We start from the raw sequence: 127,186 nt of genomic DNA, 5'->3' as shown, positions 1-127,186 counted from the left end.
CTACACACTAAAAAAGGAAGAGTCTAAGAGGGCTGAGGAAGCCATGAGGTGCACACTACAAAGTGAGATTAAAGAGTTAGAGAGCTACGTTGAGCTTAAAGCCAGAGTTTCAGTGTCACGACAGTGGCTTTTTTTCTACGTCACTATGGGAACAGGTTATGCTCGAGTTTTGGTTTAGAATCTGCTACAAGTGCAAATTCTTTTATTTACTGCATGGGTTCAGTGGTTCTCTGCTTGGCAAATATGATTTATATGTGCAACTTATGCTGGGCCTCACTAAAACAACCAAATGAACCCCAGCTGTAAAGTTACAGCATCACAAACTGTGCATTACCTTTTCACTGGAATTCGTATGCATTCAGTTGGTAATGCAAAAAAAATGAATAAATATTTTCGTAGTTCAATCTAATCTGCTGTTACATCTGTTTTACATTCCTGGAATTGCAGATACTATCACGCAGATTAGAAGATTGAAACCGTTTATCACCAAGAATAAATAAAATTAATTTCAAACTAATGTAATTTCCACATCCTCTTTATTAGGCTATGCGGAATTGTCAGACTCTGAAAGTGCCGCCATTACATTGGAAAAAAAATATCAACATAAATTGAAAATATAAAATAAATATATTCAGTGCTTAACAGTCCTTTTAGTTATTTACAGTCCCAGATTCAGTTCTTTCCTCCAGGTCCTGGTGTGCCACAGAAATAGGGGAGGCATGATTAGATGATAGCTGCTGGCCTCGCCGGTCAAGATCCCTTGAACCTACTGCACCACCCTGACCTACAGCCAAGCCACAGATCACACCTCTCTATTATTCTTTTATACTTTATTATTCTTATTTTAGCAATGCTGCATTTTACTGTTACAGTTTTTATGTTCTTTATAGGTCTTCCTAGATCATCTGACTAGAGTAGGTGGAACTCATATGGATCATTTTGTGTGGGGAAAAAGAATCATATAACACGTGACCTAAAATAGTGAGAAAACCTTTTTGTCATTCTTCATTTTCCTGTATCTGTATCTAAATAATTAATGATTAAATTTAATGATTAAAATAGTTTAATGATTAAGCTTCTTTCTATCTTAATATCTTCACAAATCTGTGCTGGTTAAATAGGAAACTACAGGTAAGTAAGTATAAGTTATTTTGATCAGGCCAGTTTCCAGAGGTCAGTTTTATGGTCAGCGCTTTAGGTTATTCTTAGGCATTATGATAAAAATGTTGTGGCTTCTGTCATATTTTGACATGCATAGAAATCATCTTTCCAGCTTGAAACAATGACAATCTTACTCCATTAGATTTACCAATTTATTTAAAAATCAGCAAGAATACCAAATTATCTGATCACGTAAGGGAAAAACATTCACGTGTAGGTTGGGGTAAGACATGTGATGACGTTTGTCTGCCTACATGTTAACCTTGCCACAGTTGTGCATTTCTAGATGTGATTTTTGATATGTACAGCTTTCATCACAAACACCATGAAAATACCATGAAATGTGGCAGAGAGATGAAAAACATGCAAAATATGACATTAGCTTTTGTGCCCCTCAAGTTTGCCATTGGTGTCAAGCAGAGCAAGTGCAGCATGCATGCAGTAGTTATAACTAACACAGATCATATAGAATTCAGTAGGTGCAGTATTTGCAATGCCCAAATGGTTTCGACAAGTATGTGGTAACTGATATAACTGTGAAACTCAATAGCTCTGCCATCAAACCCATTTTGATTAAGCCCAAGATACTGATGTCTGGCAGAAGCCGCTGCTATCCGGTCTGATGTCTTGATGACAGAAACTTCAGTTCCCTGTTTGGGACAATTACTCCCACACAAGCTCTGGAGACTTGAGACAAGGCTTCATGACTGAAAGAGAAAGTACCATATAAACTGTGACAAATATGACATGCCTGCTGACTGGTATACGACAGAGAAACAAAAGCTCAGTTCTCTGACTATCCTAAGATGTATTTTGTCATCACACCTGGGCTTGCTCAATGCTTTTCAATTTTTAAAAAGAGACTAACAAATGGGAAACATGTTTTGACAAGTATTTCTTTTAGTAAAGTTTTGAAAGGAAGGGACCGTATATCTTGAAGAACTGTTCTACAAAGGCATGACCTTAGTCTCACAACAGCTGAAATTTCACCTTCAACACAAACCTTGAAAAAAATATGTTATAATGCTCATTTTCTGTGCTTCTCTACAACAGATGTCTTTTAAAAGTAGTATTTTGTGCACACAGTTTTTGGTGCAGACAGAGGAAATTAAAACATTGCCTTAGAGCATGAAGATGAGTAAGTCCTGTTTGAAGTTTATTTTTCAAGGAGGGAAGCATTTGTGTATTATACGGTGAGCTGAATAAATATTTAGAAAGCAATAGATTTAAAGTCCATAGCCAGAGTCTTTATCAAAAATAGAGAAAGCAATACCAGTGTGCTATTGTGTCTTCACAACTTCAAGGCTAGACAAATATGTTAGAGGTGATTATTACAAAGAATTTTAGAAAACCAAAAGGAATATTAACCTAAAGACAAAGTAAGCACTGGGTTACAGACAGCTGGCTGACACCTCTTCACATTGTGGATTTAGACTGAGTAATTTGAATTTCCCTAACAGTACAGCTCTGCTCACTGGGCCCCAGCAGGGAGAAGGTTGACTAGAGGGTCATTACAGACTGTTTTTCATTAATTGTTTTGCCTTTGAGATTTGTCCTGCATTTAAATCGCTTTCATAATTGAATATTAAATATTGAAGGTTCAGCTCGACTTTTACCATGACTTCTCGATGTTACTGTTTGCACTCTTATCTTGTTTTTACTTCTTTTCCATCATAAAGCAGAGGTTCCAACTTACGTCATTTTGCAGTAATGTGCCAGTGCCAACCTGTATATAACCTGATATTTCTCAGTGAAAATGTACAGCATCATTATGGATTAGGTATTTCCGCCGCTTGTGGAAAAGAACTGCCTGTCATCACTTGAAGTCGGTGAGTATCGCTCATTTTCTATGTCTCTGGTCACCACATTGTTGCTAATTGCTTCCTGTGTGAATGGAGCTTTAGGACACCAGAAGCAGAAGGCTGGCAGAAACAGAAGAAATAAAGCTTTTTGTGAAGTTGTGAATACATTATCAGCACATTGTCAGTTGAAGAAGCTCAGTATCACATCATCTCTGTTTGTTCGTGTTAAAAGTGGGGAAAAATGTAACAGGCAAGAAAAATAGTTCATAGCTGTTTCTTGTGGGAAAAAAAGATGAATGGAACACTACATTAAAACACACATCTCCAAAATTCTATTGAGGTCCTCGTTTAAGCGAACACTCTTACCATCTATGATTTGTATATAATTAAGAACTCTGAGTTCTTTGCATTTGACAAACTTTTATATTTCAGATCATCCAACAAATTTTAATATTAGACAAAGATAATCCAAAAATAAAGTCAATTTATTTGATCATTTATTAAGGGGAAAAAAATCTATCCAAATCTACCTGGCCAGATGTGAAAAACGAATTGGCCCCATAGTTAAGAATTGTGATGAACCACATTTTTGGGAAAACTGAATTAAATGTCTTTAGCCACAGCCAGGCCTGATTACTGCCAGAGCTGTTAAATCAAGAAATCAGTTAGACAGAACATGTCTGACAAAGTAAAGTGGGCTAAAAGATCTCAAAAAGTAACACATCCTGCCACAATTTGAAGAAACAGCCGAGAAACAAAGTCAGAAATGTTTGGTTCTGCTTACATCTGGCATAAGATTCATAAAAAGAGCATCATACCAACAGACAAATGTGATGGTGGTAGTGTGACATCGGGGGCTGTGTCGCTGCTTCAGGAACTGTATGAATTGATGGAAATTTGTATGAGGGCGTAACACTTTTTCACATAGGACCAGGTAGGTTTAACCATTCAAAAGCTATATTTTGTATTTATCTTTTTCTAACATTAAACTTTGTTTGATGATCTGAAAGTGTGAAAGTGTCACAAATATGCAAAAAGTAGAAACGGTTTCCTAAAAAATTAAGAAAGCATCATATACGTTTTTATTAGCACCATAATTTCTCTAGGCAAGGATTTTATACTCAGTAACAAAGGGCTGTCTCTCTTTTCCTCTTTTATACACTTACCGTAATACCAAAGTCTGAGTATTATATCACTTTCGTCTTGGTCAATTCTAGGCAATGACGGTAGATCAATAAGACATGCTGTTCTCCTCTCATGGTGTTTGGAGATGATGTCAGAGTGGAGTGATGAATGACAGAATAACAGGCTCAGCAGTCGAGAAAAATGAGCTGGACAGGGAACAGGGGGTCAACCAGGTTAATGATGTTGGCCGTGATTATTTGCAGGTGCGAATGATCTGAGATTAATCATTTAGGGGCAAAGCTTGAATGACAGGACATGAGAAATGGCAGTGATCAAACTGGAAACGCTCATGAGCTCTACACCACCTTCACGAACATGAAACAACAACACGAGGCAAGGGTAAATATTGCTGCACTCCACTTTGCACAGTGTTTTCCAGGATGCTCATTGATTTTCATGCACTTAGGTCTGTCATTATCACTGTGAAATAAAACTGACAATATGTCCTGAAATTTATCAGAAATAATGTCGAGTATTTTGTAGATCCTCATCAATGTTAGGTGTATTCAATCCAATTAAATAGATTTTATTTATATATGGCAACAATTCACAACAACAATTGATTCCAACTGCTAAAACTGTAAGTTAAAGACACCACAATATTAGAATGAAACCCCAATCATCAATCACATGGCCCTCTATGAGAAAGTACTAGGTGACAGTAGGAGGGAAAAACTCCCTTTTAAGCGAAAGAACACAACATTGGCTCTTTTCAAGCATGCTAGCAGATAGCTGCCAAAGAACCTAGCCGCAAAGCTTGAAACTAGACTTTAACAGGTAACGAAGATGTCATTCTTGTAGCCTGTGCATGTTCCTACAGTAAGATCACTGCAGTGTTGTCTCTTTGGACCGGTTTTCAGTTTTGTTTTGTGTCGTCATTTTTGTTGTTACATGTAAAGACTAAAAGAAAGATCATATAAAATAGCGATTGCATCTGGAACTATTGGAGATTATGTATCGGAATTTCAGGAACGCCACGCCTCCAAACAAGCTCCTTCCGGTTGTCATCTACACTCAACAAAAATATAAACGCAACACCTTTGTTACTGCTCCCATTCCCCATGGGATGGACGTAGAGACCTAAAATTCATTCCAGATACACAATATAACCATCCCTCCCAAACAGTGGTCACAAATCAGTCCAAATGTGTGGTAGTGGGCACATCTGCTATATTGAGATAATCCATCCCACCTCACAGGTGTGCCACATCAGGATGCTGATCTGACATCATGAGTAGTGCACAGGTGTACCTCAGACTGCCCACAACAAAAGGCCACCCTGGAATGTGCAGTTTTTTGCGCTATTGGGGGTCTGGGGACCCAGAACCGGTCAGTATCTGGTGTGACCACCATTTGCCTCATGCAGTGCAACACATCGTCGCATGGAGTCTATCAGATTGTCAATTGTGGCCTGTGGAATGTTGGTCCACTCCACTTCAATGGCTGTGCGAGGTTGTTGGATATTCGTGGGAACTGGTACACGCTGTCGTAAACGCCGGTCAAGCACATCCCGAACATGCTCAATGGGTGACATGTCCGGTGAGTATGCTGGCCATGCAAGAACTGGGACATTCTCAGCTGCCATCTGCCCTGAACAATGTGAACCATGATTCATCCGTGAAGCGCACACCTCTCCAACGTGCCAGACGCCATCGAATGTGAGCATTTGCCCACACAAGTCTGTTACGGCGACGAGCTGGAGTCAGGTCAAGACCCCGATGAGGACGACGGGCATGCAGTTGAGCGTCCCTGAGACGGTTTCTGACAGTTTGTGCAGAAATTGTTTGGTTGTGCAAACCAATTGTTCCAGCAGCTGTCTGGGTGGCTGGTCTCAGACGATCTTGGAGGTGAACCTGCTGGATGTGGAGGTCCTGGGCTGGTGTGGTTACACGAGGTCTGCGGTTGTGAGGCCAGTTGGATGTGCTGCCATATTCTCTGAAACGCCTGTGGAGACGGCTTATGGTTGAGAAATGAACATTCAATGCACGGGCGACAGATCTGGTTGACATTCCTGCTGTCAGCATGCCAATTGCACGCTCCCTCATTGCTTGTGGCATCTGTGGCATTTTGCTGTGAGGCAAAACTGCACATTCCAGGGTGGCCTTTTGTTGTGGGCAGTCTGAGGTACACCTGTGCACTACTCATGATGTCAGATCAGCATCCTGATGTGGCACACCTGTGAGGTGGGATGGATTATCTCAATATAGCAGATGTGCCCACTACCACACATTTGGACTGATTTGTGACCACTGTTTGGGAGGGATGGTTATATTGTGTATCTGGAATGAATTTTAGGTCTCTACGTCCATCCCATGGGGAATGGGAGCAGTAACAAAGGTGTTGCGTTTATATTTTTGTTGAGTGTATATAGGTTCTGCAAGCTGTTCATTCTCGTTTACGTGCCCCACCCTCCCACCTTGTTCTCGATTCTTTAACTTCTTTACTCCTATTTAGTACATGGGGATCTGCCAGGCCTGGGAGCCGTCGCCAGGCCCCTTCGAGGCCTTCCCCAAACCGCAGCTCAGTTCATTCACCTTTACCTACTAAAATGCTGTCAAACCTAAAATGAGGACGTGGGCCCAGCTAGTGAAACAGCTTATTTCAGATCATGTGGCTGAGTAATGCAAAAGCAGTGTAACAAATGACTTTATTTGGGAAATAATTAAGCACAGTATAAGATGTACAGTATTACTTTTAACAAAAGGGACGAGTAATGTGCAATACATTACTTTTTCAGTAATCAACCCAAAAGTGTTTGGTGTCTAAGAGTAGATAGACAGATAGACACGCAATAAAATGTGTAGTCTATTCTAAATAGAGTGGTCTACTCCAGCACGATAAGGTGGCGATTCAAGTGACAATCAATACTTATGCTTTCCTTTGTTTTAATGGTCAGGGCATTCTGTCAGTGATGCGATACTTTGAATGGGGGATACTCTCCCCAGAGACACAATAGAAAAATGTCTGATTAGTTGCACAGAAAGCAACAAAAACAAATCTGTGTAACACTGTGATGTCACAGATAATCAAATCAGTGACGGTTTATATTTAAATCTTAGTTCATTGATTTTTTTTTTCATCTAGTGAATCCAGAGCTTTCACAGAATACCTTGAAGATGGTTTGCCAGAGATGTACACACGCACATACTGGGTATATTTACACACTGTCCTCTCAGGGGCATGTCAAGCATGTTGTGCTCAGTTGCCTGACCGGACCAAAGCACATTACCCAAGGCTCTGACAAGAAGACATACATACATGTTTTTAAGACACACTTGAGAGCTCCAGAAAGCAGCTGATATAGATTTATTTGCTCTGCTTAAAATGCGTCTGCACGTACGTCTACCCCAGCTGTCTGTGTGGCGCAATCAGAGGCTTAGTTCTGGGAATACCGTTGGAAAAGGAGAAAGTGTGGGTAGAGTTCCAGAAGGAAAGACTCTGATATTGCAAGCTGTACATTAATATACATATATCTATATGTGTGAGTGTGCATACACTGTCTATGACAGAAATCAAGTTGGGGCTTAAACACTCAGAATGAGGATGCATTTGAAAAGTAGTGGCTCTTGGGCTTAAATCTGTCCTCAGAAGTCAAGTCAGCTCTGTGTTGTCTGCAGCAAGGAAAGCAAAAAAGATAAATTGCCCACTCAGGTCCAGTTTGTGTTCACATTGCTTAATTACAAATGGACCAAGGACAGTACATTTAGTCATAAGAATTGATAATGCATGCTACTGGGTTTCAGTATAGAAATACAAACAACCATCTGCATATAAACAGCAATAATAGAAGGAAAGTTGCAAATCAACTGTTTACTTAGCCTGACACATGCATACACACCCACTAATATGTAGAAGAAGACATTATTTTAAATTTTCTGTAACACAAAAACCTTAAAAACATAAAATGCTGCTATTAAAAAAAATATTGCAAAATGTGATTACATCAAATATGAGATGTATAGGAACAACAAGTCTTGCAGATTCTGTTTTAACAATTTAATTCTTGTTTCTTAATGATTTTTCACCAGGGACATTTTCATAAGGCAATCATTTAATCACGATCAGAACATTTTTCTACCAGTGGCCTTTCACTGGACTAAAAGCACACAGCAGGAATCTAACTTAAATCAATTAAGTGACCTCCCACAGAGTGGTTTATGTCTTATACATCTGACATACAGTATAATGGATTGATAAAAGCGAGATTATAAAGTTGAACCAATAAGATGTTTTTTTTCAGACTCACTAGCTGTTGGTACGTGACTTCTGACTGAGGAGCGTGTTGATGAATGGCAAAGTGAGTCAGGCCGCATTCAGTGTAACTGTACAGGCGTGCAGCAACAGTAACTGTACATGTTGGTATTTTGGAAGTGCTGGAGATGATGATAAGTGAATATAACAGTGATACATGAATTTCCATCACGGATGATATTACACCTCATGTTTTATTCCCAACAATGACACTGAATTGAATGACTTGTTCAAATCTACTGATAATTCAATTTAAAAGCAGACCTGCACACAAGGATAACAAGATTTCATGTGAGATTCATGTATGCTGACAAAATTTGCTCTCAGAGCTCATGGATTTCAGAAAAACAGTGGCTTGTGGTTGCATGCATAAGTATGTTGAGACTACCTCTAACAAAGTCCAGACAAAGTCAGTATAAATGAAATAGTTTGGAATTAATAAAATGAATAATACTAAAGCATAAGAATGAATTCTTTGATTATATTTGACCTGCGTGTAATTGTGTGTATAATTGCTATTATTGCTATTATTATCAGTAATTGCCATTCAACGTGTTGTACCAAAGTTAGCTTAAGCTCATTTTTATCTGTAGTGCCTTGGCTGGTCATGTGCAGAAGATCATAACAGTATCACATGATAAGCACAACACAACACACATGACACAACCACACATCCACACATCCACACACACACCCACACACACACACACATACACACAAAACACATCAATGTCAACCAGTCTGTGAATCTTTTAGCATTTCAATTTGTTTATAAAAGTGGTGATAAAGCTGCAGTTCTTAATGATATCTTAATGAGATATACAAATATATATTTATAGGCCGTGTCTGTAGTTACAAAATTATCCTAAATGCTTTAACAAGACTAGTCGAGTCTTTATTCACAACAAGAGAGTCTTTCTAGTTTTCAAATCTGAAGGTCTGAAAGCCTGGACACCAAAAGCTGACATCTACTCCCACACATGCAAGGCTTTAGGTTGAAAAAAAAATCAAGATAACAGGTAGTCTCATTAATTTTAGTGTAGGATGCAAGTGCTTTGGAACAGTGCATCTTTCAAAGGATCAGAAACATTTCAGAACTGCACTCAGACAAGGTCAAAAAGGGACTTTGTGAAATGAAGAACTGGCTTGTTTGAAAAGGCACCTGTACTGAAAATTCAACATCAGGGCTTTGTTACTCTGAGTGGGATGTGCAAAAATAAAAACAAGTATGTGCACTGTTCCACAACCAGTTCCACAGCCAGAGAGGGAGTTTGACACTGGCTGAGATTAGTGGGAATACATTAGAGGTGGGCATGACAGGGATTGACACCAGCCTTGACCCGTTAATTCACCTGTTTTCATTAACAATAAAAGCAGTACGCTCAGCCGAGTGGTTCCATTACCGATATTTTCTCAATAAATATAGACATGCCTCGAGTGAATATACTGCAACTAAATAATGAGTTTGGTCATGTGAAAAGTTTGGTTCCCTATAGATTGCTTTGAAGTGATATTATCATCATCATTGGCACTAGCTCACTCATTTCTCCCATCAAACATACAGTGAATGAGAATAGGGACTGTAAGCAACAAAGGCACAGGAACGTGTACTAGTGTTATTTACTTCACTGGTCAGTGGTTTTAATGTTGTAACTAATGTGGTGCATTATGCAACATACATGCACTTAATTCTATTTCTTGTAATATGATATTAACTAAATTGAATGAAGTAGTTCATGATGATGTTATGAATGGACTATGGCCTGCAATTAACACTCCACCTCTAATTGGTCGTGATGGTTTCTGCTCCAGCATTTCCCTGTCTTTTTTAGGGCCATGTTCACCTGTTCATTTAGATTGCAGAGTAAGTATTAAATAAATAATTCATGTTGCACGACTGGCTGTTAAATATTATATGCCTCACAGGCTAAAACGTGAAAAGGATCTGATTAGTAGTCAAGAAGAAAATTAACAAATGTACATTCTTTTTTAATTTTTCATATTCACACTTAAAGATGATTACCCTTTTTAAAAACTGTCTTAATTGCTTTGTGCTCAGCTTAGTTAAGGAAAACAGTTACATCTGCAGCAGTGCTCCAGTACTGACAATCGCTCCAGTATGAGAATTCCCAATCTTCCAAGTGGCCTATCCTGAACTTCTAAATAGTAGCATCACTTTCTGAGGGAACTGCCATAACTTACATGCTTATATATAGTCTATAGTTCTTCTATGTAATAAAATGTAAAACTGATAGTTACACAACCCAATAGCTTGCAAATTTTATTACTCTTGCAGGCTATACATCTCCTTGACAGGAAGCTTCTGAGAAAGTACCCTTAAACTCTTTCATTTGGAGTGGGTCTCTTGGACTAAAACCACAGAGAGTTGGGGGTTTTTTTTTACAGGTTTTTTGCGCAGGTCTTTAACAAATCATGATAAAGAGAGTATTTGCCATAATATGTCCGTCTTTAAATGTTGAGTGCCTGTCCTGTGCAGTCCTACAGATAAATACAGCTAAACAATTTCCCAAAGTGTTTTTTTTAAAGGCTTATAAATGCAGAAGAAAAATGGACAGCAAGCGGCTGAACATTTGCCCAGCTGGCCTCAAAGTTGCAGTTTTAAGAAAAGACAAGTCAGAAGGACATTTTCCAAAGGACAGCAAATGAATGTTCCTCAGTAATGTTCTGTATGAATAACAATGAGGTGGACTGATGGACGTTTAAAGAGTCAGCCTAAAAACCTTCGTTAGCTGTCCATGAAAATCTAGAGGTCAAGCAAGCTCTGAAATAAAATATTACCTTAAAACACAACACAATATGAAACATACTAATTCATTCCAGTGGGAGTGCCAGGGTTACGGGCAGACACACACACACACACTCCTCCCCCTCCTCCTCCCTACTCTAACTAATGAGAAGCTGTAAATGAGGAGGTTTGGATAGTGTTTATCTATGTGACTCTGAGGGGGCCAAGGTGCCCTCATACACAGCAGTGTGTAGAGAGAGCGACTGCTGGGCATAATACTTCACACGTCAGCTGCCTCTCACATATGGCTGTCCTCGGCTGGCCCTGGCTCTTGCCCCATCTGCCTTCCCACCTCAGTTACCATAGTTTGTTTTTCCAACCACTGATTGGCTGCCTCTGAGTGCTTATTGTGGTGCCACATCGGCCCCAAAGCTAGTCGTTATATTTTTCAGTGCCCTCTTCTTGACTGCCATGTGCACATAACCATTTTGCCCTTCTCCACTCAGTACAGGCCCCATCACTATCCTACCTCCATAACCTTCCCTCCAACCCTCCCCTCGAATCAACGCCCTAATCCTGCCAAGCTTGGCGCAGGGTCACATCTGGAATGGAGAATTACTGCTGCCCCGTCCCAGCCCTCCCTGCTATCTATTCACAGATGGCCTGTTGATTTTAAGTTCTCGACTGTACAGTGAGTGCAGGGTGTTGGCATGTGAGAGAATGGTTAATATTGGGGGAAGCCTGTTGAGGGCAGTGATGTTGAAACTGTTTTTTGGAAAACAGATGCAAGGATTAGTGCTAAACATTTCACACTTATAATTTAAACCAAAGTAATGATCTGCTTAGATGACCATGGGAACTGGGCTGTGGCTCAGTAAGGCCAAATAGTAACACACTGAGATATTAGATAACTGAGAAAACCATGATTTCAGTAATGATTTCTATTACTTTTGCAGTATTGTTAAGATATCCTAGTGCTTTATTACAGCCCATTATGTGCACAGGAATCTATAAAGAGCAGCTGAAGGCATTCAGCTGAGGAAGGTGATGGCATTTACACTCATGTGGTATTTGATCAGACAACAAAAGCTTCAGGTACATTACTGTGGAAAACTCTTGAGCCACGTGTTTCCACATTTCCTTATTTCCCCACCCAAGGATCCAGACTTGTAATTGTCTGCACTGATCTTGAGCAATAGCTCTTTAGGGTTTCTGAAGGTGGTTGTCTTTGGATAATAGTCGCTTTTTCACTCATTTTCAGTCCAGTCTTGAGTGTCTGTCTTTGTTTGTTAAGACACTTAACACTGACCACTGATCTTGTCAATATTAATGGAAGTAACATAGAAAAATAAGCATACAGAATTGCCATCAGAGTTTAAGCCATGATGCAATACCATCTGGAAAGCATTTGATTGGCAGAGGCTTCATTTTACAGCATGCCAATGATACACACTAGGGGTGGGTTCTTATAATCGATTCATCGATTAAAATCGATTCTGGCTTGGATAACGTAAAATCGATTCATTAAAATCCTGAATCGATTTTTTAATATAAATTTATTTTGCCCAAAATGCCAGAATCTCAGGTGAAATCTCACAAAATTTCAAGAACCACCAAACAGTTAAGACAGTAAATGAGAGCAGGAACACGGATTCTGCACAAAGACTTAAACACACAGCGGGACCCGCGGATCAGAATCAGTTAGATGTCGCTTTTCTCACAGTCGGGGCTGAAAGCCGACAGCTCGCTGACTCTGATCTGTCGGCGGGTCTGCGCTTTGTGTTCACGCCCTTTATGAGCCGATTCTAAAGCTGTTAGTTTGATCTCTCTCCAAACAGTATTGACCGAACCAGCAGCAAAAGAAGATCCAAACGCTTCACATAAACATCGTCATGAATTCACTCAGACTTTTACTGTTTTGCTTCCACTGCGATGCACAGCTCTCTCTCTGTACTTCAAGAACAGTTTCCCTTTCTTCATTATTCGCTTGCTTGTTACGCACAAGTCTACTGTTGTTTACAGGCTGTCGGCCGCTGTTTTTTCCCTTTTACATTCTTCCGAAAAGAAAACCTCATTTCTGCTGTTCAATACTGAACAAATTTAAACTTTTTAAAATTATTCAAAATGCAAAACGCTGTGTCTGTAATAAAACCGCTGTAACTTCAGAGGTGATGTTCATATGTTGATTAATGGTTTTCTTTCGTTTTTGATGTACTGCAGAATATTTTTATAAAATCCCAGGCCAGGAAAATCACCTTCATGTTTTTCTGTGTTTTATCCTCAGCTACTTTGACACAAAGGCCTCTGCTGTGATGCTCACACCTGTGATAAAGTCTTGCGTGTGTCAGCTTCCTTTTTATTGATACAAAAATATGTAAATGTACTGATCTGAATTATAATATTTCTGACTGTCAAAATTTCCCAGATTTAAATCGAATCGAATTAAATCGAATCGTGGATCGAATCGATTCGGGGCCTTGTGAATCGGAATTGAATCGATTCTAGAAATCAGTGACGATACCCAGCCCTAATACACACCATCAGTTATGAATTGGCCTCCCCAGAGCTTGACCTCAACATTACTGAAGCAGTGTGGGATCATCTTGACAGAGATCAGAACAAAGTGCAGCCATCATCCAGAGAAGAGCTTTGAAAGTCTTTCAAAAAGACTGGAGAACTACTCCTGAAGACTACTGAAAGAAAATGCAAGAAAGCTTGCTAAGAGAGCTCAGGATGTATTGAAAAGTAAAAGTTGTCATAAAAAATACTGACTTTCATTTTTGTTTTCAATCACATAACCTGGAATTCCAATGACTAATTACAACAATCTGAGCTCACAGAAATACTAGATATATTAAACAATTGGTTGTAAAGTAAGAGTTGGAAAAAACCAACATCTCTGTTGTTGAACATTCTGAAACCTTTTGGAAACAAAATGTTTCAATAGTAACACCCGAAGGGCAGATAAGACAGGAAAGGGCAATCTGGGTTAGGCTGGAGGAGAACTGGAATATCCTGCCCACCAGAAAGGAAACCCTCTAATGTATATTTGATGGGTATGTTGTTGGTCTGATGCATGAGCAGAGGAAAAACTTCCCAAACCTCCCAAACCAATCAGCGCACAAAATACACGATTAGCAAACATTGTCAATTTCAAAATTTTCGTCTTTAATTCACTGAGCTGGTCGTGAAAATCGATAAAATACCAGATAAGATAATAAATTATGAAGTGATTAAAATAACCAAACGACATGCTAGAAAGAAGTGGAATGTGCAGCAGTGGCAGCACTTAAATCTATGCCCAAGGCAGGCTTCAAATGCACCAATGCACAGATTAGAACATGAAGGAAAGCAGACGCAAGGCAATCAAAGAGGCAAAAACCAAACAACTGTCCGGAAGTTCAATAATAATGAATAATATATTATACAGGGAGTGCAGAATTATTAGGCAAATGAGTATTTTGTCCACATCATCCCCTTCATATATGTTGTCTTACTCCAAGCTGTATAGGCTCGAAAGCCTACTACCAATTAAGCATATTAGGTGATGTGCATCTCTGTCATGAGAAGGGGTGTGGTCTAATGACATCAACACCCTATATCAGGTGTGCATAATTATTAGGCAACGTCCTTTCCTTTGGCAAAATGGGTCAAAAGAAGGACTTGACAGGCTCAGAAAAGTCAAAAATAGTGAGATATCTTGCAGAGGGATGCAGCAGTCTCAAAATTGCAAAGCTTCTGAAGCGTGATCATCGACCAATCAAGCGTTTCATTCAAAATAGTCAACAGGGTCGCAAGAAGCGTGTGGAAAAACCAAGGCGCAAAATAACTGCCCATGAACTGAGAAAAGTCAAGCGTGCAGCTGCCAAGATGCCACTTGCCACCAGTTTGGCCATATTTCAGAGCTGCAACATCACTGGAGTGCCCAAAAGCACAAGGTGTGCAATACTCAGAGACATGGCCAAGGTAAGAAAGGCTGAAAGACGACCACCACTGAACAAGACACACAAGCTGAAACGTCAAGACTGGGCCAAGAAATGTCTCAAGACTGGTTTTTCTAAGGTTTTATGGACTGATGAAATGAGAGTGAGTCTTGATGGGCCAGATGGATGGGCCCGTGGCTGGATTGGTAAAGGGCAGAGAGCTCCAGTCCGACTCAGACGCCAGCAAGGTGGAGGTGGAATACTGGTTTGGGCTGGTATCATCAAAGATGAGCTTGTGGGGCCTTTTCGGGTTGAGGATGGAGTCAAGCTCAACTCCCAGTCCTACTGCCAGTTTCTGGAAGACACCTTCTTCAAGCAGTGGTACAGGAAGAAGTCTGCATCCTTCAAGAAAAACATGATTTTCATGCAGGACAATGCTCCATCACACGCGTCCAAGTACTCCACAGCGTGGCTGGCAAGAAAGGGTATAAAAGAAGAAAAACTAATGACATGGCCTCCTTGTTCACCTGATCTGGACCCCATTGAGAACCTGTGGTCCATCATCAAATGTGAGATTTACAAGGAGGGAAAACAGTACACCTCTCTGAACAGTGTCTGGGAGGCTGTGGTTGCTGCTGCACGCAATGTTGATGGTGAACAGATCAAAACACTGACAGAATCCATGGATGGCAGGCTTTTGAGTGTCCTTGCAAAGAAAGGTGGCTATATTGGTCACTGATTTGTTTTTGTTTTGTTTTTGAATGTCAGAAATGTATATTTGTGAATGTGGAGATGTTATATTGGTTTCACTGGTAAAAATAAATGATTGAAATGGGTATATATTTGTTTTTTGTTAAGTTGCCTAATAATTATGCACAGTAATAGTCACCTGCACACACAGATATCCCCCTAAAATAGCTAAAACTAAAAACAAACTAAAAACTACTTCCAAAAACATTCAGCTTTGATATTAATGAGTTTTCTGGGTTCATTGAGAACATGGTTGTTGTTCAATAATAAAATTATTCCTCAAAAATACAACTTGCCTAATAATTCTGCACTCCCTGTACACATGATTTATTCCCAGGACTTTGTCTGCAGATGTGGTTTGGTTAATTTTACACACCAAAACTACTTGCTTAGGTTAATTGAAAGATCTTGTTTACAGGCATGTGAATAAGAGCATATGCAATCAAGGACATTAGAAACATTTAGAAATCCATCAATTTGTTTTCCTATTTGTTTTTCTGTTTATTTAACATTGCATAAAGTTAACCAATATGCACAACAGCTTCTGATGATCAGGATTAATTAAGTGCACATGTAAAGTGCATGTGAAACACAGTATTCTTCCTATCTCTTCTTATTTAATAAATCCAATCTGAAGTGATAGCACAATGAATAAAAATAAACACTTTGCTTTTGTGACAATCTGCTGTTTTGTTATCCGCTCTTTGTAAGTCAAAGCATAAATCTGCTTTGGGATTTTGACAGCCATAATTTGGCATTGTCTCGCTGTAGCATTTGTCCATAAATATGAGAGGAATTCATTTGAAAATGTACCTTCACCATATGTCCCTTTACGCTTCTAAAGCCAAAAACCTATTACTTTGAAACTGCTTACAGCTGTTCTTGCTCAGGAGTTTGGCAAATGCATCCCGTCAACATCAACACACCGTCTAAAGCCAGAGCAAAGAGCGAAGCCAAAGAATGACTTTCCAAATTTGAGCATCATAGTAAGGACACAGGCAATAAAGGGAGATCTCTTTATATGAGAGAACTCCAAGGTGATCATCATTGCATATCCAAATAACAAAATAAGACCAAAATTAATAATAGGAGACACAGGCTTTTGTGTTGGATTTCGGTCTGGATTCCTCTTTTCATTCCTGTCTTTACCAATGCTGAGCTTTGTGGTATTATTTGAGTTCTGATGGGGCTTTTTATGACATTTTGAGATCCTTTTTGGATCACTTTAATGGTTTTATATTTAATTTTTATGAATTTCCGATTTTATTGAGGGTGTTCCTGTGCAGACTTTATTTTTCCTTCTCATGTGTGTAGTTTCCTTAGCATTTCCTGTCTGTTTTCCTTCTGTTTCATCTGTGGACTTGTAACCTCTGATTTCATATTTATTGTCTATAATGTTAGTTGTCTATTCTTTTATTTCTTGTTTTTTTTTTCTTTGAAGGTTAGTTTTCTTTCATGTTCTGCTTAAGTTTTACATCCACCATAGTGAATTTCTGCAGGATAGGATTTGCTTTGCTCCGAAGCAAAGAAGAGCCATGTATGTATCAGCAGTAATTTCACACAATGCCTGCTTTTTTTCTTGTTTTTTGCCAAAACTGCTGCCATTTTGAATTATGAAATCGGAACTTTCCGAGTTGGAAATCTGTTGTTGTTAGCAAAAAAATTCCCCTGAGCTGACGTTAACTGGGCAACTGAGTTTGAAGGAGTTTTTGTTTGTAGTAACTGCTGGTCTGGAAGTTGAATCCGGATAAGATAATCTTAGTACAATGTTTTGTAACATCATACATAAATTTCTTCCTCCCAGCATGAGAGGTATATTATAGTGTCCGCATCTGTGAGATTGTTAGGCTCCACTTAGGCCCGGGTGATGCCAATTTTGTCTTCAGACAGAGCGCTTGAGCAGATGTCGCCGTCCCAATTTTCTGTGAGTGTGCAGAATTATCCGTTTAGACTTTACATTACAATGCACCAACTGCGCATGCACTCATCAGGCAGACTTCAAGCTGACGTCAAAGCAATATAACAGGAATGACTCCTCATCTGTGATGTCTCCAACTGTCTGTGTCTGCAAACTTAATGAAGTTGTCTTCTATTTCAGCACATTTTAAATATGTTTTTACTTTAATAGATGTGAGCACTGTCCTCCTCTTACTATTTGAACATAATGTCACTATCAGAGCTGTGCAGTAACTTTTTTTTCAAAGTACACTGGGAATAAGCTTCAACAACAAAGGGCAAATATTTAGAGGTGAAATTTGTCATTGCTTCACATCCATTTCTGTTAATAAAGAATTAAATTGCTGAAAAAGCTCTGATTTGCCATCATGTAGCCTCTCTAAGCTGGGTGTACATTAACTGCAATGCAGACATTTTCAAAATCTGCATCCTCTTCAGTAATTTTTCAATACAGCTGTCCACGGATGACATGGTCTGTTTGTTTCGCTTTCCTTATTTCATGCATGGAGAACAGGAGACAATCCATTCATTCTATTATTCTGTTACCATCCAAACAGAAGCAATGTAGCACACATGATTTACAGTACATTAATAATAGATTTAAAAACACAAGATGTCAAATGAAGAAAAATACTGCAAAGCGGAGGGCAGCTCGGTGCTTCCACTTAACCGTTCCAGCTTGATTCATCTGCAGCAGCCCTTTGTGCACTTTAAACCCAAATAGTTGGCTTAGTGTATTTCTGTCTGAAATCACTTTTGGCAAGCTTCCCTTAAACACCTCTTTCCCCTGATAGCTCTCTGCTGGTTGAAACTGGCAGCACAGGGTTATCTATATTTAGCATCAGTGATTATCTGAGTACTACTGGCAGATGTTTTATGATGCAACATGTGTAATATATTCAAAAGATACAAATATAGAAGATAATCTTTTTACACTGAGGTTTGCCCTCAAAATGGCCTTAGTTAACTGCAGTGCAGATGGCGAATGGTATGAAAACACACACACACAGGCTCATGGTGACTCCTATATTTACAGTGGTGTTAAATTGACTAAATACGATGTGAAGACTGGAAGTGCATTTAATCTTCATTTAATATTGACCCAGTTTTTTTGGTCACATTTCACTAACAACAGTGGAAAAGGGAAATTATTCTGCTGATGAGCCCATACAGTCTGTGACGCTGCACAAGCTTAAAGACAGTCTTTGTGTGGCCTCCAGTCACAGGGTACTGAAACCAGGCACTACAGTTGAAGGGTGGTCTCCCTACTTAAATCAGCCTGCTGCTTATGCGATAGCATCTACTGACAGGGAAGGCAGCAGTGTGCTGAGTTTGTCATGTTTGTGTACCCATTTCTGGCCAGACTTAGCCTTGTGGTATGTGACATTATCATGCAATAAAAATGAGAGATGGCTTCATTACTGCAGTTAAAGGATGCACCTACATGGCAGTGATTGCAGTAGATTGTGTGCGGTTATTTCGGTGAGCCATGGCTCATCATTAGCTTGGAAACATAGGATCACTTGGAGATTTCCATGCTTTTCCTTTATAAAAAACATACAAATAAAAATATAGGAAATCAGATGAGGTTTTTTTTCCAGTAAAATGTATTTTGAATTAAATAAAAGTTAAGTAATTTAGCTGTCAAATTTCAAAGTATAATCAAATCAAAAAGTCTTAAAGTATAATCAAAAGCTTGGTTACAATTTTACATATTCCTTTTTTCACTGTGTATTACAAAAAATGCCAAATACTGTAAGATGTTTTGCGCGATGACTCCATTTCCTGTTATCTACTCTGGGTATGTTTGTTTTTTAGGAGAAAATTGATTTGAACATGTTTGGATGGAAGACAAGCAATAAACCCAGAGTGCACATCGACAAAATTTGAAAGTACTGTAAGAAAATCGTAAAAGATAACTCTCTGGACATTTCTCTCTCAGTTGATAAGTGTTAAAAAATGGATTTACTATTTCAACCGCCCAACAAAAATCAAAAACTACACCTTATTTAAATTGGTATGAATCCCCTCTTGGTTTTTTGATAGCAGGTCAAAAAGGTGATGAGACACTGCAGTACAGCAATAGCAATGGATTCATGATTGCTGCTACTGGCTGCCTGGAAGTCTACTGCCTTTCTAGTATATGCTTAAACCTGTTGATAGGTGATTTTTGTTTAGATCAAAGTTCAGTGATTTAAACAGGATAGGATAATTGTAAAGTAAGTTGCAGTATGGTATTAAAAAGTACAATTTACAAACCCGTGTTAGACAGGTTTTCTACACTAGTAACTCGTGACCTAATCTGCCATTATTATTCCAGCTTCCTGAATCAGCATTAAGATAGACATTTTCAAAACAGGTTTTCCATCCATCCACCCATCCATCCATCCATTCTCTAAACTAATCATTAAAAGAAAAGAAAACAATAAAACAGATAGTCGTTGAAGTTTAATACATCATCATCAGTTTTCAGTTCTAAGACTTTTTAATATTTGGCAGATAGCAACCTAAAATAAAAAAAACAAAAACATGCACAGTTTGTTTCACCTTACCTTACCTTAGTTAATCGGTTATTGCTTTGGTTATTTCATAATTATTTGTTGTAAAAAAAAATTGTCCTATTAAAATAATATTATTATTATTTTTTCAGCTTTCTGACTTCCTGACTAAACAAAGATAAACATCCTCCAACCAGAGTTTCTAGCACTGCACACACTTAACTTTTTTTTAGAGGTTTGAAGGTTAGAGAAACAGCAGTCTGACTGAAAATTTGCCAGATCTGAGCTGATTACAAAAGCTGAGTGAATACCACTCTTACCCTCAATAGCAGCCATCAAAATGCAGTTGAGCAAGGCACTGAAGCATCAGCTGTTCTGGGGGTATTACATAGTTGCCAACATAGAAAAACCTGTAATGGTACTGGCCAAGTGTGAGAGCAAAACCCTGAGTGGGTGTCAGGCTCGCAAGCTTTTGGCTGCCTGCTGTGACTCTTACCTTGCCTCGTTTTGTTAAGTCGACATTAGAAAATCAGGTTGTTTTTTGTTTTTTAAGAGCTGTCTTAAGATACTATACTGTAACCATCAAAGTACATTTTATAATTCATAACATCACCTTGCCTAATTTCTTTTTTTGTATCATTGTGAAAGTGGCAGAAGATGTGAGCAGACTACTGATATGCCTTCATTTTGCATTTGAAAGTTGCAGCGATTTGTGTTATTACGGCTCTGTCAAGCTGATGGAGGCAGAATTGATGGGGCCGCTGAGCTGTTGCCGAATGCTCGTATGAGAATACAGGTTACAGTCTTTTTCTCATCAGCACCTATGACACTGTGATGAGTGGAGGCTTGTAGCTTTGACTGACACCTAAATATGGAGGCCTGCCACATACTTATATTTGGATAAGAGGCAGCATGGGACTCTAATTTCAGGGAAACACTTCAATTCATGAAGCATAGCAAGACATCGTTATAGAGTTGTATGACAAGGAGAGATATAATGGAAGAGAGGAGGGTGGCAGGGTGGGTGGGGGATGAGAGTGAAAAGTTGGCAAAAAGACTTTAAAGCCAAGAGAAGCAGAAACAAAAAAAAATATCATGAAATAACAGGGAGGAAAGAAACTCAAATGAGATTGCAGCATCAGCAGAGTGATGCATAACACCAGCTAACTAGTGTATAGCCTGCTTTATTTTGTGCTAGAATAAGCAGAGGTCTAGACATAGGCAAGGGCAGAAACTGCTCATGGAAGTCTATCAAACTATCCCACCAGGGTTTGGATACGCAACTGATATAAAAGAAGAGGTGAAACAAGCTAGTGTTGTGCCATACTGCAAATTTAGGTTTTAATCTGATACCAAGTAAACGCAGGGTCATTATTATACCAGTACTCATACTGATACTGATACTTTTACAATATAAAGCTTATACAGGGAAAAGCAGTGAGTTATCATTTATGAAATGAATCCTCATTAATTTACAAAATGTGAACATATTTTAATGACTACTAAATCAGTGTAATTTACTATGATTACTGTGATTACTTGCTACATTAATTAGTTAATACAACAAAACAAAACGTTTAGCTTTTAATTCATTTTGAAATCTTTTTTTTCGTGTAGACCTGAAATGTAAACCTTCCTGTCTCTAAAGCACTTGGAGTCAGCTTCTGTTTAAATGTGCTACAGCATATAAATAAAACTGATTTGTTTGAGGTATATTTCCAAAAATAAATACATAATTATTTAACACATTTCAGTGGGCTGCTGTGTACTGAACTTAGTACTTAAAGTATCAATCCTATTGTGCTATTATCGATCTGATACCAATACCAGTGTAGGTATCAATACTATCGGTATTTCTATCCGCTAAACCAAATCCAGGTGCAGGCAATGGATTCGTTTGAAAGGTATCAAAAGTGATGACTGGCAACCAAAATTTTTGGTTTAAAGGTAAACCTGAGTTAGTCAAGGTAGAAATCCAGTTGTAATGATAATAATAATCATTATTACAATATTAATAATAATAACAAAGTTAGCCTGGTCAGCCAAATGTTACTGCAAATTTTACAGCGGGGCTAAGATGGCTTGACCTTTTCAGTGTCATGGTGTTCATCTGTTCTAGCATCTGTTCTTGGAAAAAACAGCCAAGACAGAAACAAGAATCAGGACATGTGAGTGGAGACTGTTTGATGATCTGCCCTCTCTTCTCCATTTTGTTTACATGCAGCGTTTACAGTGACCTCTACGATTCTGGCACAGAACCTCACGAGCGCCTCAGTCAAAAAGTGAAGTTAGAAGATGCACCAGATGACAAACAGATATTATAGTCAACACGCTCCTTTCCACGCACATGCCGCTTCTTTAATCTTTTTGTCTATCTCTCAGTCGAGTTCAGTCTGCTAGTGTGAGTGGCTGTATCACAGAGCCCGCTGCCTTCTAAAGCAGACATCAGTGGGTAGTTTATCTAACTCCACAGCCCTCCCTCATCACAACAGACTTCCAGCTGCTGTAGTAGACATCTTTCCAGCCACCACACTGAGGAGAGAAGAGGTTGAGTCCAGCAGAGATGCTCTCCAACACATCAAGCCCTCCTAGGACGTAGGAAGCAGGAGCAAAGGGAGCTTTTCCTCTTTCCTGTGGCTCTCAGTGTGCAAAGATAGTTATTATCAGTAGGAGAAGGTGAGGGAGCACCTTATAAGGCAATGAGGCGCTGAATGATTGCACCTTTTTCTTCCTTTTCTTTCTTCCTTTCACCCCCTCTTGTGTACCTTCCCCTACAGTGCTTCTCTCTCACCTTTCCTCTCCCCATACCTCCTGTGCTGCTCCTTCTCCACACAGCTGACACCAACACAGGTAATTCTGACTAATGTGACAAATAAAGTCTTCTAATCTCAACAAAGCGGCTGTTGCTTTCTTCTGCGCATTCATCTGTGTTAAATCAAAGGTTTTATGCAAATAAATGTTTTTATGGGGTACTTTCCATCCAAATAAGCAGCTGTATCACGTTGTAAGCTGGACAGTTTTGAATTTACTGCGTAAACAAGTGTCAGGCTTCGTGCTGAAAAGCAAACCTCGCCAACATTCGCCTGTCAAAAGCAGACTTTTTTTTTTCTCCCACCTCTCTAAATTACACCTTTTCTAACGAAGAAACATCTCCTGCAGGCAGAGAGCTTTAAGTTTTTAATCAGGTGTGTCTGCTGTGTGATTCACCTTCTTTGCTATTTGAAACTGCTTTGACCTTAAAGAGCTTAGCACAACATCTCTGCTTCCGCCACGGAGCTGTACTCTGCATGTAAAGCTTTATGCTGTCACCTGTGCAAACTAGATAAATAATGCCGGCGAAATGCTGCAATTCCACAAGTAAAGATGTCAGATTTGTGGGTCTGTGCAGTCTCATCAGTCATATTCAAACTCTCATCTCCAAGGGCTTCACACACCCTATTTTTTCCATTTCTACATCTCATGCTTGTGGGGAAGTACATTACCGTGTTTTTGTATTGGCGTGACAGTAAAAGCGTTTAAACTTTAACAACTATACAACTGAATATATGGTGGCTGTCAGGCTGTATGCTGTGTTTGGCTGGGAAGAACATTGCCAAAGCACAGCTGTCTTGTAAGTGAGGGTAGGTTTAGTGCAGCAGCAAGACAAAGCGTCACGCTGCAGTATTTATGAACAGTTTTTAGGGGGAGGTACTGAGTGCTCTCTCACTCTGTGTACTCTCCAGTCTACATATCCTGGCCTACATAACCTATATGTGACAACAAGCAGTCGTCTGTTGAGTGCTGTCTGCTATCCAAGGGAAAGTTTTGTGTTCCATACACACTGGCAGCTCATGCAATTTAATGTGCAAAATACCTATTCATTGAGCTATAGGTACACAGTGAAATGCCACTTCACAGCGATCATAATATTTAGCTTCTCTAAGGAAGATCTACGCAGACAGTTTTGGGTGTAAAATGCCAAGGTTTTGAAAGTGTGATGATAAGAGTTACTTTTAATTGAGGTCAGTGGAATGTAATTGTGCATTTAAAGTTAGAATGACCAGAAATGTGAAATTGGTAGTTATTCAATTCAGTTTTATGCACATCGCACCAAATCACAAAAGCAGTGGCTTCAAGGCGCTTTATATTGTAAGGTAAAGACCCTACAAAAATACAATAAAGATTTCAAGTACCATAGTGTGTTGTTAATGCAAGTATATCGTGTTAAAAGGCTGATTGATTTAAAAAAAAAAAAAAAATCCAATTATGCCAGCATAACCAAAAAGGGCTGTGCTAATTAAAGAAGCAATTTGCCTTAGGACTTTTGATTTTTGGTAATGTAATTTAATATTTACCAATTTACAGGCGTGATTTATGAAAGGCTACCACAAGTATTTCCAGGTAAGAAGTTATTAACTTCTTGTAATACTATTGGTATTGATTTTACCTCGCTTTCTATTATTATCCAGATATTTCCATTGGCTATTATAACCTTTTTACCTTGCCTTAGTTAATTGTATCTGGTTATTACTTTCACTATTACAAGGTATTATGAAATTATTTGTTTTTAATCAATATGATCATCCCAGTATGAATATAGCTTAAAACAAAGCTACACACATACACTACCAAAAAGTTTGTCAAAAAAAGTCAAAAGTTTGGACACACACTTTCTTTTGATGGTTCTTCTTTATTTTCATGACTATTTACATTGTAGATTCTCACTGAAGGCATCAAAACTATGGATGAAAACACAGGAATTATGTAGTAAACAAAAACGTGTGAAATAACTCAAAACATTTTTTATATTTTAGATTCTTCAAAATAGCCTTTTTTTTTTTTTTGCTTTGATTACTGCTGTGCACACTCTTGACATTCTCTCCATGAGCTTCAGTCACCTGAAATGGTTTTCCAACAGTCTTGAAGGATTTCCCAGAGATGTGCATGATGAGCATTTGTTGGCCCTTTTGCCTTCACTCTGCGGTCCGTCTCATCCCAAACCATCTTGACTGGATTTAGGAAACTGTAGGTTATCTGGTGCACAACTCCATCACTCTCCTTCTTGGTCAAATAGCCCTTACACAGCCTGGAGGTGTGTTTGGGGTCATTGTCATATCAAAAAATAAATGATGGTCCAAATAAATGCAAACCTAATGGGATGGCATTTCACTGAAGGATGCTGTGGTAGCCATGGTGGTTCTGTGTCACCAGCAAAACACCCCCAAACCATCACTCCTTCACCTCCATGCTTCACGGTGTGGAACGACACATGTAGAGACCATCCGTTCACCTTTTCTGTATCGCACAAAGATATGGCGGATGGAACCAAAGATCTCAAATTTGGAATCATTAGACCAAAGCACAGTTTTTCACTGGTCTAATGTCAATTCCTTGTTTTTTGGCCCAAACAAATCTCTTGTGTTTGCTGGTTTTCCTTAGTAGTGGTTTCGTAGCAGTTATTTGACCATAAAGGCCTGATTCATGCAGTCTCCTCTGAACAGTTCATGTAGAGATGTCTCTACTACTACTGTGTCTACTACTGGAACTCTGTGTAGCATTTATTTGGGCTCTAATCTGACGTGCTGTTAACTTGCCATTTCTGAGGCTGGTGACTCGTCAGCAGCAGAGGTGACTCTCAGTCTTCCTTTCCTGGGGTGGTCATCATGTACTTAGCTGACTGGACTGGTTCTTGCCATAATATGAATTCTAACATTTGTCAAATAGGGCTGTCAGCTGCCAACCTGGCTTCTGCACAACATAACTGATGGTCCCAACCCAATTAAGAAGGCAAGAAATTCAGGCACCTGTCAACACAAAGGTGTTGACAGCAAAGAGCTGTCAACACCTTTGTTGACAGCAAAGAGCGGCTACTTTGAGTAATTTGAGGAAAATATAAGACATAGTTATTTATCAATTTTTCCTTTGCTATATAAGTCCATATATCTTGCTAAAAATAAAGAAAAGCCATTAAAGAAGGTAGTCTAAACTTTGGACTGGTAGTGTTACATACATTATTCCTACAAATACATGCATACAACGCTACAAACTACCACCTCATGTAAACTTTATGTCACAGCTGCCCTAAATTAACAGTGCTGGTAATTACCAAAATTATATTTATTGTTTCTATAATCATTAATCTACCAGCATGTTCAAACTCTTTGATAAAAATGATTTTTATAATGCTAAAATCTAATTATTGTTGTTGTTATCCATTAATTTTCATATTAACTGTTTCACCCAAAGAAAAGCTGACAAAATAGTAAAACACATGATTATTCTTTTAATTAATATGCTAAATTGGTTGTTTACTTGCATTTCAGAACAAAAAAAATATTTTTAGTGGTTGAATGTTATGCTTGATTAATTTATGACTTTTTTTTAAAGAAGTCCATTATGCCGGCGCAAATTAGTTATTTTCTTTAAAAAGCAAACAAAACAAAAAACCTACAATTTATAGTTTCAAAGAAGTTTTTGATAGATTTCTAAAATATTTGTATTTTGTTTTTATGACAGATAAGCACTGGACATATATACAACCATACATACATATGTACATACATCACAGGCATGCAGGCATTGGGAAATGCTTTAAATGACCCTGTTAGTCATCACTGGGCATCAGTCTGTACCCCTGTGGTTGGTGCCATCAGGAATGGATGTGGTCTAGATACCGCACAGGCCTCTCACTACCATGCCAGATGCAGCTTTGCCACTCGTGGCACCATCTCAACCTTTGAAAATTTAACGGTTCGTGTACATCAGGTCTGAACCATCTGGCCCTCTAAAGAGTGTTTGCATGTCAAAATGACCTTGGAGGTGATGAATGGACAACATGATCAGTGCAAAATTCCCCTTTTTTATTTTATAATTTATGCTTCTTGATCACATAGTTCAGTTTGTCACACTAAAATTAAAAAGGGTGTTGTCGTTTAAATGTTTGCCACACTTTTATTTTTAAATATAATTATATGTCATATCTGTCCTTCTGTGCTTCACGAAATCTGAATCCCTGTCACTGGACATGTTACACAGAGCCAACTTGTCACCTTTTAAGGCTGTTTGCTTTTCCAAGTTCATCTTAACATATTTTTACAATTTTTTATTTCTTTCATCTCTAAAACATCATATTTGAGTTTCAGTTCACATATGTATAAATCAAATAAGATTTGCTGTCAGTTCAATAACCCAGTGATCCTCTATTGCACCTTTGTTTCCTCTCTCTGAAGTAGTTCTTGCTTCTCCGCTCGCCCTCTCCCTGTCTCTTTCTGCAGGTATCTCTGCCTCCAGAACTGCATGTTTCTGATATGTGGTTACTGGCTCCACCACCCTGCCAAGTGTTCATTGTTTGTTGTTTCTCAAGTTTTCATCTTTTCTCACTCTGCGTCTCTCTCACCCCAACCGGTGAAGGCAGATGGTTACCCTCCCTGTGGCTGGTTCTGCTGGGGATTGCTTCCTGTTAAAAGGATATTTTCCTCCCCACTGTTTCCAAGTGCATGCTCAAAGGGGAATAATCGTATTTCTCCTATAATATTGTCTCGTACTGTATTGTTGACCTTTGTAGGTAAACTGCACTGAAATGACTTATGATTATGATTAGTTGTCATATGAATACAAATGAAGTGGTCATTTTGTGTGGTCTAATCTGCCACCTCTATGATTAAGATATAAAGCTACTTCGTTATGGTAATTACTGACAAGTAAGATTGATCACTCTATGGTTAGAAGAAACACATGTTATATGCATTTACATAATACAGTATATGCATATAAGACTTGCTATACAAAGTGTAGAGGCAGAAAAACAAGGTCATGATAATGTTTTCCAATGCTTCTTTGCTTCTAGTTTCTCCTTTAGAAGGATTTTATTTCCTTTTCTGTAGAAATATGTTTATGTGCAAAACACTGGTATATTGATGTGTCTCATTAGCAAATATGGGCTAGGCAGCTTGGGTATGTGAATCTAGTGTGAAAACAATCAGTAGTTTTATCAATAGTGCCATCTGTTGAGCAGTCATCTGGTCAATAAATTGATACATTAATCAACTTAGAACTACACATGAGTTCTAGACTCAAAATGAGCCATTTGGCTTGATTAATTTATCCCCGTTCGCAGGCTTTGACGCACAGTGTGTCACCTTATTGTAAACGGGTGTCAGGCACATTGTGTCACACAGGCAGAGGATCTGAGACAGCACTGTCACTATCCCCCTGCCACTCAACTGACACTCGAAAACAGGGTGTTCAGATGTGCACTGGGCTGTGATCTGAGCTGTAACACTAGCCCAGATGCACAACACACGCACAGTTACACACTCACGTAACTCGTTCGCTGGGTGGTCTGGAGGAGGAGGGAGGCAAAGAGAGGCAGGAAAAGAGCAGTATATCTGAAGGGTGAAACATTAGAAGGGCATCTCTAATGTTTTCCATTAAGGTAACAGAGATGTGATGGCAAGGATGTTTGACCAGATAAGCACAGAAAGAGACATAAATGGAGATGCACCAATGTTTTTTTCACAGATAACCTAAGGGTAACATGACTTAACTGTGACTCCTAATGCACAGCTTGCAGCAGTGCTTCAGTGTTAAATTGCGCTTTCATATAAAGTTGAATTACTACCCCGCCCAAATACAGGCAAAATACTGTATGTGCAGTGCATTACCCATTATGTGCAAGATATTTTAATCCAATATATGCAGTGCAGACATTTGTGCAGTGGAACCTCAAACACAGACAGGCAAATGGTAAAATGATTTTACTATTGTTGAGCCAAACTGAGAATCTTTTAAGATAATTTCCGTGCAACTGGTTAAGTAAATGTCAGATAGCAGTCAAACAAATCAAACACCCAAACCAGGGAGCCTTTGTGCTATGTGGCACACATCTCTGGGGAGTGCCTGTTATTTACACCCTCTCATCCTGTCGAGGTTGGTGCTGTGCGGATTCATCACATTCTCACTTTGTTGGAGATCAGCTTTAGACTGCTTTAACTGTCAGCCGCAGCCCTTTAAATCCCACAAGGCCCATTCTATTTGCAATAGCCATTAGCCGAGGAAAAGGCCTCTGTCTGTCGCGCTGCTTATTTAGCAACTCTTTGTTTGTTTTTCCCTTGCTGATTCTTATTTGATCGTTCAGTTTCTCACTCCTAGATGTGGACTGCGTATTCATTGTGTTTCATTGTATAAGTTTGGGGAATAGTTGACGGTGGAGTTGGGGGGGTTCAAAGCTCTAAAGGATGGTCTAATCATATGCAGGCATGCTGTCAGAGGCTTTAATCGCCTTTGTCAGCCATGCCTCTGAGTTCAGAGAGGGGCCGACATCCCTGCATGATACCCACTGCTGTGCTCATACTGGATATACATAAACTTTGAAAACAATGGTGCAAGGCAGAAGAATAGGGGTTTCATCCGACTAAAAGTTGCCCGTTGCCATTGTTGTATACGCTATAGCATACCAAAGCCAGTAGTTTCACTGAAATAGAACAATTGAAAATGTGCCAACAGACAAATGTCTCATAGATTTTCAGCGGACAGTTGGGTTTCAAGGCCAAAGCCTTAAGCCAACACAGTGAAGAATTTTCCTGGTAAAACCATTCATCATGCAGTTCATGCAGACTTTCAATGAGCTGCCATAAATTCTCCACTCTATAGATGACAGGAAATGTGTAACATTTTGTTTAAAACTGCAAAGCATATTTTCACTGGATCAGTGGATCTCTGTTTAATGGTTTGCCATGTATTTCTCTGCCACACCCTCTACCAACTACCCTGCATAGGCCACTTCAGGATAGCGGCAGTGCCGGCGAGGAAAAAGCCCACAGACCAGACAGAACTCGTAGCACTGATTTGTATAATTGCTTGGAAATGTCATTCATGTTCTTACTTTTAACAAAGAGAGTCAATATGGCAGATAAAGAGCACAAGCTAGTTAAAATTAATTATCTGCCCCACTAATTTATTTTCCTTATCATGAGATTTATTGTGCAACAAAACATAATTGGAGTTTGTATGGAATCACTTCAGTATGCGTGTGTGTGTTTGCTTTTCTGCCTGCATACATATTTGAGTGAAATTTAACTCAGCGTCGTGCACGGTTTGTTTTTTGTGTTGCGCTGACCTCAGATTGGATGATGCTTGTTCTTTTTAAAGATTTCTAACCTTGTCTTTAGTCCTACCCGGGAACTTATTTCACAAAGATGACTCTTGGACAAAGAAAGTTTAAATATAGAGTTCACTGAGTGGGTAGCTCAGGATATATTCCAAGGAACATTGTCAAAATGACATTGTGGTAAGGCTCAGTTAATGATGGCATGGCTAATTGATATTAGAGCATAGGATCAATGGTGCAGCTGTGCCAAAGGAGAAAAGCTTCAGTAGTAAGAAGAATATCCCGAAGGTCATATTCTGTTACTGTAATATTGACCTTCCTGTTCCCTCCTGACATTCTGTCCAAATCACATCCTGTTGTTATCGTCCAGCCATTTAGGTATCTGTCTTCTCTTTCATCCAATACATCCTTTCTGTGATGGCCTCTGTGGCAAGCTATCAACAAAGCCGCAAAGCCTAACAACCAAATCGCTTGCTTGTTCACTGTTAAAATAACGGTGCGAGCATAATGCAATAAGGAAGTGAAAGGAAATTGTCATCATGTCCACAGATTTACAGATTACAGGCAGCAGTGTACTGCAGATGTTTAGTGGAACGCACCACTTTCTATCTGCTATAAATGTGAACAAACATGAAAGACCACATGTTCAAACATCCATATGTACAGTAGTAGGTAGTGAAACTGCAAGAAATTCAGAGACTCCAACAACTTCAGAGTTCTCAAACTTGAGCTGAAACATCAAAAAGTAAAATAAATAAATAAATGAGATAAAATGAAGTAATCATAATACCCATAATGGGTACCCATAAAACAAAATAGGTGAACAGCATTGCTTTAAAAGTCTAGGTGGCATTTAGTGAAAGGTCCTCTTAACACTTGAGTGTCTTACACATGAGACATTGGATATTTATGAATTGATTCAGCAGTGTCAGTCAGTCCTGCACTTTGCCAGGGGCGCTAATCCATGTGATGGAATTCATATGTCTACTTCATATTAAGTTTCCCGTGTTGCTTATTGACCTTTTCATCTAGCATTTTCCCTCACTGATGTGAGCTGGCCCCTTCACGGAAGCTGTCTAGAGCCATTATTTTGCTGCTTTCGATTCTGCTCCGGGTAAGAAACACGTGGACACTTACACACTTGAAAGGAGGGTTTTCATGTGTAGAGAACCGACAGTCTAAGGTACTGGGTGCAGTAATAAGTACAGTCAGGTCCATAAGTATTTACACAATGATGCAGTCTTTGTAATTTTGTCTCTGGACGCCACCGCGGTGGATTTTAAATCAAACAATCAAGCTCTGATTGAAGTGCAGACTGTTACCTTTAATTGCAGGGGTTTTGCAAAATGTGAACGGATTACAGTTATTTTCATGCATATTCCCATTTTCAGAGGCTCAAAAGTAATTGTTCATTTGACTGACAGCAGTCTCACAGCCAGTTGAGGCCTGTTCCCTCATTATTTCATGACAAACTAAGCAGATAAAAGACTCCAGCTGTTCATTGGAATGAGGTCCAAAGAGATGTTGAAGAAAATTAAGGAGGCCACCACAAGGCTACACCCCCCCCCCCCCCCCCCCGCAAAACGAACAAACAAACAAACAAACAAACAAACAAATAACCAAATACATCTTAAAAAGAAGGAATGCATTCACAAGTTCAGCAAGCCTGAGAGGCCTTTAAGACCAAGGAAAACAATAAAAGCAGAGAATCACAGAAATCTTTCTTTGGTTAAGGAAAGAGCATTTTCAAGGAGGTAGGTGTATCATTCTCCAATCAGAATACTTCACCATGAATGCTGATAAAGAGGGTTTACCAACTGGTTATACTCAAGATTAGGAAGGCCATATTAGACTTTGCCAGAAAGGATCAATAAGAGGCTGCTCAGTTCTGGAAAAACATTTGGAAATAATCAACTTGATATAATTTGTACCAGAATGATTGGGACTGATAAGAAGGAGAGATTCTGCTCATGATGTGAACCATACCACATTACCGTCAAACATGGTGGAGGCAGCATTATGGTATAGGCATGTATGGTTGCCAGGGAAACCGGCTCACTAATGTTTATTGATAACAAAAGTAACAGGTTGACTCCTAAAGTGTACAAAAGTGGAATAGCACTTAAATGGATAATGAGCCAAAGCATACTGCAAAAACCAACCCAAAAATTTCTCAAGGCAAAGACATGGAATATTCTTCAGTGACCCAGGCAACCAACTAATCTCAACCCAATAGAGCATGCTTTTCAGTTACTGAAGACAAAAACGAAGGCAGCGAGACACACAAGCAGGCAGCAACTGGAGAAAAAGCAGATTTTGGTGATACCTGTGGATTCTAGACGTCAGGCAGTCATTGGATTTTTATCCAAGTGGTAAAAACAAACGTTCACATTTAAAATGATGTTAGTTTGTCCAATTATTTTTCAGCCTCTGAAAGTGGAACAAAATAAATTAAAATGTAAATGCAATACTTCTGTTAAACCCCTTGAATTAAAACTGAAAGTCTGCACTTCATTTAAAAGTTGAGTTTTAACAATTGGCAAGTTTTAATTTTTCTCATCTGCCAAACTTTTAACATTAACTGAGGGTGAAAAACGGTCACAACAGACGGCAGAGAGACGGGAATCTTTCCGGACATTTGCATGCTATGGTCAAAGAATCGTGAGCAGTTCCAAAAGTATTCATATGAAGTCATGTTTAAATCATGTTTAGTAGTAATTTGGTGGCAATGAAGCTATTAAGGCTAATGATTTATAGGTGCATTGATGCTTCCGAATAACAGAAAAGAAATGTATAACAATCAGCGTAAATAGCTAACGATGATATACACGTACAGAATGGGGCCATTGCCACTCCTTCTTTTCTCCTGAGTTATACTTTCCTACTGCATTTCTAACGTTTCCAAATTGTTAGTAAATAAACATTTTCTTTTTCTCAGCTGTAACTGAGTTTAATGCATGCCGGGCAGAAACAGCCCGTAGCGCTGGTTTTCGCTAGGTTATATAATGGAAATAAGGAAAGTTAGAAAAAGGTCATCTGGTTTTAAAAAATAAATAAATCCACAATTACTGTTATTTAAGGCGTAAAGGTGTTGCACTTTGTAAACCTGCCATCCAACACAACCTTCTCTGGCTGACTCCAGTAAAGCTGAAGCTGGGAAAGCACAAGAAAGGAAAGCAGTTTAACTGTATAGGAACATCATTTTTAGGTGACAGGGTTGTGTTGTGAGGCATACATTTATATTACCAGGGTCCCTCACGTCTCTTTTATGAAACCACACACACACAGTTACAGCCATACACATAACGCACATATTTTCAATTTGCAGTACCTTCCTGACCACAAATGAAAGGAGGATCCTTGTCCTTTAACAATACAATATGATGAATACTTTCTTGTCTTCATGTTGAAAAGATCTTCTCTCCATTTGCCCTTTTAGCCAGCTCAATACAGAACAGCACTTGATTAAATCCCATCAGCACAGTTATTTGGATCAAGGACCTTGATTAAAATGCTGAAATATGAGTTTGCTATCTTGTGTTAGGCTTAAATCACAAACTCATTTTAGTGACTGCGGTCAATATATATAACAAAACGAGCAAACAATCAAACAAATAGAAACACCATGTTCCTGTTCTTATTACTGAAGCTATAAATAGAATTTATGATTCTGTCCTCTCTTTGACATCAGTTTGTTTTTTTACTCATGCATGCTGTGAAATACAGTGTACACAATGTACTAACAGACACTGAGAGGTGTCTTTTACCTCAGTTACAGTCACATTGCGCACTTGTGGCTTCTACTTATCGCGTATTACATCACGTCATTACTGTTTCGCACTTTACTGCAGTTTCAATAACAACTTGTGTGAGTTCGGAGAAATTCTGATTAGAAACGATTGGCACATATAATATAGGTAGGAAGGTACAATTTAGGTTGAAAGGAAACTCTTATCACTGGGCCAAATGAGACAACCATGCGATGCGTGTACAGCCACTGCAGTCCTACAAGCTGTGTGTGAGCGCCTCGACTATCTTTTTAATTAATATCTGCCTCGAGGCAACTAGTTAGATGAAAAACATAGAAAAAGCTTTGGTGCATACCAATGGTCTGTAAATCCAGGCTGGAGTAAAACACTCTCTCTGTGGCCAAAATAAAAAGAGTTTGTTTGAGTCCAATTCAAAAAAGTTTTTTTTGTTCTTTTTGTTATTGAAATGTTGCACAGATCGATATTACTGATACAATTCATTTTAGCGTATTTAGAATAAAAAACGCAAGTATGTGGGGAAAAAAAATCGTGATATTTTATCACATCAGCATTGAGAAATGATCCACTTTCAGGTTGTAGGACATCTCCGTGTGAATGCTTAGAAGGACCGCAGTCTGGAAAATTACTGACTCGAATCCTTAGACAGCAGTACGCTGATGGATCCGTGGAGTCGCAAACACAAAGAGCCATATGTACTTCTGCAATTAAACAGTAATGATGGAATAGGTTCCTTAGATAAATGTAATGGTGTATCATTAGCTCCCATGGTCTGTCATTTTGTATTGGGAAACACTGAAATAAGACATTAAAAACCCATTTCAAAGCAATAATACTTTAAGCACCAGTCAGCAGTTCAAAAGAAAGAAAAAAGTTTGTCTACACTAAACACTAAAAAGAAGGTCAAACCTGCCACTCGGAGCATCTCTAACGTAACACACAAACAAATTAGGAATTAAGCAAACCAGATTTGGGAGCAATGTGGTATATCTAACCAGACCAGCATTGAAAAGGCATCAAATTGGCCGCTGAATGAAAATCTAGCTGAAGGGTAGAATACAAAATCTTATTTGAGAAGCAGTAGTAGACATAATTTCAACCGCCAATTTGTTTGCCTCTAAGCAATTCAAAAAAAAAAAAGAAAAAGAGGCATGAGCAGTAATTTTTATGTGGTGAAAATGTGAACTAATGTAATGAATCGAGGATCATTTGCCCACAGCAAGTTTCTATGTGTGTGTACTTTGGTAGGATTTGCTCTGCGCATGTGAATTTAACATTGAAGAACACAATTGGAAATATTTCTGAAGTCTTTTATCTGTTCCAAACTAATCTGGCACTCGCTGAGTAAACAATGCATTTCTATTTGACAAGAAAAAGATTGGCTCCGTGGACGCACATGCGAGGTTATCGCTCGGGAGACGAAGGGGAAATCAAAACAAAGCTGCGACTAACCAATCCTCAACCGGCTCATAAAAGGACAAGAGCAAACGTTATTAGTAATTGCTTTTTTTATTTGAACTTTTCATCTTTTTTTTTTCTTTTTTTTTTCAGATAGATCACAATGAACACAGCCTTTAGACAATAGCAGTTGAAATAATCCATACAAATGAATGTCTCTGGTCTTTTCACCAGCTGCCCATTGTAGCGTGGAGTCCTATGCTATCAGTGCGGGCCTGGAGGGTGAGGGGACAACACTGACAAACATTGGGTGCTTGCTGTAACTACCAAAAAAAAAAAGGCATGTTGTCTGTGTGTGTGAAGCAGTGGCTGTCTGAGTCCATGTGCACCTGCGTCGGTGTGAGTCAGAGACCAGAGGTGGTTAGCCACATTCAACAAGGCCCTGTCCTAATCACTTGATAAAACCAACAGTCTCAAGTGGGCAAAAATAACCCACTCTAGAGTTCAGTAATGCACTGCTAACAGTGTATGATGCCAACAGTGTGTAATTAGACAACAATGAAAGGCCTTACATTGTGCTCCACCTCCCACTATGTGTTGACCTCAGCAGCAGCCTCTGCTTTATTAAACAGCAAAAAGCCTGAGAGAGGGGCCATGGCTTTAAAGAATACCTTCTGTCCACTGAACCCAGCTCATTTCCCCATTTGCCCTCACGTTTGGGAGCGTACAGACAGTGGCTGGGCCTGTGGAACGCCATTAGAGGGGACAGCACTTTCAGCAGCAGGGCTCAAGAATCCTGGGATGACCTCTGACCTTTGTTGTTCAGTGAATGTCAAAGTAAAAAAAAAAGAAAAAGAAAAAAAGAAAGAGACAGTGCAACAAAAGCGGTTTAATTTAAGGGCGAATTAAACCTCTCGAAAAGAAGGAACAGAAATCAAGGAGTGTTTAGTCAAAATATGAAGGCATGAAAGTGAATTCTGCACGCGCACACACACGCACAGAAAGCTTGTTCGAGCATGAAGACTGAGCACAAAGAGATAAAAAGAAAAATAAAGCATGAAGAAAAGTGTGGAAGTGTCACATTTGTCTGGGTAGTGTTTTGCCCTCTCTTTGAGCCTTTACCTCCAAGGGGCTAGCATTTAAATAAAAGGCAGTGTGTAGCTGAAGTGCCTTGGTGTTATTTTTGTGTATGTGTGTGAGACAAGACTTTTTTTATGGATCACAGTTGTAGCGTGCTCGTAGAACAGCACATTTTAACTGTTTGTATGTTGTGAATGTCAGGTTTGCTTGATTTATCCAGATATTTGAAAGAGATAACAACAAGGAGAGAGGAAAAAAACTCATTTAAAAAGAGCCATAAATATTTTCTTCCTCTGTCAAAATCCTCCAAGTCCTCTCTAAAAACAGCCTCTGCCATCTCCCAGGAAAAAGAGCAAGGGTAAGACGAAACCAAATACTCTGCAGATGAAAGAGAGGAGAAAAAGGCAACGCATACTTTGCTCCACAGAGGCGAGAAAGCCAGTGGCTTAGGAGGAGAAAAGTAAGCAAATGAAGGGTAGAATGCACAAAATGTAAAAAAACATGGCAAGTAGGTACAACAAAATGGCAGACTGACAAGAGAATGTCCAAACATGCATCTCAATTAAGAAAAAGGAAGCAAAAGAACTCGGATGTGATGTGTTCACAGGACTGAGGGTGTTATATCTGCTGTTGAGATTCCCATTCAGCTCTTAAACGTACCAGGAGTCGTATGGATCTGAAGTCACTGTTCCCTCTCATGGCTGCATCTCCACATACATTTGGTGATTGTGGTCACATTTTTCCAAAACACATCTAATCTAGTAGCCTACTGTTCTGCGTATTTTACCACCAGAGAATATTAGAAAAAGCACCTCCCGCTATTATTTCAGAGAGTGGCCGAAATGTGCCAAAATTGTTTCAAAAATAAATGTCTGTATCTTTTTTATTCCTCTTAAGAAAGCCTGAATGCGAAGTCACATGGCTCTATAAAACCATGTACCTAAACAGCAAAGACATCAAAAAAAAGGAAAAAAAAGAGAACTTCAGATAGAATTTTAGATGTCAAGTTTCTCTGCAAACTATGATAATTCTAACAGGTATTGAGTACATACATAAACAACACAGACTGCTGAAAAAAGAACCTCGTTTGGTCCTTTATAGAAAATGCACATTCTGGTGGACCAGGGCTTTATAAGCAGTCACAAGCTCCACAGATACAACAAGCTCTCTGCAGAGACAGTAAGGCAGTTTTATGATCACCAAGGAAACCACTCCACTTTCCATATGGCAGGTTTCTTTTTTTGGAGATAAAGTAAAAACATAATGAACAGAAAATACGTATACTAGTTAAAGAAAATAGCTGCCCTGTAAAAATCTGCTCAGCAAAAATATTTGAACTGTTTTTTTTCTTGTGGTTGTTGCTTTTTGTCGTTGGTTCGAACCGTATTCTAGATCAGCTGGCTCATGAAGCTTTCAACAGTTATTGTATCTGATCCAGCTGGATCTCAGGGTAAAAAGAGGCGACATCTCAAAAGCACTGAAGCCAGCCTGCAAAGATGCAGAATAGAGATGGAAAAAAACGAAACAAAAGAGAAAACACCAACATAAAACCCAAACTAAAGCAAACTCACAGAGTTCGACAACTACTAAGGCAACTTTTGCCAAATACAATATAAGCCCAAGTATATTGCAACACAACTATATATTAATTTAATAAAATACACAATATAGCTTTTGTACACATAACAATTTGGCTCAAATGCACAGAAATTGCAGTAAAATCAATAAAAAATATGTCAATTTTTTTGATGTAAACACATCTAAATTGGATACATTTACACATATAATGATATTATGTATAGTGAGAATGTGAAGGGACATTTTCTTCTTCGCTTATATTTTTGGATATTTGTCTTCGAAACAATGGCAGTGTCCTCTGTAGTTCTTTCAGTTAATACGCCGCTCTCGACCTTAACGCCAGGACACATTTCGTTTAGTTTCCTCATTTCGTCTTCTTTTTTTTTTCGTTTTCTTACAAAATGTATAAATATTTTTGTTAATATTTGGACACTATACATGGATTCATACATACAGTCATCTATATAATCATATAGATATCATCTTTTCACAGTTGAGGAAAAATGTCCCTTTTTTTTTTTTTACAACTTGCCTTAAGGCAGAGCCACACACATGATAATTCACCGTACACAAGGGACTGAAAGCTGATGACGTACATGTATAGGACAATTCCACAGATGGACAGTTGTGTTTAAGCATTTGTGTCTATGTGTGCGTGTGTGTGTTTGTTTGAGTGTGGTGAGGCATCAGTGCGTGTGTCAGCGTATGTTTGCGCAAAGTGTAGTGCACGTGTGTAAACTTGTGTGCGTGCAGCTACACCGGTCAGCAACGTGAACATTTAAATAGAGGTGTGAGACAGACACAGCTTACACATGTAGCTACAGATGACAGAAGAAGCATGGTTACACTGGTAATAATTCACCTTCAGCGGGACACTGAAGCCACTCCGACCCCTCAGTTCATAACAAACCCCTGCGAACACACCCCTGATTAACCAATCTTTTCAGACACAGGATCCAAACACTTAGATTAAATTCAAAAAGGATAAGGTCGGCTTGTGGATTTCGGTCTTTTGACTGCCCCAAAACGATTAGAATTTGTTTCTGCGTCCGCGTCGATTGTCGCATCTGACCATAAATAGTCCTTTTTCGATCGTTTTTCATGTCCATCACACATAACAGAAATCCACCTACACACTTAAATATGTAGGATTTCACGAGACCATGAACAACACACTTATGAGCTGGTGGGCACTTAGATAATAAGCTTGCGAGGTGCCTGAGGCGAGAACCTCTGCAATTTGCTTAGGAATCCAAAACATAAGAGTTTATAAATTCAGAAGAATTCAGATGTTTGTTACCAAGTTCCTTTCTGTTGGTAGGGATCTCAGCACCGAAACTGGTGCTGAATGACTGATATATTAAATGTTCAGTGTTTTCTTACGACAAATACAGTGAAAAGAGCTCCTGTCATAAGAGCCATTTAAGCTTTTTTCAGTTTGTTTTGGTGAGAGTTTTGGTATGAGAGTTTGTGGAATAGCACCCTACTCCTCTCTCTACCGTCTTGACTTCTTTTTGCTGCAGTTCTTTGTGTCACTTCCTGAGTGTGCCAGTGGCTTCACTTCCCCTGCAGTCCTGCAATAGTTTGTCGATGTCTCTCACCACCTGGTCAGCGTCCATTCCGTCACGGCTTGCATCTGGCTCCACCTGCTCCAGGACACACTCCATTTCACCTGCTGCCTCTTGGCTGATCCTAGAGCGAGCCTCTGCGAGCACCTTGGCCACTGGGTCTGAAGGAGGCAAGGAAGGGTAGACCCCCTGTTCTCTGGTTTGTTTGGTGGGTGACAGGTACTGACCATCAGGAGGACCATAGTGACCAGAGCAGGTGGCCGGAGGTGGTTTGCCTTCGGCCCCGTCGGCGGGGCTTTTGACTGAGGAGCAAGGAGACATGGTGAAGCAGCCCTTGGTAGGACTGCTGGAGGCTGAGGGTACCTCTTGGAGCAGTGGGCTGAGAGCACGTTTCGCCTTCAAGTAGGGCTTGACGTTGGCAACCAGGACGGTGTGGTCACGTCTCTCCTTGCCAAAAGTACAGAATGTTTTCTTGCCATTGGGGTTGACAGTCTCGTAGGTCTCTGTCTCTGGCACAGTCTCCATCCCTGCTGGCACAAACATATTGTTGCGGTAGTCGATACCCTCTGCCTGGTTTCCTCCAGTGGGGAACTGGGGCATCCAGCAGCGGTCAGAATGACCGAGTACTCGGCACTCCTCTGTACAGTTCAGACAATCCTCATCTGCAGAGAGAAAAAAAGGGAGAAGGAGTGAGTGGACGGAGAAGAAAGTGATCTTTATGTCAGTAGTGAGCACAGAATTGAGTACAACCACACAGGGAGAGGGTAGAAGATTCATAGAAGTATCATGGAACTGAGCTGCACAGGAAGTTGGAGCCTTAAGTCTTAGAACTAGAGCCAGTCCTAATGAAATGATGCAAAAAAGGAAGTGCCCGATCAGGCTCCCCCTATCAAAACACGCATGCACACACACTTATATTCATGAACACATGCACATATAGTACGTGCACATAGCTTTTCAAGGGGACTGGGGGACACCTGCTAGCAATTTCCAAAGCCCTGATCAAGGGGATGGCAAAGCATACAGAAAGGATGGGGAGGGAGCAAGAGGAAAAACAACAACAGTTGAGGTTTGGCAAAGGCATAGTGCCGTTATCATAAATTCATGTCAGTGGGCTTTGAAGCCCTCCCTAGACAGAGAGGCTGTGCCAAATGGCTTGTGCTTCTTCCCTGTGTGTTTGTGCCTGTTTATTTGTGTGCTCTTGTTGCTGGCGTGTGCACGCATGTGTGTATAAGTGTGTGTGTGTGTTCCCCGCTTTCATCTCTATGCAGAAGGATGCACACTCTGGCTGATTATGGGAGTGTTCATGCCTGTGTCAAACGGATCCAGAACTTGGTTTTAAAAAGAATAATAATAAAAGAAGAAGCACTTTTTTCCCCTCCTTTTGGGCATAAGTGAAAAAAAAATGTGAAAAATGAAACAAAACAAACAACCAAAAAAAAGCATCTGTTGTCCCATACTAAATGGAATTTCTACATTGGCTGGGTGGGACGAAATCAAGAGGACACACAGAAAGACAATATCTGAACAGTTCCAAGAGCACAAATAAAATGAACACAAATAGGTCCTTGTTTCCCATCATCATGAGATGTGACCGTGAAATATACTGTAAATGTGACAGAAAAACATTATCACGCCATTAGTTAAAGACGCATAAACTTAAAAAGGGACAGGTTGGGGCAATCTCACAAATGTTATAACACACAGGAAAATTTAACAGCCATCTCCGGTATAATAGAAAAGGTTATTTGCACAGACGTCTAAAGAGCTCAAGCTAATTGCATATTACTTTTGAGATACGCCATGCGCCTCTTTCTGTTTGTGGAACCATATATGGTAAACACCATATTTCCAATTTCTTGCAGAAATGCAACACTAAGGCAGCTGTCTCCAGGGAGAGAAGCAAGGCAGTTCTAGTCACAGGATTTTCATATCTGTTTATGTAGCCCAGTAAAAGTGAGAGCAGAACAGGTGGCAGACAGAAATAATTGAACATAGCCATCTCTCTTGCTCATTTTCATTACAGCTTGTCACCTCTTTCACCTCTCTGGCTGATAGGGTTGCCAACTCCCTGAAAAATAAATAAGGGACACCTCGTGGCCAGGGCCGGGCGACCCAATTGTCTTCACCCTTCCCAGTGTGGTGAATTTTCTAGCTCTTTTTTTGTGTGTGAAATTATTTTTTTAACCATTTGACTTGAATTTGATTTAAGTAGATGTGTATTCTTTGTGATATGAACACATGGGAAACAAATGATCATTTAGCCATTTATTTTTAGCTCAAAATGACAACATTAACACAATAAAACAGGTCTCCTTCTTAAACAGAAGCCTGTCATGCTTAACTTTTGAGAATATAAGTAAATCTTTCTTTAAAAGAACTCTGTCCTGCTTAACTTAAAATAATAGAAAACAATAGAAAGAAAAACATTCTTGTAACAGTGCACATTTAGTGCATTTAGTACAATTGGCTTCAGTTGAGGTATTATTTCAGCTTTTCTAAAGCTAATCAGCTGCTCCTGTTTGTAAACCCACTTGCTCCGATGATTACGCATCATAACTCATCATCATTATTCATCTATGTATTACTTTTATGTATTAGTCATCTATTTGTTGTAATCATCTATTCTTGCAGTTGTTTATTACACAAAATAAATTATATTATCACACTTCTGGCCACATAGCGCTGATATTCACTGCACATGCCCATATTAACTTTTTCCAGCCAGGTGTTTTCCTTTTCCCATTCTTCCCTTTCTCTGAGGGGAACAAACATTGCTGCTCTAATGCTGGGCTCACACTGTGCGATTTTTGGCCCATTTTGAGCCGATTTTTGAGTGATCGGACCGATTTTGGCCTTCATCGTGCATCGTGTAGTATACGTGGGGTAACGAGAAGCGATTAACACCTCACGACCAGCTCCCGATCATCAATCGCTCGTGAGGGTGTCACCACAGCCGCTCACACTGCTCGCGCGCAAACACGTAAACGTCGGTGAAAAAGATGGAGCAGCACGGCTGTGCAGCGTGTGATCTGGACACAAGCGATGGAGGCACAACTTGTAGAACTTTGGAAAGCTCATCCGAGCCTTTTCGATGTGGCATCACAAAATTATCACGACCACAACAACCGTGAAAATAGTTGGATTTACATTGCTGCTCAGTCACAGCTGCCCAATCAATGTTTTTCATTAGCAATTTAGCAAAGTTGATGGTGGTGGTGTGTGTGTCTGTGTGAGTGTAAGACGGAGAGAGAGAGCGCGACAGATTTTCTGTTATAACCTTCATTTTATGGAGGCACAGTGTGAGCACTCAGGTCGCATCAGAGCATCGGGCGGTATAGTGTGAGACCTGCGTCGTGACCTACCAACTGCGAGTCAATCGTGCAGTTTGAGCAGGAGCTGAATAACGTGACTGAAAAAATCGCACAGTGTTTGCCCAGCTTTAGGTGTACTGTCATCCGAGACTTGCACCGCAGAGTCGGCGTTTGTTCCCCTGTTGGCCATGCTTCTTGTTGTGGTCATTTGTTGTCTTCCGGTATTTTCTCCGTAAGCGACCTTTCCTCGACCAATGAGATGAGTGGTAATCTGAATTGTCATACTCGTAAGTGTGTTGTCAGCTCATTGGTCACAAAGCAGGAGAGGGGCTGGGAATTATGTTTTCAAACAAAGTGTTAATTCCATAAACATTTATAGACTACTTTTGATTCTCACTGTATTACGGGACAAAGTGCGTCCCTTATTAGCTCAATACGGGACGTGTACTTTTGTTTCGAAATACGGGACGATTCCGTATTTTAAGGGACGGTTGGCAACCCTACTGGCTGACTGTTAATGATTTAAACCTTGATTTCTTCATTGTTGCACACTAAGTTTGGAACCAAAGCACATTTTAAAAATCAGCGTAATTTATCTTCGTCTAACAAGCCTGTTGTGGTTTCAGCTCTTGAAATGCAAATCGGTAGGTGGAATTTAGATGAATTTGTTACCAAGGAGAGTGTTTGCTTTGGCTTTGTTTTAAAGGCAACATTAATTGCAGTTAAAATGAGGCTACTAAGTGCAGCATTCCACTATTGTTTCCAACTAAATGTGAAAAGACAACATTGCTGTTAAGAGCTGCGACGCTACCCCCATCAATTCCATTATGCAATGCATGAACCTCTGCAGCATGGTGAGAGTGCTGCTTTAGAGACCACAAACTTGGGACTAATACAATCTTTGGTTGATGCGAATGAGCAGGCAGAGTGGATGTGCTTGAGTGCACTTGGCTAGGCTGTCTTTGCTGTGTTGCGGGTCAGCAGTCTAGATTCCTAAGAGACTGCCCTCCTAAGCTGTAGAGATGAGCTTAACACTTCACAAATGTTTGAAGAAGCCAAACAGTGCTGGCAAAGAGAGCTTGACATTTCCCATGCTGAAGCAGTCATCTGAAGAAGAAATAAGGTGAGCTGGAAAGCAGAGGCCAGACCAGTACGAGACGGACTACATTTAAATAGTGTGGGGGTGAGTGCATGCGTCTGCACGCACTGAGAAATGGGAGAGTGTGTGCCTGTGTTTTGTGCAAAAAGTGATTTGGGTAAGAAAGTATAAACAACATGTCAAAGCGATTCGGTCCAAAGCTTGTGCATGAAAAACAAAAAAACAAACCTGAATGCACTTTCTAATGACAACGCGCTGTTATTGTGATCCATCACCAAGCTACAGCGTACAGGGAATACATGTAACCACGCTTGGTTAACAAACCAGTGTGTGAATTCCAGACACAAACAATTCATCTGGCCTCAGCAATGTCTCGTGATTGTCCATTCAACACGTGTAAATTAAATTATAAATAATCCATTTTGACATATTTCCCTCTGTTTAGTTGGAGGAATCCTCTGATAGATTATTCATGTCTCAGCTGCACGTTCAACCTTGAGGCGTTCTCCTCATATCTATGACTACCAATATGACATATGAGAGCAGAGGTGACATTCATCTCGCACTCTCCCTCCTTCTCTCACTTTCTTCACCTAGGCTTCACCAGCTCTCTGGGAAGGGCAGTAGATGTCTGGATCAAGGACACATTTGCCTGTGTTGATATGGCCACCAGGGGCATGCTCAGCAGGTTCTCTCTTGCGATTATGTGGTCCAATATAAGCTACACCGATTGACTGAAAATCTGCTCATCTGAACTGATACGGCAGTATAAATATTTCCTATTTATATTAGCCAATCATCGAGGAAGCACATTACCTGCATTATATCTCCACCGCTTTATACCTGCACTCGTTTGGCATCTTCAATTTGAAGTCGGTATTCTAGATATTTGTTGTAAAATCAAAACCTTGAGATGAAAATGAAGATATTAATATATACTTTCACCATGCACAGAGATTTTTTTTTATCTTTCTTTGTTCACTCATTTACAAAACTGGCCTAAACACCAGGCACTGACATTATAAAGAGATATATATATTTTTTTAGACTTCATCTTACATTCAAGTCTCAAAAAGGCCAGTACAGTGTCTGTGAAATAAATGGGAATCCATGAAAGGCAGGAGGGTGATCCACTCATATTTAGCAAAAAATGTGCGATTGATGACTAGAACATCTTATCGTTAGAAAGAAGAGGTAAGATTCAGCTGCAGCTTCAAGGGAAAGTGGGACTGTAACACTTATCAAAATTCCAAGTCAAAGTCAGGCAGGGTTGATTTTTGTATCTTTGTAGCCATATCGTAGACTCTTGACCTGAATCCTTTATTGAAATCAGATATGTATTATACCTCTATTGCCAGCAAAAAGGTTTAATTCCACACACACCTTTTTTTTTAAACTTCTGAATACTTTCTTAAAGAGAAACAGAGCTGCTACGTTTAGCAGGGTTAATTGCCTTACTTACGGGCAAAATTTCAAGAATGCGCGACAGTGACTTTGATAGGACATCTCTGTAGCTGCCAGTTATCTTCAATGCTAAAAGCACATTAAAATGGATATAAAAGTCAGAAAGCTGCTCTAAGAAATATTTCAGCAATAGCAAAAGGACACAATGTTTCAAAAGAAAGCAAATAAGTACATGATTCGTGTTCACTGTTTTATTTGTCAACATCAGTTTTGTGAGATGAGCCAGAATAAGATAATACGTTTGGTGAAAAGAAAAAAAAAAACGCTGAATGAAGGAACTTTATTGTCTTTAAAATGACCTAATGATCAGTAGTAACACCATGTAACCCACAACATCATTAAGGCTATGTTCACACTGCAGGCGAAAGCGCATCAAATCCGATTTTTTTGACCCTATGCGACCCATATCCGATCATGCTATGACAGTGTGAACGGCACAAATCCGATATTTTCAAATCCGATCTGGGTCACTTTCGTATGTGGTACTGAATCCGATACATATCCGATGTTTTAGAAAGCGACTGCTGTTTGAACGGTCAAGTCGCATTAAATCCGTCTTTTACGTCACTGACACAAGACAGACGGCAATTATCAGCGCCAGAGAAGCACCCGACAAGACATCGCGAACGCTTCCTGGCCATCCGGTGAAACTGCTGGGAAGACAACGTTGGAGAAACGTTAACATTTTATTTGTACTGCATAACCTGCAGATTCTGACAGAAATCTGCAACTATCCTTTGAAGCACAGCTCCTCTAAAACAGCAATAAGGATCATTATTAGGTTATCTACATTATTATGTAAATAACAAAATAACAAAGCAAAAATTGGGAAACATGAAGTCCAAAGTCTTTATATTAAGGGCCATCAGTCAAACAATATTGTTTGCTCTTGGTCTAAACAGAGCGCGTTGTGTGTGACGTCTTCTTTTGCGCATGCGGGCCGCTTTGAGCGTTCACACTAGAGCGTGTTTGCTGTCGCATTTTATTTGTAGTGTGAACGAGCAGACAAAAAAAAATCGGATTTGATCAAAAAATCGGAATTGAGCATTAAGGCTACGTTCATACTGCAGGTCTTATTGCTCAATTCTGATTTTTTGATCAAATCCGATTTTTTTTGTCTGCTCGTTCACACTACAAATAAAATGCGACAGCAAACACGCTCTAGTGTGAACGCTCAAAGCGGTCCGCATGCGCAAAAGAAGACGTCACACACAACGCGCTCTGTTTAGACCAAGAGCAAACAATATTGTTTGACAGATGGCCGTTGATATAAAGACTTTGGACTTTCCGTTTCCCAATTTTTGCTTTAAGTTATTTTGTTATTTACATAATAATGTAAATTTACATAATAATGCAAATAACCTAATAATGATCCTTATTGCTGTTTTAGAGAGGAGCGGTGCTTCAAAGGATAGTTGCAGATTTCTGTCAGAATCTGCAGATTATACAGTACAAATAAAATGTTCACGTTTCTCCAACGATTTCTTCCCAACAGTTTCACTGTCAGTTTCGATGTCTTCTCCGGAGCTGATAATTGGCGTCTGTCTTGTGTCGGTGACATAGAAGACGGATTTAATGCGACATGACCGTTCAAACAGCAGTCGCTTTCTAAAACATCGGATATGTATCGGATTCAGTACCACATACGAAAGTGACCCAGATCGGATTTGAAAATATCGGATTTGTGCCGTTCACACTGTCATAGCATGATCGGATATGGGTCGCATAGGGTCAAAAAAATCGGATTTGATGCGCTTTCGCCTGCAGTGTGAACGTAGCCTAAATCTCTCTGAGAGCTAGCTAAACTGAAAGCTAGCCATTACCCTTTTTTGTTATGCTACATTTGATCAAATTTAGAACAGAACATTTTGTATATGATTAATACTTATTAACACCAATTTGAATTCCTCTGTGATGTTGTCCTTGGCCTTGTTTTCCAAGGAAATCCATGTACTGTAAATAAGTTTTAAGAATTTAAGAATTATCGCAAAAAACACGTCTTTTGAGGAAGATTTAAAGCTGATTTATTAGTAATGGTTGAATTAGAGTCTTTACATAGTCCAAAAGTTTGGTTTACATTTTTTTCTGCTTTCAGTCAGTTCAATAGGTCGATCTTAAGGATCTACCGGGCTGAAGCTGTGTTTCACAGAAGTGTAGGATCTATAATCGGGAACCTTTCATAAACCTACTACATGAATAACAATCGAGTTTCCAGAGTGAAAAGCCAAGAAAGAATGAAGATGATGTTACCAAAAAAAAAAGAGGCTGAAAAGTTACACAACCAGTAGATTAAAGAACTGTGTCGTGCTATCGTTTAGTAAGTGATCACATGCATTCACACTCTTTTACTGTTTCACATTTTCAGCTTAACAGAAATTTCCATTCACCTCAGCAGCACAGCAGCAGTTAAGGTGTTATTCTTTAATGAGCCGCAAACACCTATTGAGTCTTTCTAAATTGCAAAAAAACCAAAAACCTCCCTCTCATTTGCTGACAAAAAGAAAGTCTTTCTAAATTAACACTTCATTAACAAGAACCGGACCACACACATGACACAAGCAGGCAAAGCAGTGACTAATAGAGAGGTAATGGTCACATCTCTCTAAATAATGAGTTGTTTTTTTTTCTCTCCTCTTCAACTAATTTTTCAAAGTTTTAGGCTGGATGCTTTCAATATGATGTGCACAGGGTGTGCAACGAAACCTGTGAGTGTAAAAGTGCGCCTGTGTATCAGTGTGTGTCATAAAGCATGGTGTGATTTCCCTAAACAGCCTTTTCTCCCTCCAGACGCCTGCCCCCCTGGCCCTACATGCCCATCCCTCCTCGCTTTATTACCCAGCCCTGTGATTAATGTCCCACTGTCACACACTGTGGTTCCTGAGAAGGGAGGGGTGAACCAAGAGGGAGGTGTACTCAAAGGCTGCGGCTAGCAAAAACATAACACTGGGAAAATCCATAGCATGTTAGAGTGCTCCCTAAGTTCAAGAACTTGTTAAAAAGTTACAAATCATAAATTTCATCAGTCGTTTTCCTCACAGTCACACCTGGGGAGTCTTTAGACAGCTCTATAAGCTACAGAAGTAGCCTATGAGGCTAAAAAAAAAAAAAAAATCAGTCAGTGCATTTGTGTATATTTGCGGTTGTGTTGTGGTGAATTTCTCCCATACCACCCAAGGTGGACAGGAGGAATGGCAGCTGACGAATCGCGCAGAGCATCTGTGACAGACCATGACTGCACCTGTTCACCTGGGGGAGCTCGCAGTGTGGGTTTAGGTGTGCATGTGTGTGTGTCATTTTCCTTTTAATCTCCTCACCTAGTTCTATCTAGCCCAGCTGATCCATCCGTATACACCCACCCACCCCACACGCACACACATTCCCACATTCTCAGCCAATCAGGGTAACTAAATATTTGGACTGCACAGATGAGAGAGTCTCCACTCTGACTGAGCCTAATGTCTGCTAAATATCTGACTTCTCAGGTCGCCGGTCGACCAAAAACAGTACTTAAATAGAGTATTTCAGACTTTGGGCCTTAGTGAGCCGACTGTGCTACATTATCTTGTCAAGAATTCAGTTGTCAAGGTAGACTGGAGGGGCTACACAAGAAAATAAATTATATATAAAAGAAAGCAGTATTAATTAATGATTATTAATGAAATAGATTTTAATGTAAATGCATTTAAAATCTATGGAAGTGGTTTTATGCTGCCTCTGTCATTTAAGTTGTTGACAGACCTGTTATGCTTTAGTTTCTTCCAGATTAAAGTCAGTCTATATTTCTTTTTAGCAGCACAGTTTTGCTGTGTTGAAAATGAGGACATTACTCAAGTGAATTACTGCATCCGATACTGTTATGAATCTAAAACAAAGCTGTGCTGGGAACGTTGGCTGTTCTCTACAGTTGGCCAGTATATTTTGCCAACTTAATTTCAAGAGGCTGGAAAACAATAGTATTTCCATGAAACTGCTGCTTTGGTGTACTCATCACAGTTTGCTAGGGGACCAGCATTTTACGCCGGTCTACTGCTCCGCTTGAAACCAAAAACAACACTAAATTTTGCCTGTGATGTGATATAAATTGGTAATTTGGAGCAAGCTGAATGTTTAAATAGACTTTTTTGCTCCTCTTTAACTTATGTTCCTGCTAAATTGTGGAGTCGATGTAAAGCATACCTTAGAGATGTTGAGTGAGTAGATTTTATTTTTCATGTGCAGTGGGTGACTTTGCACAATGAGAAGGGTAGTCCTCTCCAGCGTGATAGATTTTATCTCAGTTGGAGGCATAAGAATGCCGACTTATAGGCAGAAATGCTTGGCAGCGGCGGTGGGGAGCACTGGGTGGCTGGCACAGAAGAGACAGAATCAAGGGCAGATATCTTAGGATCAAACACGTCCTCTCTTCAGGCGTTCCCTCATGAGCTACAAGTCCCTCCGTCAGCTAATGCCTGGCTAAGTTGTTCAAAGAACACCTTGGGGAAAGAGTCTTTGTGCATAGGAGAGAGAGGGATAAAAACTCAAGAGGAAGAGGAAGAGGAGCATAAGCTCATATTCAAACAAAAACAAACACACAAAGCCCAATCAATGATGAGCAAGCACTGCTGTGTGCAGTGGGTGGCAAGAAGGGTCTGTGGGTTGTGTAGATGAGGGCAGGCGGATGCTCCTTAGCTTAAATGACACGGTGTGCTCAAACAGCACTTTTCCTTTAACACAAAGCAGAAATGAGGGCAGTAAAATGTGGGATGCAGTCCTTATAAATACAAATGTGTTTGCAAATGATTTACGTGGTTTTATAACCGCTGCTGCTTGTGAGCGCACATGTGTGTGCCTGTTGACGTCCTTGCGGAGTGACCACTTACAGTTTTCCCGTGCCAGTGTGCAGGCAACTTGAGGACATATCGATTGGTTTTTAATGAACCTCGATTAATATACCCAGTTCGAATATGAATAGACTTCCCTGAATTTAGTGCATTTTGAGAACATGTTTTAGACTTGCAATTCACACACAATCCATGAGCTCCCTGACAAAAATATCAATTACAGAAGATTTCCACCCGCTTAATTGTTAGCAAAGGTCAGCCTACGCACAAGTGCGATAAAAAAGAGGTGAATGTCAGCATTTCTCTGTTTGTTGACAGGCAAATCTCAGACTAGAAGAACAGGTTCCACAGTAATAAACGGCCACGGGAACCTATTCAAAGCCAAAAAAGAGCTGAGAACAGACAAACTGTTGTTTATCTGTAACCACATCTTCGACATGTGACAAAGTTCCCACTGTTGTGTTTGAGAAACCCGCTCAGCCAAGTTCTGCGTGTTCTTCAATAAGAGATTTTCAATGCTGGAGACACAGAAACAAAGGAAAAGAAGGCTAACCGCAGAATAAACAAAGAAAAAATATATATTATCGAGCATGCAGCAGCTCTGAGTATTCTGTGTTCACGGCAGTCAGAGACGCTCACTAAATATGTATGGTCAGTCAAGACAGATTCTTTCCACGGACAATCCTCCCAACCCCCCGAAAAAAAAGTCTTCCTTTCCAACCTGTGACTTAAGACCTTGTATAATTCACATTTCCTCTGGCTATAGATCGCTCCTCTTTCTTTCACCCTGTAAGTGTTTTAATGGTGGAGCAATTTCAGGAGAGTAGCCACAGGGAAGCTATTAGATATAGATGTCTGAGAGGAACAGCCCTCAGACATCTATCCTACTGTCATTAAGCTATTTATACCTAGCAAACAATAAATCTGAAAAATCTATAGCATTGAAGAACATTAGCCATTGTTTATACAAGCTAACTCTACAACAACTCTGCACTAATCAGCTCCAATGCAATGTGTTTATCATAAGTTAATTTAACAAAATCTTAATGTTGCCAGAGTCCAGAGGACTTTAAAGACAATTCCTCACAAACATCCTGCAATGGGTTATCAATATGCATTTGGCATAAGCCATATAAAGTCATATAAATACAGGATTACAAAAAATATTTTAAATATCTGTAAAAATAAATATAGAAATTGTACTATAAATAATCTTTAAATGTTTTTTCTTATATTGAAAGCATGTAGAACTACATAAATGTTCAAAAACAGATCCACAGGTGAGTAATATTTTCAAACACCTCTTTAAGACTCTTTATGGCGACGTGTTTGAAAGTAAAACATGCTCATGCTCTCTGAGCCTGGCATGCCGACAAGATGTAACAAAGAAAGAGAGAAAGCCGCAAGTCAATAGTATCTTGCTACCTTTACCTGGAGAGAAAGACATGGAGGGTGGCACAAAGGGTGGCAAGGAGACAAGAAAGGAACTTATTAGAAGATGAGGCGAGAAGTGTGGTGAATCAGTGGCTAATCCTCCGTTTCCTCTAAGCCTGTGTAATTAGGACATGGGGGATTGCACCGTGACAGGGGATGCTTCTGGACCGCCTTGCTTCTCTCCCCCCCTCTCTCTTTTGTTTATTTCTTCCCCCTTTAGCCTGGGTTTATGGCAGTTTGTCATCTAAATATAGCGTACTTGTGTGTGCCTTGTCTTTAGAGTGTGCGCATCACAGCATGTTCACTCATAAGCAACACAAATAGACACAGCAGGCCTGCACAATGCTTTATTTCTACTCACTACTACTTACTGTTTGCAGATGTGAAGACAGTGCACTCTATTTTTTCTCTTCTTTTGTCTTCGTCTCTGCATGACACTTTTAAATCGTTTCGGGGTATATTTGTGCGAATCAAATGGGCTTTTCAGTTAAACAGCACTTCTTCCACCGCATGCCAGTTCAAAACAAACGCAATGTGTTCAAAGGGAGCCTATAGCCCAGGATCCTCAGGAGGAGGAGAGCACAGTATGGACCGAGCATTAGAGCAGAGACCAGAAAGGCTGATCAGCATCCTTCTGCCTGTTAACAGCCTTAATCTACTTCCTTCCCCCAGTAGACGGCAAAGAAAGTTGCCTTGGCCCATTTAGAGAGACAGTGAGCACAAGAAATAAAGTGAGAGCGAGAAAGAGAAAAAAAAGAGGGAGGAGGCAGGGAATTAAAAAAAAAAATTAAGCCGAGAGAATCAGTGACTCACCAGCTCATTACAGAAATCCTGTTTCTATCCAAGGAGAAAACAGGTTTAAAACACCCTATTAAAGAAAGAATGAAAGGAAACCTTTTGTTTCTAATTCACATAGGGTCATCTTTTGAAGTGCTTCCCTCCGACAAATATTTACATTTTAGCCATGCTGCGTTAATGATCCACTTCCATTGCTCTAGAATTGGGGGATCTTTTCTTAAACTGACTCGATTTGTTGCCTAAAAATAAAGCGCCGCGGCCCTGTCCTGATAGCCGACCCAAAACAACACGAAGAACTGTGGAGGCTTCATTCGGGCAACCCATACAACAAGAAGATCAACTAGACATAAAATGATGTCACATTTACTGAATTAAATCACTTTCTTTTATTGTCTCCCGCTCTCTGTCTGCCCCTCTGTTTGTCGCTCTCTTTTGAACAAAAGGATTTGAACAACTCAGAGTGTCATGGCTTTGTGCAAGTAATCATTCCCATGTGTGCTGCTTTAGCAGGATTAGGGAAAGTGCTTCTGACGCTCTGTCTCCACAGAACCATCACTGTAATACAACACTTACACACACAGCATAAAGCAGAATAGTACTAACCTTACTATTGCATTAGGACATGGTTCTCCCTCATATCAAATGATAGCACTATTCTGCTTTGCAACCGAAGTCTGAGATAAAATGCATTATCATACAAAAGAAGGGCAAATGGAAAATTCTGCAAGCCTTGTGGATATTCGACAGGTTGTTGCTACTAGCAATACTGTTTCCTTAGCAAGTAAAACAGCAGAGCCTGATCAATAATATCAGCAATACATATTATATATTAGCTGAACCGCATTGTTATGTTGTCATAGCAAGAACTCATAAATAATTATACTTGATAAATATTTTGGAAATTTGTTTAATGTGTGTGAAAGAAGAAAATCTTGTGCAATCTATCAGATTTTTCAATTACCAAGTATCAGTATCGGTGTTGCAAATCACAATTTTTTTAATCGTAATTTTTGCAAGAAGCCTTAAATATTACTAGATGACGATGGAGGACAAACCCTTGTGATTTGCTATGACATTCGTTTTTCTCAGACTAAATTCTACAGAATTGAAAAACCAACCAACCAGAGCATTTCGCATTTCTTAGTGACACTTTTAAAAATGTGTATTTCTCTTACATTACTTCGGCTGAACTAAAAGCATCCCCTGGGTGAAAATCCCCCCACAAAAAAAAAAAAATAATAATTGTGAATTTAATCACGTACCTGACATGACACCACTCAGATGTTTTCAAACAGACTAATCTGACAGACCAAGCCTGCTTGTTAGAGTGTGCATAATATTTTCATTTTTCTTCCACTTTGACTCACTGGAGCACAGAAAGTCAGTCTGTCTACATTAATCAAGTGTAATCACAATTCCTTTAATCAGAATCGGCTTTACTGGCAAAGTACGCGCACACATACAGGGAACTTGCCTCCGGATACGGACAGTATCAGCGTGACATATGCTCTACATATTGTTATTGTCTATTTATATGCGCAAAGGTCCAGAGTGCAAAAATGTTGGAGTAAATGATGAAATAAATAAGGGATGGATCAGCTGTTACATCATACGGAGTATCTGATATCGCCGTGTTGTCGTTGTTGTTCCTGCATCATCATAATAATGTTGGTTCAGGACCAACATTAGTCATGTTGTTCTGATGTCATAGAGAAAAAGGCCCTCATTTATATAAGAAATCTTTTAGAAGAAATGATGAACACTTTAAGCTTTTGCTTTATTCATTAATAAAATGCAGTAAATGCTGGGTTTGCTTTTGATAACTTCCTGGTTAACAACATCATTGGTCATTTGCGATGTTGATGCTTAACTAACATTACTATGATGGCGTAGGAAGAACAGCAACACGAGAATATGAGATCATGCACAATATATATGCACTATATATATATATATGCACTACATATATATATATATATATATACACTGAACAAAAATATAAACGCAACACTTTTGTTTTTGCTCCCATTCCCCATGGGATGGACGTAGAGACCTAAAATTCATTCCAGATACACAATATAACCATCCCTCCCAAACAGTGGTCACAAATCAGTCCAAATGTGTGGTAGTGGGCACATCTGCTATATTGAGATAATCCATCCCACCTCACAGGTGTGCCACATCAGGATGCTGATCTGACATCATGAGTAGTGCACAGGTGTACCTCAGACTGCCCACAACAAAAGGCCACCCTGGAATGTGCAGTTTTGTCTCACAGCAAAATGCCACAGATGCCACAAGCAATGAGGGAGCGTGCAATTGGCATGCTGACAGCAGGAATGTCAACCAGATCTGTCGCCCATGCATTGAATGTTCATTTCTCAACCATAAGCCGTCTCCACAGGCGTTTCAGAGAATATGGCAGCACATCCAACCGGCCTCACAACCGCAGACCTCGTGTAACCACACCAGCCCAGGACCTCCACATCCAGCAGGTTCACCTCCAAGATCGTCTGAGACCAGCCACCCAGACAGCTGCTGGAAGAATTGGTTTGCACAACCAAACAATTTCTGCACAAACTGTCAGAAACCGTCTCAGGGACGCTCAACTGCATGCCCGTCGTCCTCATCGGGGTCTTGACCTGACTCCAGCTCTTCGCCGTAACAGACTTGTGTGGGAAAATGCTCACATTCGATGGCGTCTGGCACGTTGGAGAGGTGTGCGCTTCACGGATGAATCATGGTTCACATTGTTCAGGGCAGATGGCAGCTGAGAATGTCCCAGTTCTTGCATGGCCAGCATACTCACCAGACATGTCACCCATTGAGCATGTTCGGGATGTGCTTGACCGGCGTATACGACAGCGTGTACCAGTTCCCACGAATATCCAACAACCTCGCACAGCCATTGAAGTGGAGTGGACCAACATTCCACAGGCCACAATTGACAATCTGATAGACTCCATGCGACGATGTGTTGCACTGCATGAGGCAAATGGTGGTCACACCAGATACTGACCGGTTCTGGGTCCCCAGATCCCCAATAGCGCAAAAAACTGCACATTCCAGGGTGGCCTTTTGTTGTGGGCAGTCTGAGGTACACCTGTGCACTACTCATGATGTCAGATCAGCATCCTGATGTGGCACACCTGTGAGGTGGGATGGATTATCTCAATATAGCAGATGTGCCCACTACCACACATTTGGACTGATTTGTGACCACTGTTTGGGAGGGATGGTTATATTGTGTATCTGGAATGAATTTTAGGTCTCTACGTCCATCCCATGGGGAATGGGAGCAAAAACAAAAGTGTTGCGTTTATATTTTTGTTCAGTGTGTGTATATATATATATATATATATATATATATATATATATATATATATATATATATATATATATACATATATATATATATATATATATATATACATATATATATATATACATATATATACGTATATATACGTATATATATGTAATTTCTTTACAGGAATGTACACCATTTACATGTATTTTTAAATATTATGGCACAAGTTAATACTAGCTACACAATAAATGGCATATATTCAAGTTAAAATGACTTCTTCTGTATGCATGATCTGTCATATAAAAAATAGTATGATGACTTACTGTCATAAAATGGGATCACCCACACCCCGACTGCCTGCTGAACACTGGAGCGAAGCTGCCAAAGGAGGGAAGTAAGTGTGAAAGCACACCAACTGTAAAGCTACCTGCCACGCTGCATACCACCTACCTTCTCTAAATTCAGCACTTCAGGACGTGTACTCATGAGACTAATATGTATAATAGGAAAACTGTACACTTTAGCACCGAGTCATCTGATCAGTCGTGCCAATGAGCAGCACTGGAAAAACCCCCACACCCCCAACCATCCCACCCCACCCACCCCCTCCAAGGGTATTGGCGGGTGTTGAACAGAGGCTAAGTGGAAAGGTGAAGTGCGGTAGGTTGAGTCGATGGTGTTGGCTTTCTCAGCTCCGGGGCCTAACACATTTAGAGAGCTAACTGACACACTTTGGATGTATTAGCAACAGCGAGCTCTGCCAGCCTCTCTATTTCTGCTGCGCCACCTCCTCCTCCTCCTATCGCTCTCTGTCTGTCACTGCAATCTCCTCTCCATGCAGAAGAACATGCCTAGTGTTTCAGCAGCATTGCTTTAGCATTGATGTTCCTCCATGCGCCAGCCAAATTGGTGTTTGCCGTCTAGACACTGGTTGCTTATGTCTCTGTATGGATGAATATACGCAAACACTAACACTCTCACTCATCTGTTTATAAGCATGATTAGATTAAAAGAAACTGACGGAAATGCAATAACAGTCTATTAGTATAGCCGTCGGGGAGGATAATCATTTCAAATAGAAATGTGTTTTCCATCTCACTATCTAATTTATACTTTCTTTGCCTCTCCATCTGTTTCACTCCTGAGACTAGAGGGTTATAAGCGCGAGGCTTTAAAATAGGCTGGGTTCAAGTCCCGGCCACTGCAATAAAACACAAATAAATAGAAATATATAACAATAAATACCTTTCAGACTCAACTCATAAGACAGAAAACCCCAAGGCTGGAGGACCCCAGCTCTCGCTGACAAATGTATGCATTGAATTTGAAGGTGAGAAAAACAACTCTTGTCAATCTGCACTGCCCCATTCTATGTGACGCTTTAAGATTAGGGTCAAAGATTAGAAGGCTTACACAAGATAAGAATGGGATTAAAGGAGCTCAGAGATGTAAAATTACAGATCACAGAACCACTAAAAACACACCTGAATTGTAAACAAACTCATAACACAGCAGCCACCTGTCCTGCCGGACAATATCAGCGTCGTGGGGGGAAAAACAAAACAATGTATTCCTGACAAGAGAGAGGGAAGTGGGTATTATGGAAGCAGCATCCAATATTCCAGAGAGGGATTCAGCACACATCAAAGGCTGCCTCTGCAGTAAGTCTGTTAGATTTGGGATTAATGGACTCCAGAGGGGCCTGGACACACACACGCAGGCACACAAACTCACAAACACACACACACACACACACACACACACACACACACACACACACACACACACACACACACACACACACAATCCACTACCACAACTCTGCCTGATAAGATTCACAACCCAGGCTAGCAAAGCACTGCAGTGCAGACTGAGCATCTATCCTAGTAACTCTCCTCAGTAGGCTCTCAGCTGCAGTGTGATACAGTGTAACAACATGTGATAAGTCAGCGAGGGGCGGTGAATGTAATTTCTTAACATTCCAGTAAATGTTGGAAAATAAACGCTTTGTATTTCCAGGTGATTTGGGGCCAAGAACCCAGGGAATGCGGCGCAGCTTCTTTCGGCCACGTTTATTAGATTGTTTGGACTAGTTCTTTATTTTGCTTGTCAAAGTACAAAGCACATGCCAGGAACGCACGCATGCCTGCACATGTGCACACACAACCGTAAGTTGCCTCCGAGCTCCAATGAGTTCATGCAAATTGCGAAAATGCAAATACGGGTGGGTAGTAAGGCTTAGCTGGCCTCTGATCCATTTTGAGGAAAACATAACAAAAAGAGGGAAACTCAGAATGAATCTATTACGTTTAATCTCGACAGACAGAAAGACAGTCTAATCCGAAATCTGACTTCCTTTCCACGCCAGTGCCCAGCCTCTTCCTTTTTTGCCCCCCACCCCCTTCATGCATCCCATGCCCTCTGGGCCGAAACCACAGGTGCAGGCAAATGCAAACCACTGGGTGGAAAATGCTCGTTGACAGCATTCTGGTGTGTTTGCGATTGGTCAGTGAACAATGAGGGAGTTTCCTGAACCACTTGTCGTGCTGATGGAACAGCTGGACGCCAACACCAGACACAGATCAGGGTGGGAGGAGACCATGCAGAACAACAGGGAAGTTAAGACCTAAATGAGATTCAGCAGAGCTTAAGCTTACTGTCATTTTGCAAACTGTAAGTCGCAAAGAAATGCAAAAAAACCAAACAAACTCATAAACAAAGTCCCAGTTTGTTGCTGTTTCACACTGCAAATGTTGGGGGTTTTTTCTACCAAAAGAGGTGCACTGGATGAACATAACATCTCATAAACTGTTGAATTTTTCAACAGACTTGAACAACCAAACACTGCAACTTTTTTAAAACAATGGCAAGAAATAACAGTGATGCTCCTGAGCAAATGGCACCATCTTCATTATTTAAATAAATTGTTAAAAATTAATTGATATAAATTTTGGATACCTTTAAAGCCATAAAGATTACAATTATGTGTTTCATATTAGGGCAACTAATAAATAGCTCCTTAGGATCTGACAGATACAGCCTCGGTGCTTTAAATCTCTTTTGGTTTAAAGCATGTGGTGCCATCGTGGCAGAAGAAGAAGAGCTCTCTGTTTTAGTGATTTTCCTGCCAACTTATTTCCTAAGAAAGGAAAAGAAAAAAAAATCGAATGTAAAACTGAGAAAACACTCCGAAAACTCAAAATAAAATTGAGCACAATTTAAAGCTTCACACAACAACAGATTGGTTTGCAAAGTGAGTGTTTGCTAGCACTAGCAGCTTTCCATCATTTCAAATTAAAATCTATGTTTTTTGCTAAATCGGTTTAAATACTGAACTTGCTGCAGTCGTAACTAGAATAGCCAGAGAACCTGATGACGATTCAGTCATCCAGTCTAATCCCAAACACTTCAAATAATCACTAAGATCTTCAAAAGTTTGTGATCCTTAAGATTTCAAATATCTGCCAATCTGATCCGGTATTGGTCCCCTCTCCAAATTCAACAAGACCAACAAACCAACCAACCAGCCAAAGCACAGCTAAGACTTTGTTATTCAGCTCTACTGGAGAGACGCTGAAACTCCAAGACCATGTGACGATCCAAGAAGCTCATAAGAATCCCTCAAAATTCAAACGATTGGATCTGCTGCTAACTCTTTTAGTCGATGATGTCAAGGCACACAAGTCTAAAGTCAGAACAAAATTTGGCAAATCTGATGTATTTGGGACATGTGCCACAAAAATGGCCTTTGTTGGCCAAAAAAACCCATTAGAGCTAAATTACAGATTGGAATAATGCAAACCAGGCGTTTTTACAATAATGTGTTCTGGACAGATGAATCAAAGATAGTTGCAGGGGGCAATGAGTGCTTGGCAGGTGTTAAACTCGATATAACGTGAACCTTTTTTTTTTCATTCGTGCACTTCAGTTAAGTTAAAAGTTAGGAGGAAATGAAGCACATGAAAATGCATACTTTAAAGTTTAGTAACCCCATATTGCTTGTTAGGTAAATGAATAATCATGTGAAAAAATCAAGATGAAGATACTGATCACAATAGTTTTTTGTCAAAATTGAGCCGCTTTAAACCAACTCTGAATCTTTGCACAGGCAGTGTCACAGACTTTTAAAACTTGCAGTCATTTGATTCAACTAGAAATTATGTTATGAGTGCTAAATTTAACCCGGGGTCATCCTTTGTTGAATCGTAAGCTGGCTATGAATGGCCAAGTTATCAATTCTAATTAAATGCTTTTGAAGAGGCAGCACCTGCTAACATCTCACAAGTGAAGCACAGTCAATGTCAGAGACTTGTAGAGACTTGTGAAAAATGTTTTAAAGGGGTAATTTCTTCGAAAAGGATAGGTAAAGTGGTCGCCCCATGATCGGAAGGTCGGCGGTTCGAATCCACTTAACGGCTACCCTGAGGTACCCCTGAGCAAGGTACCGTCCCTACACACTGCTCCCCGGGCGCCTGCTTAGTGGGCTGCCCACTGCTTCACTGAGTGAATGGGTCAAATGCAGAGAAAAACAAGTAATTTCCCCATGGGGATCAATAAAGTATCCATTATTATTATTATTATTATTATTATTATTATTATTATTATTATTAATTGTATCCACATAGTAACACATCATCTATTGAAACTTTGTGGAATAAATGAAAAAATGATAACCGTCCTTGTAGTCTCATGAGTACACGTCCTTCACCTTCATCTGTAGGTGCTGTATCAAAGAGCAGTACCCACGTATGTCTGCCTGTCTAAATATGTCAAACTGCAATTTGTTTGTAAACAGCTGCATTGTTGCAAACCATCAATTAATATCTGATCACAATTAATCCGCCTAAAATTAAAAAGGAAGATGGTGGCGATCACCTGTTGTTTGATATGTCTTGAATTCTGATGTGGTTGCCTAGATACAGCAACATCCTATTTTCCATCAGGCTATGTGTACTATTCCAGTGGCTCACTCTGCTATTGTCTGCCTCTTCTCTTTTAAGCACCAACACATTGGCGCACAAGTACATGCAAGCATAAAACCCACAGGCACGAGCACGCCCCAACCCGCTCTGATCCACACGATCATCCCGAGCAGCATTATCACAATCTAGGGAACTAGATTATCCCTGGGCTCAAAACTTCATCCTCTTTGATCCCCACTTGGGAGGGGATGAGAGTCAGCACAAGGGACCATTACCGAGATTTCCCACTTGTTAATCAAGGCAGATTTTGATCACCTCTAGGGGCAGATGGACAACTGTTTTCAAAACATCGCCACTGAATGGGCGCTACGCTATCAAGGAAATGTCCTCCAGCAACACTAACCCCACAACGCCGCTAAAGAGCCTACACTAATCTCAGCGGTGCTGATTTTCTAAAAACGGCATCAGATTAAAACATTTCAATTAACGTCATTCATTGTGTGTCCGCAAATTGCTGCCACTTCCCTTTAAAATGAGTAACATTGAGTGTTTATGCGTGATAGGACACTCTGGTAAATACTTTTAGCTCCCTAAAGTAAAAGCAAAACTTGAATGGATCTGGGGGATATGTGCTTTGATCAAATGCTTTCTTTAAACCTGTTACAGAAAAACCTACACATCAGCAAAACATCAATCCGTCTACCTCACTGTGGCTCTGAATTTCAATGAAGCACATGTATGCAAACACCCATAAGCACTGTAGGAAGATCCATCGCACTTAGTTGTTTACACTGCAAGCCTTCCAAATCTCCATAATAGATCTTTGTTGTGGTTTGAGGTGGGAAGGTGAGGTCAGCTTGTTAATTGGCTGCTGGTGATTACAGATGCATCTTAAGCTTGCTGACATTGTCCACCGGGCTTTGGAGACCCTTGCAGCTAATGCACTTAGGAGACGCCTGCAATGTACAGAAGAATTACACAAATCTCACTCGCGCATACTCAAGCAGCAATTAAAATCTGTCCCGTTAAGTCTAACCTAGCGTTAACCCTGTAAAGCAGGAAGCTATGGGAACAGCATTTACAGTAGCACATTAGTAATCAGATCAACCTTTCGTTGGCTCCACCCCTCTTTATTAAAATGTTCATGTCTGTCATTCGTGAGTCTTTTGCCAGTAGCCATGAGGGTGTTTCTCCCCATCTGTGGGGCTGCTTCGCGAAAAAGAGAGGCAACGCGGGGACATTTGCAGCCACCCAATTAAATCTGTGTTGGCCTGGCAATTCCTCAAGGTATTGCCATGTGACAGTTTAATTAACCAAGCCCCTTATCTTAATTTAGCAGGATCAAAAAGTAACAAACTGAGGTTATCGGAGAAAAACACTCCCAGTCGCCATCCTCACATGCTCGCAAAGAGACACATATACACATGCTCTCGATCTCCTTCGGTAAGGGAAAGCTATAGTGCGCCATCAAGCATGTGAAAAAGATGTTTGATGAAATTCTTGCGGCTACTAGGGCAAACAGCACAAAGTTACATTTATGTTACAAATGGTTCATCCCACATTTATCAGGGCTCTTTCTTTTTATGCTGCTGCAGTGACACCAAAGAACTTCCTGATTTTGTGTGCATGTGATTGGGTTTAGGCGTGTGTTAGAAGGGCATGTGTTTGCTTTGACAGGTTTTCTTTCTTTTGAATTTGAACTTGAGGCTCAGTGACTGCAGGGGAGCCAGGCACCATGCTACTTAAGCCAATCTCCCATGGAGCCTGCCTGCTGTCCCGCCCCTCTTCATCCATCTTTCCATCCAACCACCCATGAGATTTTCTCATCCTCTGATTATTTACAACTGCCTGAGATATTCTTCCTTCCTTTTCGGCAACTGTTTCTTAGATTTCCTATATTTTAATCCATTTATATTTGTCTATATATATATTTCATGCATTCAAACCCCACTGCTATTTCTCTATATTATATCACATTTGCTTCTCCTCTGACATTTTTGATTATCCCATCCACTGCCATCACATAAACCACATCTCGTCTCTTTGTTTTAGCATTTCCTCTTCTTCAAATACTCCATTATCTATAGCACTGCAGGCAGAGGATGAAAGGACATTACTAGTTATGGTTGAGCAGAGAAGAAGTCCCGATGCCTTGGACAGGCCAAGCCCATTTATCTCCCTGGTTCCTGATGCTGTGTAACATGGGGAAACAATGCCCCAGGGCACCACAGATATTCATTTACATCAGCCAAGAAAATAGCCCAGACAGAGGGGCACTCGCACTCGCATCTCAGTGATTCAGAGGAAGATGTGCAGAATTCACTGCAGGAATTTTCACATAATCAAAGCGGAGTAATTCGCCCACTTTGTAGCCGACTGCACAGAATTGATCAAACAATCTGTCGTTTGTTGTTTTTATAATTTATATTGGTACTTCACTCAATATTGTATAACTGAGCACAATACAAGTCCAACTATACAGCATTGTGGCATCCAAATCTCACAAAACATTTTAGTCAACTGATTGTGACCACCCAATTAAATCGCACACGCACAAAACCACTGGTATTATAACATCATGTTGAGATGCCCTCTTTAAGCCGGGTCTGTTTTTTTAAGTTAAATACTTTCAGAAGAAAAGATATCCGGTGTAATGTTTACGTTTCAGAGGACATGAAACATGCAAAACATACACCAACTCAGACCTGGAACCTCAAATAAACTATGCACCTGTTAGAAACGAGGGATTCAGTGTTCAGACTATTATTGTCAGTAAAAGCAGATATCACTGCAGAAGAAAAAAAAATGCACCAATATCTGCAGTCTCCGAATCCAGCACCGGAGCTTCTGCCTTAAATGAGACAAGAATTCATTAAGAGATAGCAGGATGGTGAGATCAGAAACAAAGTCATGTGGAAAAAAAGAAAGATCTCTGCAACCCATAGCTTTACCTCCCACGATATTGTTAAAGCTGACAAGAGAACGGGCATCTCTACTTGTGTGAACTGTCTAGAGGTGTGAATCTGACATATGTAACACGGCCCCGCTTAAAGGTAAAAGCTGTTCTTTCCGTCAGTCACTCTGTAACGAAGGCAGATGTTATATGTGCTTCATTTAAAGCCATAGCATAAAGTTGGGCTAAAGTAAAGCATAGAATAATCCTCAGCCCATTAAAAATACGAACTGTACCCAGAACAGGCAACTCTTGCTGTCAAAGGCACAACTTCCAATTTCTAGTATTTTACTGAAGACAAAAAAAAAGTGCAAAAACACAGCATGTAAATACAATTATATGATCGTAAAAACTAAAACATGAACTGTCACATGTCACTTCCTGTGACCTTTGTAATGTGTCTCAAATTTTATAGCCTTTATCCTCTCGGCTCTTTAGCTTCTCGTGATTTGAAAGCGATCACGCTCGCTGGAGGTGGGAGTTTAATCAAATCAGTATTCTTTTTAAGCAGTCTGATAGATGTTAACTTAAAGTAAAAACATAACCTTCACTTTGTCACTCACTATCATATTCTACTCACATATACAGTGGAACCCCGACTTACAAATACCCCATTTAACAAAAAATTAAAGTTACGAAGGCACTTAACGGCAATATTTCTGCCCGTGTTACTAGGGCTGTTTGATAAAACAATATATATCGGATGACGATATAAAAACATCTATCGTTTCATTTTACGTTTAGCGTTTGTTTCGTGGTGTCGCAAAATAAACTGTTTACGGCAATATTTTTTCATCGTTCTGATGGTCACTGTAGTGGCTATATTCATTTCTTAAAGTTCTCTCTTTCTCTTATATGTAATATAACCACACTACGGACGGACAAGCGCCTGTTTTTATGCGTTGTCGTTAGCAACAGCAACGGTAACACCTTTGCGTGTCCGCTTGTTTATATTCCACGTAAACCTTTCACAATAAAGCTCAAAATCCTGTTGAGACTTTTCAAAATAAACTGAATCACGTGAAAGAGCAGATTGTTTACGGATGAGAAGTAAAAAAGCCGTCAGGTGCTAAAAAAATAAACCTTAGACTCAAACGTTAGAACAGGCTTTTCCCCGCAGCACGCCGTGTAATAAATACAAAGAAAACGGCGGCCATTACAACTTATGTCTAAAAATGTATAGTTTCATGCATCTGTTAAAAAACTCGACTCCAGGTACACGACGCGCAGCTGGAAACACTTCACTCAAGTCGAGCTGCCCGAGATTCACAGAATTTACAGAAAATGTTCAATTTTTGTGATTTATATCGTTATCGGGACGATAGAATTCTTATATCGGGATATGAGATTTTGGTCATATCGCACAGCCCTACGTGTTACGGCAAAATGCCCGCGTAACGAAATCCGCTGGCTCTGATTGGCTGAGCCCAGAATGCCCACAATACCTTTCGAATCATGTGACTTGCGCTTCGCTGTTGTTGCAGTCAGCAATTAGCTTATAGCCTATCGTTCACTCAAAAGGCGCGATGGGTGCTTTGACTTGCGAAAATTTTCGACTTACGAAAGACCCTCGGGAACAAATTACTTTTTTAAGTCGGGGTTCCACTGTACTCCGCTGAGGCCTTCAACTGTATTTTTTTATAACAGCTCTGGACATTATCATTATCTCCGTGCAAACAACTGCTTTTCATTTGGTGTTTGCGACTCACTGCCTGGCCATGCCGCAGCTGCAGAGAGCGAGTTTTTACTTTCACCTCGTGTTGTCCATAGCAAAGGAACAGCACAGTAGAAATTATATTAAGCCCTATCATTAAGTTCGTGTGCAGTGCATTTAAGAGCATAACGGCTGGCAGGTAACAGCATGTAGGGTTAATACTAGTTATACAGGATGTTCCTGAAGTCTAGGAGCTTTCTTTAATGACAGGTAAGGTCAGATTTACTTTCATAAATAACTGTTTGTTTGTTTTTTTCTTCTTTGCAGGTGCTTGCTGACTTGGAAAGAGTTAAAGGAAGCTATTGTAAGATGGCATATAAAAGATTTAACTTTGGCCTCAAAAAATAAAAAATAAATCAAATCAAATCTGGATATTTCACTGGTGTAAAAATGTTTCCAAAGTGGAAGTAGGTCATAAATTACCACAAAAACAAAAAGGCAAAAACTCCCGAGGCCAGCACTGCTCTGAGTGCCAAGATAGCAACAGATATCTGCAACAGCAGTAAACCTTCAAGGACTGTTTTTCCCCCACTAACAAACTCATCTTTTGCCTGTAAGCACTGCAAAGAATGACAACCGTCAATTAGTCAGTTAATTAATTTCCATTTGAATCTAATGTATAATGATTTGAAGAGCAGCAAAACAAGCAGCGCCTTGCTCATTAACAGTACAAGTTAGATATTTTTACTTTGTAAAACCCTAGCGTGCCTCAAAACTGGAAACCCAGAGGTGTACGCGAGAGAGCGCTGAGAGAGAGAGAGAGATGAGAATGGTCATGTATACGGCTGAAAAATGATAGGGGGGAAGCAGAGGCTATCAAAGCATATGTAAAAGAGCTTGGTTAATGTCTAGAATTACATCGGAAACTCTCTAACACACACACACGCACACACACACACACAAAAGCACAAATGCCCGGCTGTCCATGGAAAGAGGACAGATGGCCGCGGAGTGGCTCTGGTCCAGGGAGTGACGATGTTCTGTATCATTATAATCTGCTCCGTAGTATCCTCCCTACTGCTGTGCTGGACAACATGTTTCACCCACTGAGAGCAGATACTGGAACAATTCTGCTGCTGCTCTGCAGCACATACTCCAAGAGTGGCGCTGTGACAACAAACTTGCCTCGTAACTGTTCTTTTGTTTAACTTTTGGATAGTTGGGGGTGTGGAGGGAAAAAATGATCATTTTGCAGCCCACAATTCAGTGTCACACAATGATCGATGATTTTGTTTTTAATGCAGAAAAAGAAAGCCACAAGGACGGTCTGACTGTAATACACTGCCCGCTCTAAAACCCACTAAATCAGCCTTTTGCAAACCAGGGTGACAGGAGTTATTGCTGCCCTTCAGTCTGTGCATCTAACAGACACACACCACTTCCGAATAACCGTTTAAGCCTGTCGGATGTTTTTCGCTAAACGAATACTCCACGTGCCACCCAGGAGCTGAAAAAACCCCAGAACCCCGTGAATTTAGCGTGCGAGATCTTCTATCTTAAAATATCTTTGAATCAAAAGTTAGAAAAGATAATACCCTAATTGTGTTTGTTGTAATCGCAAATTTAATTTCCAGGGAGAGGTTATCGCCTGGAAAAAAAAAAGAAAAAAGAAAAGAGCTGCACAGCCATGGGGCTCAGGCACACAATGTTAATTTAATTTACAGTACAGACACTACATCTACAAGGTTGTTGTTCATGTGATTACAACGAGAACAACTAGGAGAGGAGACACGTCTGTCACGATGATGGAACTGATAAATAACTGGATTGTGTCTCTCTCTCTCGTGCACGCACGCAGGGTGAGTGATGGTGTGTAGAGCGCAAACACGTGTGGCAGTTATTTTTTTGTTACGTTTGCAGAATGAAAGCCTACGCTCCCTGGATGATGAACACGACGATGATGATATGAGCTACTAGTGTGTTTACAGCAAGCAAGACTGTGTGCGTGTATAAACTGTAAATATGAAACATGCAAACTATTCAAACCGCCCAGCCCAGCTTTCTGAGCTCTATTACGCTCAAATGAGGCAGTAAAACAAACACATACAAATTCATCTGCCAGGTGTGGCGTCTGATACAAAACAAAGAAGATAGAAGCAGTTCTGGGTTAACAGTTGAATGTTACAGAGTGTTTTAATACTCGGTATCGTCCCTGAGGTTTTGCAGTTGGCCTGACAGTGGATGAAGCCCTAACAATATGGTTGAAGTGTGATTATGTTTAAATCTCCATGACTCTAATCCCTATACTTAGGGCACCTACATTTTTTTCATCAAGCTTCCAGTAACATTCTCACAGTGTTTAACGGCTTTGTGTGTCCTCTCGATGTATTATGAGCGGGCACACACTTGGATTAATGCCCTGTCATGTTCTCATTACACAGCGGTGCGAGGAGAGAGGGGCCGGGGCACCTGTAAGCATTCAGGTTCAGCGGGAGAAACGCATTCCCTGTGTTGTTTTTCTTTTCTTTTCTTTTTTTCCTGCAGAGTTTTTAAGATCAGAAGTCCAATCATGCTATGTCGAGAGGTTATAATGGTGCTTAGAATGAAATAAGACATATTTTTACTCACTGCTTCCATAAACATGCCGTAATTATTCATTGCGGCTACCAGGGGAAAGGGATAATGTCAGAGATTTACGGCCCGAGTGGTAAGAGTCTGAGATATTCATCAATCCTCTCCAACACTGTGGTGCCACAGTGCTTGAGAGAGGCTTCACTAGCTGATGAGGATCAGGGGGTGATGCGCCATGCAGTCGGGCCCAGGTTTAGAGGTGGAACTCGCACTCCTGCAGCCAAGCTCATCAGCTGCAGCTCGAGAGGAAGGACACAAGAACGGACATTACCCTTCGTGAACTGCAATCATAACAGTGGAATTTAATAAAACTTTGTGTATTGAGGAAAATAGAATAATCCCTTTCAATCTCCCGTAATGAGAGAGAAGAAATCCTAAGACTGTGATATTTCCCCTCCCTTCACCCCACAAGATTTTAGGCTTTCAACAGGATTCCACTAGCTTAGCTGCAAATCGCCTCACTGCTGTGCGATACCGCCACATCCTCTAAGAACGGGGTGAACACAGGATCTGGCACATGTGTATGAGCACACAAACACTCACAAATCTTATTTGACTTTGAGTGAGAAGTCCAGATTGCTGATGGTTCTCATTTTCCCCACAAGGGAAGTGGTTGGTGATGCTGCCATGAATCAGACTATCAGCCCAGTCAGGGACAGGACACAGAAAGCTGAGAAGACGAGGAGCACGAGAAGATGAAAGACAAATCCTCGCTTCTCAATGGCTTGCACAAACAGTAAGAAGAAACACGAGCATCTGCTGTTTTCAGATGACGGTCGATTTTCTAATCTACTACCCAAGGCCATGCTACACACTTATAAATGGATTCTCTAGTGGTCTGATACTAAGACAGGACAGATACTTAATAAGGAGAAACTAAAACTCTGCTTGTTTTTTTGTTGTTGTTATTTTTTAAATTACTGATTACTCACGAAAAGAGCCAACAGGCATAAAAAAGACGCTCACGCTGCAAGAGTTCATCAGAACCATGCACATGCATGTCTCTGCTGGTGTAGACACAAAGCACTGGGTGTAAACATACCTCGATGGCCTCAATTAATCATGTTTAAAAAGACAGATGTGACGGCATCACACGAAACTATGACTCCTCCATATGCTACCTGTTTGGAGTAATGTTTGCAAACTGACTAATTACAACAGTCTCTGACGAAGCCTCTCTCTCAGCAGATGTTTGTCCATTAACCTGCAGGAAAAAAAGACTTTAACATCGTGTGAAGAATAACATATTAACAATGCCCCTTCTCTCAGGGTGCACACTAAAGTTTAGCTTTATCTATCTATCTATCTATCTATCTATCTATCTATCTATATATATATATATATATATATATATATATATATATATATATCTATATATATATATCTATATATATATATATATATATATATCTATATATATATATATATATATATATATATGCGTTTCCATTTTCATTTACTGAAACACATATATGTGCAAACATACATTGAAATACAGAATATGATGCAAAATCAGTCTTCAGGAGTATTCTTCATGCTTCTTAAAGCCTGTGATATTAAGAGCAGATTTGAAAACCAGCGAGTTCTAAAGCTCAAACCCTTCACACCTAAGCAGCCCACTATTTGACAGGCCAGAAGGATTGCAGCTGCCCTTTGTGAGTATATCCAATTGTAATATTCATTTTTGCCTTTGCCTGTTAAACCTTTTAATGAGCAGCTCATGCAGGACAAACAGAGTACTGGGCAGGGGTTAAGTTAGGTGCAGGCTACACTGTGTAGAACTATCACAGGTATGGAGGATCTAGTAATAGGAATGTGAACCATTAACCACGTTTTCTGATACTGAGTCATCATTTTTCAGCTCCTTCGTCGCTGTTGCTTTTTAGTTTCATCCGATAAATCGGAGTCACGTTCTGGCTGTGCCGTAATTTCATCAAGACTCCAATTTGGATTCAATGCCCAGCGGAAATGTTTCAAGGAGAAGGATGCATCTTCAAGCAGCTTGTCTTTCAGCAGTTTGACTTTTTTTTATGACTTTTTTTTCTTTCTGATTGCTCCGTCTTTCACTCACTTTGACTGAAAACTTTACTTTTATTCTAAGCAACAATTCATCCCTAAAAGGAAACCCACAAAAGAATTATTATTTAAAAAAAGAGTGGCATGAACTCATCCATCAGACTGTGACAAACCGTAATTCACCATAACTATTTATAATAAAACTTTGCGCTAACAAATACAACCAAGAAAACAATGATATCTCAGTAATATGTGTGTGCAGTGTTTTTGTTCCTTGTAGAATTAGTTGGCCACAAAAAAGGCTAAATATGAATATCTTCAAATGACATAAACACTGTGATCATGATTACAGTTTTTTTCAGTCGCTAACAAGCGTTTGTCCAAACAGTTGTCACATTTGCAAAACTCTAAACACAATTAGCACAGCATCGGTCTGTTGTGGCCATACCATTCACACATTTCATGTCGTGTTCACCCAATATGCAGTCAGTGAACACATTTCCACAATGCTTACATTTTCTTAACAGACAAGCTATACCTCCCAACAAAATTATGGACTGTTTTTGTAGTATCTACGAATGTTAACACACAGCATCCCACAATAGCAAAAACAATATTCCAAACCTTAGATACAGTATAAAAACCTCTGCTTCTGCAATGATATCAGTACAAAAACAATATCAATATCAAAAACATATCTCAGCTGATAATAAACAAACAATTGAATAATTGACACACAGCTGATTTATGTTGGGTAAATTGGGCCAACCACAGCTTCTTCCATTCTGGCTTAGACTCAGTGGGGTTTATAAGGCAAGACCTTGAGGAGTGATGTTTTTGGAAACAAAAAAAAGACAAACACTGTAATGTCTGGTCGAGGAAGAGTAAGAGCAAGGGGCCCAGGGAGAAGAGAAGGCCCAAGGAGAGGGCAAGGTATAGGTGTAAGAATGCGTGGTGGTGGCATTCCAAGGGCTGCAAGAACAGTAGTCAGTGATGAAATTCATGCCACTATCATTGACCATGTAATCAACCATGGTCTTTCACTAAGAGAGGCTGGTGAAAGAGTGCAGCCCAATTTGAGGCGGTCAACGGTTGCCTCCATTATACGCATCTTTCAACAAACCAACAGGTAAGTATTGCATTTTACATGGATTGTTTCTATTCTCACTTGACATGTCAATATGGTCATACAGTAATGCATATGTTGAATTGTCTGTCTTTCTAAAGAATGCAACGTCTTCCACCCTCTGGGGGAAGAGGAAAGCTCCTCAGTAATGATCAGGAGCTTGCCATTGTAGAAATGGTTACTGCAAATAATTCAATAAAACTGCGTGAAATTCAAACTAGAATTGTGGCGGACCATGAGATATTTGACAATATCGATAGAATCAGCCTCACAACCATTACGCGGACATTGTCCAAACACAGAGTGCGGATGAAGCAGCTCTACACTGTTCCCTTTGAGAGGAACAGTGAGAGGGTCAAGGAGCTACGACGACAATATGTCCAGGTATAGTGTATATTCAATCCAATGTCCAGTTCTATAAGCTTTGCACTTTGCAAGTAGGTAACCTACACAATACTAGGTTACAGTACAGTATGGTATACAGTAATAACATGACTTACATAAACTTTGTTTCAGAGAGTTATGGAATTGGAGGCCAACCAGGCCCCTCATGAATTCATATACATCGATGAGGCAGGATTCAATCTGGCCAAAAGGCGTCGACGTGGACGAAATGTAATTGGAAAAAGGGCCACAGTTGATGTGCCAGGACAGAGAGGGGCAAACATTACCATGTGTGCAGCAATTGCAAATGCAGGATTACTCCTTCACAGATGTCAGGTTGGACCCTATAATACAGAGCGCTTGCTTGCCTTTCTCAATGATCTCCACCAGCGCCTGGTTCCAGAGCAAGGTCAGGAGGGTGAAAACATGAGGACCTTTGTAATTACCTGGGACAATGTGGCTTTCCATCACTCGCAAGCAATAACAACATGGTTTGAAGTCCACCCAAGACTGGTAAGTCTCTTCCTTCCACCCTATTCACCTTTCCTCAACTCCAGAGGAGTTCTTTTCTGCATGGCGGTGGAAGGTTTATGACCATCAGCCACATGACCAGATGTCCCTCCTTGAAGCCATGGATGCTGGCTCCAGGGACATCACAGTTGACGATTGCCAAGGGTGGATCCGACATACCAGGCGGTTTTATCCCAGGTGCATCGACTTGGATAACATCAGATGTGATGTTGATGAAAACATGTGGCCTAACCCTGAAGATCGCAGAGATTAGATGCAAATTTTTTGCCTTTTTTTTAGCCCCCCTCCCCCCCTTTTTATCTTGGCTTTTTGCTGTTGTTTTTTTTGTTCAGAATGCTCTTGTGTGTTTCATGGATATTTTGTTCACTGTAAGCAATACTGTAAAACTTTCTCTGTCCTATCATACCGTGTTTCTACTGTACCTCCTGTAGTAAACAGTAAAGAAACAAAAACTTGTTTGCTTTTTACTGGAATGCTTTTGAATGTGAACATTACTGTACATGTGGACATACAGTTACCAACCAAGACATTTCTGGTGTCAAAATGGTGGATTGCATGTTTCGCATGCAAATACCTGTAAAACTGAAACATAAAAGTCTATGCAGTTTTTGTAATGTCAATAATAGCCAGTATTTTGAAACCTGGTGTACTATGATTGACTGCATGTACCTTGTGAAGTGAAAACAAGTGTTATTCTTTGACAGACTAATTTCATTTTGAGTCAGATTCATAGTGTTTTTGTACAGTTAGTGTGTGCAGAGAAAGATGTGTTCTGTTTTGAAATGAAGAGTTAGTATATATTTAACAAAATGTATTTTTGAGAAGGAAATTATCCATTTGGCCAATTGTGTTTTGTAGGTGTGAGCCTGTGTTAAGAGTTTAGAAAAGTATCTGAAGTATGGGTAGGCGCTTGTTAGCGATTGAAAAAAACTGTAAGCACAATAGGCACCGTTTACTGGCCAAAATTCACTATTTGTATCAATAATGTACGTGCACATAGCGAACAGACAGTGTACTTACTGAGCTGCATTCTGAATACAATTTCAGAAGGATTCAAATTAGAGATGTAATACACATCTACCCACCCTATGAAAAACGTGTCTGCATTTATCTGTCCATGAAATATGAATGATGCTGAATGGAACGGCCTTTTCCACAAGTCAGATAAAGGTTTATTGAAGGCCAGAGTGAGAAGGATAGAGGTTGCCATGGCTACAAGTGTGAAAAGGGCATCTGATCAGACTTCTGACCAGTCAATTAATCTTGGAATTGCATTTTCTTTTATCAAAAGGTTCACTCGCGATTCAAAATTAATTGCTCCGAATAAAAAGGAAAAAAAAAGAAGGAAATTGTGGGGAATCAAGACCCTTTGAAAAAATACAGTAACGCAGGAGTCTTAAGATTAAGGCTGCCACGGGGGGAAGATGGGTGAATATTTAAGATGGATTGAAGTCTGAATAGTTAGTTTGTTTCCAGTGTGCAATGGAAGAGAAAGCTTATTATTCAACAACATAACTTTTAAAAGACTTAATTTCCTCCTGATTGTTTCGGATGTAAAAATGTAAAGTCATGCCCTCTTTTATTTTTTATCTCCAAAGTGTTGCAAGGCCATAGTGAGGACTCTATGATATCCTATACGTATAAAAGTAAGGAATTCATTATATACTTTTATACTGAAATTGCAGATATTCCCCACATTATGCACATTATGTTCACATAACATAACAGAGTATGTTTTTAGCTATTCAACTGTCTATTTGAATAGCTGTATTCCCTTGTGTTGTCTTGTTGTTGTGTGTGTAAGTCGGGGGGGGGGTCCTATTCCTCTGTGGGGCAACCTGCATATGGCCAATAAAGCATTCATTCATTCATTCATTCATTCATTCATTTAGCCACCTACTAAGCCACTGTAGCAGCAAATACCTTGACCAAGACATAGTATGAGTACTGACAATAAAGATGAAGTCAATCTGAAGCCAATGCTGACCAACTTCAAATTTCTTGGGTTCTAATTGTAACGTTCTTGATCCCTTACCAACTTTTTAGGCAAGGAAAATGTTTAAAATCCACCAGGGAGGCAATCCAATTTCATAAAATGTACCCATTATATATATATTTATACATATAAACTGTTCGCCTCCCAGCTCCCAGGACTCACTCTCTTCTCATCACCATAAATTGCTGAACACCTACAGAGAAGACAACCATCTTGGAAACAAAGAGCTAAATACGGCATCATCATTTATTTATGTAGCAGATCTGTGCGTGCACTTACATCACTGTTTAGTCATATTTGTGCCAGGAGTTTGTGTGCGTGCGAAAAATTGACAAAAGTCTGACATTTCCCCTTATTCTGAGACATTCACGAGCTGTGGGATGCTGTGGGGGTGGGGATTTTTTATCACCCCTCAACAAATAACAGAGGAAAGTACATTTCATCACTTTCTACCATGCCGTCACAGAAACACGTCTCTCGCTGTCTTCCCTCACTGTACCCACACTGTCCTTGTAGTATCATATCCTCCCCCTGCCCCCCACCCCCTCCTCTTCTGTCACACTCGAGTATCTCTCTTTAAAACAAGGCAAGAGGCGTTTTGATTATCATAATCCAGTCGCAGCTAATTAGGATAGGTCAGCTGGTACAGTTAAACAGCATCCGGCCCCTTCTATTCTTTCTGCTCTTCCTCAATCATCAGCTCTCTCTCTCTCTCTTTCTCCATTTGCTCGGACAGCTATATCAGTGGGTAACATCTCCCAACACCACTGCCGCCTGTCTGTTCGTGATAGCGACTGTGGCAGTCATCTCCACAGAGGCGAGCGATGTGCTGCCAGCCACTCCGCTAGAGCCAGACAAGCCCACATTAATGTCTGCTGCAGCAGGCACGCTGGAGCATCAATTAATCGGCGTTTAAAACTGGCAAAAAAATGCATTTGATATACGCTTAATTATAAGCTCAATATAAGCTTAATTAATACATTGCTACCACTTTTGCGGAGCTAATTAATCAATTTGAGAGTGATCTGTGGTGCGAAGATGTCCAGATGATGTTGTCTAGCAGGATACTGCTGAACACTGGGCATCAGAGGAGGCGATGGATTGCACGGACGGTACGAGGTTAATGTATGTTACTCGTGGCAGTTACTGAAAAAGAGGAGAAAGGAGGAAAAAAGCCAACGAGAATGTTAAAAATAGAAATTAAAATAAAAAACAAAGACACAGTTGTAGATACGCTGTAGGCTACAACCTAGCAAGTATAGGGGCTATGACTAAAACAGGGTTGGGAATTGATTGGGACTTGAACTACATGCTTTGTGCACTTGTAGTTCTGTTTATACGGAGCCAGTGAATGAGGCCGCAGTGTTCTGGCAGGAAAGCAGAGAGAGCTACAGAGAGTAATTGGGAGGGCTACGCTTAGAGGGAAACAGAGGACTTAAGATGGGATGAACGAGGGAAGGAGAGGAGGGGGGCAGAGAGGGAGAGAGAGAGACCTATGAAGGAGATGCTAAGTGCTGAGATCTGAAGAAAATAAGCCTGCAGGAATACGACCCCAGAGACAGTGACCAATGACAATCTCCCTTTTCTTTCTCCTTTTTTTCTCCCATCTGATAATAGACAGACCTGCGTCCTTCCATGTGGAGCACGAGAGTGCGCGCGCGCACACACACACACACAAACACACACACACACACACACACACACACACACACACACACACACACACACACACACACACACACAGAGTTTTATTTAAATATTAGGCAGAACCTGACTGTGGCCACATCATATTCCCTTTTAATAGTTCACGTTTGAGTTTCCTCTATTGCATTTATTCTTTGATTTTTGGTTATTTTTTTAAAAGAAAGTCTCATCAATTAGGCATAAAATGATTCAGTACCAATAAAGACAACAGTAGCACTAAGAGTGACTGACCATGACTGCATCGTGTAATATTTAGGTGTGGTTTAACTCACAGCGAGGCCTTTCAGCATTCAACTGGTATTTTTGCAAGTTAATAAAGACAAGCTGGAACACCGCCAGAGCGATGTGTACCACACCTCACTTCTCACTACCACTCCAGCACCAGGGTTTGGCCTCCTGCTCCAGCCCTCCCCCACAGGCCTAGCTAAGCCTGCATGTTATTGGCAAAACACAGCCAGCTGCAGCCAGTTAACTGTCTAATCTCACATCAATCGATTTCCCCAAACAAGGAGCGGTAGAGAAGTGTAACGAAAGTCATGGAGCGGGGCTGAAAACAGAGCAGAGGGTGAGAATAAAGTGAGCGAGAACAGGCAGTTTATAGCCCTTCACTGAGCTTCCAGCACCGCTGGCCTTCGCGCGTATATGTGCGTATTGATGCGATCTTTTGTACGAGAACAAGACATTCCTGATCGAAGCAACACGCAGGAAGGGCGGAAGGACGGGTCGCAGCTGGCGCAAAGGCCGACGGGGTCAGCACACATTCGTCCGACACCACCAGCAACAGCTTTTGCACGCCGACTAATGCCCCAAACTCTCTCGTCTCCCTTTGTCATGTGTCTTGTGTGTAGAAATGCGATCCATTTACTCCCTCTTGGACAATTAAATGAGAACATTTTCAAAATGAGAAACATATGGAGCTTTTTAATTGTCCAATTTCTCTTGCCAACATGTGTGGGCTTTTTTTCCCATTCTAAAAACCAGTGAAAAGGAAAAAAAAAAAACGCTATCCAGTGAGACATGCATATTGCAGCACAGAGTGTTGCACAAATTGTCATTGTCCTTCCGCAAGAAGTAAAAACAGCCCGTCTGTTCCCTGGATTAATAGCGTCATTATTGAGAATCCATGTTCAGGATACAGGACTGTACTGCCGCATCCTGTCAGCCAGACTTGGGAAATCTGTATCTCTGTGGGAATCTGTGTTTTTCCTAGCAGGTAATGATGCACGCCGATGTACACGACTGGCTGAAACCACAGGGAGAATTTCACCTTCCCGCCCTATCACCTTACACCACACCCGTGTGTGATCTTGACTTCCTGCTTCCTTCCCCTGACCCTGCACGAATCATGTGAGGTCGCTGGGGTGCGAGGGACCCCAACAACTCATATCTGGGGAGTTATTGTTCTACACATGTCATGTGTAATCTGCCCGACCCGCAGCGCTTAGAATAATTATTCATATTTAATCACCGCAGTACAAAGCTACATCGCCTGCCGCTCACTAAGTCATTTTCCATGTTACATTATCAAAGTTTCAGAGATGGGTGCTCGAGGAAGGGGACTAAATGGAGAAGCTGAAGTAGTTGGGCTTATAAAAACATAATGGGCTTGTCTGCTTTGATAAACTGAGGACGTGTATAGAATGCACACTCGCTCACACCCTCCGATACAACCGCACACCCCCATGCACTTTAAATGTGAAAAGTGCAGAGAACAAAGTAGGGGAAATAAAGTAGCCAAGTATAAGTTCAGATTGGGAGCGCTCAGGCAAGTCAAAAGCTCAACCATTAATACAAATAACTTGAGCTGAGCACAGAAAACGAATTGAGTCCTTTTTTTCTTTTTCCCTTATTCAAGTGTGTTGGCCTGCACGACGCTCCTTTATTTCTCGTGTAATCACATTTTTTTCCGGTAAGGGCTCACCTTCCTCCAGGGGTGGTGGTTTCACGCCTGCAGCCTTCAGCTTGAGGGCTTCTTTTGCAGACATATCACAGCAGGAGCCTTTGTTGGTGTCCTGGTCACTGTCAGCCTGGTCGCTGTCACCATGACCGCTGTCTCTGAGGCTTGCTCGCTCAGGGTCTTTGAATGTTGAACTACTACACAAACAAACAAATAAAAAAAAAGGACTGTGAGTGCTGAGTGTGGTGGAGGATTTCTTAGTGGGTGTTTTTTAACCCTCCAAGGAAGTTTAGAGACACCATTCTTGAATGCCAAGCAAGGAACATTATTATAATGATTTAAGGATTTAGGATGTAATAAAATGCTTCTAAAAATACTGCACAAGCTTTGCTGTCTGCTTTGAGTCCAATCCTGTGTGTGATAATGTTCTAGTAACACAGAATATTTTTAGTGACCGACTTTCAAGCTAATTTAATGTACACGACCGTCTTCTTCCTTTTATTACTCACTACAGTTCATTGTCAGCGCAGTTAATGTTAAAGTAGTTTGTGGGGAATAAAATAAAGCTGAAAAAAACGAACAAACAAGGGTCTGATGTCTAGTCAAGGCCACAGATCTCAACCCTTACCTTTGAACAAACTGTTGTCTGCTACCCATATAATTAGGCTCCGTGGGGAAATTGTCCGTCTGTTGAGAAGAGAGAGAGACAAAAGTATGTTGTAAGCACGAAAGAAATGAGTCCTGCTGCGAAACAAGAATTCCTAGTGACATATGATTAATTATGCATAAAAAAATAAGGCAGAGGACAGATTAGGGGTGATAAAAGCTATAAAATTAAAAAAAGGGAGCCCTACATGGCCAAGATTTGAGCATTTCATTAACCACATAAGGCAGGCTAATTAGCCATTTGAGAGTAAACCACAGAGCTGAACATCAAATCTGGCAGACATCATATAATCAATGAGCGCTAGGACAACAGTCTCGATGAAAATAGAGAACATTGCCGATACGGTTCTGGAGTCCTAGTCGGACTGTTTGTGCAGAATTTAAAATGCTATTTGCTCCTTGTTCCTTTAACAACATCTCCACGGGAATCTGCTGACACTCTAAGAATATCCTGCACTTTTTTTTGTCCTTTCTATTTTTGTGCACAAAAATAAATTGTTTGTGAGGAAGCGCATCTTGCATGTGCTGGACCCTGTGGTGCTTTATTTCATATGGGTAACCCGATCGCACACAGGGGCCTTCTACTAACGTGAATCGATAGGAAACTAAAACACATGCACATGGATGCAAAGAAACAGAATGACGTCTGTGATAAAGCATAGCAGTATAATGAAATACTGGTAGAAGCCCTACTGCATAAACAGGATAAAGCACCGTATGACTTGAAGTTTTACAGGGTAGATCAGTGTCGTGGTTTTGATCATGTTAAAGGAAAATCTTCAGAATTTCCAGAAATAGCTAAAGTTACAAAAAATGAAAAAAACTTGCAAGATATATAGACTTCTCAGCAAAAACACAGGGAGAGGGAAAGTTATATGCTTATATTTAGGCGAAATTATTGCGAGGATATAAACCAAGTCATGCTCAGGTAGGGAGGAATGGCGGAAACAAATGTCTTTGAGAGATATAGCTTTCATAGTGTTGTAGCAGTATTCATCACAGCAACACAAATAATTACCCTGTGTTGTGCACAACTCTCTGTGTCTTGAATTCGTGGCGGTTAAATGTCATGTTTAGTGAGTAATGTCTACTTGTGCCAGAGTTTTTCACATGCACAGCTTGACTCACAGTCGATAGAGTATTTCAATGTCATCCGTGCGCAGCGGTGGCTCGGTATGAAAAAGGGTGTGTGAAGGTCAGGCGGGCCACCTCAGTTCTTTGACCTTCCATGCTTTCGCCAGCACCTTTATCTCTACCTAAACACTTTATTCTGCCTCAGCCTTCAACCAATACTAAAAGAAAACACCCACAGAATATATCAAAGACTGGAATCTGACCACGAAGTAAGGAGAAGAATGAATGAAATCGTTTGGCATTGAAATGATAACAGCCTGCGTTTTTTTTTTTCTTTTTTTTGGAAAAGAGAGTTGGGAGTTTTTATATTGATGTGCCCCTTCTGTACTTTTATGACCAGGGTATCAACCTTGGGCATATTTTTCAATCAACTCAGCTATGTTAGCACTGAGCAGGAGGAAAGGACATTAACAGAAAATAGTTTTCCTGCCGGTTATATGGTTTAATTTATTTTCCACACCTGTGCACACAAAACAAATAATATCCTTGTGAACAGAACTTTTACTTTTTCATTATTACAACAGACTCAAAAAGTTATTTTTTGTCATCCACATGGACCAAAAAACCTTGAAATGTCAACGGTCTGTTGTACATTAGCATTAAATTTGCTTTGATTAGCACGATGAATGGAAATGCACATCCCCATTGCACGGTAAATACGATGGTATTTTGTTTGGTTTGTTATCAAAAAGGGAAAAGAGACATTTCACACCTAAATTACATGCTCCACCCCGCACGAGCCAATAAAAAGCACATTAAGCCACTTCATAGGACCCTGTTTCCTGCCAACTATTCCAGGCTGATCTTAAGGCTCCATCTCTTCCTGCCTGTCTGTACTGCCCAACCCTTTCACTACAATGGGCCCCTTTCCAATTAATGGGTCGATAATAGCCGGCACGAGATGCTTTGTACTGAGCCGGTCAGCGCCCGCAATGAATACAGGATAATCTGAGGGAAGGTGATAAAAAGTGGATCATGTCTGTTATCTTACTGTTATGATTTCTAGTAGTATTATTAAACGCTGTATCAAAGAGTTAATTAATTAGTTTAACATTACAAGTGCAGCTGACTGTTTCATACTGCGTGTTTCCCAAATGTGAAACCTCATGAAAGTGATCTGAATAAAAAGAAAAAAAAAATCTAAGTAAATTGAGTGGAACTAAACTGACCAAAACTGCAGTATCTGTATATTTGGCCTATGATGGTTAAAAATCTGACTCATTTACTGGCCTAAAATATGAGTTTTAGACCTTAAAGGCTCAGAGAAGCACTGAACCCATTTAACGCGAGATGAATTCAGTAGTTCTGGGTCGATCTACTTTGTGCAGATATGATCAGAGGTTAGGTTGTTTGGTAGCGTGGATGAAAATTGCAAAAGCATGTTGTCGATTTGAAGTGAATGATGCGTTGTATCTGCTCCATGTAGCAAGGCCACAGAGGTCAGAAAGATACTGAGTACAGTGAGGCTGAGTAAGTGTAAAAAGCTGCACTCTATTCTGTATTCCCATTCAGGTCCCAAGACTGACCGCTCAGACAGCCGGCCGATTGAGACAAATGGGACGAGCATATTGGAGTGCTATTCTATTCTCAGGGCATGCTGGTGCATTTTGGGGCACTCTTCATTTCTATGGGGCTATATTTGTGCATATCAGCCTATGTGTGTGTTTGCGTGTGTATTTGATATCTTAGGTAGGAATGGTGAACGAGGACAAATTGCAGATTCTCTTTCACACATCAATGGATTGCTCTCTTTTATTCACAGGAACAAGAGTACACCCCCTCCCTCCACCTACCCTGTTAGGTATGATACATGCATTTGTCCTTTACTGTCTGCCAGGAAAACACACACGCACACACAAACACACATTATTCTCATTCAGTGTATGCTTGTGAGCACATGCGTTTCTTCACATCAGGCAGTGCGAGTGGCTCCTACTCAACCCCTTCTCTGTAAGCTAAAAGATAAACCCTCTGTTATTATGCGTTGCTATGTATCTGAGTGACATCATTCCTACTGGAAAACTTAGAGCGGATTAGCTAAAGCTATACAGAAAAAAAAACATGTAAAACAGAGAAAATTAAAGGAACCGATCATTTTTGTGCAGTGGAAGCTGGAAATACATGAAAACAAAACACACACAAAAAAAAAAAACAGAACGTCAGTAACATAGTAGCTCTTTCTGTTCATGACTCATCACAATTTAGAGGTTATTGTAATGTGCAAAGTGCAAACACAGAGTTACAGGTTTTGTTGTCTTTTGGCTCTATTGCGCCCACCAATAAGAACTAAAATCCAGCGAGAAGTCAAGGAGGCTGGCAAACAGCAATGTCCACAACAAACTTATCTCGTTTCACTAAAATCTGACCAATCCTGTAGGGGAGCAGTGATTCCTGTGAAGCAACAAATGCAACCTTGATTAATAAAGGCTAATTAGTTGATCATTGTGTGCAAGTTTCACCAACATCTTAACTTTACCCAGGAGGTAAAGTGACAGGAACAGGCAGACGGTGGACGCCTCGCCCATAAAAACTGAAAACGAAAGGCATAAAAGCAAAGGGAAAAACATCTTAAGAAAGGGGTGGAGACAATAATTACACTGCAATGATAATCAACTGGCTCAGATGCACAAGGGATCAGATCAACTTAACATCCAAATATCTTCCTAGAGACAATCAACCAATCAATCAATCAATCAATCAATCAGTCGTCAGTTAAGTAAGGCTCTTACTTAACTTCTAAATAACCTAAAAGGGGTCCAGTCCAAACAAGTAAACCAATGACAACTCAACAACCACAGTTAGCCCGTGTGAGTCTAGATACTACTTTAACATTGTTTCAGCAACAAACTGGTGATTTGTGCAAATGGATGTTTAGTGTAAAGAAAGGCCTCTTTTTGCTATGTGATACAAAAAAAACCCCCCACTGGACTGTTACTTTCTGTGACTAATCTCAAAGAGAAGGTCGTCCGATATAACACTGCAAATTTAAAGGTTTTTTGATACATTTTTTTAATTTGTTTTTTAACTACCAAGCACACAGGTAATGGTGAGTGACCTGCAGGCTCTGTGTGTACATAGTCTAATGAACAAGGAACAAGAGAGAATAAAAACAATCATAATATACCAACGATGGCAGAGCCTTTCACCATATCAGACTCAGGTTATTTTACACTAGAGTTCAGGTTTCAGGTTTCTCCACCACAGACAGAAGAAGCAGCGCTCGCAGCATCAGAGAGGGGTGCGTATCTGCAGCATCCCCCTTCCACGAGCACGTTGTGCGAGTGCTACGCATTACAACTCTGCCACAAAGCTTCCACCTTTTTCGACAGCATTCCACGTGCCGCTCTTCCCTCGACACCACAGAGACTGGCAGTGGAGGAGGAAATAGCTTCACTCCTGAATAAGGAAGCAATAATGACAGTCCCTCAGCCAGAGGCACAGAGGGGCTTTGTCTCCAGAGTTTGGTGCTTTAAAGTCATTTACAGCATTATGTCTGAAGAAATGAGGCACTGCATTCAAAAAAAATTTCAGTAAAAAATTACAATTTCAGATGAAATGAGATGCATTTTGTATGCAGATACAGTCATCTACAAAACCGCCCTCATTAATATAGTCAGAACGATTAAATCTTTACTAATAGCACTCCTTCAGTTATACAGAGAAGCTTCTTATAGTTTTACACATTACTACGCAAAATGCCATACCCTCCCTCCCCCCTGGTAATGGGCTGCTCTAATGTATAAACATCATCATAAAATAGTCTTTGAAAGAAGAATTTTTCACATTAAGACAATTTTGGATTTCAAGGTGACATGGCATTCTTTAGACATATGTGGCGCAGGCACGATACGCAGGCTGAAAATATGCCTTTCGATAGGACTATGAAGGCTTTCTCTAAGGGAAAACATCTTTTTGCAACGTTTTATGGTATGTTGCACACGGACCTATCTGACTCCACTCTTCAACTCTATATCTTTTTTTAAATGTAAGTGCTTTTAGTTTGGCTTTGATTTAGCCCTGTAAAGCCTCAACCATGAAATAATTGCTAGAAAGTTCACATTTTGGGGGGAAACCTGAGATTTTATTGAACCTTCTGACCTAAAAAACGTAACTGTAATAATGTAATTATTAATTAAATTGTATCAAATTAAAAATATGTGCCATTGATTTAGTTCTTTTGTGGGGGGGGAAATCACACTTATATGGAGGTCTCAAATCATCTCATGTATGCAGGGACAAAAGAAAAATCCTTTGCAATTATTTTGAAGTCGCTCTACTCAGAATGACAAGCAAAAAGGAAAAAACTCTGTAAATTTCTCCGCTGGTTGCATTTCTACCACACGTCAGCGGCACTCAAACACTTAAATACAACCTCTAGCATAATTCTAAGGTGCCCGGGTGAGCCGTGCTGTTGACAGAAGTTCAAAGCAGTAGTTAAACTGGTGTCTCCCATGTGTGAGCGAGTGCAGCTGTATAAATGACACGAGGCACAGCTAAAATCAAGCATGCGTGCTCAGCAGCCCTCTGTATAAAGCAGAGAAAAGGCTAAAAAAAAGGTTTCTTTATGCAGTGCTGTGAATCATCAGGAAGGGGCATTCACACCTGGCCTGTTGTTGTTTATTTTGCCACACCTCTAGTACAGCAACCTTTGAATTCAGCTACTTTAATTTTACAGATATGCTGATTATGTGTACACATGAAAAGAAACCCTGTGGTTGTCTTTTCTTATGAAAACAAAAACACATCGATTATAAGAACATATTGGGAAGCAGGTTTGATATTTTGCTTCCAATGAGCCAAAATTTTAAAGACTTTCTGAAGGTCTTTTCAAAGTTATTTCTTTTGACACTGGCTGCTTTTTCACTAACTTCAGCTCAGTCCTTGTAACTGACCGTTTTGTTTGAGCCACAACACTGACCTATGAATCATTCAAGTACAAAAAAGGGCACCTAAGTGGAGAAAAGAATCAGTGTTTTGTCTACATAAAGCAGACACATTAGCAAAAAAACAGTTTTAAATGTATCTTTAGCCACTTTGTTACCAGTAGAAATGTTGCGAAAAGGCAATTTGTTTAGTTGACTTGATAAAAATCTATTTAAAAAAAAGCCAAAGATAACACAGTGTCACAGACATAAAAGACTATTTCTGCTCCAACAAGGTAATTCTCAAAAAGCTATTAGCTAAAAACCATATGCACATCATAATGTCTCATTATGGTGTGCATTTGAGAAAAGTGGAGCAGTGAAAGACAAAAGAAGAAGTGGTGACCCTGAAAACTACGCACAGCAGATGAATAGTATCTGAAAATCGCAGCCTGACTAGACCTGACTAGGGCTGTGCGATATGACGAAATATATCGGATGACAAAATGAAAATATCTATCGTTTCGTATTATACACTATTGTTTGTTTCATGGTAGGGCTGGGCGATATATCGAGTTTTTTTAAAATATCGATATATTTTCATACGAGATATAAGATGTGACAATATCGTTTATATCGATATAGTCTATGTTACGTTATAATTATACTTGTGGAGCCGCAGGTTTGCCTCTCTTTCGTCCACTTTTGTCTCTACGCAACGTTACTCGGCCTCGCCTCTCCTTCACTGAACACAACTCCCCCTCCCCCATAGCTTCACCTGCAGGCAATGACAAGATGAAAGCGGAAAATCTCCGTTAGCGAGTTACCATGTGTGGGGCTGGACGGCGTCAACGTGTTAGCGAGCTAACCGCGCTAACGACATGCAGCCCGGAAGGGCTGCACGGCCTAAAATCCTTTCATTTTCTCAAAAATCGACAGTGCGCAATATGTATGAATTCTGGTTGTGCTTACTGACCGCGAACCGATTTTATGTGGTACACAGCGCTCAGCAATCTGTCAAAAAATGTTTTAATATGACTTTGCTAAGCTACGGAGCTGCACCGCTTGATGGATTGTCGGAGGATTACGGCTACCGGGGAGGAGCCTCGCGGAGTGATACGTACTGTGCTTCAACGTAATATTACCGTACTGTGTGTGTATAAGGACCACAAATGGCACCTGTTCAGAGACGTGGTGCAGCTGTGAAATCTGTCTCTTTGTTATTATGCTCAGCGTCTTCTAGTTTACATTTTGACTGCACAATTGTGAGCTTTTTGTTATGCACAAAAACAACATTGTTTTCTTTTATTTATGGACCATGATTATTTAATAAATGCTGATAATTTATTTTTGAGTAATTTCTTCATGTACATCTACGCTGTATGTAAATAAAAGTGCCCGTGTGACATCTGGGACACAGTGTGACTAAGAACTCTCTTTTTGTTCTTAACTTATGGCTTTAAAAAAAAAATCGAGATATATATCTTATATCGCCATGCAGCTAAAAAATAACGAGATATGAATTTTGGGTCATATCGCACAGCCCTATTTCATGGTATCGCAATATTTTTTCATCGTTTAGATGGTCACCACGTGGATGCAGGCACAGAGAAAACCAGCATGGACAGTGAAGATGAGGCAGAACCAGGTAGCTCCAAACAGAAGGACCAGTCACAAAAAATCGAGGACCTTATTCCTACCTCTGCAGCATGGACATGGTTTGGTTTTGAAAAGTCTGACATGGACAGAAAACTGTACTATGCAAATTATGCCACAAACTGATCCCCACCACAAGTTCAAACACGACAAACCTCTTCAACCACCTAAACAAGAATCACGTGAAAGCGTATGGAGAGAGTTTACAGATGAGAAGGAACAAAAATGCACTATTTTGAGATGTATCGTTATCGGGATGAGAAACGTCTTATATTGGGATATGAGATTTTAGTCATATCGCACAGCCCTAGACCTGACTCGGGACCTGAGAAATGCATCTGGCCCTTCAGTTTATCCACCTACTCTTTCAAAAAAGTCTCATCAGAAATTGTCTCATTGGGAGGGGAGTGTCAAGAAGCAACTGATAGAAGGCTGAGGTACACAAATTACACAAGAACTGGTCTGAGAATCAGTGGCAACAAGTCTTATGGAGGCCGAATCCAAATTTAAAGTTTTCAGTTTAAACAATATGCACAGAAGAGATCAACAGTAAGCATCTACGGGTATCTGTAAAACATGGTGGAGACTGGTTTGGGGCTGCATTTCAACCAGTGGTGTTGGACCACTGGATGGCTGGATTGACAAATATGAATGCAAAAAAGTACTACTACTACTAACTATTCCTGAAGACTACTTATAGAAATTACAAGAAAGCATACCTAAGAGAGTTCAGGCTGTGTTGAAGAATAAATGTGGTCACACCAAATATTGACTGTCAAGCTCGTTACAATTGTACAAGCTCTGTTTTTGTCTTATATGCTGTATTAACATCTATGTTTGCGTGTATTTCAATAAATCACAGCAGCTATTTCCCATTTTTCTATCAAATCATAAGGAAATGAAGGTTGACTGAAGAATTTTGAACATTACTATATGTATTTCCTGCATTCACAATGCTGCATCCTTTTGTCCATGCATTATGAAAGAGGGTTCATTTTATTTGATTTGTTTTTTCAGAAATTCTAAAGGAAGAGAAGAAAGCAGAGTACATCTTGTGAAATCAGTGGCAGCACAACAAAAACATATCAGTGGGGCTTATCTCAGAATATATTGATTATTTGTCCCACTTGTAGTGATTTGTCATTTAAAGCATCTTTACCGACAGCCTTCCAATCTCTTGTACTGAACTCCACTTCAGTACCATGAATCTAATAAACTCGGGCTGAATAAACTTGGCCACTGTGTTAAAGGTGCCACTGCCTTGAAATACTGTGTTTTATTAAAACTACTACAGGGCTTTTTGTAAAATTGCTGGTTTATTATGTAGCTGGTGACTCAGACAGCTCTAATCCAACTCAATAGTCTCATCTTGTTAATCATGGTTTGCCGCAATTCATTATTCATAACAAATGCATTTCTTTTTATTCTTATCATTTATAATTTTTTATATTTATTGTTCATATTCATTTAGTGGGAGTGGGGGCTTTTCTTCATTAGATAGGGCTAAGTAGCACTTTAGAGGCTTTTATGTATAGTCGCATAAACAGCGTGACCTCTCCATTGCATATTCATTCCTCGCCAGCAAACACACAATATTCATAATTTGTATGCAACCACTCTGATTGATTGTCTATTATTTTTGGTTGACCATACAGCAGCATTAGAGAAACTATTAGGGGCCCAGCAGAGTGCATGGAGTCGCCCAACTGGCACAAGGGCTTTTTTAAAATTATTATTCTTAGTCTTTATTTAAGAAACGCTGCACTGAAAAGAAATCAGAAAACAGAAAAGAAAGAGATGAATTGTTATTCAAACCACACCATAGTATAAAAGACTAAAATCAACGATAGGTGAGAAGAAAAATAGAAAGACAGCCTGTGTGATTACTGATGATATATCATTCCATTTGAAGAAGAGCCTCAGCAAGTGCATAATATATATAATTTTCTCTTCTGTCTACAAATGACTACTTTGGTAGCATTTCTAAGGTAGGATCTTTATGTGCAACTGGGATTGCTGCATCTGCCTTTAAGAGTAACAGCTATGAAAGAGTCTATCAGTTCTAAGAGCTGCTTTTGTAAAGCACATTCATCTATTTGTAATAATGTTTGTCGTTTAATTTTCCAGACTAAATTACTTGGAGAGCATGAAAAGAACACTCTGGGGGATAAACGCAGCCTGAGTCTAAGAGATGGTCAACAAAGCATTGTTAAAATCTTATTCTTAAGCCTGTCATTATCATCTTGAGAATCAACTCACGCACAATAAGAAAATGCAAACCTCTGGAGAGAGTGCATATCCTTGAACTTGTTTCCCTGGCTTGCACTTACACACAAACTTCACACACACACTCTCACAGGTACAGGAGATCTGACAACCTAGCCTGTTTTATAATGCATGAAAAATCAAACGATGGGGTAAACTACATCCTGCATAAACAAAACGCCACAGACGGCTTGTGTCTTAATACGCAGTGATAGAGAACAATCTGTTTACCGCAAAATTATAATACATATATATAAATATAATTACCAGTTTTTAACTCCTTTGCAAGTAATTGTTTTATTAATTGGCTGATTAAGCCCGTACTGAGCGAATCATCCTTATCTAACTAAAACGAACAACATTTCATAAACAACAATAATGCTGACCAACATCCCCTTGGGGAAAGATTACAATTATCTGCCACACTGGCAACACACAACACATGCTATGTACTATGGCAAACTGTCAGTGTCTCTCTTTTTTTTTCATTCCTTTTCCTAAATGAAAGTAAACAAAATGAATGTGACCCACTTTATGATGCATCTGTGGTATGAAAATGCTCCATTCATAAAGAAGATTGATCTGATCAGACCATCAATGAGGGAAATGCAAATGACTCTTAATAAATATTTAATGTTAATAAAAGCATCCTCTTCCTATACATGTTAGAAATCTTGAAATCCAGACACTGGAGGTTTTGTGTATACAGGTGCATACCTTAAAAGCCAGTAGTGCGATACTAGTAGTACTATAATACCATGTGGGGTAGTTACTCCATTAGGCATTAGCGAATACTGCCAATCAGAGGTATGACAGTTTTGTCATTTTTTTAATCTTTTTTTTTTTTCGTTTACCTATAACATCCCCCAAAAATAGAATCATTCTAGACATATTTTTCAAACATAAGAAACAAAAAAAACCCCTAAGAATGCAATATTGTAAAATTGCACTGCCTGCTCACCAGCTGCTGTACATTTGTCTTTAGGCAAACCAAATGTGGGATTGCTGAAATGCCATGCAAGTGGGATATTCAAGCAGTAAAATTAATTCCAGTTTCATAAGGGTGGCATTGGCACAATTCACATCCTAACAAGCTGCAAACTAAATTCAAATTGAGTGAATTCCTATGACTGACCGTGGGGTTTTGGAATTGAGTGAGAAGTCTGCCATAATCCTCTTCTACCAGACCGGGGAATTGGTCTCTACATGTGTCAGGGTATCAGTGTATGTGTTCATCTGTGCATGTGTGTGTCATTGTATTATCCATGTTGTGAGGAAATAACACTGTTTACACAGCCACATTATGAGTACCTACAGATCTTTTGGGGACAAAAGCAGGTTAGCATAAACTTAACTTAAATGAATTCATGTTTAAAGGGCAAAACTCAGTTTAAGGCTATACTTTACAAGTTCTAGGGCACCTAAGTAACAAATTCAATAGCATAGTCCATGAAAACTGCATATATTTAACTCAAGTTGAGAAACTCAGACCTAAATAGGTAGATCATTGTATTATAAACTATATAATAAATCCAAGCTGTTACTAGCCAATAGACTGTGTTTGCTTGATATGCCCACATGGACTGAAACTTGGATTTTCCTGCCAGTGTTTTGATATAAACACAAACTCATGACTGAAGGATTTCATATCAGCCTTTACTCCATTTTTGCTATTGTTTTAAATGGCCCTGAAGTATTGGACACCATGAACAGAGGTCAAAGTTCAAGCAATGTGAGCTTTGACCATTGTGAGTCCACAAACTCATGACAGCGCTTACTGCAGGTGTGCTTTGGTCAACACAGCAACAAACTGTTGAGGTGTCGCTTAAGCCATTTAAAATTATTGGTTTCAGAGCTCAGTGGTGTTGCTGGCACACTGTGTCTCAAAGGGCCACAGAAGTTATGATTAGGCGAGTAGGGTAGGTCTGCCAAAAAAGAATCTAAGTCAGTATAAATGTCCCACCGTGGGAAAATGTGTGCGTGTGTGTGTGTGTGTGTGTGGATCCAGTGAAGGAATATATTTATTAGCCAGTAAGTGTGCCTTTAGTGATGTCATTCCAAAACCAAACTCACCAATTTTCAACATGTTTATTTAATTGCTTTATCATATCATATCATAAACAGTTAGGAATTAGGCACATCTTGCTCATACTGGGATAAACCCAATTTTTTCTTCTGAACTGCCACGATTCCTCCTGATTTAGTTGCCGTCATTGCCTGATGTGAGCCCATAAGAAGATGGGTGCACAGAGTGATTAAGCTGACACCAAATTCTAAAACGTGCCATCCAAATGAAGAAAACTGCAGAAACTGAGACTCAGCACCGACAATAGTTCATTCATCTGATCAGATAAATAATGTGTCATTTCAAAAGCTCTTTCAAAAGATCAGATACACCATTAGAGGATCTGTTGGGAAATTCTATGCTATGCTACCTAGCAACCCTTCATATCTTTTGTTAAAAGTATGGCAGCTTATTAACACATAACCCCAAAGTTATTAGTGTACTCGATGTGTTAGATAAAATGACTGCTTATTTTTATATATTACTGAGAAAACATATCAGTCATTTCTAAGTATGTTTATATCCTTGTTCTGGTGTTCTAAGGGTAGGCGGGAGGAGGTTTGAGATTAAATTGTTTTCTCATCTCAGTTTTTATAGTCTTTACTGTATTTTGCCGTGGAAAAGATAAAATAATAGGACGTTTTTGGCGAGCCACTATGACCTGTAGCCTCAGTTTTCCCGGCCTTAGCTGACATGAGTGGCACTAAGTGCGGTCTTCTGTATCGAGATGCTCTTCTGCACACCGTGGTTGTATTGAGTGGTTATTTGAGTTAATGCTGCATTTGTATCAGCTCTGTAATATTTTATCGTTTTTTAGACCATCCTCTGTAAAACCTAGAGATGGGTGTGCAGGAAAATCCCAGTAGATCAGCAGTTTGTGAAATACTCAGACCAGCACACCTGTTAATACCAGGCAGGTTCAGAGTCTCTTAAATCACCTTTCTTCCCCATTCTGATGCTCAGTGGCTATAATGTGATTGGCTGATTAGATATTTGCATTAACGAGGAGCTCAACAGGTTCCCCTAATAAAGTGTGCAGTGAACGTATGTGAATGAAGTGGTGACTGAGACGAGTATATATTCATATACTGTTCTGGAGCCAGAATAATGAAGTGCAGTCGCAGTTATGTGCAGAGCAGTATAATGAGGCAGCCTGTTCGGTAGTTGGCACTCAAATACCAAGCCAAAAATAATTATATAGGACCTGCAAATTAAATAAAATTGCCCTAAATTACAGCCTCCTAAAAAAAAAAGAGGCAGACTGGAACATGTTGTGACCATATCTCTATTTTCCAAAAAGTACGCCTTGTTCTAATCTTACTCAAAAATTAAAGGCCTTGTTAAATTTGCAGTCATCTTCTGCAGTATTACTGTATGGATGGAGTTCCTACCAGCACTGCCGTTTAGAGCAGGGCGATATGACAAAAATATTCATCACGATATAGATTTGAAAATTTGCAATAACGATATAACTGACGATAATTGACACTAGACAAAATACTTTGCAACTCCACAATTTTATTAGTGCAAAAAAACCCATCAATGTATTTTCACTTAAACAAGCAGCTGTTTTTTTGCATTAAATTTATATAAAAATGTAACACTACAAATGCAAATTCCTTCTTGCTGACAGTTTAACCAAAAGGCATTTCCAGTGGAAATTGGCCGACATATCCTCAGCATACCCAAGTATAATATCCACAAAACTTAAAAAGAGTTTATACACACAATACGGTAATATTATGTTGAAGCACCGTACGTATCACTCCGCGAGGCTCCTGCCTACGATAGCCGTAATGCTCCGTCAATCCATCAAGCGGCGCGGGTTCGTAGCTAAGCAAAGTCGTACTAAAACATTTGACAGATTTTTGAGCGCCGTGTACGACATAAAATCATTTTGAGGTCAGTAAACACAACCAGAATTCATACATAAGGCACACGGGACTATAAGGGGCACTGTCGATTTTCAGAAAAATCAAATGATTGATTTTAAGTGTGCCGTATTTTCCAAAAAACACGGTAATAACGACGGCCCGCTGGCATGCTCTACCAAAAATAGTGCTCTGTTGTGTATCTGATGGACGAAAGCTAAACCAGTTTCACACCACTGAAGTTGCAGCATTTTTACAAACCAATTCTGGTTCATCCGTTTCATTCAACGATCCGCTTTCGCCCTTGTCATTCTCCGTCGCCACCGTGCCTTTTTCGCCATGTGCGTATGAAAACAAAGACACTGCGCATGTGTGTTTTACCCATATTCTATCGCGATATTTCATGTTCTTATCGTTGCCCAACATTATACCAGTATTACCGTGAACGGTATGATACGGCCCAGTCTTAGCTGCCATCTCTGCAGCCAGCTCGCAGAAAACTTTTCTGAAGAGGAGGGGCATCACAACACGGCATGTTTGTTCTTCTATCAACACAATCCACATCTGTGGCAGTTTAGCCTCAGGAGTAAATGATAAATGTGGCTTTTGGCATACATATTTATTCCAACACACAAAAACCCTTAACGCAGCAGTTTGCCAGCTTTCTAAAATAGCAGTGTTGTTTTCCCTCAATGCTTGAGACATTTTATGTAGACTAACCAGCTGGTCTGGGAAGCTTACAGCTGGGACCAGTCTTAGTATTATTGATAAAAGAAAATATGTGAACTTGGGGTAAAAGAAAAGTGAATGAGGATTGGGAGATAGAGGACTTTAGCTAAAGCTACATTATTTATACACCTTTGAAACTGAGGGGAAAGCATGAAAAAAAGAAAAGGTGTGTAGTGTATGATGATCTTGATGCACTAGATACTAATCATTCAGTACTTGCTCATCAATAGTTACAAAAGCTCTGCAGTTAACTGAAGTCATGAGTCAGCTTTGACCTTCCTTAACTCATTATTCCAATGCCAAGTCAGCCCGAAAATCTAAAGCAGAGCTAACACACTGTTCATATCTAAGTGTAGGAAGGAGCAGGAATATAGTATTTGAGCACTAAGCACTTTTCAATTTGAAGTAAAAAGTCTGACAGCTTGATAAATATGCTTGTTTGTTTTGGTTCAGAAGACTGACAGCCCCCTAATGTCTGTTCACTAAATATGAACTTTATGGTGACAACAAGACTTGAATGTTCAGCTATCGAATCAACCAATCACGGCAATTCAGTGCATTTAGGCCTGCACTCTGGTCTTGAGCATCAGAATGGGGAAGAAAGGTGATTTAAGCAATTCTGGATATGGCTGGTCTGAGTATCTGAGAAACTGCTGATCTACTGAGACTTTCTCCACACCACCATCTCTTGGCTTTGAAGAAAAAGGTAGTGAAAAGAGAAAATATCCTGTGAGCAACTGTTCTCTGGGTGAAAACGCCTTGTTGATGCCAGAGATCAGAGGAGAATAGCCAGGCTGCTTGGAGGTGATAGGAAGGCAACATTAACTCCAAAATCCACTTGATATAACCAAGATGTGCAGAAAAGCATCTCTGAAAACACAACATGTTAAAACTTGAAGCAAATGAGTCTCGGCAGCAAAAGACCACACCAGCTCACCAGAATTAGACAACAGACGGGTGGATTTGGTGTAAAGAGCATGAAAGCATGGATCTAACCTGCAGCCGTTCAGATTGGTGTTGGTTGTGCAATGTTTGCAGGGATTGTTTTGGTTTTGGTTTTTTTGCTACACTTTGGGTCCCTTAGTACCAAATGAGCATTGTTGGTGGTTTAGTCCATCCCACTATAACCACAGTGGACCAGTCTTCAGATGGATGCTTCAAACAGCATAACACAAAATATCACAAAGCTCAAATCATCTCAAACTGGTTTCCTGAACATGACAATGAGTTCACTGCACTCAAATTGCCTCCATAGTCATCAGATCCCAATCCAATAGAGCGCCTTTGGGATGTGGTGGAACAGGAGATTGATATCATGGATGTGCAGCTGACAAATCTGCAGCACGTCAATATGAACAGAAATCTCTCTGAGGTGTGCTTCTAGCACTTTTTTGAATCTGTGCCATAACGAATTTAAGGCAGGCCTGAAGGCAAAATTGTCCCCAACCCGGTACTACCAAAGTGTGCCTAAAAAGTTTGCTGGTGAGTGTATGATTACTGATAATAACTATTAAAGGGGTGATAACATTGAAAGGGATGCACAGAGCCAGTCCAGCCAAGCACAGTTGTTAAGCTAAGTTAAGCAAACAGTCTGTTTGCTATAGCAAGAAATAGTTAGCAAATAGCAACAGCCAGAGACAAAGGCTATGTAAGTTACCATCTCCATGTGTTTATGTTTAAAGTGACTACATTGAAACTGTAAACTGCCCCAGGATAGCCCCACCCTCACCTGCATGTTTCATACGACAATGACAAAAGCAGTTTCTTTTAGGCATATCACCTACACCTAGTTAAAATACTTGTATATGGCACACAGTCAAAATGAGGCTCAAGCTAATATTTTGGTAATATTGTCAGGAACTGCTGCAATTATTATGCAAAGTTCATTCTAAATGGGGAAGAAAATAATTCTTCTTTAATATCTAATTAAATAATGGGGATTTACACAAGTAACTAGAAATATCTGCAGAGTAGGGCAAACACTCAAGAATACATAAAAGACATTCATAAAATAAACTCACCAAGTCTGTATCCTTCAGCTTTTGGAGTCATTTGTAATAAGCTAGTATTTGACTTCAGCTTATGTTCACATTTTCCAACTAATTATTAAACCCTCTCATCGTGTACTTATCCAACATGTATTCTATTTTTATTTAGGAAAAAAAAGAAAGAAAGAAAAAGCTTTTTTTGTAATTTAGTGCTAAAACAAGCCATCACAAATTGTGGTCTTGTTTGTGGGTTAACAAGACAGAAGCTGAGCGCTTGTGAACAAAATCATTAAAGAGCAAATTATTCCATTTGAATTGATGGAGGAAGAGCCATTCTGTGGATGAAAGGATTTTAGATATTTCCCCAAAGCACCAAACCAAGGCCAGACGCAGATACATAAATACACACACACAGAAAAAAAGGCACAGAATGCGTGCATATGTCTAATATCAATACATGCACAAGTGCACATACACACACCTGGGTTCTCCCCGTCTGCTGCAGATGGACTATGTTTCACTTCAAGGTGACCTGTACATGTATCGGGTCAGCGGGGGTGAGGCAGCTTAGCCAAGGAAGGAATGGAAGACAGAAAGGATACTGTCCGTGCACCTGGGTAAAGGCTGACAGGAAAGGCTTTAGGATAATGCTCCGTTGTCAAAGTTCCGGACGCTGGTTTCTCTCGCTCTCTTTTAAGTGTGTCTATGGTGCATTAAGAATCTGTCAGAGCAGCTTTAGTATTAATCAACGAGCCCACAGAAGAAACAATCGCACATAATCTCGCGCTCTAAACCCCGGTGACCTTCTCTTCAAATGCATAGATGAACTCCCCTTCAAACCACAGTCATTTAAAGACACACGCAGAGGCAAGCGCACACACACACGCACACACACTCTCACAGGCCCTGGCACCAGTGCTGGTAATTTGTTTCCTCCCCACTCTCACCCTCCCTTGCAGACTACCTGATTGGTTTCTCCCACGGCTGCACCCATGTCTCTCCACCTGGGAGTACATCGACTCAGCATGTCAACGTGACCTCAGAAGAGGACGCATTTTTAGACAGTGTGTATGTGCATGTGTGTGTGTGTGTGTGTGAAGAGAGACATTTTACCCCATCAATCCAGGGAGTAGAGACGAGGGGAGAGGGAGAAGAGAGGAAACAGGAGAAAAGGAGACAAAGTTCCATTCATCATCTCAGCAGCGTTGAGAGTGTATAAAAAGCAAGACGCATTCAGAGTCATCACTGAGCCAACGCTTCCATCGTGGTACTTCATTTATTAGGACAGTGCGCAGATCAATACGCCAGACATATACACCCTGTACTGTTGACAAGATAATCTCATCATTATGAATTTGGCTTGGGTCGTCAGTAACATGAGCAATCGCGACGCTTATCAGAGATGACAAGAGCAGAAAGAAAGGGAACCCTAAAATGGGGAGAGAAAGAAAGCACGGGAAAGCCAGGGAAGAGCGAGCGAGCGCGAGTTCTTCTTTTACTAAACAATGCTCAGAGCGATAGATAATGAAAAACAGTATTTCAGTACCAAACAGAGCAAAAATCAATAAGAAATGGAGCAAACCAGCAATTGATCTGTATGCTAAAGGCCCCAAAAAGATTTCTTTCTAAGACATAAACCCAGAGAGGGGGGCCAATTGAGTACATCTGTGTAGTACAATAGAAAAAGATGAGACCGGCCAAATATCCCATTTTCAATACACCATTAGCACTCTGCATCGCCGTCGCTACCCAGAAGAGCAGGCAGAGGCGACGTCTGACAACAAATCTTGTGTGCCCACCACTTAAAGGGCCTTTTGTTTAGACAATAACATCTGAGAGCGCCGACTCATTCGCCTCTGTTGCCACAAACACATAACAGCCACTGCAAAACACAGCGGCTGTCAATTCCCTTCAGACGCGCGCAGGGCTTTAGACATGGGAGTCAGATTTCAAACTGCGCTACAGATAAGCTGGAACAGAAGAGACAGTGGGATCTCTGGATCGCTCTTATTAGAGCGTCAGACGTTCGCAGAGACATTCACAGCACGTGCACGCAAAAAATAGAGACTGGCAGAGTGAGGAAACAAAAAAACAAAAAAAAAGATGCTCCTCATATTGCAGCAAATTGTAATTTCCTGATTGGGAAGAGTGTAAGGAGAGAGTGTACTCTCCCAATCGGTAGTGATTGCGTAAAGGGAAAGAAGTTGTTTGGAAACAGACTGTTTTTGACACGCAGTTAGGTGAATTTAGAGGACATAAAACGGTACTCATTGTGTATCCCTCCAATCAATTAATCTCATTACTAATGTAGCTGTGGAAGTGCTGAACTGTAAAAGGCAAGGACATGGGGAGAGAGTGAGAGAGAAGGAGAGAGGCGAGCGGGATAAATCACTCCTCTAATACTAATGAGATAGAAGGTGAGAACAGATTCGCATAACTCATTCTTTCGGCTGCGTGTTGTTTCTGCAGCACATGCCTAGGGGGCACGGTGAAGGAAGATGTGGCAGAAATAAAAGCTCTCTCCGGTTGGACCGGCGCCAAGACACAGCGGAGCGAGCGAGTTCTACTTTGTTTGACTTTGAAAGTGTTTGATTTACAGCAAGGAGACCCAGCTGCTGGCAGCTCAAAGAATGCATTGCCACGCCGTGTGCAGCACGCAGCCGTCGGTGTGCTTGTGTATGTTAGCGCGCATTACTGTGTGGTCACTTTTATCTATACCCATCTATTGCTGCGGCTGCGACTCCCCGCTGCCTAAAACGTTAAGTCTAAAGACCCCAGGAGGGATCTAAGAGTCTTCAGGGGGCAGGCGGCCACTACAGGGAAGCCCATTCCAATCTGAGGGAACCAGCAAGACCGGTGCTTCAGAGCACAGCTGGTGGTAGCTCTGAGGGTATGTGTGTGCACGCACACAAACCCCCCACAAACACAGGTAGACACATGGTAGCTGAATGCTAGATTCCTCCACTGTGAAGGTTATGCTTTATGTTGTGTTCTCGTTTGTTTGGGAGCTCTGTTAATGCCTGGTTGGCTCCTTGTGCCTGACTTGTTTGAGCACAATGCCAGCAGCAACAACGTAACTAGGGACATGCACAAATGTTTATTTATCGCAATCATCCGTCTTCCTTTTTTTTCTCCTCCTCCTTTTATGAAATATGACACGTCGGAGGGTATTCTCTATAAAAAAGAACACCTTACAGTAGAATGGTTGTAAAGTGACAGCATCGACGGTGTAGGCGTGCACCTGCCAGTGTCAGCGTGGTCAGGAAAATAAGACACAACGGCAGCCAACATCAGCTCATGGTCTCAGCAGCCTTGTAATTACAGAACAGCAGAGTAATTAATAAGTCGCAAAGGAGTCGCCAGCCCGCATATGAAAAGTAAACCAAGCTAATCAACGGCACTTGCTGCTCAATGGAATGACATGATAAGATGAAGCTCTGGTGTCAGGGAATTAGGCAGAAGAGTGCTGCTCATCCACTCCACCTCTATTACACACAAACACGCATAGAGGCACACACAAACACACAATAACTAAGGAGTGGATGTCTACTGACAGGCCACAGTCTTATTATCATGCCCATGTCATCTCCAATAGGCTGCTTCCTACTGAACCAAGCAAATTGGTTTAATGTGTCCGGCCAATTTGGCTATCACAGAGCTCAACTTGTGTTTTCACATCCTGTTTCTTTCTCTACCCTCGCAAAAAAAAAAAAGAGAATACAATTCTTCCATTGCCTTGCACTGTCACCCCGGTGGGTCTGTTAAAAATAATGAAATTACGCAGCGCACAGGCACGGCAGCTCGCTAAAAGGACATCTAAATAACACCAAAACGTGGCACTCTATACATACAGCACGTTGTTTTTGTCTCTTCTATATCCGTTTCAGTTTGATCCACAGTTTGATTTGACTTGAGTTTAAGTTACAGAGAAGGAGTGCGAGTGTGTAGCGGTGAGCATATAGTCAGGGGCCAACATTTCAATTATTCTGCAGGGTTACTTGGATTTTTGAAAACTTGCAATAAATAAAACATTGACTTCTACAGCTGCAGTGAAATCTCAAGCAAATTCACCGGATACTCGTAGCATCTGTATTTGCAATGAACTGTTAATTGCACGAATGGAAGTTTTATGCCTGTGAGCCTGTGTGATGTTTTCTGTGTCTAAAGAAAACATTAACAGTGAGCGAGGAAGACAAAGACAACAGATGTGTGCGTTACTACCACACCGGACTTTTCTAAAGTCTTTCAGGTAACTTTTCTAAAAATCTAAAAGCGTCACAGCCCCACAAGCAGAGGGGAAAACGAAACGCACCCTAAGGACAGGAACGAAGCGAACGAACGCTCAAATTCTGCTTCTGTCAGAGAGTCTGCGTCTTCTGTTTCCATCTTGGCCGGCGTTCTTGCCCACCGTCTTCCGCCCATTTCCACAAATACGTAGCCAGAGACCATCGATGCTTATCGTGACATCTTCCGCTTTCCTCTGATTTGTTAAATGATTTATTAATGAAAGAGGATGCAAACATAGCTGCTGTTCTGTGCATTACAAGAGCTGCTACAGCAACGCTGTTGAAGTGCGCACCTTTGCGAGCACCACAGATGAAAATGCTAATAATGGCAACTAATAAACAACAGCGTTTCTGTGTTTTGGCTTAAGAGAGATGTCCTAATTTACAGCACTTCCCTCAGGCAACGCTCTACTGGTATCTATCATATGAGCTTTGGGGAGATAAAGAAAAAAATAAAAGCGCTTATTAATAATTCAGATTTTTAGTGTGTAGCGTTATGTACAGTAGCAGCAGGTTTATTTGAGGAAATATATAGATATACCCTGAGGTAAGCTGATATTTTTTAAGGACTGGCAAGCTCAAATAAAATTAATCTTGCCCAGTGACTCAGAGCCTCAACTGGGGGACAAATGCACACAAATTCCAAAAAGTTTTTTTTTGTTGTTTTTTTTTTAACTGTCTCCCATTCCTGAAATGACTGCCTGCGCATCCAGTTGCTATGCTGTCGATCAAGGTTTCAGTGCGTACAGGTTTACCAAACTTGTTCCAACAGAAAGCTCTGGAGGAAAGTAGTTATCTAAAGATGAAGGGAGAGAAATGAAATAAAGAGTGCTTTTCTATTCACTGCCTCAGTGGCCACTGAGGTGTGGGAGCAATTTCAATACAATGCACAGCGGAGGCTTTGATAAGACTTTTCAGCGGAATCCTCAAAAACAGTCTTCACACGTGCATCTGTGTGTTTGGGTGCACGAGCGCGCGCGTTTCTTGGAGGAAGGGCGTTTCAACGTTCGGACAAATACAAGATTGTCACGCTCATAAAAGAGTAGGGGCTCTGTCACGGAGCCTGCCAGCTAAAGGCTTAAATCACACGCCTGGAATACACAATGACGTTAAACCTACACACATCCACACACACTCACACAATCTCCCTAAATTATGCAGAGTAAGACCATTCCTCGAAGCATCAATTTTCAACATCTGCTCCGGCTACATTGCTGGCAGGTATGTGCTCAGTCTAAACAGTGATTTTTTATTTTGTTTGTTTCTTCTTCTTAGTAAGTACGCTTTTCAAATGATCACAGTCACCACACTTGACGTTTGTTTTTATTCCAGGAATATTTAATTCACCGAATAGGATTTTGGATCTTTTTATTGTGTGTGAACTCAATCCCAAAATTCCATAAATTCAGATATTGTCACTCAAAGAAGTGCGGCTGCTCGCCTGGCAAATCCACAAGAAAAAGAAAATGCTATATTTCATGTGTATGAATGTCTGGCATTTCTCATTAGAGCAGCAGGGAGTCTTCTTTGCAAATGACAAGTGACAGTGTCAAGTCAGCAGAGACTGGAGCCCCGTTCCTCCCCGTCACCCCACACAAGGCAGAATGCCGCCACCTAAAGGCAGCTCTTATAGCCTTCCTCACACCCCCTTTTCATTTCTTTTTTTTTGCCTTTGTATTACTTGCACCTTATTAACGCGAACGGTCTCCCACTAAGACGAGAATCTGCTTAATTAGAGTTTTGTGGTGAATCTAATTAGAAACGAAACGAATCAATATGATAAAATATGGGCCGTTTGAACGCCATGACACAAGGTGTCTCTAACTGTTTGGTTACAGTGATGATGTCAGCTGTTCACAAAAGTAAAAGAAATGGAAAAAAAGAGGAAGGTGCATACTAGGTGCACATGGCTGCCTAAAGCATGCTCGTGACAGATTGGACTTAAGTGTGAAGTGATGAAAAGTAATTCCTTCTTCCCGAACACTGAGACAATTTGCTGCAGACTGGTCTTAACCTTGATTCTACGCTAAGTAATTCCCTTCAACGCCTTAAGCAAAATTAGGCATCATTACTTATCATCCATCTTCTTATTCCAGGAATTCTCTCTACAAATGAATCTGGCACTGTGGTGACAATGATAAGGGCAGCAGAGCTCTGCTGATGTGTTCGTATTATTCCCTTCTCCCAGCTAGAAACCAACCCTAGCCTTTCTGCCAGCTCACTGCTATAAAACATCATTAGAGGCCGGAGTATGGAGAAAGACTGGAAGTTGAAGACAACTACAGCGGCTCTACTTGGAACAAGTTTGGTAAACCTGTATGTACAGATGAAGACAGCGGCACTGAGGTGCCCTTGTGAAAGTGATTGACCATGCGATATGCTCACCAAGTTTATCCATCTCCTTATTTATTTTTTTCCCATATAGCCTCTCCTTTGTGACAACTGTAGTGACAGATGGGCTGAGAGGCCTTGGGATCGATAGAAGGGGAATTCTGTCTTTGTTTCCTGACATTTTTCCCATAGCCACGCTAGCCGACTCAGGTTACTTACTGTCCACGCGCAGGGAGAAGCGAGGATGGAGTAGGGAGGAGGGAGGAATGAGATACGCTTCTGTAAAGCCTCTGAAGAAACTTAATGCCTCAGGCCATCTCCCTCTACACAGGTTTCTGTTGAATAATACAACAGAGCACCCTGAACGCCTGATGCGTCGAAGGGGACCGTCTGTAAACAAGACACCAAGGAATGTGTTGTTGCCTTTCCTGCTAGTTTCCCCTTTGACAGTCTGAATAAAGAGCGAAAAGGAAGCTCTCAAACTGTATGTGTGTGTGTGTGTCTGTGTGTGAGACAGCCTTGTGTTGTCCAATTCATCATCACTACATTAACAGAGAAACAGCCTGCAGAAAGGCCCAGCAATTATTCTCTCTCTCTGATTAGGAAGCCTTAACGATCTTTTTGCTGACCCTTGCCCTGTGCAGCTGGTTCATAATAGAAGCAGGGATGAGGCTGAGAGTGAGAACAACAGACAGTGGTCTTCCTCCCTGGTGGGAATATGTCACATCTGATCACCGTCACGATCAAGTCCTCATCCACTGAAAGCAGTGGGGAAGCAAAAAATGTAAAACAGAAAAAAGAAAAAAAGAAAAAAGCTAAAAATTAATAAAGTGCAACTGGCAAAAATGTCATGCCCTAACAGTGTCAAGCAGTATAAGACTATGATATAAAATTCAGTGCCAAATCATAGCATATGTTCTCTCAAGGTATATGTTCTCTCATAGCATTGTCAGATGAAAAACCAACAAGCACTTGGAGAGAGTGGGGAAGAAGATGGAGGTTCTTTTAGCAGGAAGAAACTTACAGAACCAGAATCAGGGTGGGCGGCCGCTTTGGCCAGAATAACGGGTAAATATCGTAATAAGGGTAAACTGTGCCACGACTGCCCATTATCCCCAGCATTACATACCAATGTCTTAAGCAGGCTCTAATCCTTGTCTGACACGACAGACTTTTAATGGGCTTAAGGCCAAAGACACAGAGAAGTTATCACATTAGAGGCTTATACACCCAGTACTCTGCTCAAAGACTTATGAAGTAGCTGTGAAAATAGGTACAATCTCCTAATCTCTAGGAATTAAAACCCACTAGAATAAACCTCATATAGCTATAGAATTTCATGTCTCACCAAAAGAAAAGGGAGAAAAGAAAAAAAGAAAAAGCATCAGTCATTACTTGGAGGAGCTTCACTATCACTAAGACATCTGTTGCTGTCACTCTGTATATGTTTAAATTTAGAAAATATTCAGGTAAAAATCATTTAAACAAAACTGATCTAGATGTAATTTTTTGGATTAAAGCAAGAACATTTCTTTGGAATTATGACGATGGTCCAAAATAGGATATATACCTGCTTATAACACACGCTAAGCTCTTGACTCCACAGCAATGAGATGACAGCGACCGAAAACTGATTTCAAAAGCCTGCCGTGACATATTCCAAGCACAACCGATTTGTGTTGATGTCACTGGCTCTGTTCTATGAGAGCACCAGAATGACTGTTTAATCCTTCTAATGCTCACCCCCCCACCCCCCCACCCCTCCTTTCTTGTCTTTGTCTCAGTGCTTCTGGGCCTCTCTGCCTGTCCTTGTCCTTTTTTTTTTTCTTTCATTTTATAAAACAAGGGGTGGGGGGCCGATACAGGAAGTGGGACCTTTGTGAGTCCTGTGACGTAAAAATGGTGGCACAACAGTGAAGGAGTGCAATTTCTCTTACCTGTATGATGGACATGCGGTTAGTAGGTGTGTCTGTGGTGCTGGTGACTGGGCCTGTGAAGCTGGTGTGGCATCCCACGTGGCCTTGGGGCACGCTGAGGTTATTGGCAGTGGGTTTGAGGTACATGACCTCTGACCTTGGTGAGCTGAGTGGCAGACGTGTCTGGTAGTCAAAGTACATGGGAGAGGTGGCCAAGGAAGGGCTGCTTACCACATTCATCACATTCATGGCATCCCGCTCCTCCACCTCGCTCTGCACCAGCATGATGTCGTTCTTGTTAATCTTCTTCTTCTTCCCTTTCCCCAGCTGCGGGTGCGAGTACTCTGCAATGCGACAATTGTAAGTGCGAATCTCCTTGTTTTCCCGCTTGCACTTGATAGCTATGGTCACCATGGCAGCCAAAAGCATGATAGATATGATGCTAAGAGTTACAATAAGAGGCAAAGACATGTCCCAGTTCTGATTGTCCTTCATGTGCGGCAGTCCATCAGGAGGTCGTCCATTGGAGGCCTTGATGATGAGCCTGGCGGCAGCGGTCAGAGTCGGCTTGCCGTGGTCCGATACTCGAATGATCAGCTCAACAATGGGGCTCACGTCGTCCCAGAATGGGTGAGCCGTTCGTACCTCGCCGGTCATGGGATCAATCTCAAAGAGATGTTCCTCATTGCCATCTGATATCTCATAGGTAAGCCGCCCACTTTCACCGTAGTCATTGTCTACCGCCCTCACTGTGGTGACAATGTAGCCAACGCCAACATTACGTGGCACGTGGATTTCAGCGGTATCATTCTGAAGAAGCGGCAAAACTATGACAGGGATGTTGTCATTGACATCCAGAACACTGATGCGCACTGTAGCATTGCTCTCCAAGTGCGGAGATCCTGCATCCTTAGCCAGAACCTTGAAGTCAAAATATTTTATTTGCTCATAGTTAAAAGATCGAACAGCATAGATGGCTCCATTAGCAGCATTTACATTAACATAGGTGTTGACATCACCCCCACTAACATTGGAGTTAATTATGCTGTAGTACACGGTGCCATTTTGCCCAAGGTCTGGGTCATGTGCCAGAACTGACCCCAGGTATTCCCCAGGTATATTGTTCTCAGGAATCTGAAGAAGGTAGACTGACTTGGTAAAGCGAGGGGTATTGTCATTCTCATCCAGGATCTTTACTGTGAAGGATTTTGTGGAGTTCAGAGGAGGTATGCCGTTGTCTTTGGCCACAATGGTGACATTGTACTCGTCCTGCATCTCCCTATCCAAGGGCCTGTCTGTCACCACTGTGTAAAAGTTGTCATAGTTCTCTTCGAGTTTAAAAGGTACATTACCTAGGACTCTGCATTGAAGCTGCCCATTCCTGCCTGAGTCCTTGTCTGTGACACGGACAAGAGCAATGACAGTGCCTGGAGGAGCTGCCTCACTGATGGCCCCCTGTCTCACAGACACAAAGCCTATAGATGGCCAGTTATCATTCCTGTCAAGCACTTTAACGGTCACTTTACAATGGCCTGGGATTGGATTGGGACCTAGATCCTTTGCCTGGACGTCAATCTCAATAACTGGGCTTTCTTCATAGTCAATTTCACCCTGAATCTTTATGACTCCTGTTCTTGAATCTATGGAGAAAAGCTCTCGGATTCTCTCTGGAGCATAGCCACTAAAGGAATAGACTATTTGTCCATTGTTCCCCTCATCAGGATCGGTGGCATTTAGATCAATCAAGACTTTTCCAGGAGGTGAATTTTCAGGAATTTCCACAACATACGAGGGCTGATCAAACACAGGGCTGTTATCATTGGAATCAATAACTTTAACATTTATCTGCATGGTGCCTGACCTAGGATATTCGCCCCCATCAGTGGCTGACAATATAAGGGTGTGATGGCTTCTTTCTTCCCGGTCCAGTGGTCGTTGAATAACTAATTCTGGGAATTTAGTCCCGTCACCACGGGATTTTACCTCCAAAGAAAAGAGATTGTAGTCATCGCGTGTTATTTGATAGGTTTTCAGGCCGTTTTCCCCTGCATCTGGGTCATGTGCGCTGGTCACGGGAAAGCGTGTCCCTGGGACTGCATTTTCAGAAATGTCAATATCAATCTGATCCGAAGGAAACATAGGTGAGTTGTCATTGATGTCCTGAATATCTATCTTGATCATGCATATCTCCTTGTCGTTGGCAAACACTTCCATTGAGAGCTGGCACTTGGGGTTTCTCTTACACAATGTTTCCCTGTCGATGCGCTGTTTCGTATACAGCAATCCGCTTTGTGGGTCCACGTCGATGAGATGCGGGGCTGAGTTCTCCAGCACTCTGAAGTTGGCTTTCTTACCCTGTCCTCCCTGCCCAGTCTGTTCAATTCCAAGTCTGGCATCTTTGGCAATGTTCCCAATCACTGTACCCGGACCCTGCTCCTCTGGGACAGAGTAATTCAAGTTTTTCAATGTCAGGGCTTGAGCCCACAAGAGCAGGAAAAAGAAAATAGAAAGATACATCTCCACTCAGTTAAAAGCTGCTATGATCTGTGTTGAGATTAGCCCCTCCTTTTAACTGTTGATATTTTGCTCAAATGTGGTATTTCTGTTATCCAGGACAAAATAAAGAGTTCTGTTCATCATGCGAGGCCTTGACATTTGTCTTTGTGGATTGTTTTTGCTCTGTCGCTCTCTTCCTCTGCGAGCAATCGGTGGCGCTGAGCACCTAATTTATATTCAGCTGAGCATCCAGACTCATCTGAGCAATAATCGGGATCCAGTCTCCAAACAGAATAGTCACTGCAAAGTGTTCAAAACCACCTAAGAAGGAAAACAGAAACAAGATATAGATGTTATAATATACATGAATCAATTAGCCACTCAAATGAAAAGACACTGAGCCGCACTGGCCATTCTGCCAGTAAGAAATCAGATCCACCTCTGAGCCAAAAATGAAACAAAGCTCATGTGTAATTCATCTCGACATTTACGGAGGAAGCTTGTCAATTAGTTAACCTTGGGAAGACACTCCACGCAGCATAAAATATATGGGCAAATAATGATTCTCCTTGTAGCTTATTTACTCCATAAATACCACATCCTCAGTGCATGTTTTTTCAATCTATCTCTAATGTACAATGGACTACCTGACCCGAGCGCGATAATGGCCCATTCACACATTAGGAGAACTCAAACTGGAATAGGACAACTTCAATAATGTGGTATCACTGCAGGCGTACAACTGAACACGGCCTATTGTGGCGGCTATTTGAATAAGTGTGTATAAAATGAGCCTCTTACACGCATTAACAAATCCGCATAATCCGGATATTTAAAATGAGCCTTATAAAAATTCAGAAATGAGCTGCCAACATCTCAGCACAGCCGTGTAATTCTCTCCACTCGTGCTCTCTGCCTCTCTTTCTCCCTCTTTCTGTGAGAGAGATTCATCGCTCCTTGGAAGAAGACGAAGAAGCTGTTGCATCCGCATGCATGGGGATGGTTGCGAGATAAGGTTTGGAAACGAGCAACAGACAGCGGAAAAATAAGAGAAGAGATGTCAAATGATTACAAATATATAACTTACCAAAAGAAACTGCGCAAATAGTCCAAGGATAGAACTGTACAAAAAAAGAAAAAAGATAATAACAACAAAAGGAGAAAGACAAAAATTAAAAACAGTCAGTTCCAGCAGGGTTTAGGGAGAGTTTCGTCTCCTTAGCCCACTTCGGTAGGTGCCACCCGTATCCTCCTTCTCCTCTTTGTGAAGAGGGAGAGAGGGGGGAAAGCCACAAGCCTCCAATGCACACGCAGGCTACAGTGCAGCGCAGTGGAAATAAAAAAAAAGTGCTCCAGAAAAGTATGACTGTAATGTCAATGAGCTGAAGTCCTCTCCGCTGTCTGATTAGGATGCAGCGGCTCGCCTTCTGCCTGCAGTGAGTCACCGTTCTTCAGGAAGGAAAACTGAGAAATACTCTACGAAGAAGAAGAAAGGAGGGGAAAAATCCAGATGTGTGGTAAGGTAGATCCAAAGTGAATATTTGAAAGGCAGTCAGTGTTTTTTCCGCCGTTCGAGACAGCACAGAGTTACTGATTCCCGTAGTGGCATTTTTGTCCTTGCCCGTCGTCCCCGTCAAAGTCCACGCACACACACATGCACACACACACACATATATTTATATATATACACACAGATACACAGAGAGACAGCTGCTGAGGTGGTCAACAACAACGCCGCATTCCGGCACAAGTCTCCCCTATATCTGTCAGGAAATGTGTGATTTCCTTCAGCACGCACGCACAGTCGTTATTTACTATTTCGCACACGCAGCACAGCCCTAAGCCCACGGAGCGCTTCCTCTCACTGACTGAACTCCGGACACCGCATGGTGCATTAAACATTGTCGCTACTCCTCTGGCAGCCAATGAATTTGAAGAGGTGGGAAGAGAAGGAGGGGATTCAAAAGCCGCTGTGGGTACCGACTACAAATGATTGGTGGCTTGCAGTTCACCGGTGGCGGATGAGTTTTTTTTCAAACCGCACTTCATTGTTGTTTACAATAAAGGAAACGGTGCGTTGGGGAGGGGGGGCAGGCTCGCCGACATATGCACTGGGGCCAGGATGAAGTGGTTGGAAGTGTCCGTTAGAGCATCAAAAAATAACAAGACGACAGATTTGAATCCAGTGGAAGTAAATTTCTCTGGTACAGAGAGCAGAGACCTCCCTGATCCCGACGTAAAAGCGCCAGTTTAGTTCTTTGGTGCACAACTGTCTTAGTTTTCTTAAGAGGGATTGTGAGTGTTTGGGAAGTGCACGTTTTAGGAGCTACTTATTACACTTCGCAATTACCGGTCTCCTTTCGCGGTTTTTATTTAAAGTTCTAGCTAGAGGCTTTATTTGCCGTGCCACCTGAGAAGCAGCAGAGATTGCGTTAATCATTTCCTATGTAATTAAAGCTGCTAAATGTCTAGGCAACTGTATGATGGGAATTTATGATACATTTTGAATTAAGGACTGCAGCAGGTAGCCTATTCGATAGTGACAGTGAACTGTCATGGCTGTTTCAAACGAGAACAATTAGCAGTAAATGTCCCCTAAGCAGTGGAACAAGGGCTAAGCTGTTCAGTCATAAGTAAGAGTATGTTGACTATCTGTGCTTTTAAATGTGTGCTAGACAAAATAAGGAATTTAAATAAAGCATTTCAGACTTTAGGAAAATGTGATGTGCATTATTATTATTTTTTAAAGCCTTTCTCCCTAGCAGCATCGCAGACAACTAACTCAGGCAATATTCAGATTCAACAATATTAATAATACAATTAGCTTTTAACTGCAAGCTAACTCAGAGACACTTCCACCTTAGCTGGGTCAGGACATGCATTCAGAAAAACTGATTAGAAAAAAGTAATAAAAAGTTTTCCAATCAACCCACTGTGTCACACTGTTGCTCGTCATCATCCGTCCCACGGTTAGTAACTGGTGTGTATCTGCAAAAACGGCAGATTACAGGTCAAGAATTTTCAGTGGTACTTTTGGCTCAACTATCGCTTCATCATCACTTCAGCGCCAGCAGAGCTTCTGCTTCGCCAGGGCTTTACTAAACCTTTCATTTGGTGTTGCTATTTCAACACGTCAGCTTTGCTCAATATAATCATGTATATACATGGGTCTCAACCTCTTTGACTTTCCCGCTGACCTTTCTCCCTGACAGGGGGAATGACAAAAGTGTCAGATACGTTCAGTCAGATGGCGACCAAAGCTCATTATTAAACAGCAGGTTTGATGTACTAATGTCAAGATGTTGATAACTGATGAAGGTAAATGTCACATCATTGTCTCTATCTGTGCGCTGTGTGTGTTTGTGTGGATCTGTGGTGCATATTTCCACTCCCTCACTGTGGCCTTCTTTAAACTTTCTCATGTGGGTGTTCACAGAATTAAGAGTTGACGTGGTGGACTTGTACCAAGCCAGTTTTTTTCTTCTTCTTCTTTAAAGTCGATTGATTAGCAGCATTCTCTGAAATAATTTCTACATAATTCAGCCTGCTCTTGAACTGAAGTCGAATTAGTTGTTTTCCTCAAGACCGCATTGTCTTCACCATTGGGTTTTTCATAATTTTCCTAAATAAAATGATTGCTTTATTTTGCTTTTCAGCTATGAAATGCTACGTAGTGATGTCTGGAATGTCTGGAAAATCACCTGCCTTGATGAAATGTCGCCAGTGCTGCCAGAGATAAACCCAGCCATTAGCAGCTTTCTTCATTAGCCCAATTAAATGGCCCTCAGGAAATGCACTGACAGAAACCGTATTTGGAATGGGCTGCTGGTGAACAGCTGCATTAAAACCCTATTTTGTAAATTAAATTTCAATCTAATGGCAATAGCCTTTCTTCAGGTGATAATAAGAGGAAGAAGGCCTCTTCCTGCCACACTGTTTAACACATTTTTTTTAATTCCCTTTTCCTCCTTTTCCTATAGTCTGATTCCCCCCCCCAACAATGAAAAGTTTAACACTCCTGCCACTACAAAGAAATTTAAACCATACGAAGCCAGAGTTTGTTCTTTTTCTCTGCTACCTCTGTCAGAAGAAGAATGGAGAAAAAAAATCAGAGCTGACTTTTACACATGGAGAGTTTTTTCCAGCAGCAAACTGTCACCTCTGTCACCACTACTTTTTACTCGGCTGTTGTTTGTCTCCCACATAAATTCTTGCCATGTTGCCATCTGTATCTATGTCTCTCTTCTTCTTTTTCTTCTTTACGCTGTTCATCTGGTTTGCCACATATAAGGAGAGGGGGTGTTTACATGACTTTGCTGGGGTTCAGCAGGAGAGAAAAGCTGGTTTCCTGTGTATCTATCAGCCCACTGTATGGCCATATTGGGTGAACGATGTATCAGTAAGGCTTTGTTTTTACTCACATGACGGTATGAAAGCTTAGAGCTTCACACTGATGATGTTTTTTAAGGAAATGTGTCTCCTTTGTTTTTCAAAGAGATAAGCCTTCGGCGCTGTACATTAGCTACAGCACCCACCCAGTCTTGCTGCTCTATAAATATTAATCTCTTTCCAACAGGTCGCTTGCATGAGATCCGCTTTACTGAAAGTTAGTTCAACCTGCATTTGACCCCAAATACTGTATATTTTACAAGTTAATCCCTGAGTGTCTAAAAGAGGCTGTTGAAGCGGTAGCTCTCTGCACTTTAACGGCACAACATATCCTCAAATTGAACAGCAAAAAAACTATAAAAAAAATGCGCAACATAAAATAATACTCTTTCAGCTTCATTTGTTTTTGTCTTTTTATTCTCTGTTTACTTGCAGTTCTTTCTCAATACCTTAGTATCTAAAGGTAAAGTGTGTGTATGCTTCAAATGAAACACGTTGTTATTTTTAAGGTAAATTGTGGCCGTATTGAAAAGCAGGGTGAAAAAGTCAAAGAAAAGGACACCATGAATTTTGAAAAGGAGATAACATTTTTAAATTCATAGTGAGTCACTGAGTCTTAATAAATGTAATTTAAAGCACAGCCCTGATGTAAGAAGTTCATTTTAGATATCAAAGCTGTAGAACCCAAGTTCTACAACCGTGTCATGAGCAGAGCGGGACGGCAGTGTCAGATACCATTGATCCATTCAGCAAGATGGACAATGTGGGCTTAACTCACTTCTGTAATGCTTGGGCCACAGGAAACACTGTTTCTGTGTGTTCACCTTGCAAGAGCAGCTCCCCGACCTGGAGTATCATCAAACCTGAAGCAAAGCAGTGATTTATGCAAACGAGATCATAGACGAAAATAGTGAATTTCTAATTACTGATTTCTAATTCATCAGTAAATGGGCCGTGTGTAACAAACGCTTCTTTTACTGTGGTTGAGCACAATCTGAATCTGTTTGTGTGCCTGTTTTCTCTTTGGTTTAATGTGTTTGTCGACCAAATGTTCAGTGTTTGTACGGGTCGAGAAATATTTCCTGATCAATGCTCGTAAATGATTCTGCCTTATCAGTGAAGAAGCTTTTTTGTTTGTTTTGAGATTCTCACTTGTGAAGCAGCTTGAAAAACAACGAGTTCTCAGGTGGTTTTTTGTTAGTTTTTCTCTGATAGGAAAATAACACGGATGCTCTGTAATTTTACAGCTACTGTATAACCATTGTTTTACTGGAATAATGTTTGTCAGAACATGTGATTTTTTTAAAAATATAGATTCCTAAAATCAACGCTCATTGTTTGGACAGGACTTAATGAAAATAATGGCCACAGTTTTAGACCTTGGTGTGCTTATTATGAATTTGAACAGGGTTACTCTAATGAGTAATCTTCATTGCAACTATTTCAATGAATTCATCAAATAACTGGGTACATTTGATTCATTTTCCTAATTTTGTCTAACAAGTATTTGGATGTGGGTAAGAAAGTCAAAATGTCCTCCTCCTGTTGACGTTTCCTCAAGTTCAATTTTGAGCATTTCTGTTTTGCCAGGCGGGCTTTAATCGGGCAGAAATGTAGGAGTCCTGTACAGAAGAAAAAAGATTTGACTATCCGAGAAAAGTCGAGTCAAGTTTAACAAAAGATGCAATCTCCGGCAGTGAATGGGGCCTGTCTAGACGCAGAGAAAGCTTCTGGTTAGCAGCAAGATGTGTGGAAGAAATGATTCTCGTAACATGTTTTCCTTGCCGAGCTCCTTTCTTGCTCAAATATCATGCCTGTAGAGGCAAACATACAAAAAAGCTAAAGATCACAAAGGCAAAATTTGCACAACACAGACATTCAAACGGACTCTCTCCATGTATACTGTTACAGTGGTGGATGCTCATGTAACCGGTGTGATTCTGCGTTGTGTCTGTTAAAAAAGGTAAAAGAAAGAAAGGCCTCCAAGTAAATCATTTGCCCACTCCAGCTCCTCTCCCACAGGGGAATTGTAGAAAAGGGCTGGCATTTATTTTTACATTAAACATAAAGTATGAATTTACACGTAAGATATTTGACATAAGATAAAACAAAAACAACATGAAATCCGACATACCTGATAAAAAAGGTAACAGAAAGAAAGGCCTCCAAGTAAATAATTTGCCCACTCCAGCTCCTACAACCAAATACAAGCAGTGGGGAAGAGGGTTAGCTCAACCCACCACAACTTCCAAGCTAGCAAGGAGTATATATTCATGCTAGCATTTATGGCGCCTAAAACACATTTATGATACACACATACTACACACTTATAACATCTAACAAAAAACAGGCTTAATAATGACAATAATTGAACTAAAATCGCAATCAGAAACATCAGGGTGGCTAAATATGAATTATATGTGTGTTTTAAAGTGTTGGGAAGAAATGACACCCACCTCTCTCACAGGGGAATTGTAGAAAAGGGGAGAAGCCAAATGGGTACACTGTATTTATAGGGTTGCACCAAAGAAGAAGAAGAAAATAATGAGGAGGGGCTCTAACTGATAATGAACATAACTACAGGCTTAGAGGTCCTAAAAGTCGGGAATAAAAGGAATGGTTTGTGTAATTATAACAAGATGTGATTTATGACCCTGTTACACTCATATTAAACAGTTTCAAACAGAGTATTTGGACTACTAACCCAAATTAATATGTTTTCAACCAATTACAGTTTATTTTGCTTGTATATGCTACATGTAGCTAGTTACTCCCAGCATATACCTTTGATCCTATATACACACGCCTGCACAATGACTTTTATTCACTTCAAAGTGAAAAGAAAATCTGTTGAATACATAACAAAACAACCGATACAACCACTTACAGCTTCCAACCTTGGGAAGCTGTGGTTTTGCTTATTAATATTAGCAGAGATTAATTAAAGCAACAATCGTGTGTTTATTAGACGGCATAAAGGGCTTACTGATGTGATAGAGTAGCCCCATGAGAAACAAGTCACAGGCAAAAGCGTTTCATCAACACTTATTAGCAGGACTGAGGTTTTTTTTTTTCCTTTTCTTTTCTGGAATGCTGACAATTTCAAACTGCTCACTCTAATAAACCATCATTCGCACATGTTTGTTTCACAACAGCAAGGACATCACAATAAAGATGGTGATATTCAAATGATAGCAATTCGAATGTTCGCACTAATGATGCTTCTGGCAAATAATGCATAAAATGGCCTTAAGAAAGTGATACTGTGTGTAGTCTATAATTAAAGCTGTTTAAAGGCACAAATTGATGTTGGATACAGATCTGAAATTCCTGACTATTTTTTCAACCTATTATCTTTCTTGCTCTTAAATGCAACACATTAAAAAAGTCAAAAATATGCATGTTTTAGTTTTGTATTTTAGTCCATAGAGCCATTAAAAGGACTCTATCAGTCAAAAAAAGTTTAAAAACTTCAAGCTTAGTATCACATATCATGTCAAGCACTGTTGAAAAATGACTGTTACTATACTTTCTCAGTCTGACTTTGAGTGCATTCAAGAACCATAAGTATTTCAGGAATATATATACACACACAGCACAAATGGACTGTTTTTTATCACTTGACTCATACACTGTGCTGAAACAATAAACTAGATCATTTGATATACTGATGCTGATACTTCTGCCAGTGTTAAAAAAAAACTTGCCAGCACAGCTTTATATGTTTAATGCTCAATCTTACCATCTTATCTCAGTCTAAGATAATACTAATTTCAGATGGTGTTGTTTCCTTAGATTCTTGCTTGCAGGGAGACGTGTTTCTCAGTGACACTGAATAATGTCTATACTGTTCAAGAATATACCCAGACTTGTTCCTCCGTTTCATCCGCTTAATCTAATTTATATTGTAAAGGACAGAAATAAGAACATGGACTACTTTACATCAAAATAGGTCAAAGTGATTTTCTACTGCCGAGATAGAATCATGTGGGTCACTGCATTATTTCTGGAAATTCAGACAGAACAAGTGTTGTAGGATTGTTGAAAATTACCAACCAATTTTATATAGGTGACCCAGTAGAGTGTCTATATTTGTCGTGAATAGGGTTTACTGTATTGGCGTGAGGGAGAGGATTTGTCTCTCCCTCTATTTCACGTTTCATCTCACCATATCTGGACTTGATCATCTTTGTTCTCTCTCGCTGTTACATGCCTGCCAGTATGTGTAGCTGCCCATGCCTGTCAAAGCAGAGCTGCGGCATTACTGCCGTAACTTTTCATTTAAGAAAAAGAAGCACATTTTAATGGCTCACGGTTTTGGTGTCAACCAAGCAGTTTCAGGTGCAGTGACTATTAATCATGCTGGATATCAAATGACTGATCTCAGAATTAAGCCCAGATATCTTAATTGTGCTATTTTACTCAACACCACTTCTGGGTAGCGCTGTCATTTTGATTTTAACACATTGGGGATTTGCAGGCAGGATTTGAGATTTCCTCTTTGGTGTTTGGCTTGACTTGGACTCAACTGGGCCAGCTCAATTTGTCTTGTCTAAGGCGATTTTGACTCTAGGGATGTTCACAGTATCACCCTCTGTAGCTAAGAATGTCTGTCTCTTCCTTTTTATCGCTGTCTCAACTGCTACTTCTTGCTTCTTCCTTTTTCCCCCCTGTCTGCGCACTACAGCGACCACTCCTACTTCTGCTTCCCTCTCTGCGACCTCTGTCTCAGTCACCCTGTAGTGAACAGGTGTATCTGTCTCTCTCCTGATGAGTTTATTACTCTGAAGTGTCTCCATAGTCCCCGTGGACCCCCTGCCTCCTAATACGCTTATCCCTCACAGCTTATGTCAGCCGGAGTGGGTGGTCTGATAATGCTCCACTTGATCAAGCCATCCACATCAGGGTCCATCTGGTCCGCAGTCACTTCGGTCAGCTTGCATGTCAGTGGCTCGACACACAGACAAACACCCATATAGAGTAACCTCCCCCTCAACTATTAAAGGTGATGGGGTGACACTGCAGTGTGGAGTCAGTGATAAGCTCTGCAGACCTTTGAAATGTTTCTGGAACCTCTTTTTTTTTATTGTCAGTGAACTTGTATGGAGATTAATGCAGAGTGACTCAGCTTGGTTCCTTCAACACATCAAGCTGCCTTGCTCTCAAGAGGAATCAGGAGGGAGTTCATTGCATATACAGCAGCTGAAAGAATGAATTCTCAAGTCACTCTGAAAAGGTATTCACCATTTTTACAATTTAAATAGGTAAAGCTTTATGTTTATCAAATAGAGGCTACAAAATAAGTTTTTTTGGTATTTTTTTTTCTTTGTGGTTTGATTTGATTTTTTAATACATCATTGAGGCAGTTTTACTGATTTCAAATATAACCTGGAGCATTGTAGGTGATGTGGGACAGCAGTAGAAAGAGGAAGACTTATGTTTTCTCCCATTTCAAATACAAAAGGCCAGCTGGTTTAGCAAACATCTGCTTAATAGGATACCCCACAAATCCAAAGCAGTGTTATCATTCATTTCAATTTTTAAATATTTTTTGATTTTGTCTTAAGGGTCATAGTTGTTAAAAATTATCCTGAAAAAGTAAATAAAGTGAGAGATAAGACAGTTCCTGAAATGGCCACTTGGGGTAGGCTTCAGTGGAGAGTTAGTCTCCATAGAGTCCCATGTTAAAAGGTCCAATGTTACAGCAGAACAACAGCTGACAGCCTGGTACAACTGCACAGGTAGTGATTAAAGGTGTAGCTGCCGTCTGTCTTCTAAAGCAAGTCACTGATTGTGACTTCTCGACCGTGTTGGTGACAGCGGTGGCTTTCATGCCATTTTTAATGCAAATATCTGACAATATCGACTGCCCAAGGAGTCTGTTTTCCAGTTTCTGTGAGTCAAAGTGTGCTTCAACCGTAAAGGTTATGGATGCTCCTTGCTGATTGCTAACTTAGTCATCCATGCACCGGGCCAAAACATGTCATAATCCTAGAATGATGGCTTCAGTATGGAACCACATAAACCCATGGGTGGTGTTACATGTGTTTTCGATGCAGTTTAGGATTAAAATATGTTGAAATGTTCCATAAACAGAGGAAAAGCAAAGTTGCATTAAGGCTCATAACGTGGCTTCACTGGTATCAGAGTCAAATGTTTTATACGTACAGTACCCGAGTTTACAAGACTGCATCTTTTTTACATTCATCATCTCACTCTCCACAGTATATAAATAACAGCAAGCTAACACTTGTACTGAGTATTCCACTGTGGCTCTGTGCTATGATCCTGGACAGCAAAGGCAAAACAGGAGGCTTTTTTTTGCTTTGTGTTAAGCAAGATGTGATACCAGCCCCCACCGCCTTGTCTCCCTTCCCATCTCTCACTTGTGTGTGCGTGTGTTTTTCCCCCCTCTGTCTTCTACTTGCAAACGCCTGCCCCTCCACCTTCCCACCAGGAGATATCAAAGGGCCTGAAAGCAAAACAAAGATTGCTGCCCATCCCTGATGGAGCAGCGCGGCGCTCGCGCTTAGATGTGCATCACGCTCAAGTTAAAGTGCACCACCTGATTCCCTCTGAACTGCTGCAAGTCTTTGTACACTCTCAAGGCCTTGAAGTATGCATATGGGTTGTGTTCATCATCAGTAACTGTAAACAACAGCAGGAGACAACCTTTTGACTTCATAAAGAGCCTACAGGTGCTACTTAAATGTGATGTTTCACACACAAACTAGCATCAACTGCGGTGCTTACATTCAGTGCATTCCCCACAAGCATCTTAGTGATTTACTGAACCAGAGCTGCTCGCACTCGCCTAAGATGAATGGACTGAGTAATAATAGCTTATTTACAATGATTCAATTTATGTTGTTTTCATTATCCATTCCCCGTGTTTTCAGCATCCACACAGTCCTCATCAGCTGAAAAAAACAAAACAAAGCACTCTATACTTTGCACCTTTACTTTAATATCTGGTTGTCTATGGCAACCGCACATTACCTCCTTTTGTGGATGCAGAAGATGCACACAGCTCACACAGCCCCGTCAAGTCTTTTCTCTCCGTCCTTCATCACATTCACTACAGACATTTTAAACAATTCTGTTTCATTTGCATCTTTAACATTAACGGCCCAAGTATTAGAGATGGAACATCCATCTGCTGAGAGGAGCGGAAAGGCAAACACATTAACACCATCTAGTGGTAAGCCTCGAAGAGCCTTTCTGAGCCTCTTGTGTCCCGCTGCATGAATACACATGAGTGCTGCGCTGCTTCACTGACAGCCACTTTATTTAGAAGACCTTTAATAACACAACCACATTCTCTATTTTGCCTTTGGTCAAAATATTAGGAACAATTTCACCCCACACTGCAGAGAATTTGACCTCAATAAAACATAAGCACTCCCGGCTTAATATCACCCATCAAGCAAAACTGCCACGAAAAGACTGTTGCTGTACTTTGCTTTACATTTCACTTGTTACGAACAAGGTCACCAGTGAGTGTATGTTATTATGAGCTGCGCTACCATAATGTATATCAGCAGATAAAATAGGATCTCAGAAAATGAATTAAATTGTCTATTCTGGTACACTATCGTCATGCCTTGCAGATAAGTGCTGTGATTAAGAAAAAACTAGAGCTAATTAGCCAGATAATAAAGAATTCTGAATGTCAAGTAAATTATGAATTCACTTCCAGTGTGTTCAGGCATTTATCTTCAAATGTGTCCTTTTTAAATCCCCCTTTACCTGTTAGAAATTGCCAGTACTCCATGTTTATATAATAGATGAACCCATTTGCCGGGGTATTTAGAGACTGCTAATAAGCCTTTCTTCTAAAAGTCACGAACCCATCTCCAGACCATCAAAGACATCAATGCACATAACCAGCTTTTCTGCGCACATGCCACGGCACTCTCCTTCCATGATTAGCAGACATTTTCTGGTTTGTGTTGCTCATGAAGATGGGGATGTTTGTTTAAAACTAATTCCATTTTTGGAAGGTCCGACTTATAATTTGGTTGTGTTTCTTTGAGCGCAGGATTGGTAGCAGCAGACTGAACTTCAGCAGATTAAATATTGAATCTGTCTGGGATCTTGTAAAACCAGCGCCTCACTGCCGTTTCTCTTTGGTATAGCTGTCACGTTTAAGTCCATTTTCACTGCCAAATGTTAAAAACTCAACACTGTAAAAATAATTTGACATTTGAGTAACAGCAATTACTTCTTATTCAAATACTTTTCAGATTTTTGCATTACAGTTCCTTGATATAAGAATCTGACTGCTCTATGTTGGTGCAGTCAGTTTTTAAAGTATGTATATTGTTGAGTTAAATGAATAAGAAATATAATATAATATTAGAAATTATTCCTACTAAAAATTATTAACAAGCAAACATGGCTACAAAAACTGGAAAAAAGATCCTATATGAAAGACTGTGTTGTAAAACATAGAAGATGAATAAGAAAGCAACACGTATAAGTGGTTCAAACTCACAACATGTATTTGGATGAACTGACTACTTTTTCTGTGCCCCTTTCATTTCTCTCTTCCAGTCTACCATTTTTTTTCCATCTCTAGTCCTCTAAGACCTCTGATGAGGGCCACGCTAGAAGCATGAGTAAACATGGCAATTTAAGGACACTGCATGTAATTGTAGTCTTCTGCTAGTACAAAAGGAAGAAGGAGGCATGAAATCACAGCGTGATATTTTTTGGCGTCTTATTATGGACACACACATGGAGAGGGTAGGAGATAAAAGGCAAAGAGAGAAAGCAGGGAAACATGTAGACTGAAAAAAAACTGAATTTGCAAATTTTTGGAGGCCTAGGTAGCTTATTTGTCGAAAACACAGCCGTAACTCCGAGAAATTAATTTAGGAAAGTATGGCAAACCTAATGGGGATGCTGGGTTCTGTTCACAGACAAGGTTTTGAATACTGCAGAGTAGTTTATTTTTCCTATATGTATATTATGAATCAGGACAGATGCTTTTGATAAGGAGACTTCCCATAAAATTGAATGACACCAAAACATGAAACACCAAACTGTATAGGTCTTTATCAGTTTTTATTTTTGAAACTTTAAGAGCTACTGTGATATGCTGCTGTGTGTCTTCGCTTTGAAGTTTCATAGCCAGTTTAGACAGAGACCTCATGTCAACACGCTGCACTCTAGCTCTCTCCATGGTGCTGATCTTGCTCACAGGTGGCTCTTGCTGTGCGCTCTCTCTCTCTTTCTCCTTTGCCCAAGCCAGCGTGAAGGCTGCAGTCAGCTGGAGGTTCCAGCCAATAACTTATCATGTCTAATCACTGAATTCACTTGTTGCCAGGCTGTTAGTGTTTCCTGTTTGCTGAGTCTTTAGTTCACTTTTCACGCCTCCCTCTGCCAGAAATTACCCCTCTCAGTTCTGCTGTTTTCAGCACAGCCTCGTTAGTTGTTGTGGTTTCCGTTTGCCAGGATTCAGGTATTCCGCCTCCTGTCTTGTCCTTGTGTCTATGTCAGGATGACGCTATTAACTTTCTCTCTCTTTTTTAAAAACGAAGGAATCAAACATTTTAAACTACCTGCTTTTACATTTTAGTGACAAACCACATCTCTTGTTTAAAAAAAAAAAAAAAACTAAACTAAAGACACCAGTGACCTCCTTATTTGAGCCTCCCACATGCTCATAAAAAGGTGGTCAGAATAATTCAATGGGCAGAATTACTGTAAAAATATGAGACCATGTGATTTTGTTTTTGATCATGGCCACTTTTTTTTTTAGCATATTCACTCTAACCTTATATATTTTATTTGCTTAACTGAGCCAGTTATACCCTTGTTATTTAGCTAAAAAGATGGTGGAAATGATCAGTAATGTTGAATGGCACAGAAACTCATTAACAGAACCACTGAGACAATTCAGATCTCCTATGGACATTTTGGCAGTGTTTTGTTATATTTCTGATGTGTTGTTAAAAAATAATTTACATGTGATTACCGAACACTGGGTGTCAAACTCCCTTTCTCTTATTGAGATGCACTGGATTTGTCATTCTGTCAGGAAATGATCTTTTTTTTTACCCTTAAAGGTGCATGATATGCATTTTGATACACAACAGTGAAAGTAAAAGGACTTCACCACCTAAATATTGATGGTTTAGTGTGCTGATTTTGGCAACTCACAGCTTCACCTGCACACCCTTGCCAGTGCAACTGCAAAGATTGGCTTGATTTCAGTTTTTTTTTTTTTTGTATATTAGACTAATAAGTGGGCAGATTTTGTTATTTATTCATCACATGGAAATAATGCTGAACTTTGAGCTATCTCAAACCTTGGAGCTCTGTCTACTGGGTGAATGCCCCCCACAGTTTTCTGTTGTTTTACTCAAGGTTTCTGTCACTTTCTCTTTTTGCCCTCTTTCCCTCTTTTGACACTGGGACTTTTTCTTGTCACTGTCTAAGCTACATGTGGAGAACAAACACATCTTCCTGTTTTGGTTGTGTTTGCGTTGTATTCTTGTAGGTAAACCATCTAAGCGATAATTCTATAGGCACCTACATTGTGCAGTTAAGTGGTGTTTAATAAGGATTAGAATAATAAAAACTTACCCAATGCAAATTTAACGAAGTGTTATTTTTTAATTGCACCTTCTTCTCCCGCCGCCTTTCTTTTCTTTCTTTTGATGTGCCACTTTACATCATCCAAATCATATACAGTGATGCTGTTTTTCTCCTCTGTTGTTGATGCTTGTTAAGTTTGCTGCTTAAGTCTCTTCTTTCTTTTAGATTTGCTGCCAAGTTTAAGTTTATTTTTACCTCTAATTACTTACCTATTTTTAATTATTCTCTTTATTTATTCATTTTATTTATTTACTGTTTTTTATCCTGGGAGAAGCCAAACCAAGTTTCATTGTACTATGTATAATCTATGTATAATAATAATAACAAAGCTCATTCATTCATTTATTCATTCAGTTGTCACAATCTGTAGGAGCAATGTTTATGTGCTTTTGTCTGTTACATTACAGACAGCTTTTTTAAAATGTCATCAAAACACTTAAAGTAGAAGAGCCCTTTCTTCATATAGCTCTTTCTTACTTTAATAATATATCCTATTGTAGTGTACATACATTATGTCCAGTGTTTTAAATGGACACTGGAGCACTAAGCCTCAACATCAAAACAACAAAAAACTTAAGAAAACAAATAAGTGTAAAGAAAGAAACTGAGAATACAGGACGTCTGTAACAGGTAGAATTTGTAATCACTAATGTATGATGTGTACAGTTCTCCAGCTCTACTCAAACTAGAAATAATAGCATTGTTTTTACGAGAACACTGATGAAAAGGGATTTAAACCAGAAAATTCAAAAGCAGAGAGCGCAGTCTCACTTCCGTCTTTCATTTGAGATTCTTTTGTGAGGAGTCTAATGAGTCATCATCATCGATTTTACTGAATTTTTTCTTTCTCTTTTTAAATCCTAAAAATGTTTTGTTTTTAAAAATATTGATCTTTCTCTCTTATTCTGACGGTCTGCCAGACAGTTCCTTAGCAACCGAAAACACACATTATCCCTCGACAGCATCATCCTTTACACTCCCAACTCGGTCCTCAAAAATACATGCGCATGATGCAGCCCTTCAGCATCTGTTTCCCCAGGTCTTGCGTAAAAGAGGCAGAAAATGAGTCTCTTCTCTGATGCAGGAGCATAATGCAAATAGCTCCCAGAGCACAGCACACCACTGTATTAATAAAAAATAGAAGCCAAAGAGGTGAGCACGTGTGACCCTTGACTCTTCAATCCTCCTTTGTCTTTCCTTATATTACCACCTACAATCACTAGTACTTCTCATTAAAGGCCGCCTTCCATTAGAGTGAGTCAGTCTTTCAGAATCCCTGTCTGCAAAGCTTGTGTAATTTTATTCCGACACTCCTAAGTCTCTTTGAATCATCCTTCTATTCAAAATGAACATTTCTAATTTCTAACATACAAGTCCAAACAAAATAGAAAATTAAAAAAGCAGCTTCTACTGTCTAAACAGTAAGGTAAAGCATAAAATATTTATGTGGAAGAATTTATCTGCTTTATAAAAATCCAGCAATAATTTATTCAAAAATGACTTTAAAAAGCAAATAAGATGCAATTATTTGTTTAAAGGTTTCCTGCTGGTTACAAGAGAGACACCAAAGATGCTTTTGAACACATATTCAGGTGCACTCTGCACAGATGGCTATTATTGTTATCATAGTGTGTACATTTGCAAAGTGACTGAGATAAACAAAAATAGCTCACCTTTGTAAACTAAATTACGACTTGTATCAAATTTTAATAGATTCAACCCACAGAAAAAGGAAGAAACAAACAAACAAACATTTAAGCAAACACACTCACCAACCACTTAATTAGATACACCTGATCAATTTCTCCTTAATGCAAATATCTCAGACGTCATCAAGCAGCTGTTTAAGTTCAAACCAAGAATTCGAAAGATGATTTAAGAGACTTTGAACGTGGTGTGCCGGTCAGTGCCAGATGCACTAGTCTCAATATTTCAGAAACTGCTGATCTGCTGTGGTTTTCCCCACACAACCACCACTAGGGTTTACAGAGAATGGTTCAAAAAAAGAGAAAATATCCTGTGAGCAGCAGTTCTCTGGGTGAAAATGCTTTGTTGATACAAAGAGAATAGAATGGACAGACTGCTTGATAGGAAGATAGCAATAACTCAAAAACACATTTGTTACAACAAACTTAAGAGCATCTATGGATGCATAATATTTCAAACCCTGAAGCTGATGCGTTACAGCAGCAGAAGGCTGATAGATAGATAGATAGATAGATAGATAGATAGATAGATAGATAGATAGATAGATAGATAGATAGATAGATAGATAGATAGATAGATAGATAGATAGATAGATCACAAAAGCATACCCTCCTTAGTCCCAGTACGTACTTAACAGGTTCAGTACAAGTGCAAACTCAGTACACCAATCTAAAGTGAATGGGTATATATGACAGGGATGAAAACAAGAGAGCAGAGTAAATGGTGACCTCACTTGATTTATAGCTTCTCTTCCAGGACTGAAAGGCCAGGTGTTTGGACTGCTGTAATCCTTGTCTCTCTGTCAAAGCAAAGGCACACTCCTGCAAAGATGCCTTTTAGCCCACCTGGGCCCTTATTGGATTACCTGTGCTTTTAAACAGAATTACTGCCATTGTCAGGTATTTTGTACATGTTGGGTTGTGATTCATTGTTTGTACTTGTGGTAACTTTGGTTTTATCCTTCGTCTCTGCAATAACTGAACAGAAATTGTCTCGCTGTCTTTTCAGTGTGCAGGCTGACACATGATACTCTGAGATCTTCAGAGAACAGAATAAAAATCAATAGAGGACTTATTGAGAACTTCAATATAGGTTATCCATGACTGTGACAATATTGGCTTTGCTGCTCTTAGATCAGCTCGTTTGGCTATTGTTATCTAGGAAAAAGAATCTCTAGGAAATAAGTTGTTATATATTTTTTTCCTGTTATGGAATTGAAGCCCTAAAAGAGTTTGATCTTAGTTAAGACTTGATTCATGTGTATTTTGTGAGTTTTTTCCCCACTGTTTTGATATTTTGACTTTTGTGGATCCACTGCACTATAATGGGCCACTAAATCCATCCTGCAGTGTTGCAGAGATATTTTTATATGCACATTAGAGGAATGCGCTTCAGCTTAGACTATTTTTGCTTTCAAAGTGCTGTGTTATACACAGCGATGCATAATGCACAGTGCATCATCATCATTCTTGTGTAATGCACATATAGATGTGAAGTGGTTCCTCCGTTAAATGTTTAAAGGTCAGAGATTAAGCCTCAAGTTTCTTTCACTTGCTTTGATGCAACATGCTTAATGTTCTAAACAGATTCCCCCAAACAGCTCAAACTTGCATTAAAAAACCCCAAAAGTTTTCTCAGTTTATTCTTTATGTTGTTCCATTTGGGCAAATGACTAAGAACAACCGTCTACAGATTGATCAAATGTTAGTTTCTATGCCTTCAGTTTATTAATTTATATTTATCATGTGCAAATCAGTTATCATATGCCAATATCAACATATCAATAGCCCATGTAATCATTAAACTCATGAAGTGAAGTAAAAAGTATAAGCCATAGTAGTTAAACATATTTATTGAACTTGAGTGCAACAGAGTTCTAACAAATTGGAACATAGAGCAGCCTGCTGAGATGAACATTTTATGTGGCCAAACGTCTGCCCACGAAGAGGAAGAGGAGTAAGGATGTGTGGCAGTGCAGCAAGAGAAAGACAAAAGAAATGAGCAAGAATCAAAGTAGAATTTAAAACCTTCTACCCTTCAAAGTAATCACTTTGATACGCAAAATCAGTAATTATAGTTTTGCTGAAGAAAAAAGTGTCAGAGAGAATATGCAGGAAAAGATATTTGGAAAATTTTAATAAGATGAGGACACTTCTAGAGTCGACTCTTTCTGTCAGAATGCATAAACATTTTGACCACTATAGTTTACACAGCGTTCAAGGAATTTGTCATTTTGTTAGTAAAAGCATTCGCTGATGCAAAAATGTATTTTTTATGTCTAGTGTTTCGCTGCATGAATGAGCTGTTTTGGGAAATGTATCTTCAGAACTTCAAAAATGTTCAAATAAATATGCCAAAGCAACTGAGATAAACACTATTCACTGTGATACGTGATAATATTTAGTTATTCTCGGTAAATAAATGTGCCAAAACTGTTTAGGGAAAAAAAACAATACTTTACCCAAAAGGCTACAACTTACCCAAAACCTTTTTGATCATAAAAACATTTTAAAAATGTATCATGTACATCAGAATTGGTTCTTTGGTCATATCAGTCCTTCTGCTGTCAGACCAACAGACCAACTGGAAATACTTATAATAGTAGCTTTTTGCTTTTTATGAAGACATTTCTGTTTCAAATCCATGAGAGTCTAGTTGGACTTAAATTCATGTGAATTTCTGTTAAATGTGAAGCAGCAGTTTCACAGTTTTTACAGTTTTATTACAGTTAAACACAGTTAATGAATGTAGCAGATTGATGGCAGACAGACCCCATCTTATTGCTATTCCATCCCTGTCACGATGCACGATGCAAGTTGCTATAAACACAGCTCCTGATCATGAGTGAATGCAGACCTGGTTCCCAACCACTGCTCTCACTTTGGTGACTGTAGCACAAAAGAACACACCTTGATCCCAGACTTTAAATCATAAATATTGTTTTTATTAGTAAAAACAGAATTTCTAACATTGTAAAAGCAGATGCATCCCTGATTTAATTATTAATTTATATTCTGAGTTTTTAAATATATCTTAAAAATATAGCAGTGTGAAAATTACACTCAGCAAAACCTTTATTGGTTACAATTTAATAAACCAAAGATGTAAAGAATTCTGCATCAGTAAGGTTACAGAAACAGTTTTTAACTATTTTAGTAGAGCAGTGAAACAGTGGCTCTAGTTCTGGCGTGGCTACACAGATGTGCATGTTTCTGTGTCTGTGTGTACCTGAGGTAGAATGAAAGTCCGTTTTAGCATTCCGAACAATGATGGAGAGATATTTAAGCTTGCATCTATTTTTCCCATTCTTGCAAAAAATCATAAAATTTCCACAAGTAGTGTTTTTTTTTTGTTTTAAGTTTTCAGATCCTAGAATTGTTGCTGTGAATGTGAATGCAACAACAAAATGCAAAACGTGAAATAATTTCAGTCACTTTCCTTATGGCATCGTAACAAAAAAACATAGACAAAGACAAAGCATAGACAAAAAAAAGAAGAAGAAAATGTGCTGCAGTGCCTCAGTAGCTACTTCCAGTACAGTCCCACAGTCCATGTAATGTGAGTGTGCGACTGTGAGTGGAGGAGTGATTCACAAACTATGACTTCAACATTTCGAGACATTTCATTAGAAAGAGAGGATACTGAAAATCCCTGGAGTATCTAATAGAAACACATTCTGTCAAAGCACCAAGGCTACATTAACTATGGCTGCAGAACTACCTGTCATTGCCACTATTGCATTATATATAAAGAAGACTCTAGTCTGTTTAACAAGAGAATCACATTGGTAATTCTTCTCGAGTCTCATATCTATCTATCTATCTATTTTTATATATATATATATATATATATATATATATATATATATATATATATATATATATATATATATATATATATATATATACTTTCAAATTGATGCCAGTGTAAGAGGGTTTAAGAATTTATTGCTCACGGCTCTAATGAACAAAAACTGCTCTTCTGCAAATATAATAAATACAAAGAAGCTGAATTTAAAGTGACAAGTTAGAAAATTGCAGTTTTTTCTAAAGCTGCCATAGGAAGCACCTGACTCTGCAAGGGCAAAGTCTGCAATCCCGTCACATGCTGATTGGTTCAGATTCATCTGAATAACAGCTTTACCCTCTTCAGGTATAAGTTCATGTTTGCGTGCACGTCAATTGAGTCTGACTTGCATTCTAAAGAAAGCTTGATGCTCACATTAGCATCCCTCATGGAGCCCAGGCAGAGGCACCCTGGTCATTTGCATGCAGCACTTACACTTGCATCTGCAGCCTCAAACTTACTGACATATATAAACAGGAAGTAATTTTCCATTGGCGCAACACTATACAGATTTACTTCAATCTCTTCAGTGGCTCTGTCTTTAAGTAGCACACTACACTGAGCACCATTA

General features: G+C 40.1%; 1 protein-coding gene across 1 annotated transcript; it reads right to left on the bottom strand.

The window, feature by feature from the left end:
* Positions 1-39,714: 39,714 nt before the first annotated feature.
* pcdh17 (protocadherin 17) lies at positions 39,715-106,089 on the bottom strand. The gene is made up of 4 exons (XM_085356148.1): positions 103,594-106,089; positions 78,432-78,490; positions 77,828-78,000; positions 39,715-40,412 (listed from the first exon to the last, which is right to left on the bottom strand). The coding sequence occupies exons 1-4, from the start codon at positions 106,087-106,089 to the stop codon at positions 39,715-39,717; spliced, it is 3,426 nt and encodes a 1,141-aa protein (XP_085212274.1).
* Positions 106,090-127,186: the final 21,097 nt, after the last annotated feature.

The sequence above is a fragment of the Diplotaxodon limnothrissa genome, linkage group LG1 (assembly GCF_057381915.1).
Source record: "Diplotaxodon limnothrissa isolate DT_005_m linkage group LG1, D_limnothrissa_male_GT1.1, whole genome shotgun sequence".
NCBI lineage: Eukaryota > Metazoa > Chordata > Actinopteri > Cichliformes > Cichlidae > Diplotaxodon > Diplotaxodon limnothrissa.
The sequence above is the reverse complement of the archived record's forward strand: the minus strand, read 5'-3'. Positions and strand labels throughout refer to the sequence as shown.

Coding starts and splice junctions, on each gene's coding strand:
- pcdh17 (XM_085356148.1), bottom strand. CDS start 106,089: ATGTATCTTTCTATTTTCTTTTTCCTGCTCTTGTGGGCTCAAGCCCTG. Junction 78,491..103,593: donor ACCGCATGTCCATCATACAG/GTAAGAGAAATT, acceptor TCTTCTCAACAG/ACGGACAATTTCCCCACGGA. Junction 78,001..78,431: donor AGACAACAGTTTGTTCAAAG/GTAAGGGTTGAG, acceptor TTGTTTGTGTAG/TAGTTCAACATTCAAAGACC.